Here is a 144179-nt window from a genome sequence, read left to right as displayed (position 1 = left end):
TTTCAGGGGTGCGCGGGAAGTTCCACACGCGAATAGCCTGGGCGCGTGTATTTCAGGGGTGCGCGGGAAGTTCCACACGCGAATAGCCTGGGCGCGTGTATTTCAGGGGTGCGCGGGAAGTTCCACACGCGAATAGCCTGGGCGCGTGTATTTCAGGGGTGCGCGGGAAGTCCCACACGCGATTACAGCAGGGTACGTGTATTTCAGGGGTGCGCGGGAAGTTCCACACGCGAATAGCCTGGGCGCGTGTATTTCAGGGGTGCGCGGGAAGTTCCACACGCGAATAGCCTGGGCGCGTGTATTTCAGGGGTGCGCGGGAAGTCCCACACGCGATTACAGCAGGGTACGTGTATTTCAGGGGTGCGCGGGAATTTCCACACGCGAATAGCCTGGGCGCGTGTATTTCAGGGGTGCGCGGGAATTATCACACGCAATTTGGCTTGGTACGTGTATTACAGGGGTGCGTGGGAAGTTACACACGCGATTAGGCTGGGTGGGTCCTCACAGGTGTTCCCTGTACACCCTCCACGGCCCCTGCAGGCAGCCCACAAAACAGGGGACTACCCTGCACACCTGCTCATGTCTCCCACCACCCCCACCCCCCACCATCCAGGGGCAGCCTCCACCAGGCCCCCACTCATGTCTCCCACAACCCCCACCCCCCCAGTCACCAGGGGCAGCCTCCACCAGGCCCCCACTCATGTCTCCCACCACCCCCACCCCCCAGCATCCAGGGGCACCCTCCACCAGGCCCCCACCCATGTCTCCCACCACCCCCACCCCCCAGCATCCAGGGGCACCCTCCACCAGGCCCCCACCCATGTCTCCTACCACCCCCACCCCCCAGCAGTGCAGGGGCAGCCGCCACCAGGCCCCCACCCATGTCACCCACCACCCCCACCCCCCAGCAGTGCAGGGGCAGCCTCCACCAGGCCCCCACCCATGTCACCCACCACCCCCACCCCCCAGCAGTGCAGGGGCATCCTCCACCAGGCCCACACTCATGTCCCCTATCACCCCCACCCCCCTGCCACCAGGGGCACCCTCCACCAGGCCCCCACTCATGTCTCCCACCACCCCCAACCCCCAGCAGTGCAGGGGCACCCTCCACCAGGCCCCCACCCATGTCTCCCACCACCCCCACCCCCCCGCCACCAGGGGCACCCTCTACCAGGCCCCCACTCATGTCTCCCACCACCCCCACCCCCCACCATCCAGGGGCACCCTCCACCAGGCCCCCACCCATGTCTCCCACCACCCCCACCCCCCAGCATCCAGGGGCACCCTCCACCAGGCCCCCACCCATGTCCCCTATCACCCCCACCCCCCAGCAGTGCAGGGTCACCCTCCACCAGGCCCCCACTCATGTCTCCCACCACCCCCACCCCCCAGTAACCAGGGGCAGCCTCCACCAGGCCCCCACTCATGTCTCCCACCACCCCCACCCCCCCGCCACCAGGGGCACCCTCCACCAGGCCCCCACTCATGTCTCCCACCACCCCCATCCCCCCAGTCACCAGGGGCAGCCTCCACCAGGCCCCAACTCATGTCTCCCACCACCCCCACCCCCCTGCCACCAGGGGCACCCTCCACCAGGCCCCCACTCATGTCTCCCACCACCCCCACCCCCCCAGTCACCAGGGGCAGCCTCCACCAGGCCCCCACTCATGTCACCCACCACCCCCAACCCCCAGCAGTGCAGGGGCACCCTCCACCAGGCCCCCACCCATGTCTCCCACCACCCCCACCCCCCCGCCACCAGGGGCACCCTCCACCAGGCCCCCACTCATGTCTCCCACCACCCCCACCCCCCACCATCCAGGGGCACCCTCCACCAGGCCCCCACCCATGTGTCCCACCACCCCCACCCCCCAGCATCCAGGGGCACCCTCCACCAGGCCCCCACCCATGTCCCCTATCACCCCCACCTCCCAGCAGTGCAGGGGCACCCTCCACCAGGCCCCCACTCATGTCTCCCACCACCCCCACCCCCCCAGTAACCAGGGGCAGCCTCCACCAGGCCCCCACTCATGTCTCCCACCACCCCCACCCCCCCGCCACCAGGGGCACCCTCCACCAGGCCCCCACTCATGTCTCCCACCACCCCCACCCCCCAGTCACCAGGGGCACCCTCCACCAGGCCCCCACTCATGTCTCCCACCACCCCCACCCCCCCGCCACCAGGGGCACCCTCCACCAGGCCCCCACTCATGTCTCCCACACCCCACCCCCCCAGTCACCAGGGGCAGCCTCCACCAGGGCCCCCACTCATGTCTCCCACCACCCCCACCCCCCAGTCACCAGGGGCACCCTCCACCAGGCCCCCACTCATGTCTCCCACCACCCCCACCCCCCCCAGTCACCAGGGGCACCCTCACCAGGCCCCCACTCATGTCTCCCACCACCCCCACCCCCCCAGTCACCAGGGGCAGCCTCCACCAGGCCCCCACTCATGTCTCCCACCACCCCCACCCCCACGCCACCAGGGGCACCCTCCACCAGGCCCCCACTCATGTCACCCACCACCCCCACCCCCACCCCCCAGCAGTGCAGGGGCAGCCTCCACCAGGCCCCCACCCATGTCACCCACCACCCCCACCCCCCAGCAGTGCAGGGGCATCCTCCACCAGGCCCACACTCATGTCCCCTATCACCCCCACCCCCCGCCACCAGGGGCACCCTCCACCAGGCCCCCACTCATGTCTCCCACCACCCCCACTCCCCCCCAGTCACCAGGGGCAGCCTCCACCAGGCCCCCACTCATGTCTCCCACCACCCCCACCCCCCACCATCCAGGGGCACCCTCCACCAGGCCCCCACCCATGTCTCCCACCACCCCCACCCCCCAGCATCCAGGGGCACCCTCCACCAGGCCCCCACCCATGTCCCCTATCACCCCCACCCCCCAGCAGTGCAGGGGCACCCTCCACCATGTCTCCACCACCCCCACCCCCCAGTCACCAGGGGCACCCTCCACCAGGCCCCCACTCATGTCTCCCACCACCCCCACCCCCCCGCCACCAGGGGCACCCTCCCACCAGGCCCCCACTCATGTCTCCCACCACCCCCACCCCCCAGGTCACCAGGGGCAGCCTCCACCAGGCCCCCACTCATGTCTCCCCACCCCCCCCACCCCCCCAGTCACCAGGGGCAGCCTCCACCAGGCCCCCACTCATGTCTCCCACCACCCCCAACCCCCAGCAGTGCAGGGGCACCCTCCACCACCCATGTCTCCCACCACCCCACCCCCCCGCCACCAGGGGCACCCTCCACCAGCCCCCCACTCATGTCTCACACCACCCCCACCCCCCACCATCCAGGGGCACCCTCCACCAGGCCCCCACCCATGTCTCCCACCACCCCCACCCCCCAGCATCCAGGGGCACCCTCCACCAGGCCCCCACCCATGTCCCCTATCACCCCCACCCCCCAGCAGTGCAGGGGCACCCTCCACCAGGCCCCCACTCATGTCTCCCACCACCCACCACCCCCCCAGCAACCAGGGGCAGCCTCCACCAGGCCCCCACTCATGTCTCCCACCACCCCCACCCCCCGCCACCAGGGGCACCCTCCACCAGGCCCCCACTCATGTCTCCCACCACCCCCACCCCCCCCAGTCACCAGGGGCAGCCTCCACCAGGCCCCCACTCATGTCTCCCACCACCCCCACCCCCCCGCCACCAGGGGCACCCTCCACCAGGCCCCCACCCATGTCTCCCACCACCCCCACCCCCCCCCCCCGCCACCAGGGGCACGCTCCACCAGGCCCCCACTCATGTCTCCCACCACCCCCACTCCCCACCATCCAGGGGCACCCTCCACCAGGCCCCCACCCATGTCTCCCACCAACCCCACCCCCCTGCATCCAGGGGCCCACTCCACCAGGCCCCCACCCATGTCCCCTATCACCCCCACCCCCCAGCAGTGCAGGGGCACCCTCCACCAGGCCCCCACTCATGTCTCCCACCACCCCCACCCCCCCCAGTAACCAGGGGGCAGCCTCCACCAGGCCCCCACTCATGTCTCCCACCACCCCCACCCCCCGCCACCAGGGGCACCCTCCACCAGGCCCCCACTCATGTCTCCCACCACCCCCACCCCCCCAGTCACCAGGGGCACCCTCCACCAGGCCCCCACTCATGTCTCCCACCACCCCCACCCCCCCAGTCACCAGGGGCACCCTCCACCAGGCCGCCACTCATGTCTCCCACCACCCCCACCCCCCCAGTCACCAGGGCACCCTCCACCAGGCCCCCACTCATGTCTCCCACCACCCCCACCCCCCCAGTCACCAGGGCAGCCTCCACCAGGCCCCCACTCATGTCTCCCACCACCCCCACCCCCTCGCCACCAGGGGCACCCTCCACCAGGCCCCCACCCATGTCTCCCACCACCCCCACCCCCCGCCACCAGGGGCACCCTCCCACCAGGCCCCCACTCATGTCTCACACCACCCCCACCCCCCACCATCCAGGGGCTCCCTCCACCAGGCCCCCACCCATGTCTCCCACCACCCCCACCCCCCAGCATCAAGGGGCACCGTCCACCAGGCCCCCACCCATGTCCCCTATCACCCCCACCCCCCAGCAGTGCAGGGGCACCCTCCACCAGGCCCCCACTCATGTCTCCCACCACCCCCACCCCCCCAGTAACCAGGGGCAGCCTCCACCAGGCCCCCACTCATGTCTCCCACCACCCCCACCCCCCGCCACCAGGGGCACCCTCCACCAGGCCCCCACTCATGTCTCCCACCACCCCCACCCCCCAGTCACCAGGGGCAGCCTCCACCAGGCCCCCACTCATGTCTCCCACCACCCCCACCCCCCCGCCACCAGGGGCACCCTCCACCAGGCCCCCACCCATGTCTCCCAACACCCCCAACCCCCCGCCACCAGGGGCACCCTCCACCAGGCCCCCACTCATGTCTCCCACCACCCCCACTCCCCACCATCCAGGGCACCCTCCACCAGGCCCCCACCCTGTCTCCCACCATCCCCACCCCCCAGCATCCAGGGGCCCCCTCCACCAGGCCCCCACCCATGTCCCCTATCACCCCCACCCCCCAGCAGTGCAGGGGCACCCTCCACCAGGCCCCCACTCATGTCTCCCACCACCCCCACCCCCCCAGTAACCAGGGGCAGCCTCCACCAGGCCCCCACTCATGTCTCCCCACCACCCCCACCCCACGCCACCAGGGGCACCCTCCACCAGGCCCCCACTCATGTCTCCCACCACCCCACCCCCCAGTCACCAGGGGCACCCTCCACCAGGCCCCCACTCATGTCTCCCACCACCCCCACCCCCCAGTCACCAGGGGCACCCTCCACCAGGCCGCCACTCATGTCTCCCACCACCCCCACCCCCCCAGTCACCAGGGGCACCCTCCACCAGGCCCCCACTCATGTCTCCCACCACCCCACCCCCCCCAGTCACCAGGGGCAGCCTCCACCAGGCCCCCACTCATGTCTCCCACCACCCCCACCCCCTCGCCACCAGGGGCACCCTCCACCAGGCCCCCACCCATGTCTCCCACCACCCCCACCCCCCCGCCACCAGGGGCACCCTCCACCAGGCCCCACCCATGTCTCCCACCACCCCCACCCCCCAGCATCCAGGGGCACCCTCCACCAGGCCCCCACCCATGTCCCCTATCACCCCCACCCCCCAGCAGTGCAGGGGCACCCTCCACCAGGCCCCCACCCCATGTCTCCCACCACCCCACCCCCCCAGTAACCAGGGGCAGCCTCCACCAGGCCCCCACTCATGTCTCCCACCACCCCCACCCCCCGCCACAGGGGCACCCTCCACCAGGCCCCCACTCATGTCTCCCACCACCCCCACCCCCCCAGTCACCAGGGGCAGCTCCACCAGGCCCCCACTCATGTCTCCCACCACCCCCACCCCCCCCAGTCACCAGGGGCACCCTCCACCAGGCCCCCACTCATGTCTCCCACCACCCCCACCCCCCCAGTCACCAGGGGCACCCTCCACCAGGCCCCCACTCATGTCTCCCACCACCCCCACCCCCCCCAGTCACCAGGGCAGCCTCCACCAGGCCCCCACTCATGTCTCCCACCACCCCCACCCCCCGCCACCAGGGGCACCCTCCACCAGGCCCCCACTCATGTCACCCACCACCCCCACCCCCAGCAGTGCAGGGGCAGCCTCCACCAGGCCCCCACCCATGTCACCCACCACCCCCACCCCCCAGCAGTGCAGGGGCATCCTCCACCAGGCCCACACTCATGTCCCCTATCACCCCCACCCCCCCGCCACCAGGGGCACCCTCCACCAGGCCCCCACTCATGTCTCCCACCACCCCCACCCCCCAGTCACCAGGGGCAGCCTCCACTAGGCCCCCACTCATTTCTCCCACCACCCCCACCCCCCACCATCCAGGGGCACCCTCCACCAGGCCCCCACCCATGTCTCCCACCACCCCCACCCCCAGCATCCAGGGGCACCCTCCACCAGGCCCCCACCCATGTCCCCTATCACCCCCACCCCCCAGCAGTGCAGGGGCACCCTCCACCAGGCCCCCACCCATGTCTCCCACCACCCCACCCCCCCAGTAACCAGGGGCAGCCTCCACCAGGCCCCCACTCATGTCTCCCACCACCCCCACCCCCCGCCACCAGGGGCACCCTCCACCAGGCCCCCACTCATGTCTCCCCACCACCCCCACCCCCCCAGTCACCAGGGGCAGCTCCACCAGGCCCCCACTCATGTCTCCCACCACCCCCACCTCCCCCAGTCACCAGGGGCACCCTCCACCAGGCCCCCACTCATGTCTCCCACCACCCCCACCCCCCAGTCACCAGGGGCACCCTCCACCCCCCCAGTAACCAGGGGCAGCCTCCACCAGGCCCCCACCCCCCCGTCACCAGGGGCACCCTCCACCACCCCCACTCATGTCTCCCACCACCCCCACCCCCCCCAGTCACCAGGGGCACCCTCCACCAGGCCCCCACTCATGTCTCCCACCACCCCCACCCCCCCAGTCACCAGGGGCACCCTCCACCAGGCCCCCACTCATGTCTCCCACCACCCCCACCCCCCCAGTCACCAGGGGCAGCCTCCACCAGGCCCCCACTCATGTCTCCCACCACCCCCACCCCCCCGCCACCAGGGGCACCCTCCACCAGGCCCCCACTCATGTCACCCACCACCCCCACCCCCCAGCAGTGCAGGGGCAGCCTCCACCAGGCCCCCACCCATGTCACCCACCACCCCCACCCCCCAGCAGTGCAGGGGCATCCTCCACCAGGCCCACACTCATGTCCCCTATCACCCCCACCCCCCCGCCACCAGGGGCACCCTCCACCAGGCCCCCACTCATGTCTCCCACCACCCCCACCCCCCCAGTCACCAGGGGCAGCCTCCACCAGGCCCCCACTCATGTCTCCCACCACCCCCACCCCCCCAGTCACCAGGGGCACCCTCCACCAGGCCCCCACTCATGTCTCCCACCACCCCCACCCCCCCAGTCACCAGGGGCAGCCTCCACCAGGCCCCCACTCATGTCTCCCACCACCCCCACCCCCCGCCACCAGGGGCACCCTCCACCAGGCCCCCACTCATGTCACCCACCACCCCCACCCCCACCCCCAGCAGTGCAGGGGCAGCCTCCACCAGGCCCCCACCCATGTCACCCACCACCCCCACCCCCCAGCAGTGCAGGGGCATCCTCCACCAGGCCCACACTCATGTCCCCTATCACCCCCACCCCCCGCCACCAGGGGCACCCTCCACCAGGCCCCCACTCATGTCTCCCACCACCCCCACTCCCCCCCAGTCACCAGGGGCAGCCTCCACCAGGCCCCCACTCATGTCTCCCACCACCCCCACCCCCCACCATCCAGGGGCACCCTCCACCAGGCCCCCACCCATGTCTCCCACCACCCCCACCCCCCAGCATCCAGGGGCACCCTCCACCAGGCCCCCACCCATGTCCCCTATCACACCCACCCCCCAGCAGTGCAGGGGCACCCTCCACCATGTCTCCCACCACCCCCACCCCCCAGTCACCAGGGGCACCCTCCACCAGGCCCCCACTCATGTCTCCCACCACCCCCACCCCCCCGCCACCAGGGGCACCCTCCACCAGGCCCCCACTCATGTCTCCCACCACCCCCACCCCCCAGTCACCAGGGGCAGCCTCCACCAGGCCCCCACTCATGTCTCCCACGCCCCCCACCCCCCCAGTCACCAGGGGCAGCCTCCACCAGGCCCCCACTCATGTCTCCCACCACCCCCAACCCCCAGCAGTGCAGGGGCACCCTCCACCACCCATGTCTCCCACCACCCCCACCCCCCCGCCACCAGGGGCACCCTCCACCAGCCCCCCACTCATGTCTCACACCACCCCCACCCCCCACCATCCAGGGGCACCCTCCACCAGGCCCCCACCCATGTCTCCCACCACCCCCACCCCCCAGCATCCAGGGGCACCCTCCACCAGGCCCCCACCCATGTCCCCTATCACCCCCACCCCCCAGCAGTGCAGGGGCACCCTCCACCAGGCCCCCACTCATGTCTCCCACCACCCCCACCCCCCCAGCAACCAGGGGCAGCCTCCACCAGGCCCCCACTCATGTCTCCCACCACCCCCACCCCCCGCCACCAGGGGCACCCTCCACCAGGCCCCCACTCATGTCTCCCACCACCCCCACCCCCCCCAGTCACCAGGGGCAGCCTCCACCAGGCCCCCACTCATGTCTCCCACCACCCCCACCCCCCCGCCACCAGGGGCACCCTCCACCAGGCCCCCACCCATGTCTCCCACCACCCCCACCCCCCCCCCGCCACCAGGGGCACCCTCCACCAGGCCCCCACTCATGTCTCCCACCACCCCCACTCCCCACCATCCAGGGGCACCCTCCACCAGGCCCCCACCCATGTCTCCCACCAACCCCACCCCCCTGCATCCAGGGGCCCACTCCACCAGGCCCCCACCCATGTCCCCTATCACCCCCACCCCCCAGCAGTGCAGGGGCACCCTCCACCAGGCCCCCACTCATGTCTCCCACCACCCCCACCCCCCCAGTAACCAGGGGCAGCCTCCACCAGGCCCCCACTCATGTCTCCCACCACCCCCACCCCCCGCCACCAGGGGCACCCTCCACCAGGCCCCCACTCATGTCTCCCACCACCCCCACCCCCCCAGTCACCAGGGGCACCCTCCACCAGGCCCCCACTCATGTCTCCCACCACCCCCACCCCCCCAGTCACCAGGGGCACCCTCCACCAGGCCGCCACTCATGTCTCCCACCACCCCCACCCCCCCAGTCACCAGGGGCACCCTCCACCAGGCCCCCACTCATGTCTCCCACCACCCCCACCCCCCCAGTCACCAGGGGCAGCCTCCACCAGGCCCCCACTCATGTCTCCCACCACCCCCACCCCCTCGCCACCAGGGGCACCCTCCACCAGGCCCCCACCCATGTCTCCCACCACCCCCACCCCCCCGCCACCAGGGGCACCCTCCACCAGGCCCCCACTCATGTCTCACACCACCCCCACCCCCCACCATCCAGGGGCACCCTCCACCAGGCCCCCACCCATGTCTCCCACCACCCCCACCCCCCAGCATCAAGGGGCACCGTCCACCAGGCCCCCACCCATGTCCCCTATCACCCCCACCCCCCAGCAGTGCAGGGGCACCCTCCACCAGGCCCCCACTCATGTCTCCCACCACCCCCACCCCCCCAGTAACCAGGGGCAGCCTCCACCAGGCCCCCACTCATGTCTCCCACCACCCCCACCCCCCGCCACCAGGGGCACCCTCCACCAGGCCCCCACTCATGTCTCCCACCACCCCCACCCCCCCAGTCACCAGGGGCAGCCTCCACCAGGCCCCCACTCATGTCTCCCACCACCCCCACCCCCCCGCCACCAGGGGCACCCTCCACCAGGCCCCCACCCATGTCTCCCAACACCCCCAACCCCCCGCCACCAGGGGCACCCTCCACCAGGCCCCCACTCATGTCTCCCACCACCCCCACTCCCCACCATCCAGGGGCACCCTCCACCAGGCCCCCACCCATGTCTCCCACCATCCCCACCCCCCAGCATCCAGGGGCCCCCTCCACCAGGCCCCCACCCATGTCCCCTATCACCCCCACCCCCCAGCAGTGCAGGGGCACCCTCCACCAGGCCCCCACTCATGTCTCCCACCACCCCCACCCCCCCAGTAACCAGGGGCAGCCTCCACCAGGCCCCCACTCATGTCTCCCACCACCCCCACCCCACGCCACCAGGGGCACCCTCCACCAGGCCCCCACTCATGTCTCCCACCACCCCCACCCCCCCAGTCACCAGGGGCACCCTCCACCAGGCCCCCACTCATGTCTCCCACCACCCCCACCCCCCAGTCACCAGGGGCACCCTCCACCAGGCCGCCACTCATGTCTCCCACCACCCCCACCCCCCCAGTCACCAGGGGCACCCTCCACCAGGCCCCCACTCATGTCTCCCACCACCCCCACCCCCCCAGTCACCAGGGGCAGCCTCCACCAGGCCCCCACTCATGTCTCCCACCACCCCCACCCCCTCGCCACCAGGGGCACCCTCCACCAGGCCCCCACCCATGTCTCCCACCACCCCCACCCCCCCGCCACCAGGGGCACCCTCCACCAGGCCCCCACCCATGTCTCCCACCACCCCCACCCCCCAGCATCCAGGGGCACCCTCCACCAGGCCCCCAACCATGTCCCCTATCACCCCCACCCCCCAGCAGTGCAGGGGCACCCTCCACCAGGCCCCCACCCATGTCTCCCACCACCCCACCCCCCCAGTAACCAGGGGCAGCCTCCACCAGGCCCCCACTCATGTCTCCCACCACCCCCACCCCCCGCCACCAGGGGCACCCTCCACCAGGCCCCCACTCATGTCTCCCACCACCCCCACCCCCCCAGTCACCAGGGGCAGCTCCACCAGGCCCCCACTCATGTCTCCCACCACCCCCACCCCCCCCAGTCACCAGGGGCACCCTCCACCAGGCCCCCACTCATGTCTCCCACCACCCCCACCCCCCCAGTCACCAGGGGCACCCTCCACCAGGCCCCCACTCATGTCTCCCACCACCCCCACCCCCCAGTCACCAGGGGCAGCCTCCACCAGGCCCCCACTCATGTCTCCCACCACCCCCACCCCCCCGCCACCAGGGGCACCCTCCACCAGGCCCCCACTCATGTCACCCACCACCCCCACCCCCCAGCAGTGCAGGGGCAGCCTCCACCAGGCCCCCACCCATGTCACCCACCACCCCCACCCCCCAGCAGTGCAGGGGCATCCTCCACCAGGCCCACACTCATGTCCCCTATCACCCCCACCCCCCGCCACCAGGGGCACCCTCCACCAGGCCCCCACCCATGTCACCCACCACCCCCACCCCCCAGCAGTGCAGGGGCATCCTCCACCAGGCCCACACTCATGTCCCCTATCACCCCCACCCCCCCGCCACCAGGGGCACCCTCCACCAGGCCCCCACTCATGTCTCCCACCACCCCCACCCCCCCAGTCACCAGGGGCAGCCTCCACCAGGCCCCCACTCATGTCTCCCACCACCCCCACCCCCCCAGTCACCAGGGGCACCCTCCACCAGGCCCCCACTCATGTCTCCCACCACCCCCACCCCCCCTGTCACCAGGGGCAGCCTCCACCAGGCCCCCACTCATGTCTCCCACCACCCCCACCCCCCCGCCACCAGGGGCACCCTCCACCAGGCCCCCACTCATGTCACCCACCACCCCCACCCCCACCCCCCAGCAGTGCAGGGGCAGCCTCCACCAGGCCCCCACCCATGTCACCCACCACCCCCACCCCCCAGCAGTGCAGGGGCATCCTCCACCAGGCCCACACTCATGTCCCCTATCACCCCCACCCCCCGCCACCACGGGCACCCTCCACCAGGCCCCCACTCATGTCTCCCACCACCCCCACTCCCCCCCAGTCACCAGGGGCAGCCTCCACCAGGCCCCCACTCATGTCTCCCACCACCCCCACCCCCCACCATCCAGGGGCACCCTCCACCAGGCCCCCACCCATGTCTCCCACCACCCCCACCCCCCAGCATCCAGGGGCACCCTCCACCAGGCCCCCACCCATGTCCCCTATCACACCCACCCCCCAGCAGTGCAGGGGCACCCTCCACCATGTCTCCCACCACCCCCACCCCCCAGTCACCAGGGGCACCCTCCACCAGGCCCCCACTCATGTCTCCCACCACCCCCACCCCCCCGCCACCAGGGGCACCCTCCACCAGGCCCCCACTCATGTCTCCCACCACCCCCACCCCCCAGTCACCAGGGGCAGCCTCCACCAGGCCCCCACTCATGTCTCCCACGCCCCCCACCCCCCCAGTCACCAGGGGCAGCCTCCACCAGGCCCCCACTCATGTCTCCCACCACCCCCAACCCCCAGCAGTGCAGGGGCACCCTCCACCACCCATGTCTCCCACCACCCCCACCCCCCCGCCACCAGGGGCACCCTCCACCAGCCCCCCACTCATGTCTCACACCACCCCCACCCCCCACCATCCAGGGGCACCCTCCACCAGGCCCCCACCCATGTCTCCCACCACCCCCACCCCCCAGCATCCAGGGGCACCCTCCACCAGGCCCCCACCCATGTCCCCTATCACCCCCACCCCCCAGCAGTGCAGGGGCACCCTCCACCAGGCCCCCACTCATGTCTCCCACCACCCCCACCCCCCCAGCAACCAGGGGCAGCCTCCACCAGGCCCCCACTCATGTCTCCCACCACCCCCACCCCCCGCCACCAGGGGCACCCTCCACCAGGCCCCCACTCATGTCTCCCACCACCCCCACCCCCCCCAGTCACCAGGGGCAGCCTCCACCAGGCCCCCACTCATGTCTCCCACCACCCCCACCCCCCCGCCACCAGGGGCACCCTCCACCAGGCCCCACCCATGTCTCCCACCACCCCCACCCCCCCCCGCCACCAGGGGCACCCTCCACCAGGCCCCCACTCATGTCTCCCACCACCCCCACTCCCCACCATCCAGGGGCACCCTCCACCAGGCCCCCACCCATGTCTCCCACCAACCCCACCCCCCTGCATCCAGGGGCCCACTCCACCAGGCCCCCACCCATGTCCCCTATCACCCCCACCCCCCAGCAGTGCAGGGGCACCCTCCACCAGGCCCCCACTCATGTCTCCCACCACCCCCACCCCCCCAGTAACCAGGGGCAGCCTCCACCAGGCCCCCACTCATGTCTCCCACCACCCCCACCCCCCGCCACCAGGGGCACCCTCCACCAGGCCCCCACTCATGTCTCCCACCACCCCCACCCCCCCAGTCACCAGGGGCACCCTCCACCAGGCCCCCACTCATGTCTCCCACCACCCCCACCCCCCCAGTCACCAGGGGCACCCTCCACCAGGCCGCCACTCATGTCTCCCACCACCCCCACCCCCCCAGTCACCAGGGGCACCCTCCACCAGGCCCCCACTCATGTCTCCCACCACCCCCACCCCCCCAGTCACCAGGGGCAGCCTCCACCAGGCCCCCACTCATGTCTCCCACCACCCCCACCCCCTCGCCACCAGGGGCACCCTCCACCAGGCCCCCACCCATGTCTCCCACCACCCCCACCCCCCCGCCACCAGGGGCACCCTCCACCAGGCCCCCACTCATGTCTCACACCACCCCCACCCCCCACCATCCAGGGGCACCCTCCACCAGGCCCCCACCCATGTCTCCCACCACCCCCACCCCCCAGCATCAAGGGGCACCGTCCACCAGGCCCCCACCCATGTCCCCTATCACCCCCACCCCCCAGCAGTGCAGGGGCACCCTCCACCAGGCCCCCACTCATGTCTCCCACCACCCCCACCCCCCCAGTAACCAGGGGCAGCCTCCACCAGGCCCCCACTCATGTCTCCCACCACCCCCACCCCCCGCCACCAGGGGCACCCTCCACCAGGCCCCCACTCATGTCTCCCACCACCCCCACCCCCCCAGTCACCAGGGGCAGCCTCCACCAGGCCCCCACTCATGTCTCCCACCACCCCCACCCCCCCGCCACCAGGGGCACCCTCCACCAGGCCCCCACCCATGTCTCCCAACACCCCCAACCCCCCGCCACCAGGGGCACCCTCCACCAGGCCCCCACTCATGTCTCCCACCACCCCCACTCCCCACCATCCAGGGGCACCCTCCACCAGGCCCCCACCCATGTCTCCCACCATCCCCACCCCCCAGCATCCAGGGGCCCCCTCCACCAGGCCCCCACCCATGTCCCCTATCACCCCCACCCCCCAGCAGTGCAGGGGCACCCTCCACCAGGCCCCCACTCATGTCTCCCACCACCCCCACCCCCCCAGTAACCAGGGGCAGCCTCCACCAGGCCCCCACTCATGTCTCCCACCACCCCCACCCCACGCCACCAGGGGCACCCTCCACCAGGCCCCCACTCATGTCTCCCACCACCCCCACCCCCCCAGTCACCAGGGGCACCCTCCACCAGGCCCCCACTCATGTCTCCCACCACCCCCACCCCCCAGTCACCAGGGGCACCCTCCACCAGGCCGCCACTCATGTCTCCCACCACCCCCACCCCCCCAGTCACCAGGGGCACCCTCCACCAGGCCCCCACTCATGTCTCCCACCACCCCCACCCCCCCAGTCACCAGGGGCAGCCTCCACCAGGCCCCCACTCATGTCTCCCACCACCCCCACCCCCTCGCCACCAGGGGCACCCTCCACCAGGCCCCCACCCATGTCTCCCACCACCCCCACCCCCCCGCCACCAGGGGCACCCTCCACCAGGCCCCCACCCATGTCTCCCACCACCCCCACCCCCCAGCATCCAGGGGCACCCTCCACCAGGCCCCCAACCATGTCCCCTATCACCCCCACCCCCCAGCAGTGCAGGGGCACCCTCCACCAGGCCCCCACCCATGTCTCCCACCACCCCACCCCCCCAGTAACCAGGGGCAGCCTCCACCAGGCCCCCACTCATGTCTCCCACCACCCCCACCCCCCGCCACCAGGGGCACCCTCCACCAGGCCCCCACTCATGTCTCCCACCACCCCCACCCCCCCAGTCACCAGGGGCAGCTCCACCAGGCCCCCACTCATGTCTCCCACCACCCCCACCCCCCCAGTCACCAGGGGCACCCTCCACCAGGCCCCCACTCATGTCTCCCACCACCCCCACCCCCCCAGTCACCAGGGGCACCCTCCACCAGGCCCCCACTCATGTCTCCCACCACCCCCACCCCCCCAGTCACCAGGGGCAGCCTCCACCAGGCCCCCACTCATGTCTCCCACCACCCCCACCCCCCCGCCACCAGGGGCACCCTCCACCAGGCCCCCACTCATGTCACCCACCACCCCCACCCCCCAGCAGTGCAGGGGCAGCCTCCACCAGGCCCCCACCCATGTCACCCACCACCCCCACCCCCCAGCAGTGCAGGGGCATCCTCCACCAGGCCCACACTCATGTCCCCTATCACCCCCACCCCCCGCCACCAGGGGCACCCTCCACCAGGCCCCCACTCATGTCTCCCACCACCCCCACCCCCCCCAGTCACCAGGGGCAGCCTCCACTAGGCCCCCACTCATTTCTCCCACCACCCCCACCCCCCACCATCCAGGGGCACCCTCCACCAGGCCCCCACCCATGTCTCCCACCACCCCCACCCCCAGCATCCAGGGGCACCCTCCACCAGGCCCCCACCCATGTCCCCTATCACCCCCACCCCCCAGCAGTGCAGGGGCACCCTCCACCAGGCCCCCACCCATGTCTCCCACCACCCCACCCCCCCAGTAACCAGGGGCAGCCTCCACCAGGCCCCCACTCATGTCTCCCACCACCCCCACCCCCCGCCACCAGGGGCACCCTCCACCAGGCCCCCACTCATGTCTCCCACCACCCCCACCCCCCCAGTCACCAGGGGCAGCTCCACCAGGCCCCCACTCATGTCTCCCACCACCCCCACCCCCCCCAGTCACCAGGGGCACCCTCCACCAGGCCCCCACTCATGTCTCCCACCACCCCCACCCCCCAGTCACCAGGGGCACCCTCCACCCCCCCAGTAACCAGGGGCAGCCTCCACCAGGCCCCCACCCCCCCGCCACCAGGGGCACCCTCCACCACCCCCACTCATGTCTCCCACCACCCCCACCCCCCCCAGTCACCAGGGGCACCCTCCACCAGGCCCCCACTCATGTCTCCCACCACCCCCACCCCCCCAGTCACCAGGGGCACCCTCCACCAGGCCCCCACTCATGTCTCCCACCACCCCCACCCCCCCAGTCACCAGGGGCAGCCTCCACCAGGCCCCCACTCATGTCTCCCACCACCCCCACCCCCCCGCCACCAGGGGCACCCTCCACCAGGCCCCCACTCATGTCACCCACCACCCCCATCCCCCAGCAGTGCAGGGGCAGCCTCCACCAGGCCCCCACCCATGTCACCCACCACCCCCACCCCCCAGCAGTGCAGGGGCATCCTCCACCAGGCCCACACTCATGTCCCCTATCACCCCCACCCCCCCGCCACCAGGGGCACCCTCCACCAGGCCCCCACTCATGTCTCCCACCACCCCCACCCCCCCAGTCACCAGGGGCAGCCTCCACTAGGCCCCCACTCATGTCTCCCACCACCCCCACCCCCCACCATCCAGGGGCACCCTCCACCAGGCCCCCACCCATGTCTCCCACCACCCACACCCCCAGCATCCAGGGGCACCCTCCACCAGGCCCCCACCCATGTCCCCTATCACCCCCACCCCCCAGCAGTGCAGGGGCACCCTCCACCAGGCCCCCACTCATGTCTCCCACCACCCCCACCCCCCACCATCCAGGGGCACCCTCCACCAGGCACCCACACATGTCCCCCTGCCCCCAGGTCCTGACGATACTCAATCATGGCAGTAATGGGCAGCATACCCAGCACAAACACCCAGGCAAGGATTGCATCCACCCACATAGTGAATGCAATTACATGATACAACCCCAATGGCAAGTATGTAAATGAACACATGTCCGTCACACACACATACACAATGGGTGCAAGTGAATGTCAAAACCCATATCATGACATGTATGAAACCAATGAGAAAATACCACAAGTGAAAGTAAAAAAAAATTGTATTAAAGATGTGAAATAAGTAACAAATCAAACACACAACAATGGGGATAACAAAATAAAAGGTCCATGTCCGAGAACAAATGTAAAAAAATATAAAAAATTAGGAATCCAAAAACAAATGTAGTCCAAAGCAAAATCATGTGGAAGGAAAATAATGAAAAACCATTTCCTCATGGTGAACACAATAATTAATAAAAGAAATGTCCATTCAAAAAGCAAACTATATACACGAATATTCAAGGGTCCATGAGCCCAACACCATAAATGAAACCTACTACTACCTAATGAAAAAATATATACAAAAAAGTGGCCATTGTCCGAGCGGTCCAAATAAATAAAAATGAATAAAGGAAACCTAACACTAACTAACTAAATAACTATATACAAAGGCAGCGGGCAAGTCCTGCGGCTCACTCGGTGATGTTGCTGGCCAGGGCATCATCGAACTCCATGTCGATGTCCTGGAGGCGGGACTCTGTCCTGGCCCCAAGGTCTCGCAGGGATAACCCCATGTCAGGCTCAAACTCCCTGCGAGCTTCCTCGAGGCACTCAGCCCGCCTCAACGCCCGACGCATGGAGAACTCCGCCCTGACCATGGCGAGCCGCTCCTCTTCCGCCCGCTGCCGCTCCGCACCTATCCGCTGGACCAACTGCTCCCACACGGAAGACACCACCATCCCAGGGTTGCCCTGCCCTCCGGCCGATGCCTGCCCCTCTGATCTTGATGGCCCCGAGCCATGATTCCTCCCACGTCGAGCCCGCTGCTGCCTCCGACGCCACTGCCTCTGCCAGCACGACGGCATCCAGGCTGATGGAAACCACCGACGCCGTCGTGCACGTGCCCTGCCTGATGATGCTGTCACATCTTCCATCTGCTGGGGTCCAGTTGCTGGGTTGTCCACCCCTGTTGGACCTCCAACTCCCAACTGTGGCAGGGAGGGGATCCCCACCGAGCTGGCTGCATTGGTCGGGGCAGGTCCACAGGGGGCCCTGGTGGCATCTGGGCTGGAAGACGGCAAGGAGAACGACTGGTGTATAGCCTGCACAGAGGAGGAGAGGGCCGCCACATTGGCCAACACATGCAGGAAACCCCCGAACATGGCCGATCCCAATTGGGCCACGTCGGCACGGTGCACTTCGTGATGACGTGCGTGCTCCTCCCGGGAAGCACGCACGGCATCACGAATCACAGCCGTGCGCATCGCGACCCCAATCAGGACCTTCTCCGCACGGCCAGGGGTTCCCACGTCCGCAGGTGGAGGGGAGTCAGGTGACATGGACATCCCCTCTACCTGCGGACGGGCCTGGGACGGGGCATCCCTGCTGGTGCATGGTGGTGCACTCACAGGGTCAGGGACCGCGACATGCACAGGCCCCTCCACGGTGACCTGTGCTGCCTCCTGCCCCTGGCCCTGGACTGCACCACTTGCACCAGCAGGGATGCCCCCACCAGGCCCCATGTGTGCCCCAGTGGCGGCCTCCTCCTCCTCTGTGCAAACCACCAACCTGGATGGCTCCTCACCGTCTCCCACCGTAGCAGGCCCCTGTGGGGGCTCACCCACCCCTTCCGCTGCAGCCGTGGGGGCATCCCCGCCGCCTTGCTCCACAGCGCCGTCTCCGCCCTCTTCTTCACTAGCCGCTGCGTAGAGGGAGACAAAGAACACAAGCATCAGGGTACTGTACAATGGTCCCCTAGACAGGAAGCAATAGCAGATGACCACCACTGTCAAAGTACACTTCCATCATGTCCCTCCACAACACATGGGTCAGTCCAGGCAAAACACACACAGTAACAGGCATGCTGCATGCCATGGACATTTCCATGCATGTCCAATGGACTCTTGAAACATTCAATGATATGGAACTCACATGCATCATGGCTCATGCATTTCACATGCACACACTTCACCTCAGTCACATCCATCTGGCCCCAAACACAACAAACACAGCGGATACAAGGGCAATTTGGCTGCTTCACTGAATCTGTGCATTGTCACACACATGTGTCATGCATCCATGGCATGCACAAGTCACAGACACGCAGGTCAGCCACACAGACATGGCTACCACATATGTACCTGGCATCGGCACCCATCCCTCACCCCCACCCATGTCCCGGTACAGAGACTGGCATGCTCTCATGTTCAAAATCTGCATAGGGGTCCCCATGCGGCATTTGAACACATGCAACAACCATGTGGGTCACACATCACTGGTTGCACATGCATTACCATGATGTCCATGCACACATACATGCATACATGGCCTATGGCACACATACAGGCAAGTATCATAGACCCAGCACACAGCAACATGCCCTGTGTCACAAAGTAATGCTTGGACACTTACCGCTCAACTCCAGACGGGCCTCCCTCTCAAGGATCTGGGCATGGAGCGCTGGGCGTACGCGTTCCAGGACCCTCATCTGGATGGAACTCATGCGGCCCCGGCCCCCCTCCACGAGGCGCTGGGCCTTCACAAGGGTCCTGGACCTCAAGTCCTCCCAGCGCTTCTTGATCTTCTGGACGTTGCGGGTTGCCACCCCCTCCGCGTTGATGGCAACCACACAGTCGGCCCAGATCCTCTCCCGTCCATCCTTGCTGGCGCGGGACGATCCAAAGAGGGCATCATACTGCCCCAGGACATGCTCCACCAGGACACCAACTTCGGTGGCAGTGAAGCTGGTGCCCCTCTGCCCCTCTGGCCTGGGGTTGCCACTGGTGCCAGATGTGGAAGTGCCCGACATGGCAACCCCAGAGGCAGGTGTGGGTGGGCAACTGGGTCCTGGGGCTGGGCTGTGGAGCGATGTAATCCCAGTCGGGAGTCTTCAGTTCCAGCAGGGGTGGACACAGCAACTGGACCCCTGCAGATGGCTGATGTGCAGGCACCAAATGGCAGGGCACGGTGGCAGCAGGCAGGCAGGCAGGCAGGCAGCAGCAGATGGCACGTGGGAGGCTGCTCGGGGCACGGGGGGCAGTAACTCTGCCTTCTGGGCAGGAGCGTGGTCTTCTGTGTGTTTTCGCGTGGCCAGCTTGATACGGAGTGATTTGGCACGTAAAAATTCGGCACGTCAGCGTGAAATCCGAGGAAAGGCCCTTAGTGCGTAAGCGCGTAAGCACGCATACGCGATTCCATTGGTCCAGAGTCCCTCAGCGCGTAAGCGCGTATGTGACGTGACCCGCACGGGTGTTCCCCACCCAGCACGTGATGACGGAGCACACGTGTAAATACTGCACGTCAGAGTGTCATCGCGTGTAATTGGACAAAAGTGCGCGTACACGCGATTGGCCTATGTACGTTTATTTCAGGGGTGCGCGGGCACTTACACACGCAAGTACGTCAGCGCACCTGTATCCCGTTGTGCGTGTGAATTTCCACACGCTATTGGACTGGGAACTGGATTCCAGGGGTGCGCGGGTCACACGCTCGCCTAGAACACGCGCAAAGCATGAATTTGCGCACTTAAACAATAACAAGCCAGACGCCAGGATGAACATACCGTTCCTAGCAGCAGTGGCAGTGGGCTACCAAAGGAGGAGGAGGAGGATAGTCAGGGCCAGAATATTCACACCCAGAACCAGCCTTTTCGGGATGCCTGATGACCAGGTGTATGGAAGGTACAGGTTTCCACCACACATAATACTGGACCTGGTGAGTAGGTGGGAGGATGACCTCACATCACCCACCCTGTGCTCCCAAGCACTCAGCCCCCTGGAGAAGGTCCTCAATGTACTGCACTTCTTAACCACTGGATCATTTCAGCGGACAAGTGCCATAGTGGGTGGGGTGTCATAGGCCACCCAGTCACGCTGCCTACACCAGGTCTTGAACATCATCACTGCACGCCCATCAGTCCGCAGGCACATATACCTGCCCAGAACACCTGCAGAAAGGCATGCTGCCGCCCTGGATTTTTACGGTGTGGCACGATTCCCCAAAGTGCTAGGTGCCATCGACTGCACCCATGTGGCTCTACGTCCCCCCAGGGCATCTGAGCACATCTATAGGAACCGCAAGCACTGGTATTCCATCAACGTGCAGGTAGTATGTAATGCCAAGGGAATCATCACCTCAGTATATGCCAACTATCCCGGCTCCACCCACGACAGCTTCATTTACCGAATGTCCACCCTATGCCGGGACCTAGATGCTGGGCGGCATGGCGATACATGGCTGCTTGGTGAGTATGTATGCCACTGCACATGCATGCATGTTGGATACTGAGCAAGGTCACAACCCCACCAATGATACCAATCACCACCTCCACAGGGGACAGTGCCTACCCTCTCAGCCCCCACATGAGGACGCCAATTCGGAACCCCACCACGCCACCCGAGGTAAGATATAACACAGCCCACATTACAACCCGGGGCATAGTGGAGCGCACATTCGGAGTGCTAAAGTCACGCTTTCGCTCCCTTGACCGTTCTGGCGGGCAGCTGTTATATGCTCCCCCAGTAGTGTGCAGGATCATAGTGGCAGCATGTGTCCTGCACAACGTTGCAACATGCCGGGGCCTGGCCGTGGACATGGTGGTGGCCCCACATCCCCAGCCACATGCACAGCCGCTGCGCATGGGAGGGGAAAGGGCACGTGGGGAGGCAGCCCGTACACAGCTAGTGGCTAATTACTTCACATAGAAATCACACCCCTGTGGAGTGCACACTGCCCTGGCACATTCCATCTGACAATCAATGATGACTCAACCTGACACTGATCCTGAATGTCTGGAGAATGAACCATGAATACCATATCAGCCTGAGATTGTTCACCTGGAAGTGTCACAATGTGTGCATCCCTACCCACACAGACACCACCAATGCAGTTTTGTGGAGTTACACATTCAAGCAGCTAAAAAGAATACCCACTTGCAAAATGCTACAAGAGGACAGTGCCATGTCAGCCAACCCAACCCCAGCACCGCCACACGACACACCGTGCCATGTCATGCTATTTGCAGGTAAACAAAGTAATCCCCACAACATGACACTAGTGTCACTATGTACAGTGTCCCTATTAGAAACCTGCAACACCTGAAATGCTCACAGCAATGCCGGACCAACAACATACTTGAGCACGTACTACCATTAACATGACATCACAAATTTTACATATTAGTAGTCTCACCACCTGGAAATGCCTGCACTCCCACCACCACCAACTGTGCAGTGTTGGCGCCATGTAGAGTTGTAGGTGCACTGCTGCCAACATGGACCCCATCTCCAGACTAGAGGTCCTTGTGTAGACATGAGGAAGGGACCTGCAAATTGGGAGGTAGACACAGAAGATGAGTTACACATCAATGCAACATGCAGTGTACAACACAACAGCAATATGCACTAGGAATGTATACACAGTATTGACTACAGACTGCCCACACAGCTCATGGGAGTCCAACGTCACTGTGTAATTCACTGTCACTTGGGCACACCCTTTGCAAGCCCATGGAAACGGGAAGCAGGAGGGGTGTGTGTGACTCAAACCCAAGCATCTGAACCAAATACATTACAAGCCTGCATGTGCCCAGCCACAATGCAGCGTATGCCCACAGGAACCACGGAAGCCAACAAATCGTCCCAAAAAAATAGGGAATAAAATAAATAACAATAAAAATAAAAATAAGAAACAATCAAAAATGGCCATTGATGGGCCCGGGGGGGTTGGGGAGGCCACCCAGGAGGTCCGAGGACAGGATGCACACCAGAACCCACCTGCGTGGATCTTGGGAAAATAAAACACCTCCATGGGCTCATGGCCCACACGGCTACCCTGTTGTGGGAGTATCACTGCTGTCGCTATTATCACCCTGTGCAGCTGCATCCGGAGGTGGTTGCACTATGGGAGGCAGCCCACGCAAGGCCCTAGTCTGCTCCTCCATGGCTGCAAGCATGCGGGTGTGGTAGGTCTGGTTCTGGAGGATGAGTGTGCGGAGGTCCCCATGCAACAACTCATGGGATGCCCGGACCTCCGCCCTCGTTGCCTGCATCTCAGCTGAGAGCGTACGGGTGAGACGCTCCAGCTGCTGTTCTGTCCTTTGGTGTGTTGAAGCCTCAAGCTCAACAAGAGTCGTCCTGAGGTGAAGGAGCTCCTGCCTCAGGGCTTCCCTGTGGCCCTGGGACTCAATGGAGATGGCCTCCTGCAGAGTCGCCAGTGCCGCCCGCCTGTCCCTGTTGGACCCCAACATGTCCTCCCTGTGTGACTGGCAGATGGAGTCGGTTGCCTGCTCTAGTCGCTCCATCAGCCTTTCTGGGGGGACAATGGAAGTGGCCACCCCATCCATGGCCTGAGCCATCATCTCGGATGATGCAGCCTGTTGGGTTGCCATACCGTAAATGGATTGCTCCCATGCGGTATTGCCAGGTGGCGTACGGCCACCACGTCGGCGGGCACCACACCTGTCTGGGGCAAGGCGAACTGCGCCTTGCTGTGCCGGCACTGCCTGAGGCTGCAGGACTGCATTCCCCCTCTGATCTGCTGGCCCAGGAACAGGATCAGATGTCGCGGAGTGTGACCCTGCATCCGTAACCACCAAAGGCGTAGCTGCCAACACTGACATCCCCATGGAGGGTTCTGACCCTGGTGCAGGTGGGTGAGACAGAACAGAATCCCTCCCTGGAACACTCACCTGCGACGGCACGTAGGTCTCATCCGAATCAACACCTGAGTACAGCTCAGGGGAGGTGCAGCCAGAGACACCCCTTGAGAGCACGACCTGCAGCACTTGTGGGTTCTCCCCCACCACCACACCACGTCCCTTACTGGTGGTTGGTCGGCCCTCGGACCCCTCCTGGGTCTGCACCATCTCCACAACCCCAGCAGTATCAGGTGTGTCTTCCCCTGCAAAGACATGAAAACAAAGAAATGGAAACAGGCATTAGCACCATGGCACACAATGAGGGCTGAGAAGCAAGAGAACCAGTACTTGATTGACACATGTCCCACATGACTAAAACCCTCCCATGCATGCACCCTCACTGCGTATGAAGTGCAGGCAAATGGCACACACTGATGACACCAAGATGGAAAATGAACACATTTTCTGCATGCTGCCTGGCAGTGGCATCACACATTGGCCTGTGATTGCCAGGTGAAACACACATGCCATCACACAGATGGCATGTACCATTGCTATTGAGTGAAGATGGAGAGGAGGGCAGCACCTATTCATTCAGTCCAGTTCCCGCATGTAATTGCTTTTCTAATTCTAACAGGTCAGATTTTTCACCTGGAGCTGCCAGTCTGAAATGGTCCAATTGCACAGGGACATGTGTGTACAAATGATATCCAGGTAACAAAGTCACTCCACTTCACCATAGCCATGTCAGACATGTGACTAGTGGACAGCGACATGGCTAGTAAAAGTGGGGGAATGCAAACAATCTGACTGAATGAACAGTGAAAAATAAGCAACTATGTTGTGGCAAGGTGACACTTCAAGGGCAACTGGCGTGCAGTTGGGCTAGATGTCTACTGTTGGCAGAAGGGATACTGCTATGGCCAAATGCAGCTGCGCAGGAAGTATTGCATGAAGCACATGGCTGACCCATACGACTCAGGCGCACACACTCTCACCTGGCACACAAACAGAAGCCCTCACACACACACCATGCACATGGATGACACACACATGCATGTGCACTCACCGGACAATGCCTCGTAATCAGCCAGATCTCCCACGCCTTGGATCTGTTCCTCCGTGACGTAGGTCCCAGCGACTGACTCATGTGGAGTGAGTTCCATGTCTACTACTGGAGACCCACCTCCAGTCACTAGAGTTGCGGCATGACTTGAGGCCAGCTTACTCTTTGCCCTGCGCTTTAGGTCATTCCAGCGCTTATTGCAATCATTGGCTGTGCGCCTCACGATTCCAAGGGCACTTACGATGTCCGCAACGGTCGGCCAGTGTGCCTGGCGTTGTGCAGGTGTGGTCTTGGATCCTGCAACAATGACCATCTCGTTGTCATGTCCGGACACATACTCGACAAGTGCATTCAGTTCGTCATCCGTGAAGCTGGGCTTCCTGGACGGGCCGGACTGTGTAGCCGTGACTGGGGCATCAGCCTGTGCCGGACGAGCACTCTTCCTCTTCCGCTTGGAAGGTGGTGGTGATCCTGAGTGTCCTGCGCCGCTCTGGACACTAGGGGCAGGAGCCCTGGTGGACTCTGTATCAGGAGTGTGGGATTGCACACTCAGCATGGGAGTTGGTGCAGGCATTGGCTCTAGTGTGATGGTGTCAGGGGGAATTTCAGCAGCATGGACTAGGACCGACACTGTCCTTGCTGGGTGTGTGAGGGCTGGGGTGGATGGAGCCGCAGCTGCCCCTGCAGCCTCTCCGCCCTGCCTCCTTGGTGCAGCAGATGACCTTGCTGCCCCAGATCCACGTGGCATGATGGCATCAATGTGCACCAGCGCACGTGTCGTAGCCCTGCTGACCTGGAAGTCAGCCATGGAGTCAGCCAGGTCTGGTGCCACAATGTGCTGGTCCAACAAGGGCTGAGCATGGATGGTGTCAGCCACATCAGCCTCAACGGGAGGGGGGGGGATTATGGGTGCCCGTGACTGGTCCTCCACACATGGGGGGACAGGCTCACCCTGCAAGTTACGACCACGTCCCCTACCGGATCCACCACGGCCACCACTTGTGGCTCTTCCACCTTTGCCACCCTTACGGAATCCTCGCCTCCCAGCCATGGCACTGATGTTAATGTGCGTATGGGAGTGGATGTAGACTATTGTCCTGGGCAATTGGGGGTCAAAGGGGTTGGGTACCAGATGGTAATTGTACCCTAGTGCTCTAGCAAGGCTGAATGTAACCCCTGGGGAAAGATGACGGGTCACGCAACGCACAGGAGGCCCAAAAAAGGGAGATGACGTGCACGCAACCCCTCCTAGACCACGTGTGCAGAAAGAAAAACCTGCACTACGCTGTGGCACCCAGTAACACAAGAATGAACGTATGCGTGTCACACGCAGCCTAGAATGACCTCTGAAGGGGTAGGCTACACACGGGGCAAGCACAGATGTTAGATACGTGCGTGACTCACTGTCTGCCTGGTAAACGAGCGTGTAAAAGGAGCACGTTTGGTTGGCAACACCCCCGCCAAAAGAAGATTTGTACGCTGTCTGAGGAGACAGGACAACAGTAGAAGGGAACACTGTTTGAGGGAACAGGCCCAGGTAAACCAGTAAAAGAGAAAAAAGAGAAAAAGCTGTCAGAGGTAACAGGAAATACGAACTTGAAACGCTGTGAAGTAAATCGCGTGTGAAACGACAAGAAGTACAGAATTCACCCACTCGCTCTCCACGAAAAGCACGTACAAGGAAAACGTGTTCTACACGTACCTTTTATACAGGCCCACACGTCCAGCGTCACTTACGCGGCGTGTACGCGCTAGGGCCATTTCCACCAATTACATGCTTTGTCACTTCTGCGTGTAGGGCCATTTCCACCAATTACACGCTTTGTCACTTCTGCGTGTAGGGCCATTTCCACCAATTACATGCTTTGTCACTTCTGCGTGTAGGGCCATTTCCACCAATCACACGCGATTACACTCTGACGTGCAGTCTTTCCACGTGTGCTCTGTCATCACGTGCTGTGTGGGATACACCTGTGCGGGTCACGTCACAGACGCGCTTACGCGCTGAGGGCCTTTCCTCAGTTTTCACGCTGACGTGCAGGATTTTCACGTGCAAAATCACTCCGTACCAAGCTGGCCACGCGTACGCACACGGAATACCACGCTCCTGCCCGGAAGGACGAACTACTGCCCCCCAGAGCCCCGAGCACGAACTACTGCCCCCCAGAGCCCCGAGCACGCTCCCACCGGCTGCTGCCTGACTGCCTGCTGCCCCTGCACTGCTGGGGGGTGGGGGTGGTGGGTGACATGGGTGGGGGCCTGGTGGAGGCTGCCCCTGCACTGCTGGGGGGTGGGGGTGGTGGGAGACATGGGTGGGGGCCTGGTGGAGGATGCCCCTGCACTGCTGGGGGGTGGGGGTGGTGGGTAACATGGGTGGGGGCCTGGTGGAGGATGCCCCTGCACTGCTGGGGGGTGGGGGTGGTGGGTGACATGGGTGGGGGCCTGGTGGAGGCTGCCCCTGCACTGCTGGGGGGTGGGGTGGTGGGAGACATGGGTGGGGGCCTGGTGGAGGATGCCCCTGCACTGCTGGGGGGTGGGGGTGGTGGGAGACATGGGTTGGGGCCTGCTGGCAGGTGCCCCACAGTGCTGGGGGGTGGGGGTGGTGGGAGACATGGGTGGGGGCCTGGTGGAGGATGCCCCTGCACTGCTGGGGGGTGGGGGTGGTGGGAGACATGAGTCGGGCATGAGTGGGGGCCTGGTGGAGGGTGCCCCTGGTGGCGGGGGGGTGGGGGTGATAGGGGACATGAGTGTGGGCCTGGTGGAGGCTGCCCCTGCACTGCTGGGGGGTGGGGGTGGTGGGTGACATGGGTGGGGGCCTGGTGGAGGCTGCCCCTGCACTGCTGGGGGGTGGGGTGGTGGGAGACATGGGTGGGGGCCTGGTGGAGGATGCCCCTGCACTGCTGGGGGGTGGGGGTGGTGGGAGACATGGGTTGGGGCCTGCTGGCAGGTGCCCCACAGTGCTGGGGGTGGGGGTGGTGGGAGACATGGGTGGGGGCCTGGTGGAGGATGCCCCTGCACTGCTGGGGGGTGGGGGTGGTGGGAGACATGGGTGGGGGCCTGGTGGAGGATGCCCCTGCACTGCTGGGGGGTGGGGGTGGTGGGAGACATGGGTGGGGGCCTGGTGGAGGCTGCCCCTGCACTGCTGGGGGGTGGGGGTGCAGGGGGACATGAGCAGGTGTGCAGGGTAGTCCCCTGTTTTGTGGGCTGCCTGCAGGGGCCGTGGAGGGTGTACAGGGAACACCTGTGAGGACCCACCCAGCCTAATCGCGTGTGATAATTCCCACGCACCCCTGTAATACACGTACCAAGCCAAATCGCGTGTGAGAATTCCCGCGCACCCCTGAAATACACGTACCCTGCTGAAATCGCGTGTAAAACTTCCCGCGCACCCCTGAAATGCATGCGCCCAGGCTATTCGCGTGTGGAACTTCCCGCGCACCCCTGAAATACACGCGCCCAGGCTATTCGCGAGTGGAACTTCCCGCGCACCCCTGAAATACACGTAGCACGCTGGGAGACATGAGTGGGGGCCTGGTGGAGGGTGCCCCTGGTGGCGGGGGGGTGGGGGTGATAGGGGACATGAGTGTGGGCCTGGTGGAGGATGCCCCTGCACTGCTGGGGGGTGGGGGTGTTGGGTGACATGGGTGGGGGCCTGGTGGAGGCTGCCCCTGCACTGCTGGGGGGTGGGGGTGGTAGGAGACATGGGTGGGGGCCTGGTGGAGGGTGCCCCTGCACTGCTGGGGGGTGGGGGTGGTGGGAGACATGGGTGGGGGCCTGGTGGAGGATGCCCCTGCACTGCTGGGGGGTGGGGGTGCAGGGGGACATGAGCAGGTGTGCAGGGTAGTCCCCTGTTTTGTGGGCTGCCTGCAGGGGCCGTGGAGGGTGTACAGGGAACACCTGTGAGGACCCACCCAGCCTAATCGCGTGTGATAATTCCCACGCACCCCTGTAATTCACGTACCCTGCCAAATCGCGTGTGATAATTCCCGCGTACCCCTATATTACACGTGCCCTGGCTAATCGCATGTAAGACTTCCCGCGTACCCCTGTAATACACGTTCCCTGGACAATCGCGTGTTGAACTTCCCACGTACCCCTGTAATACACGTTCCCTGGACTATCGCGTGTTGAACTTCCCGCGTACCCCTGTAATACACGTACCCTGGCTTATCGCGTGTAAAACTTCCCGCGTACTCCTGATATGAGGGTTGCCCGCTTTGAGTTCCTTGTTTGGCAGCCCTGTAAACTGGTCCAGGGTTAGCGCAGCCCTTTGCGATGATTTAGCGATGTTGATGGCTTTTCCTTGCGCGAGGGCGTTCTTGGGGGCGTTACTGGCGCTGCTGCAGGGTCGCTGCGATTCTCTGCGCCACGGCTGGTTTGGGAGCATGGAATCCATGAATACGCTGTGCGCGGAAATCGGTTTTAGTGCACGTGCCTGGCGCAGACAATCGCACGCGGACACTCTGCGCCAGCCGCTTGCGACACTTTTCTGTGAAATTCTATGAATTACCCTGCAAGTGTCTAAAGGCACACCTGGTTGGGGGGAGAACGGGCAGCCTCTGCAGAAAGACCCTTTGCTAAAGCAAAAGCTACTAAAGCGCCATAATACTTGTGATACTCATTTTTCAAAAGCCACCCATGCAGGAGCTTGTTCCACTTTTAATGTATTCTCAAGGTCTGAACATGTTAAGGAGACTTGAAAAAGAAAAGACCTGCAGTGCTTTTACCTTTGGCAGAATGGGGAAGTAAATTAAATCGATTACAAAGGATGGTAGTTGGTTAGTATGTGTCTGCTTTGGGAGGTGTGTAGATGATTGAAAGCTCCATCATTTTGTGCTATTTAGGCACTGACAGTTAAGATACACACATTTTCTTTATTCTTCTTAAAATGGAGTTAAGTTTTTTTAAAAGTTTAAAGTACAGTAGAGCGTGTTGTGCAAAGCAGGGGTCATTTAATGGCTTAAGCTATACATGAAAAAGCGATGAAATCGCAGACCCGTAACAGCAATGTTTGGCAATGGTGTGTGTATCTGATCTTTTAATGACAATAATGACAATACCTAGTAGTGGTGCAAACACGTGGGCAGTTGATGCCAATAACTGGCAATGGTGCTAATAACTGGACTTTTGAAATCGCTACATCCCAATGTTGTGAATATTTAGGACTTTGGCGGCAATATCTGGTAACAGTGTGAGCGCATGTCCATTTAGTAGCAATGTATGCCAATTGAGCATATAACTGGACTTTTGATTGTTTGACTTGCCAGTGGTGTGAGTACTCAGACTTCTGATTGTGATATATGGCAATGGATTGAGTACCTGAACTTATGATTGCAAAACCTGATAATGGTTTAAGTATCCTGCAATGTAATGGCAATTCCTGGCAATTGTGTGAGTGCCTGGTATTTGATGGCATTACTGGACATGTGACAGCAATACACCGAGTATAGTTAGAATACCGGCGCATACAACAGAATATATGGCAAATACTGACAATAATATGTTCAAATAGTTGAACATATAAAGGCAATACCTCGTACATGCTCTCAAAATGCTTTGCATGTCATATATGTACCATACCTGGCAAATTATGAAAGGAGAGCAATTTATAGCGTCATGCAATGCCTGAGATACCTGCCCTGGCACTTTAATGGTAACAATGCACACAACGTGTTAAGACCTGGGCATAGGAGGTCAGATCTTGTAAATATGTGAGTGCCTTCTCAAATGAGTGCAAGACCTGGCAATGATTAGAATGCCTGCACATACAATGGGAGTACCTGTTGCATGAAAGCAGTAACTTCCATGCATTGCGATTACCAGAGCATATTAAGGCAATTGCTGGTTATGTTGTGAGTCCCTGGAGGCACGATGACAGTAATTTATAGCATCATGCAATGCATGAGATGGGTGCCCGGGCACATTAATGGCAACATTGCACATAATGTGGACGGACCGGGGCATTGGAGGTCAGACCTGGTAAATATGTGAGTGCCTTCTCAAATGAGTGCAAGACCTGGCAATGATTAGACTGCCTGCACATACAATGGGAGTAACTGTTGCATGAAAGCAGTAACTTCCATGCATTGCGATTACCAGAGCATATTAAGGCAATTGCTGGTTATGTTGTGAGTCCCTGGAGGCACGATGACAGTACATGATAAATGATGGCAATGCCTGACCAATGTGATCACAATGGCTGTAAAAAGCTTTCAGAACCTGACCACAGAATGGCGATTCTAGGTTGAGGAATCATTGCGACAGTCATCGTAAAAAACGCAGGATGTTACAATTTAGAACCCAGGCAATTGGAGCAAGATATTACTTTTAAACAGCCACACAATAAAACAATCGCAAAAATGACTTGCCTCGGCCTCGCTTCTCAGCAAAGATAATAAATCCAACACAGTGACAGAGGCCGAAGTACGAGTGGGGTGACGGGGCCCGGCATGGCTAGGTGCTCCCTCTTGCTGAGCAGCTGTAGGGCAGTCTGTGCATCCCTCACAAAGGCCTCCTGGCATGTGCAGTAAGAGGACTGTTGCCAGTTTGAGGTCGTGCCATGCTCTCATCTAAATGTTTAAAGGTGGGGGGCATGCTGATCGTCTGGGCCCGTCGCTGCGTCACAAGGGACACAGTCCAAAAATGTAATGTGCCTTGGTAGAACAAGTTTACATGGGGAGTAGGTACATTGTGGGGGTGGCGGCTGCTGGGCCACAAGTGCAGAGTACCATTGTGCGCAGAGGGGCGCATGCCCGTGGTGCAACATGCCGCACTGCAAGGGTCAAGGGGAGGAGAAATCCCGGATTAGGCGCCGCGCCTAGAAGGGCAGTCTGCATGTACTTGGTCACGCATGGCTCGGGTCGCTTTATGCGCGCTTTTTGAGGTGTCCTGAGAAGGATACAGGGCAGTCGGTTCTGTTGGAGCAGGATGTGCATCGGGGATGGCAATTTAATACAAATAAAAAAAATGGTTTGCATTAGAGTGTCACAAGAGCTGGGTGGGCACTCTAGTGACTCAAACAGGTTTCTGCCTGCATTCCTCTGTCTGGGGTTTTCGGCGTGCATTTCTCTGCTAAAAAATGAAAGGCAACTTGGTTGCTCAGCGCATGCCGCTACAAGGTATATGTGGGGCTGCAGGTCGTGTGTGCAGATGCTGAGGCAGCGGCGGGGGAGCCCGGAATCATCACAGAGGCCATATTAAAATGCAGGATGCTGTCATTTATAACCCAGGCAGGCAGAAATAAGTCTGCAGCACGGCAAAAAAATTATGCAGGCACACATACAAAAACAGTTTAACAGACAAAACAAACAGCCTTACCTCTCTCTTGTAATGTCGAAATAAAATGGCTACCTTTTGGAAACAAGCACAGACTCTAGACCCAATCACATCATACTGACATCATTAACATACTGCACATCCGGTCAGGTACAGCTTAAATCACAAAACATTGGACCAACACCCACAATTAAGCACATGGACATTTTAATAGACCTCTTGGAACAAAACACATCTATAACAGTAAACTGTTTATTTTTAATCCAAGATAAATAAATATCACATAACTTAAAAGCACTAGTATATATTTTTTAAAGCAAAAAACTAGTAAAATTACTTTTTTTGAAATGTTAAAATATAGTGGCCGCCATTTTGGAATTAAAAACGGCTGCCAAATTCAGCACACAATTCAAATGCAGGGAAAGAGTGCAGAAGGGGAGTGGTTTTGTGTGGGGATGGATGGGAATGGGTGGAAAATCATACAGATTGGACTTAGAAATGGGTGTTAAATGGTTGGACACATAACCAAACAACACGAAAAGCCTATGTATCCATCCTCATAAGTCATCTCCATTGAAAGCATTACAGACCCTTATTCACAGCTCCCATGTGAAGCTCTTATTTTAAAACCTTATTTTAATGACAATAGTTGTGGATTAAAGGTAGTGCATCCAATGCCACCTAATAACCAAAACTAAACAGTAATACTCAAGTGGGAGGTTTTAGAAATGCAAAGTGCTAGGGTTCAATTAACTAAATGGATACTACCATTGAGAATCACACTCCTTACAAGTTGCATGGTAGCTTACATGAGATTTGAGTTTGGATTCTTCCTTCCAGCTCACACCCATTTCTAAATGGTTTCTGTCTGATCACTCATGGCAAAAGTCGGGGGTACATGTAATGGTACATGTAAATTGCGTTGACACAAACTACCTACTACTTTTAAAGAGGGTGCTTATTCCCCCGAATGCCAAATATGGAAGAGGACTATCCCAAAGAGTAAGGTAGGATTAGAGCATGGGTAATCACACAAAGGAAGGTCTGATCTGTGTAACACCTTCCTGATGTCTTGAGGGGCATCTGGATATCCCGTGAAGTGTACCTCGGCTCTTGCTACCAAAATGTGCAGCGCTCTATAATGGCACACTGCCGTGTTTCGGGTAAAAGGGGTAGGGTTTGATGGGTTATGGATAAATGCACCAGGGTGGTTTGTCATCAACGGATATCCCTGGTAATCACCTTAAAATGAGAATGAATGGACGTCACTCTGGCAATTCATTTACTTCCCTCCCCTGCTACCAGGTTGCTACTTTAGTGGGGGTTGGACTCACTGTATGGTGCTGTGGCTTGTTGCAGCTTGCGTGTGCCTCTTCAACGAGTTACCTCACTGGTTTGCCCAGGCCTGTTGTGGCTTGAAGTATGGCTTTCTCTTGGTTTTATTTTGGTCCCTTTATACTGTTTAGTGTTTGTGCATGCTGCTTCAATGTCTTTGTTCTTGCTGCTTGCTAGCCTTGTTTTGCTGCTTGTGTTAATGCCTGTTTTAATTGTCTTTTGTTCCTTACAGGAGCTGGATCAGGAAAGGAGCAAGACTGTGTGGCCAGAAGGATTAGGAGCTGGCTCTGAGGTAGGTTGCAGTGGTTTTGTGCAACGCGACTCATGACGGAGCGTTCTTTTCAGCAATTGTAGTGGAGCGCAGACTGTGCAATAAAACCAGCCTTTCTGTCTTTTCTCTTTCTTCAGTTTGCTGTGCAGCGGGTGGCGCTGAGCACATATTCTAGTCACTTGGCGGAACCGGTAAGTATTGGGAACAGGATCTTCAGAGCAGGCACAAGCGAGCGCTGCTGTCTTACTGCAATGGGCTCAAGCGTGCGCTAAGCGTTCTGTATCAAAGGATCTTCAGAGTAGGCATAAAAGCGTATAGCAAATCCTGCTTTCTCCCTGAATTCAAACATGATCTTCAGCGTAGGTGCACTAAAGAACCGATGTGTTGTTTCTGATGACAGTATTTCAACATGAAGAAAAGGGCATGGACCCAGGGTGTGGTTTAAATAGCCCTGGTTCCACTGCCCAAATAGCAAGGAGCAGTATTTTGAGCACATAGATTGTGACTCAAACAGATGCCATATTGGAAGTCTGGTCTTGCCTCAAGGCGGCAGCGATATTGTAAGGGTTAGTTGGGTGACAAAAATATAGGTGTGAATACACTCTGGGCCAGTGATCATGACAGCGGTGTCCCCTAAAGCCCCCCCTCAAGGTGATAGGTCGGGGTGGTGGCTTTTCTGGGTTGTCTCGATAGAAGTAGGCTACCAGGCGGAGGGCATGAATGTTGGAGGCCGGTTCCACGACCTATCTAACACCCCATATCCCTTTCAGTCTATTAGATAGTATATTGCGTTCCTTACATGTTTGGAGCCTAGAATATTTCGTACCTCAAATTTGGGATCTGTGTTTTCAACTTGTAATGGTGGTGGGTTGGGCAGGGAGTTTCGTGTTCCTGGCTGGACTGGTTGTAACAATGACGTGTGGAAAACAGGTTGAATGTTTAAGGAGGGTGGTAAGCTTAACCTGACAGCTACTGGGCTGATTTGGGTCTTGATGGGTTATGGTCCTATATAACGAGGGCATAACTTCCTTGGACCTTTCAATTGAATGTGCTTGGTTGCTAAGCATACTTGGTCTCCTGCCTGGTATGTTGGGACAGGTTCTTTTTTCCGATCCACACATTTCTTGTTCAAGTCTTTAGCTTGTTATAGGTGAGTGGAAGCCTGTTTTAGTGTGGTGGATGGTTTCATGTAGTGTTGTGACAGCCAGCATTTCTAGGGCCTTAGGTGGATCATACACCGATGTTTGGGGTTGTCTGACGTGTAGCAAATAGAAGGGCGTAAAGCCTGTGGCACTATGTAAGGTGTTATTGTATGCATTCTCTACTACCCAGAGGAGATTTACCCAATCCAGGTCTGTGTGTGAAAACCTACAGCAGAGATATTGTTCTGGTCTGGTTGGTTCTCTCTGTTTGTCTGTCAGTTTGTGGATGGTGGCTGGTTGACAGGCAAACATCGATCTGAGCTAAGTTGCAGCATTTCCTCCAGAAGCTTGAAATTAATTGACTCCCTTGGTCAGAGATCACTACGGATGGAATCCCATGGTGTCTAACTACTTGGTGTAGGAAGGTCTGGGCCAGTATCGTGACTTTTGGGATCTCTTGAGCACCACAAAATGTGCAATTCTTGACAGTAGGTCGACTATGACAAGGAATGCGTTAAAATCTCAACAAGCTGGTAGGTCAGTGAAAAAGTCTAAAGACACCTTATGCCACGGAGCAGGGGGCACTGGAAGTGGTTGGAGGAGCCCTTGTGGTTTTTTTCCTTTGTGTTTTATGAAGGGCGCATACATCACAGGTTTTTACATGCAGAGTCACATCTTTCCGCAGTGTGAGCCACCAGTGGTACTGTTGGACCTTGTAAATAGTCTTGGTGATTCCAGGATGGCCTACTAGTAGAGAATCATGATAGCTTTTGAGTATCTGCAAGCACATCATGGTTTCGGGGGTAGACATGTGATTGCAGTGGTAAGGAAAGACATCTTTACTGTCTCGTTTTTGGGTGCTGCATGACCCATGCGTGTAACTGCTCCTGCATAAACACCTTTCGGATTGACTCTGGCAACTGTTCCAGTTCAATGGGTGTGAAGTCTGAGGATCTTGTGATCTTGCGCTTTAGAATGATTGCCACAGGCTCTGGAATTGTATAGGTATCTTCTTCCTCTCCTTTGACACATCTCAGTCTTGATAGAGCATCTGCCTTGCCATTGCGTACCCCTGGTCGGTAAGTAATCATGAAATGAAATTCGGTGAAAAGAGTGCCCACTGTAGTTGCCGAGTAGACTGGGCCCGGGCTGTCTTAAGATATTGCAATTTTCTGTGGTCCGTGAGAACCGTGACAGAGTGTTGGGCACCTAGCAGATGATACCACCATTCTTTAAAAGCGGCCTTGATGGCCAGGAATTCTTTTTCCGTGATGGCATAATTTCGTTCCGAGGGTGTGAACTATTTTGACCAAAATGCGACTGGCTGGAGCTGTCCGGTGTCTGGGTGGCATTGGGACAGAACAGCCCCCATGGCTAGATTTCCGCCATGTAGAGGAGTACTGGCTTCGGGTACTGCAGTATTGGTGTCGTGGTGAGCCGATGTTTCAGGTTTGTAAAAGTCTGTTCTGTGTCTTTTTTCCAGCAAAAAGTCTATATTGTGCAGAGTAGTGAAATACTTGGGTGTATGATATCGGAGAAGTCTGGGATCAAATGTCGGTAAAAATTAGCAAGCCCAAGGAAACTTTGCACTGTCTTGACAGAGGTGTCTGAAGGCCACTGGAGTATTGCATCGACCTTGCGGTTGTCCATACGAATCCCCTGCAGTGCAAGTACAATACCCAGGAACTCCACTTTGATTACATGAAAGGCGCATTTTTAAGGTTTTGCATAGAGTTGGTGTTGCCCCAGTTTCTCTAGGACAGCTCCTACAAGGTTCACATGTTCTGAAGGGGACACATAGTAGATCAAGATGTCATCTGTGTAAACAATGGCGCACACATCAAGGAGTTCCCGCAGTACATCATTCAGAAAGTAGTGAAACGCTGCAGGGGCAGTGCATACCCTGAAGGGCATGACCTGGTACTCGTCTAGGCCATACTTAGTGCAGAAGGCGGTCTTACATTCATCACCTTTCTTGACTCTCACTAGGTGGTATGCCTAGCTTTGTATTGAGTTTGGCATCTTTCACCTGGTCCAAGAGTACGGGAATTAGCGACAATGGGTACCTGTTCTTTATGGTGATTCAGTTTACTGCTCTATAGTTAATACAGGTCTGTAAGTCCTCCTACTTCTTTGGGACAAAGAAGAGGGGAGAGGATGCTGGACACTTTGACAGCCATATAAAATTGTTTGCCAAGTTTGATCCAGGTAAGTGTGGAGGTGTTCATTTTTCTGTTCCATCAATGCATAAATATGGCTGCAGGGGGCCTGTGATCCTGGAACTAGATGTATCCGGAAGTTGTAGGATCTGTGTGGAGGCAATGTGATTGCCTGTTACTTCTGGAAGATGTTGTTGTAGTCCGCATACTCAGAGGGCAGAACCCCTACAATGCCCAGGACAGAGCCTGGTACTTTGGGTGTTGCTGCAGGGAGAGGCAAATCAGAAGCCAGCAATCTGGTGTAACAGTGGTCCACACACTCACTGGAAAAGGACATTGTTCTTGCCCCCAATCTAAAAAAGGGATGATGGTTTCTAACCAAGGCATACTTAAGATAATCTGGAACGGCTGGGCACTGATGAGGTCAAAGGATATATATTACCGGTCCCCGTCATGGCATAGTAGTATGACTTTTTCTGTACACTGAGTCACAGGACCAGAGGTTAACTGCGTGCCATCCACAGCTGCAAAGTCATCCATGCTGGTCTTAGGACGCATTGGGATGCCCATTTGGTGGACCATATTGAGGTCCATGTAATTGCCCACAGCTCCACAGTCCACATAAGCCTCTAGAGCATGCATGTTTTGTGATTGTTGGGGACAGATGAGCACCACAGCATTAGCGAGGTGGGAGACCTGAATTACTGTTTCTTCGCTCGATAAGTGGGCCTCAACGCTTGTCGGGCCGCACCATTTCTTGACACGTCTGCTGTAGTGGTATCCACAGCACCGACCAGCTTTCGATGTGTTTAGCTGTACAATCTCATAAGAAACATCCGAACTTGTCACATTACATGCGCTTTTCCCTCTCTTCTCTAGTCAATGGCCCTCTGATACTTCCTAGTTGCATGGGTTCAGGTGGTACCTGTGTGTGACGTGTTTGTATACACGTCCAAATGAAAATCAGAGGGCATACTTCAGAACAAGAATGATCAAACTTCCATTCTTGTAAGCAGTGATCGAGTTGGATGACTAGGTCAATGTATTCTGAGCAGCGGTCTGGTGTGTTCACCACCTGGGCTAAGACGTCCTTGAGTTCCCCACAGATTCCTCTGTGAATGAAGGTGGTCTGTTTGTCCTCCGGCCAGTTGGTCTCTGCCATTAATCATTTGAAGGTAGAAATATAGGCCAATAGATCCTGCAACAGTTGCTGAAGAGACGACAGCTCATTGTCACGGGCTTGTTTTTGGATCTTCCTGAGTGAATAGCTTTTCTAATTCCCGTTTGAAGGCCCAGAAGTTACATAACAGGGGATCATCTCTGTCTACCAATGGAATCGACCAGTTGGCTGCATGGCCGCCCAAGCAGGATAGCATGAACACTACCTTTGTTTGGTCATTGAGAAAGAGCCCAGGCCTGCAGAGCAAATGGAGCCTACACTGATTCATAAACACAGCATACTTATGGGGATCCCCTGTGAACCATTCTGGGGGAATCAAGGGGACTGAGGCAGGGGTGATTACTTGGATGGGTGCTGGCTTTGGTACTGGTGGGGCTTGTGATCCCTGCAATGTGGCTTGTCCTGCTTGTCTCTGTGTAATGCGCATAGCCAGCTCTTCTGTTCGGTCACTGTTGACTACCAACTCCTGACGGAGCGTTTTTGTCTCTGAACGGGCTGCGTGTGTTTCTGCTTTAAACTCCCCCAGGATCATAGCTAACTAGTCCATCTCCAAGGTCTCTATGGTGCCCAGGCAAGACTGCTTATGTGGACTTTGCATTCTGTAACACTTACCTGATGTCTTGTGGGGGCTTCTGGATACCTTGTGAAGTGTCCCAAATCTCTTGCTACCAAAATCACGTATGGTGCTCTGAAATGGCGCACTGCCGTGTTTCAGGTATAAGGGGTAAGGTTTGTTCTGTGTGGATAGATGCACCAGGGTGGTTTGTCATCAGTGGATATCCACAGTAATCCCCTGAAACATGAATTAATGGATGTCACTCTGGCAATTAGTTTACTTCCTTTCCCTGCTCACAGGTTGCTACCTTAGTGGGGGCTGGACTCACCATATGGTGCTGTGGCTTCTTTCAGCTTGCGTGTGCCTCTTCAACTAGTTACCTCACTGGTTTTCCGAGGCCTACTGTGGCTTGAAGTATGGCTTTCTCCTGGCTTTATTTTGGTCCCTTTGCACTCTTTGGTGTTTGTGCATGCTGCTTTAGTGTCTTTGTTCTTGCTGCTTGCTACCCTTGTCTTGCTGATTGTGTCAATGTCTGTTTTATTTGTCTTTTGTTCCTTAAATGAGCTGGATTAGGCAAGGAATGAGACCGTGTGGCCGGTAGGATGGGGAGATGGCTCTGAGCTAGATTGCAGTGGTTTCCCGCATCGCGACTGGTGATGGAGCATTCTTTTCGGCAATTGTAGCACAGGAAAGACTGTGCGATTAAACTTTCCTTTTTGTCTTTTCTCTTTCTTCACGTTGCTGCAGAGCGGGTGGAGGTGAGCAAAGATTGCAGTCCTTTGGCAGAACCAGTAAGTATTGGTAACAGGATCTTCAGAGTAGGCGCGTGCAAGCGCTGCTGTCTTTCTGTAATGTGCTTGAGCGCGCAGTGAGCCTTCTGTATCAAAGGAGTAGATGGGCGAGCGTGCAGCAAATCCTGCTGTCTCCCTAAATTCAAAGAGAACTGTCAGATGAACACAGTAAGCGTTGTTCTGATTACAGTTGTTCAATGCCCTGGGTCCACTGCCCAAATAGCATGGAGTAGTACTTTGAGAACATAGATTATGACTCAAACGGTGGCCATATTGGAAGTCTGGTCTTGCCTCAAGGCAGCGGCCATGTTGGAAGAATTCCTTTGTTAAGAAAAACATGTGTGTGAATGCCTTTTTTTCCACCAATGTGGTCCAGCCTTCCACTGCCTGCACAACTGTTGGACTCCCTGGGCCTGTGATCATGACAATATGTGAATTAATCTGCCTAAAAACTGCAAGCACTTTTTGGCCAGTCGCTCACTTCCAATAAATCTCAATGCACGTCCTCTTGCCCCACCTTCTTCCCACCATGCTAAAAGATGCATGACTCAGTAGCTTTTCTGTGTTTCTCACTCTTCAACCAGCCATCCTACCCCACCAGCAGATACAGTGCTCTCTATCACTCTGTGCCCTCTCTCACACATTTTCTGTTGGGACAGACTGGCCTCTAATGTTGTTCAAGAGATTTCCTAATAAGTAAGTTCTCCCAAGCAATATGAGTTGTGAAACGTCAGCCACATTTTGCACTGCCCGGCATGTAACTGACTCATCCTCAGCCCTGTTGACCTAGAAGCCTGCGCCTTCCTTGTCTCCACTACCTGCTATCAATTCAACGGTCTCCATAGGCATTTCCTATAGGAGCAAACCATGCTCACCTTTGACTTATTTCACCACTCCTTTTCAATACACAAACATATGCACATTATTCTGATATTTGTTCAAGAATGCTTTCATGCATTTTTTAATTCCATCCCCTTTGGAAATCTGCAATCCATATTTGCCTTTCTGAGTTATTACCTTGCAATAAAACAAGAAGACAAACTATTTGGCTGGAGCGAATAGCAAAATATTTTTCTTCCAAATAGCTCATTATGATTGAAATTCGGTCGAATACTTACTCGAAGCCGAGGTTCGGTACACCACTACAAATTACCACAGTAAGGCCAGGTTCCATTTTCTTTTAACATAGGAAGGGTAGCTTCAATTATGGTCACTTAGCACGGTCGGCTGGGGTGGTACGCCATGCTAAAGTTGGCATGTCATGCACTAGTGCTGTCTCAAGAATATATTACAGCCAATATCAGCCAGCTGCTATTGACTTCAGCATAACCCGAAGGTAGCCCCCAACTATGATTGATTGATATTTTATTTGTATCGCGTTCATACACAACTGTTTCAGAGCGTGACGAGGCAAGGGAGGTGAACAAGGGAGAACAAAAACAATGATCTTACTAGGTCCAGTGACATTGAGATTGTGCAAGTGCAGAGGAGATGGAAGGGGGAAAGTGCAGTGGGGAGGGGAAAAGCGGAAAGTGCTGAGCAAAGGAAAATAAAAACAGCAACAGTGGTAGTGCAGCCAGCAAGTGGCAAGTTCTAGGTTTAAGGTGCAGGCAGAGGGTGTCTGATAAGTGCACGAAAGGGGGGAACTGCAGGGTTACAGATACAGACCCAAGTACATGGTTTGCCAAGAGGAGGTGCGTGGCAGGGTGAGCAAGTACATGGGCCCGAAATCAGAGGGTAATTAGGTGCACGATGCCGAGGAGTCCAAATCAGTAAGGGGAGAAGTAAAGCGAATGCTGACGCAAAGAGGGAGGTCTTAAGGTGGTTCCGGGACCGGAGATGGTTCTCCTCAAGTTTGAGAGTGGCAAGGAGGCAGTTCCAGAGGGAGGCCCCAGCCGAAGACAGAAATCTACCCTCAGCTAATTTCTTCGAGAAGCGACTGACCCTGAGGGAGTTGGAGGAGGAGGAGCGAAGAGCTTGAAATGGAAGGTGTTTACAGAGGGAAAGGTGATGGTATTTTGGTCCCAGGCCCCATAAAGCCTTGTGGACAATGCAAAGGGTCTTGAATTTAATCTTTCCAGCCACTGGGAGCCAATGAAGAGATTTCAGGGCTGTAGAGATACGATCGGAGGGCTTGAGGCCAAGGACAAGTCTTGCAGCCTTGTTCTGGATGAGTTGCAAAGGGCAGAGACTTAAAGCAGGTAGATTTAGAAGTAGGCTGTTGCAATACTCCAACCTATAGAGAACCAGAGTTCGAGAGACAGTGAGATTCTGGTGGAAGGAGAGGAAAGGCAAAATACCTCTGAGGAGGTGCAGTTGGAAGTTTGACTTTTTGGAGACATCAGAGATGTGGGCAGAAAAGGAAAGTGTGGAGACGAAGATAACCCCGAGGTTCTTAGCCTCGCAAGTGGGGGTAGGAGGAGGGCCAAGGGAGGCCGGCCAGAGGGTGAAAGGAAAGGTGGGTAAGGGTGTGCCGATGAGGAGGATCTCAGTTCTACTGGCATTCAGGCAGAGATCATTAGTGGCACACCACTTCTGAATAGCAGACAGGCAATCAGAGATGAGAGAAGGAGAAGAGGTGACCGAAGGAAGCCTGAAAATGAGTTGAGGGTCATCCGCATAGCACTAAAAATTGGAGCAGAAATCGGCAATGCGATGGGTGAGAGTTGCCACGTATTGTTTGAAAAGCCAGGGTGAGAGGTTAGACCGCTGTGGAACACCACAGGTAGAGAGGGAGATAGAGGAAAGGAAGGACACAAGTTGGACCTGGGAGGGTCAATCAGAGAAGAAAGAGGTCAGCCAGGGCAGAGCCTGATCAGTGATACCCAGGTTGTCACAGAGATAGTTGAGCAAGATGGTATGGTTTACCGTGTCGAAGACTGAAGAGAGATCAAGTAGGAAGAGGTCAGAGGGGTTGACTGTGGTGCTGAACTGCTTCCAGTGTCCTTGGCATGTCTCTGAGGTGGTACTTTATGTTCTGTATAACTGACTGCACATTAAGACTGGAGCTTCTCTTTGGTCGCCTTGCGCAGCAGGACTGGTGCACCACAAATTGGAAGGTGAGTGCATGGACAATCTAGTGCAGCATCAATATGTTCCTTGTGCTGATTTCTCTGAACTTGTTGCATTAAGCAGGTAGGTTGGTTGTCCAGGGGGGACATGGTGTCAGCAGGAGACTCGCATACCATCCATGCTGTTCTTCTAACCGACCTTCTTCTTTGGTCCTAATGATCGCACAGTGGGACTGATAAGCTGGAGAACAACAGGGGTGAGGATTCTCTGTCTTTAGGGGCCACAATGATGGGATTGCCCACAAGGGAATGAGACACTGGGCCGGAGCCCTTTGCCATGCTCTCCTGGAGGCCGAAGCTCTGGTAGGTGCTACTGTCTCGCAATTCCCATGTACTGTATTGTCACAGATGGTTTATGGGATGCAGCAGATGAGCAATACAACTAAAGTGTGCTTTGTCAGTTGCATGGTAAAATCAAACTATCAATATAGCGTAAGTCTTGGCTGCTTTTTAGTGTAGCTAATCTGCCACCCAGAATGCAAAACTACAAATGAAACCCCCATATGACAATAACTATGCCTATAAACATTTGACCTGTCAAAAGAGGAAAAGTTTACCCAAATGGCATTAGCACCCTGTATGGGGGCCCTGGCCATTCAGGCTGCTTGGAATGCGGGCTGTACTGTATGGTACTAGCCTACGTTCTGAACTGCCAGGGCAGCTAGCACCCCTTCCCTTCCCTGCTCCCCAAACCCCTCTCCTCTTAGCACCCACGTAGGTCCCTACACGGGGGCTACGATTTTTTTTTCTCACCCAAAAATAAAGAAGTAAACTTACCTTTGCAGAGCGACCCGGTGCCACGCAGTGCTGTTTTTGTCATGAACATTGAAAACAGACTTTATTGGATGACAACAATTCGTTGTTGGGCCGCACTGCAACAGGAAGCTGATTTAATTTTGTTTTAGGGATCTTCACGGGTGGTAATGGTGATATGCCCCTCAGTGGCAGGCCTACCCTAGTAGGTAACGGCCCGCCAGCCTCTTAAGGGACCCTCTCTGCTCTCGGGTCCTTAACATGGGCGGCGGGCAGTTACCTACAATGTCGGCGGCCCCAGTTACCTACAGTGTCGGCCCGCCACCTCGGGGCATATCGCCTCAATATAATACAGGGCACATTATTCTTAAGCAATTGCTGCGTGCTGACAAGGAACATTGGAAACCAGCATAGTGTCCCTGACACAGTACATTTAGAGAGACAAGTTCTCTACAGCCATGCATAAATAACATACATATTTCCAAAGGAACCCAGAGTAGGCTGAAAGTGACCGCATGTGTTGTTATGCTAACCACAGTCGATGATAAGCAAGGGAGTCGGCTCATCAGCCAACAGATGTGAGAAGAAAGGTTGGGCAACTGCTGATTGTGAAATATGCAATGGCGTAAATTTTCGGAAATTGTCAGCTTGCAGATTATTTCCGCTTAGTGTGAGTACATGTGAAATTAAATTTAGAACAGCTGTCATGTATCAGGTATCTACTTACAATTTGATATAATATGATATAATCTCCCAAACAGATTACTCCACCTAGTCTTCATCGCCCTAATTTTAAGATGCCCTTGCAGTTCAGACACAAAAGGTACTGTCACACCCACATTCAATATTTTTCATCTGAAATGCGTGTCCAAGTTAGTGTTTATCGAGCTTGGGCAACCAATTGGCCCATTAATTTCAGAGAGGAAACCTGCCTCATTGTCTTTGCCCCCAGTCAGCCATAAAGCACTCCCTCCTCTCGATGTCTGCTAGTGTTTTAATGTGCCAAACTTTGAGCTCTGAAACCCACGGGGGCCCTTACTCGTAGATGCTGAATTACAAACGCTAAATAAAGGGCTGTCCAAACTTTCAAGATTGCTAGAAAGCAAGCAAACGTTTTTGCATTTTATGATGCCCCTTGTTACATGTATTCATCTAAATGAATTGGTGCATTTCCGTTCTTCACTTATAAAGGAAACTCACAGACCCCCGTTTTAATGCAATTTTGGACTGAGGAGCTCAAAGGTGCAACTGTGTTGTCGTTATTCAGGTCTCTTTATTTATTTAAATATATGTGATGAGCACCACACACTCGAATGCCTCAAAGCGCTATACTCCTTATAGCTAGTTGAATGCAGTTTCTGAACCCCATCACTGAAGAGGGGAAAGACACTGATCTTGACTCAGTGTCATAGGCAAGCCAGACAATATGAATTTATGAAAAAGAATAGGTAAAACAAAATCATCTTTCTTAAAAGCCATGAATGGTAATCAAGACTACCTCACGGAATTTAGCGGGGACAGCTGAACTTTGTAGGCCAAACGCACAATCAGTGACCACTCTGAAGGTATTCAAGGCCCACAACAGACCCATTCGGAAGCACTCACAGCATCAAAGTGAGCCTGTGCCATCCTGCAGAATGATGATTTCCATTACCTACAAGCTTCAGGGTAGGACTGGTACAAGAAATAGGCCCGGACACCCAAAAATAAGTGGCCCAACCCTCGCCTCAAAAAGGTGGCCCACCCTTCGCTTCACGACCCTTGACCTTTGATGACATGGTCAGAAGTGATGTCATTTGACCCCACCCCAAAGTGATATCCCAGGAGGCGATGAAACACGACCTTTCATCCCTTGACAAAAGAGGAAGTGGCATCAAATAGCATTGTTCCGAAGTACACTATGAAAAATATGGTTATGATTTCACTAACGTGATATACATTTCATACCTGAATGGATCACCATATGTATCATTAATATCTGTGTGTATAGATCTATATTGTGAAATGACTGTGAATGCAAGCAGTTTTTTTTTTCAACAAAAAAAAATTCTAATTCTTTTTCTTTTTTTTAAATGGCCCAGGAATGGGCAGAACCCGACCCCCAAACCCCTAGGACGATTTCGGCCTGGTCACGGGCCGAGAGGCCGAGGGGCCAATCCGACCCTGGCAAGCTTCTACACCCCAAGCACCTATTCAAGTCAATGAGTGGACATGCTGACTATACCAGACACCACATTTGAACCAGTAACCCTTGAGAAAGATGAGTTTGTTTTATAGTGCCTCCCCACCCACCACATGCTACAAGTCCTCATCCTGACTCTGCCCATCCCAGAACATTATCCCTTTAAAAATTCCTCTACCAGCAAAGACATTGGGCCTCATTACAAATTTGCCGTTGTGGAATTAACGTGCCAGGATTAACGAATACCGGCACGTTTCCGCAGTGGCCAACTACAAGTTTGCCAGTGGGGTGGAGGAATTCCACCACCCAACCGGCAAAAATCACAGTTATTCCAGGCGCTAGTAGTACCGGCACCTGTAATATTTTTTATGTAACTATTTATTGTTCATTTATAACGCTCTTAATACCAGCGAGTGGTTTCTAAGCGTAGGATCGGGATTCGAACTTGTGTTGCGCTGCGTTGCCTTGCTTCCAAGACAAACGTGTTGCCCCTGAGAAATCCTTACTCCCATGCAAAGTCCCCCATGGAGTCCTATGGGACGCATACTGGCACTCGTTATCCGGTGGTAATACCGCCGGACGAAGTGCTTGTAACGGTAATTCCATTTGCTGGTATCTGGGCCCCTTCGTTTTTGGTTGAGGTAGGGAAATACCTCCTAGATTAGGGATAGTTAGGCATTATGCACCCCCTTATTATTTTGAATAAATGTATGTAGCTCAAACCATGAGTCCTCTGTGTCCACGTCTCATTCCTAGCTCCTTACACCACTCTGGGGTTTTTCTTCTTTTCTCCCCACTATGATGTGCTAATATTTCTCACTCCCCACTCTGGGGTTTTCTTCTGTTTTACCAACTCTGGGGTGCCTCTCACTGTCCACTCAGGGGTCTTCTGTGTTTCTCCCCACTCTGGGGTGCTTCTCTTTCTCAGTTTCCCCTCTGGGGTGTTCTCTTTTTCTCCCTATTCTGTTGCGCTTCTCTCCCTTACTCCTCAGAGTTATTCCTCCTCTTTCCCCACTTTGGGTTCCTTTCCTTCTTTCACTACCTTTTGCCCACCTCCTACTCCGGCTGAGCCACTGCCTACCTTACTGCGTCAAGCGGTGTTCCACAGGAGGGTGCTTTGAATCTCTTTGGTCCTCCTCCTTTCGCGGAGCTGCTTACTCAACACTTCAACTTGGCTCCAACTAGATCTTCCGAGGCTCATCTCCCTCGGGCTTGCCGCTCGGTCTGCAGGTAGTTGCATACACGATTTCTCAGCTGGGCTCCACGTCAGCCTTCCAAGGTTCTGCTTCCTCATGCTTGCAGCCTCTCAGGGAAGCTGAGTCTTGCTGCATTGTTCGGGTGCGCGCATGGGGCCTCGACACTGACATTCCTCCCTTCTCCCTGGCCATACCTCCTCTGGTTCCTTTGTCATGGTTAAACTCCACTTCCCCTGTTGAGGAACTCCTGTGATTGGTCTTTCAGGGAGGTTCCTCCAGAGGCTGTTCTTCTCGTCTCTCCTTAGTTTTTGCAGGAGATTGGGCACAGATATGGTCAGAAGCCAAGTCATCCATTAAAAAAGGGTGTATGTGATCCTTGTGAACCCCATTCCCTAGATACCTTATAAATGTGTTATTAATAGAGGAAAAGGGATGCTAATCTGTATTCCTATCAGGGTTTAAGTCACTCCAGGGGGAGTCACCACCAGAAGGATCCCGCTTACCCTATCCTCTAGGTTAAGCATAGCAGGCTCACCTCTGTAGTCCCAAATGGGTTGGCTCCCGCTTGGGGAGAGGTGATGATCTCTCTGGATTTGTCACAGAGCCAAAATTCAAGCTTAGCAAAGCAGGAGATGGAAGGCAGCAGACATTTGCATTTAGTGTACAATGTACTTTACCACTTTACCAGCAATCACGGACAGAGTGGTGAGCCAGTTCCCCGAAAACCTGTCATGCAAAGTGCTCACTGGAAACAGCCAGTTCCTCATTTACCTGGCATTCACAGAACTGGCTCAGGAAGCAGCCATCACACACCTGACTGGCTCTAACACGGTGGGCTGGGTAGGACAACAACGAAAACATTAGAAAGCTTTCCCCATCTGGTATTAAGAATGCAGATGGTCTGGCGGCGTGGCCTGGAGCCGCATGTACCAGATGTGAATCCATGGAGCTCTTATCTCTGCCTCATAAGATCCTCTGAAAATCCTGGTAATCTCGCAGGCGAGGTGCGCTTAGGGCAACGGAACACGCAAGGAAGTGGATAGTGCCCAGCGTATGCCTTGAGAAGAAAGGGAAGAAGTGAAATTCTGTACCTCTAGAGAACAAGACCACCATCCTGTAAAGGCTGCGTTCTCTGCCATATGAAAGCCTGAAGTGGCAGCTGCATTCAGTAGATGGCCTCGGCGAAGGATTGCTGAGGCAGGATCAGTGGTGCTAATACTCCGACACAAATCTGCGGAAAGGTAAGGCATGCCGACTGCCCACGAACAAGCGTGCAGGTTGCTGGGCAGAACGAGCAGCTGACAGCGAAGGTTGTGTTAGTGCATCAAACTGGACCTGGCACTCAGGGCTAGGGGAAGATCCTACTTCAGCGGGGAAACCAGTGGAGTGAAGGCATGCAGACCAGAGCAAGAGCTTGCTGGAGAACTGTAGGACCCATTATTATCAGGCAGGGAGGGTGCACAGGCAATGTTGAGGTGGAGATGGGAGGACAGATGGTGGAACAATGTGAAAGTGTGGCCAGGAGTCACTTGGAACTAACGTTTGCTGGTGTTACACCATAAGCTGGCCCTGTGCTATCAGATACAATCCTACTCCCAGATTTGCGCATTCAAGGTGGACACGGATTCATCCCTGAGAAGACGGCACCTTGGCTGGGGGACCTGGAATGCAGAACTGAAAGCATATGAGCAAGGCTTGCCACGAGGGATTGCAGTCACCATCTTGTGGTTGGCATGGACAGCAAAACTGAGGCATCTGGGTGCTTTGAGACTAGGGTGTGGGAGCTTCTCCAAGCTCCAAGTGGCACACTTCAAAAGAAAGCACAAAAGGTTCTCGTCTTTCACAGTTTAGTTAAATGTTGGCAAATAAACAGCTTGGATGATTTTGTAGCATTCACACCGGTTCAGAAAAAAATCACTGTATATTAGGCTTCAATATCTGTTGGTTATCTGTTCTTTACAAATCACATTATATTTCAGCATAATGTGATTGGTTTAGAATTATCTTAATTTTAGCACTTCACTGTATGATGGTCTGGATTTTAAACTTCCTCACCTCTTATTGACTTTCATCTGGTTAGTAATAACGTTTTAATTCAATTCAGCATTCAATCATGAACTCTTGAGTGTAGAATTCTTCCCTTCATTTTGTGATTCAATAATTGTTCGTTTCACTTTAACTAGATAGTTCAATGCCTGGACACTTTTGAAAATATGCTTCTTGCCACATGCGATCACTCTAATGTAGAATATTTCCCTTGGTTTAATGGTTCACAAATGTAACTGTTTGTTTCACTTTAATTAGTTTGTTTCGGCGTTCAGAGACTTTCGAAAACGTGTGCTTTGCCACAAGAGACGACTCCAATACAAAGTATTTCCTTTAGTTAAGTAATTGACAAGTATATTTGTTTGTTTACCTTTTATGAGCCATTCAATGTTCGGAGACCTTCAAAAACGTGTATCTCTCTACACGCGACCACTCCGAAACAAAGGGCCTGATTGCAAGTCCGACGGTAGCCGTGCCGGTAAAACCAGCAGGCTGCCTTCGGACTTGTGCATTTTTCCTGTGCCTGGCTTCATGGAAACACCGGGTCATTACAGCCCTGGCAATCCATGAAGTCAGGCACCGGAACAATGTAAATCCCCATTCCCATTTGAGTCCCAAGGGACACACTGGGAATGGGGATGATGGAAGCACCGGTACCGTTAAAAACGGTGCCGGTGCTTCTAAATAAGTCATGGAGCGGATGCCATCCCGCCCGCCAGGTTGACCTGACGGGAGGAACAGCACCCGTTTGCAAACTCGTAGGCTTACCAGCACCATTGTTACAGGACCGGCACACTTGTAATGAGGCCAAAAGTATCTTAAGTTCACACACTCGCACCCGGTTTCTCTATTTCCAGAAACGCATTGGTTGCTTTGAAACACGGATCACACAGCTTTCTCTCTTCAGTAGCCAGGCTCCAGTTCCTGCCCCTCAGACACTCCTGGGGTGGTCCTCCACCACAGGGAAATGAGCATGTTGATTTGAAAGGAAACGGGCAGCCTCCCAGCACAGCTTCCTTCACCTTTCCCGCTCTTCTCCAGAGACCTCACTCCCACGCCAGTTTGGAGGCTCATCTGCTTCCTGCACTAGCCTCCTGGTCCTTCTTCTGTCGTTCGTCTTGCCCACTGGGTTGGGCTCCATTTATCCACCTCCAGTCATGTAACAGGCTGCAGGTGTGGATGATTGTTCCACTTTGCTTTACCACAATTAAAGGGACATGCCTGATCTTCACTAACTTAGTAAGCCTCTTCCTCGTCCCAGTGCGAGACTGGTAAAACATCATAGTCTTTATTGCTCTTGGTTGCCTCTTCTTCGTCCAAACCCTGTAAATTGTCAGAGGCGGAGAAATGGGTAGAGCTACCTTATAATAGCTCATAAAGGTTGGGGCAGTGTTGGGTTGATTGTCAGTAGGAAAAGGGAATACCATGTCTCGCCCAAGGACCCACCACCCAGGGGATCTTCCCTCGCTTCTCCACTCCCAATAGCGATGGCCTTTCCCTGGCCACCTGTGCAGCGGATCCAAGGGGTTCTGAAGTGAGAATACCCTCAGGTTTCTCACAATAGTGACTTGGACAACAACAAACTCTCCTCGCAGCGCAGAAAGTGGAGTGGGAGGAGGAGGTTGCCGCGACTCAGGAGGGAACCTCAGATTACTGGTAGGCTGAGATGGACAACCCCTAGAGCTGGGACTGGAGTGGAGATACCGTGCGACTGTGGGATCACACTGCCAGCACACCTGGCAATGCTTCAGACCACAGTTGACCTCTTTGTGCCTCCGTGGATTCTTCCTGTTGGATCAAGAGCGGGGCTCAGGGAGCTTGGGTCAACCAATTCTGGTGTCTTTGGAAGGAGCTTTGGCCACTGTTTCCTGCGCTGCATGCACAATGGCTAAGGGGCAACAACAGCAAATGGATATGTTTGTTGGAGCCAAGAGCAGACAAAACAGACAGGAGCAAGTGGAGGGCGCAGTGGAAATGCAGCTGGAGCCCCCGGCCCACAAGAAACAATGGAAAGTTTGCACACAGCTATTCACAAGTCCAGAACATTACTGGACAACAAAGTGCAAGTGGTTGGGGTGGATGTCTCATTGCTTAGGGAAGATATACAAAAAGTGAACGGACGTGTCACAGAAGCGGAACAGAGAATATGCACGCTGGAAGATACTTTAATCTTGCCGCACTCAGTAATTAGAGATCTTGCTGATGCCACGCAGAAACTGGAGGACAGAGCCAACAACGCAGAGGCTAGGTCTTGCAGATGCAATGTGCGGATGATAAGGTTGCTGGAAGGCGAGATAGGCCACAATACAGAACTCTATCTGGACAAGCAGTTTTTGGACACCTCTCAGGTGAATTGACTGTTGAAGCTGTTCACAGTGGAAAGGGCACACAGAGTGACTGTGAGAAGGCCCCTGACAGGACCACTGCATAGACATTTAGTGGTTAAGTTCCCTTATTTTAGGGACAGGGATGTGCTCCTGCAGTATGCCTGATGGAGGTGGGGGGGATGTTATTGGAGAGGCACAACTTAGGGTCTTCCCAGATGTTACACAGGAGGTGCTGAAGAAATGCAAATTGTTTGATACCATGCATGCAAGACTCCGTGAGCTGGGATGGAAGAACATGATGTTTTTCCAAACGATGCTGAAAGTGTTGGCAGAGGGTAAAGCATACTTCGTTGAGACACCAAAGGAGGTGGGGAACTGGTTGGATAATGGTTCAATGAAGAAAGGAGAGCTTGCGACATCTGGGACTGACGCCTAGCCTACGCTGCGAACTGGCCCGAGCTGGAGATCCGTGGAGCTCTCTGGACATGGCTGAACAGGTGATGATGTGCGAGGACTGCACTTTAGCCCTGGATGGGCAGACGCTAGCAATGGTACTTTAGTCGGTGAATAGGATCGGCCAAGTGTCCAAAATGATGCAGGCAGCATCAGGAGAAGTAGATTTGAGGATTGTATGACTGCCGGACAGCTCTATCATGCAGATTGCGTACTGTATGTTGTGAATGCTAGGGTCAGGAGGGATGGGGGTGTAGAAGAGTTGGTATTTATCATCTATGTGACCGAGAGAGTGGGGCTGAGTAACAAGAAGGGATCAGTGACCCGAGAGAACGTGGTTATAACCTGCTCATGTCTTTGCCCCTGATAGTCTGTTCCATGTCTGCTGTGTCTGGCACTGCCCAGGGCACTGGCTGTAGCGGGAGGAAGGAGTGGGCTAGTCTATTCATGGCAGGTGTTACACGTTCAGGTTTGGGGGGAAGGTTGGGAGTTACTGGGCATTCAAGGTTGGAGACTGTATGCTGGAAGAGGGGTGAGTTGGGAGGGTAGTCTTTGAAGTGGTGTTTCATTCGTTTGGGAAGAGGTGAGCCAGGGGAATGGTATTATGCCATGGCTATGACCAGAAGGACTCATGGTGGAAAGAGATACACAATGGCACAGGAACTGAGAATAATAAACTGCAATGTTGGAGGAATTAATGGGGTGACAAAGAAAAGAAGGATACACTCTTATCTGGTGAGATATGGTGTTATGATAGGTATATTACAGGAAACACAATTGGCGAAAAGAGTATCTGCAGCATTTGGATCATAAATGCAAAGGCCAGGTAGTGGGGACAGGGTGCTCAACATACGCCATGGGAGTTCTGATATGGGTCAGTGACACTTCATGTTTCGAGGTATACATGGTGCTGGAAGAAGATGTGTGATGGTATGTAGGGGTACTGGGTAGGTTCTTGGGCAGTGAGGTTCTGATAACTGGGGTCGTATGTGCCCAATGTGGAGCAAGAGGGATTCTTTGTTAAGATGGGAGAACTCGTGGTCAAGTACAGAGACTGTTGGATGATTTGGGCGGGTGATTTTAACTGTATATTGGACGGGCAGGTGAATACTTCCAATGTTAGAGGTAAACCTTTGGGGGCGGCGTTGAAAGCGCTATTGAGGGTGACACAGTCATTGGGACTAGTGAAAGGGTGGAGATAGAAGCATGGGGCCTAATTAGTATATTCCTGTTATTCAGGGGTACATAGAACCCACTCATGGATAGATTTCGTGTTTACTGGCAGAGGCGTTGCTAAGGGGCCTATAGCCCCTGGTCTTTTGGTTGTAGCCCCGGATAGAATCTCAGGAGCTACAACCAAAAGGCTAGCTAGCCCCCAGTCCTGACATCAGCGTAGCCCCGGGTCTTTTCCAGACCTAGAAATACCCCTGTTTACTGGGGAGGAACATGTTCATCGCATGAAGGAAGTGTCATATTTAGACAGATTGCTGTCGGATCACGCGCCACTCAGTGTGGCCCTTCATATGCCTTTGAGATGATCTCCGATACCCACCTACAGATTTGTCAATGAAATGCTCAAGGATGTGGCGTTCAAGGATCTAATGGGTGCACAGCTGTCCCATTATTTTGAAGTTAACTGGGGAACTACAGCATTCAGGTCAACCGAATGGGGGCAATGAAGATTTACATTAGGGCGTGTGTATGTCCGTAAGGACTGGCGTGCGTAGGGCCCTTAACGATACTGTGCTAACCCTGGAAAAGGAACTGGCTGAGCAAGACAGGAGGCTGGGAGCAGCGGAAAATGTACTAGCACAGATCGCGAAATTGAGAAATGATATAGTAGGGGCCCTGGAGAGATTGGGTAAGTTTGATTATGCAGTGCATGTTGCAAAACAGCATGAGGAACGGTATAGACCTGTTTTATTGCTGGCATGGTTGGTGAACAGAGAGAAAGATGGGCTGATGGTTGCCTGCATCAAGTATAAGGCTGGCACAGAGGTAGTTTTACAGGACGGTATCTGCAGAGTTGTCTATGATTAATATGCAGACTTATACATGGAACAGCCTAGGGTGGGCACCATAAGAATTGTATCTTGGATTGAGGAAGCAGAGTTGGACTTGGTGTCAGAGAAGGAGAGGGATTCACTGATTCTCTTGATAGGCTGTTCCAAGTGAGATATAATAACTGCAGAGTGCACTGTGTGGCTTTGTATGCAGACAACATTATCTTGTATGCTGCTGTCCCTATCCAGACTCTGGGAGCCATGTTGAAAACAGTGGAGTTCGGGAAAATGTCAGGGCTTTTTATAAATAGTGCCATGTCCATGGTATGCTTAACACCATACATATGGCCTCATCACGAGTTGGGCGGTAACACCGGCGGTATTACCGCCGGCGCTATTAGCCCTACCGCCAAATCCCCCTGCAATATTAGCGCCGGATCACGGGTTTGGCGGAATGGTTAGTGCCCATTCCCCATTGGGCCCATTCGGGAATTCCTCATTCCCCATTGGGCCCAATGGGGAAAATTTGCGCTATTACTGCCGGCAGATTTCCTGCCGGCGGTAATAACGCCAAAAATCAGCAAATTTGCAGCGAATTTCCCTCCAGCTCAGAGCTGGGGGGAAATCTGCCAAGGCCATGATCTGGCAGACCCTTAAATGCAGCAGTAATAGCGCTACCGCCTCATTTAAAGGTTACCGCCAAACTCGTGATGAGGCCCATAGTGGGGGCGGATTCTGATGACCTCGGTATGAATGTTACTTCTGTGAGATGTGCATATTTAGGTGTGCGTGTGAGTTAGGATCTGCAATGGGTGTACCAGAAGAATGTGGTGAAGGCGCTGCTTAAGTTTGACAAAGCAGTAGGTTTTTTGGCAAAGTTACTGCTGTCTCGAATGGGTCGATTGGGCTAGGCAAAGATGATAGTACTGGCAAGAATGTTATATTTGTTAAAATCAATGCCTATGAAAATACTGGCTGAATGTTTTTGAAGGATTAACAGCGTATTGGGGAAACATACTTGGAGGACAGAGGCTTCAAAAGTCACATTCTCGACATTGCAATTGCAAGCGGGATAAGGGGCATGGGTGTCCCTGACTTTGGGCTTACTTTAGGGCAGTTACATTACAACATGTAGTGGATTTGTTCCAAATTCCCTGAGAAGACGTGAATACAAGGATGATAGAGGGGATGTGCCACCCAGCAAGGTTCTTTAAGTTCATTGGAGCCACCGAGAGGGAATTAAAGAGTCTGCAAGTGCCGGTAAGCACCCTGATTAAAGTCTTGGGCAGGTGACAGGAGCACCCATCAATAAAATGATGGGCCTCATCACGAGTTGGGCGGTATCCCAGTGGTAAATCTGCCAGAATACCGCCCAATACAATAAACATTACCGACACTTGGTCTGGCGGTATTACCGCCCAATTATAAGTGGCGGTGTAAGTCCCCATTTTGTTGGATTCCATTGACTCAATGGAGCATTTTCAGCACAATTACTGCAGCAGTAAATCGCTGCTGTAATTGCACCAAAAATGGGTGCAAATCCTGCAGATATACTTAGCGTTGGACGGGAATTCTCCAACATTCCGAAATTCCACCCATCTCATAGGGGGGGGGGGGACACTTCCTTTGGGGCCAGGGAGGTGAGGCTGCTACTCGATAATTCCCCTGGGGGTGATACTGAGCGGGATGATCCCATGGGATGCAACCACCTCTGTGGGAGAAGGGAGGAATGTCAAGAGAGAATGCGGTATGTGAAGCACAATGTATTTTTCTGTTGAACACAGAAAGGGAAAGGGTCAAGGAAATGTTGAATCCCTGTCCCGATTTCCATTAGAAGATGAGAAAGGCAGCAATAATTAGGGCAAGGGTGTGTGACAAATACCTTGATGTCTTCACTTTTTCCCCAGGAGAGGACCCTTCCCAAGGGGCCAGAGAGGTTAGTCAGCTACCCGCTAATCCCCTCGGGGGAGCTACTCGGCAGGAGGATCCTCTACGGGAGAAGGGAGGACTATCAAGGGAGAACAGGGTATGCAACCACCATTCTGCCCTACATTATACACTACACAACATGGAAAGGACCCAAGTACCCTCTCCTTTATGTCTCCTCTTTCTTATGGTAGTTACATCATGCAGTGTAGCCCCCTCTATAAGTTAGACAATACTGTGGCGAGTTATGAAAGTATGCAAGTAGATGGCTCCTCAAGTACTGACACAAAGAGCCAGGACAAACTTACTAGCTATTCCAGATTCAAGAGCTGACTAACCATAAAACCTGAGGAAGGAGGGGGACCGGGAAGGCGCTGGAACCCCTTAGAGGCTGTGCTTGAGAGGAAGTGGGGAACCATTTTCCTTGTCAGTGGAACCAAGCAGAGAAACAAAACAGAGACATACTGGGTGAGAGAGCACCCCAAAGAAACCAGAAGAGAGCGAAGGGTATGGGACCCGTGTATTGTATATGCAAGACAATGACTGGCAGGTTAGTTAACCAGGCCTGATTAAGAGACATTGTACACCCGAGAAAAGGATCTGGGACCCACATAATGACAAGAGAAGACCAGGGGAAGAAAGATATACCCTTTTGTAAAAGTCAAGCGAAGACCAGAGGAAGAAAGATATATCTTTTGGCAAAGGTCAAGAGAAGACCAGAGGAGGCAATATATATCCTCTGGTAAAAATCAAGACATCATTGAAACTTTTGAAGGAGAGCCTAAGAAAGACCCGGAGAAGGGAGATATTTCTCCCACCTTTTTCTTGAACTGTAAAGAAATGCCTGAGAAGGCCTGCGGAAGGGAGACTCACCTTCCCCTTTTTGTGGAACTATACAGAAAATCTTAGTGAAGGCCAAGGAAAGGAAGATATTCACCCATCATTTACAAATTGCCTAAAGTACCATCCAGAAGGAGGGAGCCATCTTTCTGGAATCAGGGTCTAACCCATTCTATAGTTTTCTTTTCAGTGTGAGGGATGGACATAGGTTTGGGACACAGGACAGTGCACTGCTTGATTTTGATGGACATTCCTGACATCATCCTTAGTTTTATTTGAGGCAGGGAAACCCCTATTAGTTATACGGGCAGATGCAGTGCTTCCTTATTTTTTTATTAAATAAAGGTGTATGCCAACAAGCATGCCTCCTTTGTGTCCCGTGTCTACTTCTGCACCCTTACATATGGTGTCAGAAGCGGGATCGAGCCCAGTTGATAATAAACGAAAAACTCTTAAGTTCGCTAGACTTAGTGACCGAGCCTCTATCCCAAATATTGCCACTCCCGAGTCTATAGGGTTTGACATCTTCAGGAGAAGGGATATAAAGATAGAGCATGGACAGAGAGAACTTGTTTGTATGGACCTGGTACTTATTGCCCCTCCAGGAACGTATAACAAGTTAGTCTCAAAATCAGGTTTTGCTTGGAGGCATGGGTTAGACGTAATAGCTGGTGAACCAGGACAGCCGACCCAGCCCTTTAAGACAAGGTAGCAATACTATGAGATGAATGGGGATGCAGATATTATTCAAACATCAATAATCAAAACGACTCAGGAAGTTGGCAAAAATGACTGTTTTAATGTCAATTATCTAAAAGAGGGAGTACAACAGACATCAATGGACGTCTCATAGCATGGTCTCTCCATGCATTTCATAAAAAACATTCTTTACATAACAAAAACTCATCATTGATCAGACCTTCCAGGATTTTGCGGCATGAAATGGCAAATTTTGCGGCACAAACCTTTATTTATTGCAGCATTTTTGTGGGACATGTTGTATTAATTGGAGGGTGTAAGATTGCCACATTGCATGAAATAGGCAGAGTGCAAGTCTACAAGAGAGCCAGGTTATCATTATTATGTATCTTTTGTATTAATTTAATAGGAAGAGTCCCAGATGTCTCTGGCTTGGCAGAACAGTGTTCTATTTGACTACATTTCTGGTTTAATGTTCATGCCTATTTAATAGTATTAACTAAATTGATCATTATCAATTGTAATGCTGAAAATATTCCCCTTCTATGTTCTCCAATCCCCTAAACACAAACACACCTCTCTCACCAACACACATCTCACCAACTCTCCATCACAACTTACATTCCTTAACCTCTCACTCTGTCATACAAATACTCATGTGCTATGTCACACTGTCAAGTCATAATTTGCACTGCCCAGCCCCTGCCACACTCCAAATCATACTCCCAACTCACACCTTACACTCTACAATTCCTCCCGCAATATACAGCCCTTCATTCTTTTGTGCTGCTTCTGCATCTTGCATCCTTTCTCCCATTCTATCGCACTCTTCCCTCATCCTTTTTCCCAATCTGCAGCTCACTGCCTCTTTCTGGCCAACCGCTTCCTCTCTGCTTTCTGGCTCACTGACCACATGCTCCCTCTACTTTCTGTACCTCTGCTCGCTCTCAGATTTCTGTCCCACAACATCACTGCTTCCTCTGCTCTCTTGTGCAGCGCTTCCTCCTCTGACCCACTGCTCACCCTCTGCTTTCTTGCCTATCACTTCACATCTCACCCATCACTCTTCCTCTCTCTCATAGTGTAACCATTTTTTTTATTTTTTTTTAAATGTAGTTTTTGACCCAGGTCCTCAAATAATAGGGCATTTAAAAAAAAAACAACAGAGGATATGCTATTTTTAGACAACCCATTTTTGGAAATGAGCAGGTCACCTTATTCTCAAAGGTGACCGGCGCATTTCCACAGGGCTGAGCTGTAGCGCAAATTGTGCGCTGGCCAGCTGCCTTGAATGGTGTTCTGGGTTGTTTGACCAGTGTAATTATTTGCGGCGGAATTGACCATAGTCAATTCCGCTGCGAATTGATTTGCACTTCAGCCAAACAACCCAAAATGTACCTTTCACCACCACCCCACCCACTCCCCTACTTAACTGCTTGGTCGCTGCCGCTTCCCTGCAACCCTGCGGTGCCAGATCCGTCCCTCTAACGTGGGTCGGATCCGACTCCGCAGGGTCCCTTTTTCGTTATTTTCTTTTTTTTCTGTCCCCGCCTCAATTTTGAGGAAAAAGGGGAAAAGACTTCTGCAACCACCCTAAACCAAAAATACTGAACATGGGGAGCGGGTGACACCCTCGCAACACATGTTCAGTATTTATAAAAATTGATCGAATAGTACTGGACGAAATAGGTCAAATTGTAACATTAGATAGATTTTTGTTATCAAAATGGCCAGTACTTTGAATAGAATCGCTCTCCGACAGTGTTCTGCAAGCTCCCAGCGCCTTTCACAGGGACAGGCCCTCCAGGTGCCTCCCGCTGTAAAATGCGACCCAAAAAATGCATTTTTATCCTGTTTGAGGAACAGAAATGCAAGCGACACAGCAGCGGTTCATACCTTAAAAGAAATGTATGACAGCGTCAGGAAAGACCCGTCATGCAGTGGCAGCCCCACATCCCGTGCGCGTAGGGTTGCCTCCAATTTCTGCACATTTAAAAGTGTATGTTGCTTGGCATTGAGGGATGCGCTTTTAAATTGACAGAAACGCCACTTTATTTGATCAAGGAGGTGGAAAAAGGCCATCTGAATGGGCGCGCATATAAAATGTGCCCATTCATGTGTCCCTTGTGGATTGGGCTGCACTTTTTTGGTGAGCAAGTGATGAGATGTGTTAGAGCATTTCATTTCTTGTGTAAAAAAAAAAAGTTGAGAACCTGGCACCCCGAGTATTATTTTTTTTTAAACAGTACATTTTGCAGATTAATAAAAAAAAAAAAATGTAAAACATTTTTTTTTAAATGCTGTTTTGCACAAAACGGCCGTTTTTGCGGCATTTTGCGCAAAACGACCGTTTTTGCGGCATTTTGCGGGATCGCTATAAGCTGGAGGGTCTGATTGATGACGGATTTGCTAACGTCATCCTACGTGGCAAACTGCAAAGACCCAGTGGCAAATGTGATATGCTTAGAGGGAACATCTAGTTATAAAATCCATACTAGTCTAAGAAAGTGATAGGCTCTTTAATGTCAGGTGGGGCAACTAAGCCCTCCCCTCAAACAGGTCACTATGAACGTCACTAATACACAACGTCCCATTGGTTACACAAACTATAGGGCCCTTAATTACTTGGCCCCCTACAATTGGTTGACACATCCGTCAGTACATTTCCACCCACGTTAGCAGCACGCCGGCTGGACTCCCAGGTGCTGGTGAGCTGGGCATAACCATAGCTTCCCACCAATTATCATATCATCTATCATCACTTCAGTGGTCTTCACGTCAATTAAGCTTTTGGACTTGGCCATGGAAATGCTCTGGAGAATACAGGCGAGTAGAGGTACGCTCTGCCTCTCTGCTTAGTTGTGGTTTGTGATGTTTGTCCAACTTCATCCCTCCACGTGACTGAAGACAACAAATTTGAGCTCTGGTGCATTTAAATATTATTTTTTAATTAACCTCTGACGTCTTCCTTGTTTTCGTCCATGTCTTCTGAACAGGAGTTTCATTCTTTCACACGATTGTAACTGATTTCTAATCATCTCAGTCTGATACGACCTTTGCTTCTTGGGTCTCATTCAGCCTCGCCTTTCCGAGATTCACTTCTGTAATTTCGTTGCTTTTCCACCGCGACACACTGGAAAAGGGCTTCTTTCTCTGGTCCAGTTCTGCTATAACATGTAGTGGAAACATCCATTCTTTACCGTACTCCTATATATGTATACGTTGACGCATGCCACAATCTAATCAATACAAAGCCAGCCTCAAGAATACTGCGTCATCGTTTCTGTAGCATACGTTTCTTCATCTCAAGCCCGAGATGTCATTTATCTTTGATACTTTCTTGATGCCTTATATAATATCTTCATTTCTCTTGTCTATGCATCTCTTCCACGTGCATCAGTCTGGCTTCGTGTGACGTCACCAATCTGCTCTTTCTTTCATTGGTCCTGCTTCTTCTGGGATTTTATTCAAATGGCCATCATACTGTCTTGTATGCAGGTATGGCTTTCTCAATGGGAATCTTGCCTACAGGATTCTCCTTGGTATCAGTATTTTTACTGGTACTGCATGTGTTTCACACTCTGGTTCCCAACATATAGGCAAAATGGGCGAGATGGTTGATGTGGGGGTACTGGCGCCTTCTCTACACTGGAGTGGTCGATCCTGATTATACGGGGGATAATAACTCAGAGGGAGTTCCCCAATCCTAAATTGTGGTTCCCAGAACTCACTGCAGAGTGGTATTGGAGGTTGCGCACTCTCATCTTACCTCTGGCCACCTGGGAACTGCAAAGCCACAAGGCCAAGTGGTGAACAGGTTTTACTGGCCTGGTGTGTATGCTGATGTGAAAAAGTTTATTACAACCTGTTCCATCTGTCAGAAGACCACCCCACATCACACTTCCCTAGCACCTCTACAACCCTTGCCTATCATAAATATGCCTGTCTCTAGAGTAGGCATGATTGTTATAGGCCCACTTGAACCATCTCGACTGGGGAACAAATACATCCTTGTCATCAATGATTATGCCACCCAGTACTGTGAGGCTTTCCCTATGCGCAATAACACATCTCGGCAACTATTACAACTCCAAGTGGGTGGAAGCTGAATTCATGGGTAAGATAACCACAGGTTCAACTATTCAGACTCTTACGAGTGTCTTCAGGAGGGAAGGATGTCCAGAGGAAGTAGTCTTGGAGTGCAATTCGTATCGGCGGAGATGATACAGCACATCTGGGCGTCCGTCTATCACCCAAGAGGTAATGGACAGGTAGAGTGAGCAAATCGTATGACCAAGGGAGCAATTCCGCGAGCAAGCGCATGTGGCGCAAATTGCCACGAAGCAGCACAAAGAACAATTTCACCCCACATAGTTACAGTAAATTCCAGGAGAAGCACAAGTAAACCGTAGACGTCTCAAAGATCATGAGAAAGCTGGCAATTCATCAGGAACAACAGACAGAAACCTTTGATGCACTCAACTCTACGTGTGTTAGAGAAATACAGGTGGGAGAGGTAGTGAAAATACCAATGCCCCAGAAGGACAAGGACACATTTTCCAAATTCAGTCGACCATTGAACACACCACAATACCATAACAGTCGAAGTAAGAAGGAAGTGGCACATGGCCAGGGTAGCAATCTACCAGAAGAAGAGAAGTAGTGAAGCAAGCAGCGAAAGCACCCCGTTGGGAATTCCCACTGCTTCAGCTGGCAGATAAGCAAAGAGCACAATGCATCAACGTGCAAAGAGCGAATACTGCCTAACAGAGGGGAGGAAAAGAGAAGAGGCAAAGAAGATGGGGAACTCCATGAAGAAGACACACACTTACAACCAGGTGAAGAGAGACGAAGAAGAAGAAGAAGAAGGAGAAGAAGGAGAAGAAGAAGAAGAAGAAGAAGAAGAAGAAGAAGAAGAAGAAGAAGAAGAAGAAGAAGAAGAAGAAGAAGAAGAAGAAGAAGAAGAAGAAGAAGAAGAGGAATTACAGTGAGGTTCAGTCAGTATGAGCTTTGACAATTGCCCCAGTAAACGTTTATGCAAATAATTGGGGATGATGTAGGGGTGCACACCGTCCTGCTGCGCCGCACGCTGCTTGTGATGTGGACAAGACACATGGCGCAAAGTGCGAGAGAGAGCAAGCGAGAAACAAACAGACTGAGGTACATGGAAATAGGCTGCTCCCATGCTGTTTTCCCTTAGGGAGAAGAATAAAGTAAACAAAGAGCATTATGCTCATCGGCCAGGTGACGGCAAGGAGAGTACTTTATGAAATGCAATAAAGTATCTCTCACACACACGACCAGCCTACGATTATTCATTTATGTATCTGGGACATTATTAGATGAATGCACCTCTTTACACTTGTATGTTTTCATCCCTCTCGGTCTGAAAAAAAAGGCTTCACCTCAATTTCCTGACCAGGCAAAATCTGCTCATAGGTTGCCTTAGAATGGGCTCCTGTTGTGATCTAGGAAGGAAGAGGATGCCTGAGACAGTGGGTTCCAGCTAAGTACATTTATTAAGGTAAGTCCACATGTATGAAGATGAGAGACCCAGGGGAAATTCACTGGTGCCCACCACCCAGGTTATCTCCATCTGACACTGGAAGAACACTTAGGCACAACATTCCATAGCTCATATCACACACTCCTGACATCACAGACACATCACAGAAACAGAAGGACCAGATCCCCGTTGAACCATGCCATTTTAGGTGATGTGTTAAGCTTCCTGGCTTTGCAACCTGAAGCAATACACTCTGATCAATATTTAGATCATATGAGACAAGGAACATTCAAAATGAGGAATAATGTCTGCCAACTGTAGAGAGCAAGGACCAATTTACGAGGAACCCCTTGGGTTGAACTGTATTGCACAGATAGTTCTCCAATTGACGTTATGATTATCCATTCACCATTTACAAGTTAGCCACTTTTATTCCAATTACTCCAACTTTAATTAGAACAAACTCATACATACATTGTGGTAGGAATTACAATGAATACATTGGGTGGTGAAAATAAAATAGTAAACAAAGGTTATATAGTTGTATTGTGCATAACAAATTCCTGAGACAATAGTATACGATATTGTGCCTTATTACCTGATAACAACTTAGTTTTAGCGTAATGAGTAGCTTGTGATAACATCTCACACATTGAGCTGAAGTCACAGTGCTTCTGTCAACGACAATACTGACCCAGAAGGAAACATTACTGATCTTTCCTTTCACAATTCTTGAGTCTTGCTTTTCTAATGATATAGATTTGGGGCCTTGAAGACCTTCAAGTTCTCATCTCCACCCTCAACGATCCCCAAACCCCCCGTCTCTCCACCACAAACATTTTACACCCACCAAAAGTGACCCCCACTGCTACATGCTTTAGATTTCCATCCAATATGTGCTTGCATAAAATCTAAGCCTGCTTATTGTATTGCTTCACTTTTTGATTTCAAGTCTTACCAATCTATTGTTTCTAAGGTAGAATGAGTTGGAGCAGTGACAGAGGTGTTGCATTATAAGCAATAAGCTCCAAATGATATTACACGTTACCATGACGCTGTGTGCCACCTTGTAACGGTACTTAGCCTTTGACATCCCTCCACTATATGATCCAGGAACTGCGAGTGTCTTGCATTCAGGTACAGTGAGTGGCAACATACACCATATATGTTATAGAGAAAATGTAGGATATGAATGATGCCCTCATAACACAGGTACTGTGATCAGAGAAAGTCAAGCTGTGATTTTAGAGAAGGCCTAAAAAGGTCACACCATCTTCACTGACCTGTGATCATTTGCACCCGCAACAGATAATGCTTACCATAGCAAGTATAATGCCAGCCTCTGCAAAGTACTCTCTGTTGGGGATAATCACTTCACTGCAGGGACATCAACACTTTCAAAGTGTTAAGTGGCAGCAATGCACTCTTGGGTTATACAAGGCCGGACACCCCACCTAGACTGGTTGTGATCAACTTCACCTCATATGCTGGCTGTAAATTCTGCAAAATGTGGTAGTGCCAAAGTACCCCTTCCTCACCCCCTTTTATTAATCTGCGCATTTGTCAACTTGTGAATGCCCTTTAGCTTACCAATGTTTATTTTAATTGAAGCGTTATATCACAATGCAGAAGAACCTGTGGACTTCTCTAGTTGAGATGGTGCCTTTACTTTAACTTTGGCATCACTAGCTCCCATTTGACTGTAATCATCTGCCAAAATACGGATAAGTCCTTTACGAAGGGACTTTCTAAACTGATCCTTGAAGTTGTGCCCCATTAGCACATAAATGACCGGATTTATGCAGCTGTTGACATACGCCATTCCAGTCGCAAAGGAGTGCATGCCATATGCCCGGATATACAGGCTGGAATCCTGGGTGTTCAGTGCTAGAATGAGTGCCAAAACCTGATGAGGGAACCAGCAAAAGAAAAAGGCAACAATGACAACCAAAATCACTTTGAGAGTCCTATTTGAGCGGTTATGCCAACTCCTCCGAACTTTAGCTAAGATCAGGCCGTTGCAAATGGTGATGAACAGAAAAGGAATGAGAAATGCCATCACAAATCGAAAGACACTGATAAATCTCTCAAAGAACTGCTCATGCACACCTGCGATTGAGTACTTTAGGTTACACGTTGTTTTTCTAGTGTACCCTTCAGAGTAAAGTCTGCGGAAGATGAATGATGGACTAGTCAGGAGGAGGGCTAAAGACCATACTGCCACACAGGCTGCTGATGCCTTGGGTAATGTGCGCTTATTCTGACACCAAACGGGCCACATTACTAGAATACAACGGTCAATGCTGATCATGGCCAAGATGAGGACACTGGCAGATGCGTTGAGTAAAATGAGTGAAGGAATGACTTTGCAAGCAAAAGTGCCAAAGGGCCAGTGGCGGTCCATGGCGTGGTTTGTAATGACAAATGGCAAGGCCAAACAGCACAGGAGATCAGCGATGGAGAGATTCAGGAACCAGATGTTGCCCGCTGTGCGTTTCACCTTGAATCCGATGATCCATATAACAGCTGCATTGCCTGGGACCCCAACCAAGAAGATGATGCAGTACAGCCCGATGGAAATGCCAGCAAAGGTGGTTGGAAGCCCATTCTGTCCAAAATGGATGTTTGTAAAATTATATGATGTGGAGTTCTCTGAGCGGAGTAATTCCTCATAATATTCATCCTCATAATCCACAGAATCGTGTGCCATATTGATCTCCTTTTCTACACAAAAAAGAAAGATGATATCAGTTATATAACTCAGACCATTGGCAACTTCAGCAAAAGCGAGGTTGGGAGGAAAAGAAAGGACATCATGACCATTCTAGGCTAAAGGCATATGTGGCTAATCCTGATTGCTGCCCTTCACGCTGAATTGATCAATATTAAACATATCCTGAGAAGGCTGAAGAAGTACACAGTGGGGGAACACCAGTGGATTATAGGGATATTGGGAAATTTCACATTCGGCACATCCAGAACATTTGGTGAGGAAACTGCAGCATCAAAGGAATCAGAATGTCTTTCCAATGACACAACAGTGATGCAGGAGGTTTTGGCAGGGAATTGCTGGATGATATCACGACAGGAAACTCTTGTCTCAGATGTTCAGCCACTGTACAGTTATCAATGCAAAGGGACCAACTGGAGGAGCAGAACACACAACCAGGAGATATGATAGTTTTGTAAGGTGCAGTGAATATGATTGAGGTATCTTAAGCGGGGAGCATAGCCATTCACAGAACAACAGTTCATTTGCTGATAGGTGGTTCTGCATGAGCTATTTCAGGTGCCATAGGATCGGTACTGCTGGCAGTGTGGTTTCGAAGCATGGCAACCTTCTGGCCAAAATCCTACAAGAGCACCTTTGAACCATGACATTATCGACCCTGATGCTGAAATGAGCCTGGTATATCTGGTGTTTTCAGCGTAACTGCAGGAGTACAATAAGGACCTCAACATTAGTGCTCATTTCCAATGGCCTTTCTTCAGCACCATACACCCTCCAGATTGTTTTGGTCAAAAAACGGTTGAAAAAAAAGCTGAACGCACATTTGGTGCACATTCGGCATGTTAAAAAATACTGAATCCCATAATACCGAACAAGGAAGCAGTGGTTGCGGGGGTGTCCCCCTCTCACCTAGTTCAGTATTGTGGGCTGCAAGGGTTGCGGGAGTGTCCCCAGCATACATGAAATGCACAGCAGGGGACAAACAATCAAAATCCCAAAAGCTTGAGTTACAAAATCCAGATATTGGAACTATCCTATCTATGCCCCTTCTAAGTTGGGACTCTACAATGAATTGGATCTCATAGGTAGGAGTATCTGTCAAGTACATTGGAGTCTTAGGTGCTCATTGGGTACAGAAGTGGTTTCTTTTAAAAGGGACACATGAAAGGCATGATGTATTCACCAGTGATTAGGCAGCTGCAATTTAATGATGGGAGACAACCTTCAGAATCTGAAAAGGCAAGATAAATCTAATTTTAAAAGTCTTAAAAACCCAGTTGAACAATGTGGACAGGTCCAGATGGATGTCAGAATCCCTGCAGGGGGCTTTGCCCCAATTCCCAAACCCAAATATAAGCCCTTTTGTTCCCAGAAATCATATTGGCCTGAGGTAGACCAGAGCAGCTTCTGACAACGGGATGGGAAAGGACTCTGGAAACTCCTTTTATTGCAGTAAACCCGGAAAGGTCCGTATGTCCAATGCCAGGTACAAGGGAAGCCGGCAGCTTGCCTAGTAGATGCAGGAGTGGATAGATAGGCATTGTGAATTAAAATGTTTCCCTCTTCCCCATTATCCAAGGAAATGGCCAATGAAGTGGGCATTTCAAATACCATAATTATTCACCCAGTTACCAAACCCCTTACTGCCACTGTAAGGCCCTAACAGACCAACAAGCCTTTCTGATGAGCCCCATGTCACCTTTAAATTTACTGGCGAGAGATATGTTGTGTAAGATGAGGTGCACCATATATTGCACCCCAGATGGAGTATTTTTGAGTGTGCCCTCGGACAATGCTGAGTCAGTGATGTCAACTCCTAGGGAAGAACAGGAGGTATAGGCTCAAGAAGAGCAAAAATGTTGTCCAGTGACTTGCAGGAATTGATTCATTCGATACCTGACTCCACGTGGGCCACCTATGACAATGAGGTAGGATACATACACACAGCTGAGCCGGTGAGAATAAAGATCGATTCGTTTAAGAAGTTGTCCCACATTCCCCAATATCTTTTAAAACCTTCCGAAGCAGGCATCATACTAGTCACTGAATAATTCCTAAAACAGGGCATTATTATCCGTACTAGTAACCCATGCAGTTCCCCAATTCTGCCAGGCGGTTTATTGTTTTCTTTAAGACCTACAGTCCATTAATGCTCTGGTAATAACCTTGTTTCTGGTGGTACCAAATCCCACCACCATACTGTCCTTTATCCCGCTGAAGGAAACACACTTCATGGTAGTTGACCTATGTTCAGCTTTCTTGTCCATGCCCATACTCAAGTGTAGTCAATACTTTTTGGTGTTTTTCCATCGAGGAGTCCAGTATACTTGGACCCTTTTACCACAGGGGTATACAGAGTCCCCCACCCTTTTTCGCAACAGCTCAAGAAAGATCTAGATGATATTATGTTGCCTGGGAAATCTGTATTGGTATAGTATGCAAATGAATTGCTGATCGCTTCACCATTTTATGAGGCCTGTAAAGAGTTATCAACAGCGCTAGCAGTACAGGGACACAAGGCTTCCAAGGGAAACATGCAGTTGTGCACCTGTACTGTCCATTACTTAGCTCATGATATTATGGAGGGATATTGGCTGATATCCTCTTCCAGAAAAAAGATTTTTTACAAAATCCCTAAGTCAGAGACAATTACTCAAACAAGAGTGTTTTAGGAATTGTTACTTATTGCCAGCAATGCATATTGGGATACGCAGAGATATTCAAAAAGGTCGCAGAAACATTTATGACATTGGACCAGAAAAACCTTGTACCCCCTCACTAAAGAAAACAATGGAAAGATGGTTCACTTTAGATGTGTCCTTCTCACATGCATAGTAAATATGAGCTACTTCTGCTAAATTCATCAAATATCACCCTAAACAGATGCTCTGTTTGGAACTCAGCATCTCTGCTACCCACACCACAAGATGGAGAGCTGCACAACTCTACCCCTCGTGACTGTGTGTCAGTCACTGACTCCTCGGTTATGCCCAAAGCAGACCTTTCTGATGTACCATTACAAGACCCAGACTTAGAATATTTCATGGAAGGTTCTTGATTTAGGGACCAGAATGGGAAGGTGGTTGCGGGGCACGCACTCTGTGCCCCCCGGGGAGGCAATAAAGAGTGGAACGCTAACCCAGATGACTTCAGCACACATAGCCAAACTGGTGGCCCTCATTCAGACCTGTCAACTGGCTGCTCCACAATCAGTTAACATTTTCAAAGATTCCCATTATGCTTTTGGCAGGGCTCATGACTTTGGACAGCTCTGGAAACAAAGAGGCTTTATGACCGTAACCAAACACCCATAAAGAATAGTGAATATGTAATTTCATCATCAGTCTTTGGACGACCCAATTAGTTGTGGCAATGACATTGCTGACAAAACTGCCAAATTAGCAGCCACTTCAGAGGAAGTTGAGGCATATACTCTGCCTGTCAAATCTGCTACTGAGCCAGTTCCCTATAAAAAGACAGAGGACCTGGCCCATATGAAGGTACATTTCCTATCGAGTAAGAGAGATAGTTGGATTAAGAAGGGCTGCCGGTTGCATGAGGGCTCTCTGTGGTGAGGGTAGAAGGGTCATTAGTGGCTCCTAAAATATTAGTGTCACACCTTGTTAGAGTATACCATGGTCAGGGACATGTGGAATGAGATGGGATGATAATCCTGATGAATCGTTCATGGTTTGCACATGATTTTACAACCATGGCCCAAGAATATTGTCAGAGATGTGTTATTTGTTTTCAAAATAATGTATGAAAAGCTGTGCCGATCCAACAGGGGAAACACCTCCTCCGTACGGGCCATTTGTGGGACTGCAGATTGATTTTCTGCAGTTAACACAGTACAATCAGTGGCAGTATCTGCTTTTTATTGTGGACATGTTATCTGGATGGGTAGAAGCCCACTCTTGTAGAAACGCGGATGCAATAACTGTTAAGATGGATTACTGTTGCAGGTAAAGTACTTGTGTTGGTGACTTTTCAAGAGAAGAGATGCAACAATTTACTGGTAAGTAAAAATGTGTTCTTATCTTTCAGGTTTCACTACTCGGGTGTGACGACCAAAATTAAGTGTTATGGAACGATACAAATTCTTGTTCTCAATTTTATTCTATGGAGGACAGGGGTAGACAAATGCTTTGTGTTTACTTACCACCCTGACACAGATTTTCCCAGATCACTCGATGGGTTGACTGGGGGTCACCAGAGGTTCGATTTCCTGCCATCGGTTCTAGTGAGAGGTGCCCAGGAGCTGCAGGTGCAAGGATTCTTTTGGTTGGGTCCAGGAGCCGAGTGCAACCCTTGGAGATGGAGAAATGCAGAAAGAACCAATGCAGAACTCTTCAGGGCACTTCACAGGACTGGGGCAGGCGAGTACCAGCGACGGCCATCGTACACAGATGACAGCAGGCATCCTTCCAGGCGCAGTTGAAGAAGAACCTCCAGCACAGAATCCCCTGAAGCTGGGAGGCATTTAATTTGGCGGGAAGATGACTTACACCACAAGCTGATGGCCATAGAAGTTTTGGCTCCAAACATTGACCGGCAGTGGTTCTACTGAGGTAGCCCACTGGAGAGCTGGTCATTTCAACAGGTAGTCAAGGGCACTTTCAAAGTCTCTGGATGGCTGGATCCTCAAGAAAACAAAGAGACTGGTTGGTCCCACCAGTCCAAGGGTTGAAGCACTGCACAGAGCCTTCGCAGATCAGGTAGTCCAAAAGGGCACCAGCAGGCCAGATGCAGGAAGGGATGCTGCGCTTCTTCAGTAGTCTTCTTCTGATCTTCAGTTGGGTGTTCTTCTACGAGGGATTCTTGACTCCAAGGCTGATCTGAAGAACTAGCTTAGGAGTCCTCTTCATATCCACAATCCAGCCTGGAAGCAAGTTCAAGCCCACCAATTGTAAGGATTTGCCCCATTCAAACAGCCAGTAGTTGTCCAATCAGGGACAACTATTGGTTTCACTCATGCTCCACACCCACACTCTCTGGCACCATGGATGTGGAGTTGGAGCAGACAGTCCCACTCACTTTCTGATCCACACAATGGCATCACTAGCCCATGAAAACAGCAGCTTTCCTGGGCAAGTGCATGGCTTTATATGGGATTTCCTGACCTGGCAAGGCAGGAAGAAGGCCAAACAACAATATGGCCAAAGAACAAGCAAACATCCTGTGGCATGGCCTTTTTAGGGCACCAGCCATGGTTAGTGGCTATATGCGATAAACACAGACGTTCACACTAGAAAATAACCCAAAAATTGTAAAAACATATTTGCTGCCACTAGATTGTCTTTAGGACAGAGGTATTCAAACTGTGGGGTGTGCCCCCACCCCGGAGGCTTGGGGGGGTGGGGAGTTTGGCCACATTCCCAAGGGCGCAACACCCAAGCCTGAATGGTAAAAAGAAATATGTACAATTATTTTAAATGGAGAAAAGAAAAAGCGGGCAGGTGCAGCTCATCCATAATGGGGGAGTGGGGTCGACCCAGTGGCCCCCTCACCCATTATGGAGGAGCCGAGGAGCCAGACCAGTGAAACACTGAGCACTCCCACAGCTGCTTTTTCCAGAAGAGGGAGCGGTAGGGAAGGCATGGTATCACAAGTATGACACTGACATAATGGACACAATTTGTAAAACCTTCATTGAAAATGTTGGGGTTGGAGAAACTCCTATTTTGCCATATATCTAAGATGGGAGTAGTCTAGACCATCAAACGATAAACCAAACAGTCCTAGTGGAGTTCGTCAAATCAAAATGGGCTATGTTAACAAAAGCCTAATTCCTGCCCTATCTCTTATACAAAAAGTGTAAAAGGAGAAATGTATGAAAAGGAAAAATCAGTGTTCAAAAGAATAAAGGTAGCTGAACCAGCTCTCCTCCTCACAGAGTCAGGATGACCTTGTAGGCAGGATGACACACTCTGGCTCGGTTTCTAACACTTTAAGCAGTTCCAAACCGTGGATTGAGGCCCCGCCTGGCTTTTCACATTAACGTCTCTTTTTTGAGTTTCAAAATGATATTCCAACGTAAAGTTCACAAAGGTCCCCCTCTGCCGGGCTCAGACATTACAGCACACAGTTCACACAAAGGTTTGACTCTGCCGGGCTCAGACCTTAAAGCACACTGTTCATGTAGGTCCCCCTATGTCTGGCTCAGACCTCTCACATCAGAGTTCAGCAGAAACCTGCTGGGGGGCTCCGTTCCCCAAGCTTATTGTACTTCGGGTCTCCCTCAATCGGACTCGGATCCCTTTAGGGTGTAAAAGACTTTGAATTGTGCGTGGCTCTCTTTGAAGACCACCACATGACCACTTTGACTCAAAATTCATGTTTACTTTGACTTAATTCACTTTTGTTGCTTGTTCGCTTTATAGTTTCAAACAATGTGCCCTTCATGGAGACATTGGAATGGGCTACTTCCTTTCCCCGGACCACTCAGTTACTTAGTATCGCTGCTATCACAGCTGTCTTTTACTTTAAAGTTCATTCACAGGTCTGCCTTTCTTCGCATCTCATCCACACACATGCAGCCTTCACTTGTGATATAATGTTGCTACTTCATTCGCTTTAACACACACCGATCTCTCAGGTCACTTGCCAAGTTACTGGCTGTGTGCGCTTCTTTCTTGTTTTGCTATTTCCATTTCCCTAGTCAAAGTTAGTACCACGGGCTTGGCCTCGCCTCCCCAACTTTGCCGTTCACCTGGCAGGGTTGCTGGTGTCCTTGAAACAGGATGCAATCTTCACTTGTGGGATCTGGCCTTCTCCACACATGTTTCGTGGTCTGTCGGAGGCAACAACCTCCAGTAGGGAACACTTGGAATTTTGGCCCGCTGTTCTCATCCCTTGGTCCGTTACTCTGCTCCAGTAAGTGTGCCTTTGTCCCAGAAGTTCTGCTCAAACTTGTGTTCTGCCTTGCTCAGAGTGTATCTTCATGTCTCGCCTTTTATTCGTGTGAGAAAAGCTAACTGGTATCAGGTGTATGAACTTAGTGTAAAGCTCCTAACTTTGCCTGACCCTGTTAACCGGACATGTCCGTTACGATGTGAGAGAGTTAGCCTGGTTACTCTCAGTCACCCTCTTCCTCGGCCCCAGTGTTTGCGTAAAAGGGGGGGGGAACGTTGGGACTTCAGAAAATCCTACAAAATAGGACAGGATAAAGAAGGGGAAATACCACGTCTCACCCCAACTCCCCGAAGACCCCTCACCCAGGTGATCCTCCCGCACAGGTCAACCCCCCATGGTCTGGATCCAAAGGCGATAGCCGTGCCCTGGCCACCTGAGAGAGAGATCCTCGGGTACTAGCAGGTGAGACACCCTTTGCTTTCTCACAGAGCGCTCTTTGGCTGGCTGAACTGTCCAAGGGAAACAGTTTTTCTCTTTGACAGTTCAATTCACCAGACACACATGTTCAATGAGCCATGCAGCCTTGCATAGCTCATTGGAAATGCTGGCTGGGGACCTGCGTGACTGTATGTGCGAGGGGGAGCTCCTGTGCCTCCTTGCACATACAGACCAAGCAGGCTGGAGCAAGGTGTTTCAGCACCCACACGCAGGCTCCTGCTTGCATGTGCAGGAATCAGGAAGCTCTTGCTTTCCGATTCCTATTCATGATGCAGGAGCTGGAGTGCTGGTGAGGAAACCTCAGGACCGGGGCAGAAGGTAAGTTTATGTTCATTTATTTTTTATGTAAATATGTGTATGGATACATGTATGCTTGTGTTATGAGTGAGTGTATAGTGATGGGTGCTCGTGTGAATGATAGAGTGCTTGCTATGTGAATGTGTGTTTGTGTTGGTCTGTTTGAGCTGATATTGGTGAGTGGGGGCACAGGGGGGAAGGAGGGTTGTACAACAAAGGCATTTTAAAAATCAGCTCTCCTTCTGAGGTGCTGTGGAGCCCACGGGACAGGGATGGTATTTTTTTTACTGGACGTCTTTCATAGATGTCCAGTCAAAAAAAACATGCTTTCTTCCTGTGGCCCGAGCACCTTGCATACACACATAATCACGTTGATTGTGTGTGTTAGGCGTTGTGAGGCCTAGGGGACTAAAATGGTATCTTTTTACTGGACATCTATGATAGTGGTCCAGTACAAAATAACATGCCTGCACCCTGGGTCCCCTCAGCATCTCTCAGACACACAATCACATTCATTGATTGTGTGAGTGTGTTGGATGCTGTGGGGCCTAGGTGATAGGGATGGTATGTTTTTACTGGACATCTATCATAGATGTCCAGTCAAAAATACCATGTTTTTTCCCTGCTCCCTCCAGCACCGTGCATACACACATAATCACATAGATTGTGTGAGTGTGTTAGGCGCTGTGGGGCCCAGGGGACAGGAATGGTATCTTTTAACTGGACATCTATCATAGATGTACAGTACAAAATAGCATGCCTGCACCCAGGGTCCCTCCGCATCTCTCAAACACACAATCACATTGTTTGTGTGAGTGTGTTAGATGCTGTGGGCCTAGGGGACTGGGACGGTATGTTTTTACTGGACATCTATCATAGATGTACAGTAGAAAATACCATGTTCCCCCTTGGGCCCACCAGTGCAAATTGCAAGCAGCTTGGCTTTTTACCCATTTTTCAAAAGAGTATGCTTTAAAATGCAACATTTTAACACATTATTTATCCCCCCCACCCCAGAGTCCCCCTTCATTGGTTCGGGCTCCCTCACTATACTCAATCGCTATCTGGTGGAAATATTTATGGCCAGGGGCTGTGGTGGGAGCAGAATGGGCTGGAGCCATGGGATGTGGCGGTAGCAGGGTGGGGAGAGACCTGGGACTGGATAGGAGTGGGATGAGGGAGCCCAGAGACTGTGATGGGAACAGGTGGGGGAGTGCAGGGACTATACTGGGAGTATGGTGCAGTGATGGCGCGCATTTCTTTGTGGGTGTCTGGCGTGCCCAAATTTTGCTCAGAGCGGGTCCAGGCCAAAAAAAACCTGTAGACCAGTGCGTTAGGCATACATAAAAGTAACCAAAAAACCCAAGTGTAAAAAGCTATCGTGATACAAAAGTATCCCCATTGCACTGCATTGTAAGATGCTGTGTGCAAAGTTAAATGCTACAAAAGTGTAAAAGTCAAAAGGGAAACATAGTTTCCCAGTACTATTAGTTTAAAGGACTGATCAGTTTCCCCATAACAAAATGAGCAAAAGGTCAGGGGAGTGAAGTATAAGGCTTCAATTCCCTGTAAAAAGTCAGGGCAGGTTAAAAAACAAAAGCAAAAGCTTTGGTGGTCATTAGAACTATGCAGGGAAAGTAGCCAAAAGGGAAATCATTTCTAGCACTAACGCTAGTAAAAATCAAAATCCAAAGATGTCTACCAGGATTTGGGATACCTGGGTGCATTCACAGTGATCAGGCCACTCATTTTGTTAATAACATTAAGACACTACTGTCCACATTAAAGATTGAAAATAAGCTACGCCAGGGGTCCCCAACCTTTCTGCACAATGAACAAAATGTGCAGATCAAATGAAATGGTGAGCAACTTAAATTCTTTCGACTGAACATATTGCCGCTCAGTTAAAAATGTAGGGCAAATGTTTGGGCAGTAAAATTGATGACAAATGGAGCACTGATTGTCTGATGAGCATACACTATCAGCAATATTGTTCCATAGTCATTGATTACTGTATAGTGGATTGTTTTTTTTCTTCAAGCATGTTATGATATTTTGCATTTCTGATTGAACAAAGAGTGAACACTATCCTCTTGAGTTAATTTTCCAATGGCCGCGGTAGTGCGTGGTATCAAATAGTAAGACAGACACAAATTATCACAGTTCAAGTGTGTTTATCGAACTTCAATTGAGTTTGGAAAATGCCTATCTAATCCTAAATCTAAAGATGGGAGCATGCTACGATCATCAAATAATAACGCAGCCCTAGTCCAGTCTGTCAAAATAAAAGGGCTTATGCTAATAAACCCATTGCCAATCCTTACTTCTAAATACAAATAATGTGGGAAACAATGTTATGCAAAAGAAAAGTGTTCAAGAAACGATATGTCAGGATATGCAAGCCGTTGGCTTCCCCTCCCCACATTTTCAGCACGGGACAAGGTGGCTCACTCGAGCTTAGCACAGTCTCTGGCTTTTCTAGCACAAGGATGCAGTTCAAAGCTTCAACATCATGGCCTTCTGTACTAAAGTCTCTTTGCCATTCAAAATCTCTTATCTCAGATGGCCTGATGCAACAAGACAAACAACAAGGTTCCTTCCTTCTTAGGATTGCACATGTACAAATTCTCGGGGGATTTTCTGTTCACCCTGGGTCCCCCTCTGCCGGGCTCACAAAGATTTAAATTGAACTCCCTCTGCTGGGCAGGGACCAACTTTATCTACTTTGCCAAACTTTCTTTACTCCAAAATCGAAGACCTTCGACAGTGTGCAGGATTTTGCTCAACCCGTCGCAGGACCACTTCGATTCACAGTTACCTGCTCTCTTCTCGATATAACTTCTTTCTCACTTTTGCCACTTCTCAGTTGAATACCTTAGAGACCTTCGATTGAGCACCCACACTGTGCAAAACCACTCTGTCAAAGGTATTGTATCTTGCTTTGAAAGTTCAATCACTGATCAGGAGTTCAATTTTACTTGCGTCTTTTATCACACATGTTATAACAATGTTCGTTCCAGCGTCCGCCATATAATGTTGCTGCTGGCAATCTTGGCTTCAACACAGAACGGTCTTGTATCGGTCTCTCAACTCAACGGCTGTGTTGATTTCACTGACGCTGCTTTGTCCTTGGAGCCAAGGACGGTACCACGACGGCTGTTGATTCGCCTTGCCTTGATTATTGACGCGGGTGTCCCAGGTATCTACGGCACAAAATGCAGGATTTTTTAGCCTGGTTTCCTGGTCTTACGCTTTCTAATCTCGAAAGCTCATGAAAGTAATGGTTCCTTGTCAAAAAGGTGAAGGGAATTTCCCTCCTTGAGATCCCCTTCTGTTTTGCCATCTTTCTACTCTTGTTAAACTGCCATCTCCGAACTGCTGTATCCTCATGTGCTTTGACTCGCTCAGAGTGTGTTCTCGTGCTCTGCCTTTTATCCGTGTGAGGAAGCTTAATGAAAGTCAGATGTGTGTGATGGTCAATAATTGCCTGACCTCGCCTGACCATTGTATCGGGACACATCAGGTATACGGCTCAAGTGTTAGTCCGTTTTCTCTCACAGCGGGTTGTTTGTGTGAAAGTGTTTGTGTTGTAAAAGGAGGGGGGTGGTAGAGTTCCTAAATATCCTACCTGGTAGGATGGGGTAAAGGTGTTGTAGGGAAGGGGATACCGCATATCACCATCCGGTGTCCTTCTCCTACTCCCACTCCCAGAAGATCCCTCACCCAGGTAATCCTCCTGCACTGGTCCATCCCCAGGAGCTGGATCCAAAAGTGATGGCCATCTCCTGGCCACCTGGATGACAGATCCCCTGGGGACTAGTGGGGGAGACACCTTCTGGTTTCCCACAGTAGGCACCACAGAGAACATGTCTGAAGGCCAGATGGGCTGGTTGGCGATGCCTATGCTCGACAAGGAGGCATTGGAAAGAATGACTTAATCACAAGAAATTAAACAGTTCACAGGCCACAAAGAAAAGTGTCAGTTTGCTTGAGTATTTGTTTGAAACATTCTGGGACAGAACTATTGGCAAGCAGCATCCCCAAGTTTAGGAGGTCCAGGTTATAGAAAGGTAGGACTCATGGTTTCGATACAGAATGTAGAATCTCAAAAATAAAATGGAATCATGATTTAATGAGGTGTGCACACGACTGGTCAGATGTATAGTTTCAAAATGGCATATAGAAATTGCCAAAAGACAAAAGAAAAAAACATTTCTTGAGAAACAGTGGGAGCTTTTTCAAAGGACATCAAATTGTTTTATGTTTAATGCAGTTGGACAAGTAGTATTTGGACCACCAGCCCCCACCCCCACGGTTACAGGCCAATTTCCTCAATGCGTATTGCCAGTAAGATATTGTCCAAATGTTTGTTGTTCAGACTGGAAGAGGGGACTTAAAGTAACACTATCTTGAAGCCTTCCCAAACAGGTTTCAGGGGAGGGCTTAGTACAGTGGACCAGTGCTTCACTCTGAGCACCATCATGTAGAAATACAGTAAGGTTAAGGGAGGGAGATTATTCTGGGCTTTTTTTTTAAATAATAGGATTTGATTGATAGAAACATAGTGTGGAGTAATTAACATTTTATTGGAGTCCCTAATGTTTTATTACATCTTATCCAGCTGTGATATGCAGACATCTCAGTGTCTATCCGATATACAAGAATTATATATTGTTTTACTCCACCAATAAAGGTGAAAAGCAGGGATGTCAGTTGGCCCTAATTAATTCCTTTCATACGTTGATTCTAGTACTTCTCTTAGGAAAATTAACCTACCCTCTCCGAAGGGTACATTTCATAGCATGCTTCTTTATGCGGAAGACATGGCTATTTTGGACTTGACCCCGGCAAGTCTCCAAAAAGGGCCTGCTAAACACAAAATACATTTTTGGGAACTATAGCTTGAAATAAAATATGATAAAAACAAAAATGGTGTTCGTGAAAATAGCGAAACCTTGTAGCTAGTTTTTAAATTATTGTAGAGATGAGGAGGCAGTCTCATTTTTATTTGAGCCTACTCTTCTCAAGGAGCGGTGCTTGAGTCAATCCTTTAAGAAGACAGCTGAAAAGCCATCATTAAAGACTAAAGGGATTTTTACATTGTTATTTCACGTTTGGGGCATTCTTATTGGACATGTGCCTGGAGGTTTATAAGGCAAAGGTCTGTTCCATGATTTTTATGGCAGTGAAATCGAAAGTGATTCAAACTGTTATGTACTGGAGGGGTTGCAAAATAAGTGATTGTGCCAGAGAGCAGGTTTCCCTGCAGATACACCTCGTAGCCCCTCATGAGCTGAAATGGGGATTTTCAGTTTTAAGGTGTTGGACCAGTTAAGATGTTTTACATTTTTAAAGCACATCTGGGATTTTCTGCTATTTATAAAGATAAAGTGAATTTTATTGTAGGTTCTATTGCTGCCTCGCATGGTGAAGAAAAATACTTGTGGTAAGGTGGGTCGTAAGGCACTGTCCATTTGGATAGGGGGTGGGTTCTAACTAAATTTGGCACATTAAGTCAACTCAAAATAGCTCATAAACCAAGAGCTTGTCCGATGGTCAGAGAAGCAGATGTCCAAGCTTTGTATACAGACTTAAGTACACATATAATATGGCATGGAGAAATCTTTTAAATAAGATCTGCAGAATGCAGGATGCTGATACTAAAGACACATGTAAATGTAACCACCCTTCATTGAATTAAGAAGGTGTGCAGGAGGAAGCACAAAGCGTGCCTGCAAAAAAGCAGTTGATTAAGATTTGGTTCATTTTCTGTTAATTTGTCGTTTCTCTGGTTTGCGTAAGCATGGACATCCATTAGAGCTTATATATATAATTAATTGTAATGATCAGGATTTTATATATAGCTTGTAGCTTGTTTGAATATGTTAAAGCTGCTTTATTTATTCTGAGCTTGTTCTATGTGAATTCTATGAAATATGATACATGTTTTTAAATGTTGCTAACTTAACGGAGATATGCGATTTAAATATTTATTTGTATAATGCTGGTCATTATATCGTAGGCTTTAAAGATCACTTCACTGAGGCTTTGGAGGTTACCTCCTAATAATTATTTTGGCACGTCATGGAATATAGTGTATTTCACAGCTCCCAAGGCCTGTTAGATTGGTGAAAAAGTGGTTAGGAATAACAATAATACTTTTCTGAAGGATTTTAGGCCTCTTTTCTCTACCCAAAATGGTTTTCACGCAAGACTTGGTGGCAAACATCAGTTAAAACTTTGAGCATTTGATGACCACGTCATAGGGGGTGCGTGCTGTTCAGTAAGTATTTGGATTAATTCATTGACTTGTTAATTTAAACTTATTAACAGTAACTTAATGCAATGAACTATGAAAAATGTGGTATGCATTTACCTTATCTGCCTTTTATTCATGTTCCAGATGGGCAGAGTATCAAACAATGACCACTTTTCCACTGGGACACTATGTAATAATAAATATAGGTGGAACTAACATTTATTTTTCCGATGAATATAATGCATGCACATTATTTAACAAGGGAAAGTTGGGTTTGCATGCCACTTTTTTGTCTATTATGCTCCTACTAGCTGTACAAAGGAACAGAATATGATAATTGTCTCCAGGACAAAAACATGCTTCAATTATTTTACTCATTAATATCTTTTGTCAGCTGGGCAAACTATCTGAACAGGATAGGGTTTTAACAAAAGCAAAACAGAGAGGTGATGGCTGGAAGATTTAGAAATAATCTTAAACTCTGTTATTGCTTTGGGAAACCCTCCAGACCATTGTTCTTCGCCTGCCAAGCCATTACGAAAGGGGAAACACTATATGCAAATCAGCCTTGGGCCCACCCCAAAAGGGGCAGTTCAGCCTGAACTGCTTGGTCACATCCCTTCTGCAGGAGACCACAAGGATCACTGGACATGTTTAAGCTTAACAATGACACTGCTATAATAAGTATAGACATGATGGCAACAAACACAAATCTTGCATGTATAAAAATAAGCCAGCTGGAGCCACAGCAGGCTCATTGGTCAACATTATCACACTGTCCAGGACTCTGTCCTGGCTATATTGCTACTGAGGTCTCATCCCCTCAGCACCTCCTTCTAGGCCTCCACACCATGGCCCACAGCAACTGGCGAGCAACAGTTTAGGGTGAGCTACACATTGGGATCACTGCTCTAGCAGGAAATAGCATTTGGTCAAGCGATGGTCACTAGGTTCAGGTCTGGTTGAGAGTGTGGCCTCTATTCGCTACCTGAGATACAACGTGACTTACGCCTTGTCCATTAAGATGTGGAAATATACGCTGAAGGTCAAACATATGCCTATGAGGTCCAATATGAAGCGCATTGTAAGGAAAGTGTGTGGCTTCTCTCTTTTATGGGCTATCAAATACCATCTGGGGAAGGTAGAGCCTGCCCTGTTGTATGGCCTAGATGGCATCTGATGTCTTGGGGTCCTGTCTAGACACAATTCAAGGGATCTTGTGGAAGAATGCATTGGGTTTAGCATCATCTATTCCTAACTCAGTAATTCGTCACAAATTAAATCTTGTCTCTCTTCATGCCAGACAACAGTGGAGACAACAATTGGTCTACTCCAAGTTTTGAGGCCTCCTGCTAATTCTCTGACTTTCATCATATGTTAGAACTTGGTACGGTCCCCTGCGTCAACCTGTTCAGGACTTGTATGAGTGATCTATTGGTGCAAATCGAATCATCAGATATGGAACTCATGGGTAAACCTGATAAAGTAAAATCAAAATTATTTCAGGATGATTGGAGGCTGACTATTGAGTCCTTGTTCCGTTACTCACTTTATTAAGAATATGCCAAGTTTCCCAGAAAGAGGGGGGACTTGCCTATATATCTCCAGTGCTTTCCCTATCATAATACCAGACAGGTTTTTCTTACGTTTTAAGTTAAATCCATTCCACACTAGAGACAGAACAAGACATTGGACTGTGTCCAACAGTGGAATGGCGTTTTTGCAAATGCCCAAATGTCATTGAAAGTGTTAAACACTGGATTTTAGATTGAAACGCTTTAAGCTCCATTGGATTGATTGCTTTTGACAAGGAAAAGGATAGCTTCTCCTCTGAATATTCAAAATATTTGTTCTGGTCTCGACTTATGTGGGGAATGAGCATATCATTGATTTTTGCACTTGTTCATTTTATAAATGATATTGATTTTAATTGCAAATTGTATGTGTTTTTCCGTGATTACCGTATGTATGTATTGTGGAACTATGTATTTTTTTGTATGAATTTGTGGAAGGTTATCTTTAAACCATGTCACAATAAAATAAAAAATAAACAAATAATGCAGCCTGTTCAGTTTGGCAGGAGAGCTGGAGGCTGGAGGAAGAAGGACAAGGCCAAGTATGTCATCAGAATGAGGAGGGTTGTTGGGGAATATAGAAGGTTGAAAAAAGCAGAAACTGTTTATCAGGGGGACATAAGCTGTTGGAAAGTGGAGGAGGTGGACCAACATTGAGATGATGGAAGTTGGGGAGAGGCTATAGAATGGTAATCTAGGAGGGTGGTGAGAAAGGTCTACACTAAGGACAAGGGGAGTAGAGAGTGCTGGCAGAGGTTGATACAATCAAGATGGGACTAGAGTGTTTAGATATTCTTTTAATATGCAAGTAACTTGTGAACACTTATCTTGAGAAGATCTCATTACAAGCAGCAGGCAGTTTGTGGTCAAACAAATATGTATGCACCCTATTCAAAGAATGTAAATCAATAGTCTTTTCACATATGAGAATAAATGGACCTCTTCATCTCCAACAGGGTTCTGCTAACATAGGAGAACATCTACCTCTGTGATGGTTCTCCTTTTATTCATTGAGAGATCAACTGGCCCCATGGTCAACATTACTAATGTCTACTCCCAGTTCTGTGCATAATTTGGGACCACATCAGGCAATGTGAGCAATGTGAGCTTCCTTTATTAAATTGGAATGTAACACCTTCAATGCCCTATCAAACTCTGGAGGCCATACAAATGAGTTTCTTTGTTTAGCTACCTCATGCAGGGATGTACTTATATATAATTATACAGATCACACAGAAAATGGCTTTTCACAGGATGGATAGAAATGTGATATTCCCAGGAATATCAGGATCACAGAATCTCTGAATCCCATGATATTCACAGGAAGGATTGCAATATGATGACATGTTGTGTGTTGGGCAGTGCTTGCATTTTATCAGGAGATGACTGCACACTTTAGTGAGAGAACCTGTGGCCACAGATGAATTTTGATATCTGTAAATCAAACTATTGAGCATTCAACATTACATTTGCCTCCAGAAGTGCAGTACATAACCTGCTGAACACACCATTGTGAAGAATTTGACCCAAGCTGATTTTCATGAAAGATTGCTTCAATCTCAGATTCCTGCCCTTCCTGAAAGGCAACCCTGAAAAATACCTTGGATGGCTTTATTAGATTATCACATGCACATTGAATCTTATTCTACAAGGCAATGGAGAAAGAAGAAAACATCACAAAAGAGTAAGTGAACGGTTCAATGAGACGCCCTCTGGCAAGAAACACTCAGACTATGCGCTAAAAAGCAGGTGACGTAATTAAATATGCTAGGAGAACAAGTTCTCATGGAAGAGTCAGGTGACAAATTACCACCATGCAGTCAAATGTGCCATACACGTTTACTACATGCACTCATGGACCCTCACAGCCCAACATCTGAGTTATTTCAAATTTACCAGAAGCTGTCAAACGCGTATAGCATGGATTTCCCAGCATGACATGCCATGCATCTCCTGCAACATTTAATTTAAAACATTTTCGTAATCCATAATACAGTCTCCAACAATTTAGAGATTTCCCATTTCCACCCATAGTGTTGCCCCTCAAACAGCACTATTTCACCTCCCCTTTAGTGCTCTGAGCCTGGGTGCTGAAGCAACCTCCAGGAACAAGCTTTTCAACACATTCTTACCAGAAAAATCACAAAACCTTTGAATGCCTTCCTCCTACCGGGAAAAGTGCCTGGATAACTGAAGCATGACATAGTTTCCCCACTGCTCAAAAAAGAGAAGAGCAGATCCCAAAGACCCTTTCATTTACTGCCCAGCCTTGATCTCCTGCTCCTCTGCAAGATACTGGAATTTGGGGTAATCAGGACTCAGACTCAAGTGCAAGGAGTACAATTCTTCAATTAACGTCTGTGAAGACCTACTCACAGCCATTGGTGAAGATGAATCAACCAACCTAATACTCCTGAACCGTTCTACAATTGATCACCAAATCTTACTCTTTTAATTGGGTGAGTGTATAGGATTCTCCTAAGAGGTATTACATGGAAATGATCTCACATGCTGAAGCTGAAGCTAACAGAACAAGGGCCAAGTTATAATCAAATAGTACATTTAGTTTTAGTCCAGTTGATATGCAGATTGGTGAATCTGCCAAACTTAATGCACTCGAGTGGGAAACAGAAGAATGGACTCATGTTTCTTGTTATAGAGAAGAACATCATCTGTGAAATGATGGCCCAATGCTCCCCAAACACCAGTCCTCAGTGGACAAGTCTCTCCCTGATTAGGGAAGCCATGGCTCCATCATCATATAGAATAAGAGAGGGTAAACCGGGTTACCTTTCCTCAACACATGCCCCAGTGAGAACCCCCCCATACAGTCGACCCACAGAACAGATCCTGGCCATAGACTCACTGTAAAGTCATTTCATTGCATCTAGATGTGAGCGCTGAAATCCCATCTTATTCAAGACTGCAAAAAAGGTACCGTCACAAGAAATATTCAAAAGCTTTTTCTGCATCTAGAAAGGCTGCCATTGCTTGGATTAGAGGACTCAATTGTGCGAGTACACAGTGGTGAAGATTAAGGGCAGTGGTCCTGCCAAGGTTAAAGACGGACTGGTTGGGATCAAGCAATGCCACCATATGCAGAAATTAGCCAATGCCTATGCACTAAAATCTATGTAAAAATTAAAACATTGATGACATCTGTATTCATTCATAAAAAAGGCTGATATGAACTGCAGGATAGCCATTTTTTGTTCAATTTAATAGCAGAGTGATCAGTGCTTTGTGCATGGAGCGAGGCCAAAACTAGTTTCCATTCTCTATTCCCAAAATTTCAGGAGATAGGAGGGCAGGGAGGGGTCTGAACTATTTGTAGATTTGTAGATGTGGTGGTGTGCCAAGCTGTTTTCACTGGAAGGTAATTTTGTACAGCTGACAGCGAAGCCAGCGTGTTAGCACTCATGTCTGTTTGCAAGCTGTTTTCACTGTTTGCGTCTTGAAGCAGTGGAAGTGGTGTGGCGGCTCTTAGCATCGGATGACAATGTATCTGCCCACAATTTGTTAGAAGTGGCATAGTGGACACCAGTACTGCGAAATGGTGAATTCACCAGAAATCTTCTGTCAGACAGTACCATTTGGGTGTTGGCCTTTTGTTTCTCATCTTCGCTTCCCCAATTTAGGCTTCAAAAGCAGCTGTCCTTTATTGCCCCTTGTGTCCGCTGGTATTTCCATTAAGATAGAAAGAGCACTCTGCACTGTAGAAGAAAAGATATTTGTCCGGCTGGTTTCGATAACAAATGGGAGAGCAAATGTCTTATGATCTAAGTAGTAAATGTGATAACTCAGCTCTAGAAGAACATAGGCCTCAGCAAGCGGATGGAGAGGAAATAACAACTGTTAGCGAGGGCGTTGGAGTGCCTCTTGGTAAAATTGGGGTGGACTTGAGGCTTACGGTGCTGCCTACCTGTAGTTAACTTGGGTGAGACATTGGCGCGACACTGAGAATGTTTTGAATATTACCAACCCACCAGAACAAGTTGGGTTATTAGTGCATCCCATTGATTCCCAGCCTCTTAATTCTGCCTCAACTTTTCCCATAACATTTCCCATAGCAAGGTAACTACCTACCTTAAGTACCAGATGCAGCAAGGTGCATAATACGAGAACAGAAACACCAATATAAGACTTGTGTAATGACTTAATTGGCTTAATTGAGTCTTTATTTTACCCTAAAACTGTAAACTCAGTGGAGGATGACCGTTTAGAATGGGTGTCTCCTACGAGAACTTGGACAACTCTGCATCACAACCTACCACTTGGATGTGAAAATACTTGGATCTTTAGAATGGTGTCAAAATAAAGAAGAGGTTAAGTGTTGATGTAGATGATGGCAATAACATCATGGAGGAAACTAATAATTCCATTCTTAGCAGGGATGTTGATTGTATTTCTGTACATCATATGAAGATTGGTTGTAATACTGATTTAGTTTCCTCTCCTGCTGCTTCGTCCTTTAAAGCATTACATTTGTTGTTAAAAGGGCTAGTCAAATTATATTGTAGGATTGAATTTGAAGCATATAAGCAATCTGTGACAGTGAATGAAACTAAGGATATTTTAACGCAAACCTTGTTGAAAGATTTGATGGCTGAGGTGCATGGGGGCACCACTGTTAAAAAATGCCAAACCCACATCCGTTTTAGCTTATACTTCAGAACTAAATCCTGTTGAAGAGCCTTTCAGTACTGCCCCCGCAGTAGTTGTTTATGATTCTTTGCCTTAGAGTTACACCAAAATATTGTTGATAGATTTTCTTATGCTAGAAAGTAGGCCTATTAATAAAAAGCATGTAAGAGTTAAAAATAAAACTGAAAGGAGTAGGAAAATGAAGAGGAGCAAAAATCGGCTGAAACCACAAACTTCTCTAAAGCAACCCCTAAAAAATAAACCTGAAGTGAAAATAGATGGTGTAGCATCTGCTGCACTAATGAGGTGGATACATGTTTTGTAGTCAATGATACAGGGTCTTGACATCTTAAAAGGAATAAAAAAACAGCATAGCAAGAAAAAGAGGCTACAGGCAGTCTTTGCTCCAAATAACAATTGAAATTAGGTGCTGACGGAAGAAATTAGAAAAACAAGTTGGTTAAGAAGACCAACAGGATTTTGGTTCCAAGCAAAGTCCTGAAAGAATTATGGGTAATGGATTCTGTCTCCTGGTCTTTTGAAAATGATCAATGTTTGGTTGATATTTATGATGCATGGAATAAAGAAGATGATAGAGATGCAGTGTTGATATCTAAAGACCAGGTGATAAATGGGTTCAATGTATCTGCTGATAGAACTGAGATTTCTACTGTAGTACAAGGTCCCGTTCCTCTTGGTGATGAGGAAATGAAAGATTTGGAATGTGTAGATATATTTTTTAACAATAATTTTAATAGTCCTCTTAATTACTCTAAACTAAATGTTACATTTGATTCCCTGAGCTTGCGGTTGTACACTCTTCAGATATTAAAATAGCACAATGTTATGATATCAACAGTAATGGGACGGTTTTAGTACATTTCAAATCAAATTTAGTTGCCAATTTGGTTTTTAAGATATATAATTTTAATTGGATGGGTTTTGATGTTTTACCCTCTTTTAAAAGTGGTGCTATTAACTTCGCAGATTATTTGCACGATGATAGAAACGTGAGACCAGGGGCTGCAGATTAAACCATCTTTTGTAGTATGAGTGAGCAAATGAATTTAAGAATTGTTTTTAATACATGATCTGACAATTAAAGACGAATAATGATGACTGCAACTATGTCTGATGACACTAAGGGGCCGATTCATAGAAAAGTTCACATTGATCCTTCAAAGTCCCTGCGCCGAGAACAGTTTTGTGCGTCCCTTCCTGCAAAGTTTTATATGTGCTGTCAAGGCATCATGAAGCAAGACACAGACAACATATTCAAAGTTAAAAATAAAATGGTTTGTTAACTCAAATGTCTGGATGGTTGAAGGCTTACTTGCCCTATGCTACGGTGGGATTTCCCTACCTGAACAAAACTAAGGAAAGTCTGAATTAGTAAGTTCAATTTAAAAGCCTGCCTGTGTGCTAAACCAATCCTTGCCCTCACAACTAAAGCTAAACAATGTGTAGGAATGGCAACAATAAAAGAAATGGTGATCAAAACAAAGTTCTGAGCTTCTTCCAGCTCTTAGCTTCCTTTTCAGCTTCCCTTCCCCAAGTTCCAGAAAGTTCCACAAAAGTCTTGTACCGTACTCTGCAGGCATCTTCCTCGTCTCAGTACACGAGTGGTGAAATGGTCCACTGGTGTTCACTACTCCGAGTCGCCTCTTCCCCATCCCAGTACTGTAGTAAGTTACATGAGGTAAATTGAGGGGAACAGCTGTACAATAGCTCATAAAGGACGGTGGAGGGTTAGGATGGTTCTTTTAGGGGAAGGGGGATACCATGTCTCGCCTGTCCTACACTTAAACCTTCTCTTCTTCATCCTCTTCCTGGTGCTTCTAGTTTGGTAATATCACCTGGTGTTTTTTTGGTCAGTGGGACAGTGGTAATAAAACCCCATAACTGCATCTGGGATAGAGGATTCCTCCTGAAATGGAAATACAAGATACTGCGTTTCACCCAAGGACATCTCCTCCCCAATCTCCAAGGACCGTCTACCAAGGTGATTGTCCTTCATTTCTCCACCCCACGGGTCAGGATCCAAATGTGATGGCCATTCCCTGGCCACCTGAAAAGAGTCAGCAAAGTACTTCCCCATCCGCGAAAGTAATGTACCACGGCAATGCGGCGTGCAAACCCTCCCAACCAAGGCAGCATCCCAGAAACACTGCGTAGGGCCCCCAGTAACTATCTACCGCACCCTGATAATGTGCATACTATTTTCCGTAACTGTAGTCAGTCTCTGGTATTATTTCCCTCACTGTAAAAGGGCAGAGGGGTAGACCAAGAAGAGGACTTTTAATAGGGTCAAATAAAGAGCTGGAGGTAAAGTGGAGAATGGTCGGTTCTATGTGATCACTGCGACTGTCATAATTACGATGGCTGAAAATTGCGACTTTTTTTTGTTTATTTTTATTTTTTAAACCCCCTTTACACCACATATATATGCAGGGGAAGGCCCGCTGCAGCCCCCGAAATTAATATTATATCATATACCCCCCCACATATATATGTGGTGTAAGGGGGTGTCTAAAAAAAAGTCGGCATTTTCGGCCGTCGTAATTGTGAGGGCGACACGTTGGGGGCATTACCGAATAGTCCTGTTTGCGACTAAGCCTTAGCCTGTACAATTACTTTTTCTACAAATTATAGGCACAGACTTTGAGGTGATTCATATATTTGATCCTCCTAATAGGAAAATCAAAAATAATGTGAATCGGGAGGCCTATATAGACTACTACCTTTCTTTATTGATTTTGCAATCCCCTGGAGATATGATTTTGATTGAAGGTGATTCAAATGCTAAATGCTCAATGCATGTGGATACCATTTGAAGGAGATTGGGTGGGAATGAGTTAGTGGGTACTTTACAAGAGCCTGTAAACAACAGGGGAAGAGGAGCATTTGAAGCCTGGGTCCTCGCAGTTGCTTATGTGAAATGAAAGAACTTGTCAAGATATTCCTAGCGAGTGTACTTGGTGTTCAGATTCGCCTATGACTACTTTGGTGGATTATTTCTTGATGTGTTCCAAATGTATCAATAAAATATGTGAATTGAACATAAATCATAATCCCTATAGTGTCCACTCGACACGGTCCCTGACAGTAACGTCAGATTTTAAAAGGAACATTAACTCAAAATATTCGGGGAATGTGGAGGTTTCACAAAGTGGTGCAAGACTTAGTTGGTCCTCTCGTAATATTACACAATGTAATTTTTACTTTATGATTTTCACAATGGAAAGTTATCTCTCTCATTGGTCCAAGGACCCCATATTGTTTTTGGGTTAGTGTCGTGATATTTTTAAAAAATGTTGCAGATCACTGAAAGGGGGTGTCAGTGAAGAGTCACAATATCAATAAAAAATAGCAAGCAAGAAAAGAGTGCTGCATGCCAAAATTAACATTTTAAGAGCCCTTCATCGCTGCTAAAAATGTTCTGTACCACTCTGCTAAGGTTTAGGAGATATTCGAATTTAAAATGATTTAAAATACTATCGGAGAGCAAGAAATGACCGTATATGACAAGAAATATTGAAAACCCTGCAACAAAAAGATTCTCCAAAAATGTGGTCCTTTGTAAATAACAGTGAGATATTGTCAACAAAGAGTCAAAACAACTCTAGTCACCATAGAGGATGGCCTCTGTTTCTAAAAGTGATTAAGGGACCAACATTGGCTAGGAATGTCTTTAGCATTTGCAAAAAATCCAAATGGTTGAATCTATGTTCGGAAGGAAATATCAATGGTTTTTGCTAAAGGCTAAGGGCCTCATCATGAGTTGGGCTGTAGCCCTTAAATGCGGTGGTAACCGTATTGCCGCTGCATTTATGGGCTGGTCCGATCTCGAGTTGGGTGCTAAATTGGCTGTTTTACCTCCAGCTTTTTTGCTGGAGGTGAAAATGCCATTTAGTGCCCTGTTTTCGGCGCAATTAGCGCCGGCTGGATTAGCGCACAGTATTTGTGCCGAAAATTGCCCATAGGGTCCCATGGACCCAATGGGAATGAGGATTACTGTTAACGCCAACCCGTGATGCGGCGCTAATAACACCAGACGGGCTGGTGCTAATGCTATTACAGTTGGGCGGTATTACTGATGGGATACCACCAAACCCGTGATGAGGCCCTAAATCATCCCAACCGGTAGGTTCTTATGGCCTGCTAAAGTCAGCTTTGAAGGGAGATCATGGACTATGGTGGCATATTCTGGCTGTATTATTCCGAGCTAATATTGTAACTGGAAGAATTCCTTCTACATGGCATGAGAGTATTATTTCCAATATAGAAAAAAGCTGACCATCTAAAACCTGAGAATTATTGTTTAATAACCTTGCTTGATTGAAGCAGCAAAATCTTTGCATCTATGCTTTTGGCTCAACTCAATTCAGGGGTGGACAAGGAAAATATACTCTTCCTGAAACAGTCGGTTTCCGCAGAGGAATGTCAACACATAATAACATCATATTTTGAAATCATTGGTTAGCAAGGCCAATAACCCAGGTCAATTGCCTATATTAGTTGCTTTTATAGATTTCAAACCGGTTATGACAAAATAAAAAGAGACCACTTTTTGAAGAAGCTGAATCTAGAGCAATTGATAACGATCTATACTTCTATCCGGGCTCTCCATGTCTCTGCATTAATGCGGGGTCTCCTTAATCTTGAGGTCACTGTTCAGATGACTTCTTAACATAGATAGGGTTTAAGCAGGACTGTGTACTTATGCCTGCTCTCTTTTATTAATACCTCGGATGTGGATGAAGCTCTCCTCCAAAAATGAGTTGTCTTAAATTACGGTGGGTGGGTTATGCTGATGGCTTGCTGTTACTTTATCATACTCAAAACGGACTCCAACGCTCTTTAAATGCTCTGTTTGATTATCTTAAAATAAACACAAGCCTTGTGATTAATGTTGAAAAACCAAAGACCATGATCATCCCCACATGTACACAGCCAAAAAGCAATTTTGTGTTGAAATTGGACTTGCAGTCAGCAGATGTAGTATCAGAATATAATTATTTAGGAATGCAGTTTCACGCAAGAAATAATTGCTTGTAATTGTTTGGACCTGATCTAAATCCGTCCAGCGGTTTGGGTCTGTGAAGTCCAGCAAAAATTGACCTTGTTTTTCTATGGGAAAATGAATGGGAAGTGGGCCGCAACTTTTATTTGTTTTGTTTTCTTAATAACTTTCTTATTTTTTACCAAATGTTTCCCAAACTTTCAGTCTGCAGTGGCGGGGAGGGGTGAGGTAGAGAGCTCAGAGGGAAGAGGGCAGGAGCCCTTCCCCCCTATCCAGGAACATCCAGAAGCACCATAGGAGAGCAGCACCATCACACGGACTTGCCGTGTGCACCGCGCAACCAAAGCCTAATATGCATTAAGGGTGAGGCTTCGAATTGTGTAATCCGTGTTTTTGGCACTCTTGCAGATCCTTGCTTTATTATTTGCTACTTGGGAAGGCACTAAATACGAGCCTTCCCAAGTGCTCGACTTGCCTGCCCTTTGCCGAGAAATCCCCCGCCTGATCCAGACATGGCGGCGCATCGCGGCCCCAGATTGAGGCTGTGGCTTTGTTGGCTTGTTGCTAGGCAACTGAAGCTTTGTCATGCAAACATCTGCCGGCAGGCGGAACGCCAGCCTTTCGACGAAGGCCTAGATAAAGGCCCTGTTTGCCCTTGTTTGCCACAGGGCGCAAGGGGCCTACTTCTCACACCCTACATCGAGAAACTATTGTCAACTGCGCCCGGTTGCAGATCACCACGCAGGTAATGCGCTACATGCCAAACTGAAGTACATTGAAATAACACTGACTACTACTGTAAACCCAACGCCAGCCCATTCATTAGCATCACCTACATACGTTCATATTGCTGCAACCCAAACTACTCTATTATCACAGTCGCAACCAACTTGTATTTGCCTCCCCGCCAGTAACTGAGTTTGTCGTCATCCTGACCCACCATATTGGTTAGTATGATCCGACTACTCTTGCTTGCTACAATTCCAGCATCACAATCATAGCGAAAGTGCTTAAACTGCTTTACTGCCTTACTTGTTGATTGTTTTCCATTTCAGTATCTTATTGCAACTGTTATTTATACGTACACTAGTTGAACACTGTTTTTATAGTGATTCGATTTTCGCCTGTTATAATTCTAGTAATTTTGAATATATTAAAATGTTGTTGGAGCTGTTGTATTGCCTGATCTACCACATCTGTAACTGTCTGCATTTCATCTGTATTAGCTGCCTATACGTATAAACGTAATGAATACTGTCTAGCCTCACAGTTACAATATGCCTGCATAATCTAGCAAATCACACGAGTGTCCACAACCAGTTGCTATCTTACTGTTTAGTTAAGTGTGACCCCTCACAGCCATAGCACTATATCGCGCTCTACCGGATCCCAGAGCAATATGTTTGCCACCGTCCTCAACCTAGTATCCTTAGGCACCTTACTAGCACTAGGCCCACCAGGCCCACCAGCTAGCCCCACAAAACCTTCTACCCTACTAGCACCAGACCATAAGATTATAATTCACAGGGCAATGACTTTGGGTGCTATGTCCACCTCATCCCATCTTAACAACCCAGCCCATGGACACCTGCTAAGCAACTTGAACCCCTCCGGGGGTCCCCCTCATTCCAATAGACCCTGCAACACAGCTTCCAGGAACACAAGGCTCTGCTCTAGATTGGCCAAATTATTTGAACCACCTGCCAGCTCCATGACTAACTCAGACTTTAAGAGAAAGAGTCCACCTAGTAGACCAACTGCCATCAGAGAAAAGCCTGCGCTGATCTCTTTACCCACTCATACCATGCATAATCCCTCTCATTAAAAAAAACCAACAGGCCTTGCCCTACAGTGCTGCACAGATTATTGGAGCTATTACTAGTCCCTCATTCCCTTCATCACCAGACCACCTCGCCTCAGATCTCAAAGGAGCTTTAATAAACGCCAGATCTTTAGTCGCTCATGCCACAGAGTTATCGGACCGCATCTTGGCAGAAAAATACAACTTGGCTGCACGCGGCAGCAGGCCCTGTCCTAATGTTAGCTGTCCCGACGACTACACCATTCTGAGAGCAGACAGATGCGAAGCTCGAAGAGGAGGTATAGCCCTCATCGCCAAATCCTACTTAGAGATTAGCCCCTGCCTTAGACATTAAATCTTGCGAATCCCTCACAGCCAAACTACCTATCGCTAACTCCCAGTCACTCACTATTCACCTCATATACAGACCTCATGGACCTATCGGGTCATTTGAGGAGGACATCTCCAGCATTCTCTCAGATAACCTAGTTTAGTTTAGTTTGTTTATTTGTATAGCACAGCCAAACCCTGGGGTAACTGGGTGCATTAAGCTTAGAGAACAACATAGGTCACAGAAGGTTGAGCATACAGTGAGATGCAGATGACAGTGATAAATACAATACATAGCATGTGGGACCAGGTTACAGAATGGTTCGAGTCAAAGGATAGCACAAATGTTGCAACCTTAAAAGCATATTGCAAGTACTACTTCTAGGGGACCTTAATTTGTGCTTTAATGACCCTAAAGAATCAACAAGCAACTATCACTGCCAACATCCTGTCAGAACTAGGCCTTACCCAGAGAGTGAACCTACCTACTCACAACAAAGGCAGAACACTCAACTGGGTGGCAGATTATAACTGCAATGCCTCAATCACCACCATAACCCCACAGGCCTGTACTGACCACCACCTTGTGTCATTCACACTAGCAACTAAAAGGCCTACTCCCAAACATATTCCATCCGCTCCTCCCACTTTAACAAGGAACAAAAAGAATATTACAGTTGATAAACTTCTTCCTCTTATCCTTCCTACCCTCAACTCTTTACCGGATAGTACAGATCCTAATATGCTAGTCGAAGAGTACAACAGAATTATGACAGAAACACGTGACTCCATTGCCCCTCTAAAAAAGAGACAAAGCAAACCCAAAGTCCACCTCAATCCCTGGTTCGCCCCACATCTGAAAACCTTACGAATGGAAAAAAGAAGATGTGAGGCTACTTGAAGACTACTACCCTCTGTTGAAAATAGAACCAACCTCAGCATTATATCTACTCAGTATAACAAAGAAATACTACTGGCTAAATATGAATCCTATAACAACAGAATCTCACAAGCTAAATCGAGTATGAAGGAATTATTTGTAATCTTAAAAGAATTAGAAACACCTATCCTAGAGCAAGACACTTGTACAAAGGACAAAACATGGTGCTCTAATATCCGGCACGCACTAGCCAATAAAGTCACTAGTCTTCAGGATAAAATTGCACAAAAAAAGCATCCTTAACTACAATGAACTCACCTAACAATACCCCTCTGCCCTCCCTTAACTCTCCACTCTGCTTCAGCTTCTCTAAAACTTCTATTCTTGAAAAAAAGTTATACTTTCCCTCAAACCCTCGAACTGTCAGGGTGACTTATGCCCAGCACAACTTATCAAGGATGCGGCAAGAGACATTGCACCCTTCATATCGAAACTAATTAATGCCTCATTCTCTTCAGGCATCATCCCAAGTAACCTCAAAGAGTCTTGTTTACTTCTACTCCTTACAAAACAGACTTTAGACCCAACCATACCGACCAACTACCAGCCCATCACCACAGTGCCATTTCTCCCCAAACTTTAGATAAGGTTGCTTATCTACAAATACAGAAGTACTTGGAGCTTAACCATCTCCTAGGGGCTCGCCAATCAGGTTTTTGACCACAACACGGTATGGAAACGGCTTTAATTGAACTCAAGGCCCAAATTGACGAGCTCAGAGACAAAGGGAAATCAGCATTACTCATTCTCCTTGATTTCTCGGCTGCTTTTGACCTTGTGAACCACAAGGTCTTATGCAACCACCTGGACTCAGCAGTTCATTTCCACAAGGAGGCCATAGTCTGGATAGAATCATTCTTAAGTAATAGGACCATGAGAGTCTTCTTACCCTCAGCAGCCACTGACCCTATCCCCATCACCTGTGGAGTGCCCTGGGGATCATGCGTCTCACCTACACTGTATAACATATTCACCAAGCCCATTTTCGATGATCTGGATCATCTCGGTATCACCTACACTAACTATGCAGATGATACCTAGATTCTCTTACCACTTACTGGGGATTATGATAAGGATTTGGCCTTGGTGAAAAGAGTCTACCTCATCATCCTGGCATGGATGGCTGCACACAGTCTATGCCTGAATGATGACAAAACGGAGCTCATCATCCTGGGTACTACTTCAAGTCTAAAAAAACTTGCCTCTGAATGGACTGCCTTTAAAATTGACGGCAACTCTATTAAAGTAGCCAAAGAGGTAAACCCTCTAGGCTTTTACCTCAACTCCACCCTCACATTCACCAAACAAGTAAACGCCATGGCATCCGCTACTGCATACACATGCAAATTAATCAGAGCTGGTGAACCATTTCTAACCAAGAATAGCATCCTTGCCAGAGCTCTTATTTGGTCCAAACTGGACTATTGTAACTCCCTCTACATTGGGGCCAATAAGTACATTACCAGGAAAATTCAAACTCTCCAGAATAATGCCCTCAGAGTGGCCCTCGGTATAGCAAAGAGAGAGAACATTTCTGAGATTAGAAGACAAAACAACTGGCTATCCACCTATGACTATATAACTGCCTATCTCACCTACAAATGTCTGAATAATGCTGCGCCCTGCTACCTCACCGAGATATTCATCAGAAAATCTTCGACTAGACCCACGAGCACAGCTAATACTAATTGCCTCAATGTCCCAAGATTTAAACTTTCCAAGGTCGGAGGTAGCAGACTCCCGGTTAAAGCAGCACAGCTGTGGAACTTCCTGCCCCCTTCCCTGCGTGCTAACCAAATTTACATGATCTACAGACAGAATCTCATCAACTGGCTTAAAAACAACGACCAGTAATGCTCTTGTCTTGCACTTCACTTCATTGTAAATAGTTCTCAATATGTTCGGTCATCTCGCTTCTGTATAGTATTCTGTATGGTGTTCTTATTGCACCGGATATCTCCACCATCTCTTGTATAATATATATATGTATTTCTTGATTTCTTTAATTGTATATTATATGCCATTCTGTAACCTAAGCTGAAAGACTTCTTGTATCTCCTGCGCCCTGATACCTCCGGGTCTGGCACGCAATATAAATAAATAAACACACAAACAAACAAACAAAAGTTATTATTATGGGAGTCCGACTCACCTTAACTATAGGGTGCCCTACACACACACACACATATATATATATATATATATATATATATATATATATATATATATATATATATATATATATATATATGTGTATATATATATATATATATTTATATATATATATATATATAGAGAGAGAGAGAGAGAGAGAGAGAGAGAGAGAGAGAGAGAGAGAGAGGGGGAGGGAAAACAGAGAGATTGTTTTCTGGATCCTGGATCGGCATATGATATCTAGGTACAGTCAGATATTATAATTTTGTTTTAGTTGTTAGCAAGTGTTCACCTTTTTAGGTCATAAAGGTTTGTGTTAAGCACAATGTGCCTGATTCACAGAAACATTTTATAATGTTGCAATCGAATTGTAAACTGCTCTGGAATGAGACCCAGCGTCTCCCCAAATCTCTTGGTTGTATGATGTCATTACCCTGCCACCTAAACTTCAGTGCCACCTCAACAGTAGGGCAGTAGTTGCTCTTCTGTCGCTCCTCTATCTGAACTATCAAAGATATTGCATGCTTGTGTTGCATCCCAACTGGACAAGAAAGACTTCCATGGGGATTTTTCAAACAAGCAAACAGTATTATTAACTTCAAGTGAGGGTCCAAAACATATTTTCCTCTCTTGTTTCTGTTGCTGTCGATTGTTATCTTTTATTGTATCCAATTTTGCTATGTTATTGGGCAAAGTGTATGGGCTAACCACACCAGCCAGGGGTGGGTTAGAGCCTCATCAACAAATTGGAGCATGATTAATCAATGATGTCCGTGCATAATCACAGGTAGTTACTTTGATTTCAAGAAACTAAAAGAAAGAGTAGAGCACTGGTGGAGAGGTTTGAACCCAGCTTCCACAGCTGCTCCCTTTGAGCACTTTCTCAGAATTGTACTCCTCATTTTATATCCTTTGTTTTATTTTGTACTCTATCAGTTGGCTAAAGAATGCTATTTCAATCAAACAGTATATTTTAATTGTTGGCTATTCTAATTCATAATAGTTTACATTTAAAAAATACAAAAAAGAAAAAAAATAGAAGCACTGTTTTTTATGCATTTGATATATATATTTTTGGTACTAGGCATTTGTTCAAGAAACAATAGCGCACATGTAACTCAGAGTGAGTTTTAACTGTAGGGCATGGACATTTTAGTCATAAAATTATATATTATCCACATACAAAATGTGCAACTAAAATAAAAAAAAAGGTAGAAACTGGCAGTCAGGGTCATACCCTCCTCTCAAGCCTGCTGCCTTTTGTCCAATCTTTTACAATACCAATGCTCTAGATGGGAAACACATGCATGCATGCCTACACATCAAGATACCATGCCATGAGGACCATCATGAGAATTGATTGCCTACACTGGAGGACAGTGGCTAATACAACATATCAAGAATTACTAAAACCTTGTGCATACACAGTGTGATTTGCATCTAGTACCAGACTGTGGAGGGACTGGAGAAGTGGACTTTGTTTCCTTATATTGTTGATGAAATAAATGTTGTTTATAAATGTGGCATAGTGTTGATGAAATAAATGTATTGGAGGTGGCATGCCGAGATGTGTGGTGTCACACCAAAGGGTATATTGTGTTTTTGCAGTATTGCAAGTACTGCCAAGGGCAAGTCATCCACTGTGCACCATCTATTCAAGTGCAACCAACCGGTAATGATGTTGGACATTAATAACTAAGGTTTAACTATCTGTTAATGCTAGTGATGGTTGTTTGATTCACAAGAAGGTTTCTCTGACTTACTCTGAGTAAATCAGGAGTAAATCATTGTCACTCATAGTTACTTCAGAGCTACTCATATTAACTTCTTTATGAATTAATTATTTTTCTCTAAGAGTACATCAAGGCTATGCAAGAGTTACTCAAAGTAACTTCTTTTAGAATTATCCCCTTTATCTTTGGGATGTATGTGGGTAGTCTCTTTCAGCTGATCCGACGGCCCTCATACTAAGATAATATTTAGTAGCTTCCGGACACTTAGGGAAGGAATTCTGGAGCAAGAAGGTCTAGAGTGATTTCCAAAAATGTACATGGTTCTCAGGCTTTCCATGCAGTGGTGGCCTGGCTTGCAGAGAAGTCTGGAGATATCCTGGTGGGCCTATGCGCCATGGTCCTCTTTTGTGGGGGGTGCTCATCTTTGTTCTACAGTGCTGCATGGAGCATGCACAATGAGGATGTGAAAAAAGCAAACAGAACTCTGCACACCCAGAGGTGAACAGATACACCGTTTCTGCTTGTTTCTTGCAAATGGGAGATGACTGGCACAGATGTTCCCTCTCAGTATGCAAATACAGAAGCTGGCATGATATCCATCTCACAAGGGCTGGCGGAAGGCGGTAGCTGATGGTGGAGGGGGGCACTATATGTGAAGCCCTGAAAGGCAGGAAGTTATTCTGTCGTACGCCCTGATTTGTAAAGGTAGGTTATTTCTATTTGAGCTGCCCTGTGAGGCAGGCATACTTAAGAGGTAAGCTACTGTTGTGCCCAGATGGACATTTCTGTGAGAAAAGAGGTAAGGCCTGGACATTATTATAAGGCCTAATGCAGTTACTAGTATTAGGACATTTGAGTTCTTTGTACATAGCTATTTTAATTTGAGAATGTAAACGTTAGACTCAGGAGCATGTGAATATCCCTCTTAGTTAGATCATCCTTGCTAATTATACCTATTTAGGGTGAGAATAAGGCAACCACTACGCACAATATGGCTGTCCACAGGAAAGGATACATGAAACTAGCTAGTCAAAGATATATTAACTTATTACGCCCCATTTGTATTTGGATATGCCATTGAGTAAGTACATTACAAAATAAACTATAACATGCAGTGTAGATTCCTTGGATGAGGGAGACTGCTGGACTATTGCTTCTTACTTGTGCAAACAGTGCAGTTAATTACATTGCAGTTTATCATTAGCTCAGTCTCTAGCCCTGGGAACAAATCATGTTAGTGCAAATGTCATGAATCTCTGTGTTGGGGAATGTTCAGACAGCTGCTGACAGTGCCGAGTCCCTGCTCAAGAGGGACTGTCTGATGTGCGGCAAGTTACAAACACATGCAATGATACTCTAAAGACCAATGAGATATCTCTATACTAGTCTCGGTGGTACTGATTAAACAAGCACTCCGCTATATGCATCAGCTTGGAATCACAGACATGTGAGCTGCCGGCTACTGCATGGTGGTTCAGGCCTCCCTGCTGTGGGTTGGGATGTTCCTAGGCATGGGAGGTATGGTGACTAGGGTACTCTGGTCTGAATTAAACCTGGCAAAAGCTAAGGGTTGGCCTTTTCTGGTAGATCCCTGCTTGTGAGCACACACTTATTGGATTGATAAACCTAGGATAAAGCATCAAATGTGGGGTGCCTGCTTAGTTTATTCGTAGACGCAGGACCTGAAGGCTGGGACTCTTGTCCCGCAGTGGAGGATTTACCCCCAAGTGGAAGTCTCTTTTTAAGGTACTCTGCTGCTTCACATGTCTATCAGGCCAGAATGTCACTGCTTGTCCCTAAACACAAGCAGCGTAAACGTCAGTTATAGTTAATTGTCACTTAGGAATGACTAATAGTTATGTCATTGTTATTGGGACCCATCATCATCAGTCTCTGTTGTCAGATAGTGCACCTTTTGGCAGATCATACAGTAGATAGGGCCTCTCTGAAGTCACACTGAAGGTTAGGAACGGGTCTAGGAGCCAAGTAGACTCTGCCTACCACTTGCATTTACAAGCAATGTGCGTGAATGCCTAATATTCATAAATGCACTTGAGCACTTTAGCACTTTCAAGCGGCCTATGGGTAGTCTTAAGTGCTACACAGCAAACCTTTGCTTGCATTTCTGCTCCCCTTACCCTCTCCAATTTACTCGGCTCCCTTCCTTTCCCCTCACCTCATCCTCCACATCCCCTTGGAGTCAAGGAGCCTCATTAGGAGTTTGGAGGCAGCCATACCCTTGATAAAGGCATGGCTGCCTCCAAACTCGGGTCCGGGTTCCCTGAATGGGGAAATACCGGGCCATTCCCACCTTTGAGGGCCCGGTATTTCCCCATTCAGGGAACCCAGACCATCCCCATTCTCATTCAAGCCCCCATATGACTCAATGGGAATGGGGAGGGAGCTAACAACGGGCCCGTTAATAACAGGCACGTTGTTAGCTCCCTGGTCGCCTCGCGGGACCCACAAAGGACGTCTGGTCTGACCAGCCGTCCAGAGCGGGTCCCGCGAGGGAACCTCGTAATAGGGCGGTATGGGTTAAACGGCGCCGGCACCTTTAACGGCGCCGTTAAACCCATACTGCCAGTGTCCTAATGAGGCCCAATAATTTGTTATAAGGTGTACAGTGTGTTTTTCTTTGACAAACATATGGTATATCTTAGATTTGTGTTATGTTACACTACTATCTAATCTCTATAACTGGATCAATGTTCTTTTCAGTTCAACATTTTGACCAGAGCGGCTGGGCTTGCTTGATACCTTTGCTTGCAGGGTGCAATATAGGACCACTTTGAATAAAATGTCCAGCGCCTCGTTTGGTTCCCACTTCATGACAGAGTTTTCCATATTTTTCTGACCGTTGAATGAGATCAGCTTAGTACCAACATTTGGTTTTCCTAGGGTCCTACTCCTGAAACTTGGAGGGAGTCTATGGGCCTCAATACGAGGTTGGAGGTAACCATGCCGCAATTTGCGGCATGGATACCTCCTTACCGCATACCGGGTCCAGGTTTCTCAAATGAGGATTTACCAGGCCATTCCAACCTTGGAGAACCCGGTAATTCCTCATTCGAGGAACCCAGACCCAGTACATCCCCATTCCCATTCGAGCCCTCATAGGGCTCAATGGGAATGGGGAGGGAGCTAACAACGGGCCCGTTAATAACGGGCCCGTTGTTAGCTCCCTGGTCTTCTCGCGGGACCCGCTAAGGACGCCTGGTTTTACAAGGCGCCCTTTGCGGGTCCCGCGAGGAGACCTCGTAAATGAGCAGTAAGGGGTTAATGGTGCCGGAACCATTACTGGCGCTGATAACACCTGACCGCCCACCTCGTAATGAGGCCCTATGTGTTAATTCTCCGTGGCTCTCGTCAGCAACAACCGATGACCCGCACAAGGAGTTTGGGATTATTGTAAAACCTTTGGCTGCTTATGCTCGTTCATCCACCCCTCTTTCCTAGGTATAAGCACCCTCCCCTTCCATATCCCATAAGCCCTGGGGATGCATATTCACCATTGGCTTTGGAGAAGTCGTGTGTCAAGTGCAGCTCGAAGTCTCCACACTAGGCTGAACAGTTTCTTCCTCACCCTACCAATGGCAGCAACAGATGCACTCTTCGGCCTGCACATGTGACTTTTTGATTATTGAATGCATAACCTACTTCATCCACCTCTTCATCCCCGGCACCACATCATCCCCAACACTCTTTCAGAAGACTGTGGTCTGTGATTGCCATTGGCCAATAGTGAAGTGAAGTTAGCAGGGCAGTTAGAGGCCTCCACCTTAAGGCATGGACTTCGCCATCACTTATCTGTGCATCCCGGCAGCGGCAGGAGCAAGTTGATTATTTTAAAACTCTTGGCTTCTTATCATTGATCTGCCTCCCCATTATCTCCTGCTCAGGTACCCTTCCCAACCCTCTGCTAGAAGACCTTGAGGTCTGTCATTTGCATTGGTTCCAGAGGGGTCACATGACCGTATCCTTCCTATATTCAAAGCAAGACCATTGGACAGCATTGCTATTTGCCCGTTTACTTGCTCAGTCTTGACCTGCACATCCCCCCCTCCTCAGGGATGTTGCTAGGTCTGGAAAAGACCCGGGGCTACGTTAATGTCGGAACCGTTGGGACTGGGGGCTAGCAAGTCTTTTGGTTGTAGCACCTGAGATTCTATCCGGGGCTACAACCAAAAGACCAGGGGCTATAGCCCCCTAAGCACCCCCCTAGCAACGCCTCTGCCCCTCCTAATAAGGACACAGACTACTCAATGGCCCTGTAAACAACTTTGGTGTTTGGAAGCATTCCCTCACTCACTGAGCACCCTCAAACATATACTTTGCCCTGTAATATCTGCCTCCGCCTTTCTCACCATACTAGTGACTTCAGAAATGTGTCAATTGGGTTTCTGATCCCTGTTTATCTGTTATATCTGCTTCTTCATAAGTTTCAATGTGTAATTCAAACCATATTGGGTCCACAGCCTCGCCACTCCTCACATTACCTGAGACTGGTCGATCACGTGTCTGGGGTTGCTGTTGGTACTCTTGTTAAAAGGAGGATTGCCATAGCATTTTGGTGCTGGACTCTTCAAGTGGGCGAACAAAGACTGATATGCAAATTTATTTTTCCTTCTTTATGAAAGGTACAGTGAGCTACAACATGTGACTGTTGACTCTCAGTGGGTACATTCCCACAGAACAGGTTATCATGCTGTGCTCGTTCATGTAGAGGGGTGCCCTGACTTCTTTTTGTATGTAAAAGGAACTTAGAGTTGGTCACCCTGCTTCCTTCCCTGGCTGTGGCTGCTTGTAGAACGCTTTCTGCCTAAATGCTGCCCTACATTCTCCCCCTGTTAGCGTCCCGCTCCCGTCTATTAACCCATTACAACCTGCTTGCCTTGCCGCGTACTAACCCCTATGAACTGTAAAGTGCTCTGTTGCTTCCTGAACTTACGTCTACGCTCAATACATACTCTAGTAATAATAATTCTATATGCACCACACAGCAGAACCTGGTTAAAGTAAAATCTACTATAACCTGTTGTTCTTAGTTGTTCCAGTGTAGCAGCTGCCCTCTGCTTTCTGGATATGTGTGCCCCTCCATTTTTTCTGCGATAGTTGCTCTGAGGTAAGGCCACTGTAACACTAGCTCCTCTTCTAGGTCAAAAGGGTTATTTGCTTCTTGCCATTCGTTCAGTGATATTTGCTCTGTGATATTTTATACCCAATGAAGCCCACTTCAATAATTACTTCTGATTAAGATGCACTGTGCAATTGGCTCCTTGCTGTTAGCTCCTTAGTGCTTCCTCCTTGGTAGAGTCTACTGTGAGGCTGTTCACCACTGTTCATCACTGAGGTTTGCTCCCACAGTAAGATCCCCACAGTAAGATCCACTACTATATTTTCTCCTTACTATGGTCCACTGAGTTGTATGCTCCCACCCATTCCTACTATGCTGTGTGTTCCTCGGGAGATTCACTGTGACAGTTGTTCCTACCAAACTCCACTACAACATTTTCTCCATGGTGATATTTTCTCCCTACTCTAACAGTAGCTTTGCTCCCTGCTCTTTGCACTGTGATAACTGCTCCCGAACATTCCCCCAGTGATATCTGCTCCTTAATGTAACCTTCTCTGATGCTTGCCCTCTAGCAAGATCCACTGTTACATTTGCTCCTTAGTTAAGTCCAGAGTGCTACTTGCTGCCTGCCACGTGCACAGTAATGTGTGATCCTCAGCAAGCCCCATTGTGATATTACTTCCGGGTGCGTGCCTTTTTATACTGCCTCTCCTCTTGCATTCCTGATTGTGATATTTTCTCCTTAGCAAACCCCACTGTAATAGCTGCTCCTTAGCAACGTCCACTGTATTACCTCCCCACTGCTATTTGCACCGTAATGTATGCTCTGTTGTCCACTGTGATACCACTGTGCGACCTTTCCACTGTGATAATTGCTTCCCGTTATGTTCTGGTCACCATCTCTGTAATAACACTTGCTCCTTGGTAACACGTCCTCAATAGTAAGATCTACGGTTTCATGTTCTTCTTAATAAAGACTACTTTGTTGGTTACTCCTGGCCATTCACACTCTGTATATCGTCCTTTGATCCCTGCCATTTGCAAAATATTTGGATCTTAGTAAAGTCCATTGTATTATTTGTTCCCCGACATACACACTTTGCTAACACCTTTCTTGATCCCTGCTATTCATTAAATGTAATCCTTTCAATCCAATCTGTGATATTTGCTGCTTAGTAAAGTCCAGTCCATCATGATATCAGTGAAGTAACACAAAATTTGGGAGCCCCTTGCAAGCCATGCATAGGCCCCCCACCCAACTCTGCAACAAAACACGGGTCGCGCCACACTCTGGGCTGGCCTAGATTACCACCCTTGCGCAATACACACAAATGTGCTGCTGTAGGGGTAAGCCACACACTGCACTAGGAGAAAGATATAAATATGTGTTTTAATGCATTATATAGCACAATTTCTGAGAAAAATTGGCTAAAAGGTCACAGCGTTTGCAATTGTTTTGTAGGGTAACGCCAATCCAAAAATCCAATACATGCAAGTCACAAACAGTGCACAGGAACATTAATGCTTTAATATAATTCTTTGCTATTAAAAATGCCATGCCGCAATGAAAACATGTCCAACTGGCTGCATACTGTAGACCAGTCTAGACCCGTAATAGCATATTACAGTAAATCATGGCAGGTCACATTTAGACATGCCTAGACTGGTTGCACCAACATGCCAGTCGAAGCAATAACACTTATCATGGTTATTTTATCACAGATGCACAGGAAAATATACGATGTTGCAGTAAAAAATTGCTAGACTGGCAGCATGCAAATGCCAGTTTAGCCAGGTAATCACACTTAGCAGGACTGCTTTATCAGAGATGCCCAGTTAAAAAATGTCAAGCCAAACTAAGAAATGACTAGACTGGCTGCACCAAAATGCCTCTCTAGCCACTAATACCACCAGTGCTTAATTTGTAAAAAAGAATAAGTGGCAGGGCCCAAAAAATCTTGGCCCCCTAAAGCTGGGGCTGGTACTGGCGGGCGCCGCCCGCAATGCGGGCACCCCGACCCGGGCCGGTTCAGTGCTAGACCTAGATCGGCCCACCACCAGCCCATCACATTGCTGCTGCTGCTCCATGTCACATGTTTGGTGCTGCAGCAACGGCTGGCACAGGCTAGTAGTGGGATGGATGTGGAAGGAGCACACATATCTATCTTAGTTTATTTCACAACTTATTTTATTACATGTTTTAAATCACTGAAAGTACTGTGGGATTAACTAGATTTTTCAGGTTGGCATTAACTTGCATTCTGGGAGTTATAGTTTAACATTAAAACCACGACGATATTCTTTTGGCTAAAAATGTTGTAAGGAATTACATGCTGTCATGTGGCTTTAATTAGAAATGTGGGGTTTTTGTAAGTAAACCTCTACAAGACATTATAACTGTAGACCTTGAAATCCAACTATTTTAGCCAAGGTTTGTGATCCTGATCAGACCCCTTCCCCCCTTGACATCCCCTGCTATGACCTAGGATATGGCCACTGGCCTCTACATGTCTTTTCTTTGTAGGTTTTCTATTCATATTGAAGTGGAGGTTATGTTTGGGATAGCCCTCTTACCTTCTGCCTCAGCACCCGTAGTGCTGCCTTGCAGATAAAAAGCAAGACGGGCACAATGCACACTTCAACGCCTGACAATAAAGGTCCCGCTGTTACGCAGAAGTTAAAGGTGAAGTTATACAGAAACTACAGCATCTGGGCATTTGATTGGCAGCTCCATAAGCAACCGAATTAAATATATGCCTCCTAATGACCTACAATTATTTTAGCTGCCACAAGTGTTCCAGTGTTTCCCCCTGCTGACTAGTAGCTTGTGTAACATCTTCTTTCTGCTTTGCACTCAGGCCCATCGATTTACATGTTAGCATTGTCACAGAGAGCCAGGTCAGCTTCACCCCATGGGTAAAAATCATTGGCAACACCAACAGTTTGGGCTTTTGTGTAGGCATGGGAAAGGCACTTGCCAGGCACTGCCGTAGTGGTATTACATGGCTATAGATGGTAGCAGGTGAAAAATGGTGCAAATACCTGGGCAGGGCATCGAATAGTAGTGTCTGGAAAATGCCTAATATTTATACAAAAGCCAAAACTGTTAGCTTTGTCATTAATTGTTTTTAACAAGCCGTCAGTGAAGGACATGTATAGTGCTTATAAATCAAGTGGCTGAAGGCAAATCTGGTTAACACATTTTTATTGCACCAGTAGTACACCTACAGCACCAATTAAGTCATTAACTCTAAGTAGAACTGGCAGGCGCTTCAAGTGCAAAGTTTGAGGGTGAGGCTCCATTAAAGCAAGCTCAAAGAGTTCCAATGAGTTGTTGTATTTTTTGGGCAGCAGGGGAAGAAACTGAGCGGGAATGGCTTTAGGGATTAGAATGGATATGGGCACTGATATGGGTGGGCAAATAACCAAACAACACCTACAAGCTGTGTGTGCCGCCTCATATGCCAGTTCTCCCTATCTGTACTCTAATACAATGGTTTTGCTTATAGGTGTAACACCTAATAGCCCAACCTAAAAATGAAGCACAATTTCAAACCATTCATCAGGCAGACCTGTAACAATTCACATGAGTGTTAATGTGTCCTCTGTGGTAAGTCCAAAGGACTTGTCTTTAAAAAAATGTGCAAATAACATGCGCCCACATTGCATCAGGCTGTTAAGCTGGGGATGGCCATCAAATGATGTGCAATGAGCAGGTTCTCTGACTGACCTGTGCTGTGCTGCTCGCTTGGCCACCTTCAGCCCCTTTTCAGGGTCTCCTCGTAGGTCGCAGATGGCTCTGGTCTGGGGAAGAAATGAAAGGCTGCCGGGCGCCTCTCCTTCATTCAGCAGGGGCGGGGAGGTGGGGGATATCCTTAGCTACCGCTGTGCTGTGTTTGATTTTTGTAGAGCGGATTCCGAACCAAAGGACGAAGGCAGCCCCGCCCCCCAAAACATGTACACGAGCTCTGTCAGCTCACGAGAGTCCACCCACCCACAACAATTTGTTATTGAAGAGAGCACGGCTGTCTCCTAGCTGGCCCCACGCTGGCGGGTAGCTGGGCCTCAGCGAGCGATTGCATTCATCAAAGAAAGTTAACCCTTTCGAGTTAACTTTCCTTGATGAATGCCTTCATCCCCTGGGCAGAATGAGTGCCGGTGCCGAAATAATTGTGCCGATGTTGGCCACCGCCAAACACCGGCTCAAATTAAGCACTGAATACCACATAGCAAGCCTGCTTAGCCTGGACATGGATGACCATTACGATTTATTGCACAATCCCCATCACACCCATCACCCTAGTCCCCCTCCACACATCTCCTCTCCCTCCCTCCCTACATCCCCTCTCCCTCGCTCCCCCTACCCCGACCCCCAAAATCAGCTTCTCGCCCCGGAATTACCTCCACGTCCCTTTTCTTTGTCCCAGTACTTACTTATGAGGCTCCTCGCCTCATATGTAAGTAACAGTATGAGGAAGAGCTGGACTAGGAGTAATAATAATTACAGGTAACTAAGCCAAGCATTACCTCCATGTCCCTCTACCTCATCCCAGTACTTGTGTATGAGTAAAAGTGCTTCATACACAAGTACTGGGATGAGATGAGAAAGAATAGGGCTCTGAGTAATGAAGATATTCAATAAGTAAACACGGGATTAAATACAAGTAGCGGCACAACACCATTCAGCGGGCTGAGCTTCAGACCTCCCTCCCCCACCCAGATAACCCTTTGCTATATTGGGTTATGTTGACTCGACCTGACTGATCTACAGAGCGGTTGCTGGACAGAACAGGACACAGATGTTAAACGGCACCTTGGTTTCACTGTTAACAAACACCGAGCAAATACCAACATAAGGCAGTTCACTGTTAGTGCCTGCATTCAAAGGCTTACTTCTTTAGGAAATGGAAATCTTGATGTGGGTTTAGTACTTGCATGCCAGGGAAGTGATTATTCTCACAACAGTCCATAAGTGGATGCTTTCAGACTTAAAGGAGAGAGTTTACTGCTCGTAACATTGAAGCTGCACCAGAATAGTCTCTTTAGAATGCATAAAGAAGTTAGATACCCCACGCAAACAAGTTTGCCCGGCCCCCACCGCCCGTGAAGTTAGCACCTCTCCCAACATCTGAAGGGTTAGCACCCCTCCCCGAAATGTAGGTTTTTTTGCACCCCTGAACACAAGCACACACACCATTCAACATACACACACATGCACACCCAGCCACCCATACATTTAAGTGTCTACACTTTCACCATACAGGCACACCCAGGCAGCCAACCATACATTTAACTGTGCACCCTTTCACCATACAGGCACACTCACCCAGGTAGCCACCCATACATTTAAGTGTGCACCCTTTCACCATACACTCACACAGGCAGCCACCTATACATTTAAGTGTGCACCCTTTCATCATCCAGACACACCCTAGCAGCCACCTATAAAGTTAAGTGTGCACCCTTTCACCATACACTCGACACACACACCCAGCCACCTAGACATTTAATTGTGCACCCTTTCACCATACACTCAACCAGACAGCCACCTATACATTTAAGTGTGCACACTTTCACCATACACTCAACCAGGCAGCCACCTATACATTTAAGTGTGCACACTTTCACCTTACACCATGGTTTGTTTTTAAAGTCATTCCGACTTCATAAAGAAATTATTTCCGCTAAGCGCTGAACCATAACGGGAAAACATTTCTTTATGAAGGCAGATTGACTTAAAAAAGATATTATTTCTTTTTGAAGTCATAGAGCTCCCCCAACCCATGACATGGAGGCCTTCAGCCTAGAGGCTTCCATACCATGGGATGGGGGAGCCCTCAGACTTCAAAAAGAAATAGTTTCTTTGTGTAGTTACTCTGCCTCCATAAATACATTATTTCTGTTATGCTGTAGCAGGACATGTAGTGGTGCCCCCGCCCCACCCCCACACTGTGTGGGGTTCGGGGCCCCCATTACGCCAGTGCATGATATTGCTTACTGATATATTTCACCTTTATAAATTATATTGTTATTTGCTCTCAGCCATTCGCACTGTAATATTTGTTCCTTCGCAATCCTCTGTGGCAGCTCTTCCTGGCATAATCCACTGGAATATTGACTCACTGTGATATCCACTGGAATATTTGCTCATTGCTCTATGATACTTGATCCTCTGTAAAGTGCACTGAGTTCTGCCACCTTGGACACGTTCAGGTTTCAGCCACTGGCAATTTTCAGGGAGCTAACAGCTTACCCAGCTACTTTACCTTCTGTCGGATTTACTTTCAGAAAACCTCCACATGCTCAACAGGAAATTCTCTCCTGTGGCCCACATCCCCATGACGAGAGGACGCAAAGCAAGAAGAATCTGAACGGAGAAGATGCTCATGAAGTCAATTCTCCATATCAAGGAATCGAGCAGGATGGTATCCTCAAGCAAGACAAATGGCAATCGATGAACAACAAAACCTTGCCCTGATGCCAATGACCAGGGGTGGACTGGGAACCAAAAGAGGCCCTGGAAATAATTTTCCTATGAGAACATTTGGAAATGCCACACAAAAGAGGCCCAGTGTGCAGAGGCCTACGGGGAAATCTCCAGAGTTCCCAATAGGCCAGTCCAACCCTGCCAATGACCCATCTGCAAGAATGCAAGACTGCTCACCTCTTACATCTCAAAATGACTTGCTGAAATACCCAGCAGAAATAAAGAGCAATTACACACCATCACTTCCAAACCACTCCATACATGGGGGTTATTTTGCAAATCATCCAGATTAGGAAAAAAAGGTGTTAAAACAGAAATATATATATTAATCGGTTTTAACACCTTGGGTCTCATTGCGAGTTTGTCGGTGGTCCGGCAGATTTACCACCAAACTACTGCCAAACAGAATTAACGTTGCCGCCACTTGGTCCCGTGGGTTCACCAAAGGATTATAAGCGGCGGTAGGCAGTGTAAATCCCCATTTTTAAGAGTGCATAGAGCTCTATGGGTATGTCAGTGTAATTACAGCTGTTGGTATTTCCGCCAGCAGTAATTCCATCGATTTAGCTGATTTTTTTAGTGGAAACGTGGAGGATTTGCCTCCAGCATTTTTCTGGAGGTAAATACACCACTTCATGGCCAAACTTGGAGTTTGTCGGAGCAGGAAAAGTGGCAGTAACAGAATTACCAGCACTTTTTACCACCGTGCCACACTGAGAATGAGGCCCCTTCTGTTCTAATCCGGGGGATTTTTCTGTTTTACTGTTTAGTGGCACTGAGTGGACAGGCCTTGCCCATCTTGCATCCTCACTGTGCCTCAAAAACAGGAAATGGCTGAACGCCAGCATGCACTTTCATTTCCCTTTTTTATTGTATTGCTTATAACAGAATTATAGCCAGAGAGCAGGGAGGTGTTTACAACGGGGGAGTGCTAGCATTGGTTTGGCATTTTATACAGTGACTATGTGCTGGTGCTAAAGGGAGGGCAGTATTTTGATTCGACCCCCAAGTATTGCTACAAGAGTCATATTCTTACTGTTTTGTGGAACTGGAGGATGATGGAGGCATTTCGAGCCTCTGCCAGGATTAAGCTGCAGATGGTCAGGGCCCAGCTGGAGAAGGACTCCTTGCAAGTCGTAGTTTTATGGCTAGCTTATATCCCAACCTTTGCTCCATGACAAACAAGAGCCTCCAGAGGTGTGGTGTTTAGCCGCAAGTATGTCGATCATCCGCTGGAGACTGATGTGTAGGTGATAAATTAAGTTTTGAATACGATCCAGGAGGGGAAGTGGAGCCAGTGAAGCGCTCACAGTGTCGGAACAATATGGTTAAATGTACGGGTGCCTGTAAGGATGCAGCCTGCAGCATGGTCGGCTGCCTTGAGGGTGGCAGGGTGTAGCTGGAAGTCCAGTAAGGTGGGGTTTCCCCCCATAGATGAGTGATAACAAAATGGCTTGGACCACTGTGTGGAAGTTATGTGGGGTATGAAGGGTTTTAATATATGGAGTGTGGAGATCTGTAGCCACACGGTTTGCAGCTTTTTGACTATGTGCGTTTGGAAGGAAAGGCTAGTGTCAACACCGGAGCCCTAAGATTTGGCTGAGATTGACAGCTGTGGCGTGAATCCTTCCAGGTGCATGTTATCCAGCCATTACTGCACATGTTGCTATTAGACAGGGGAACCAATGAGGATTAATTAAGTGTTGGTGGGGTTCTGGTTGAGGTAGGCGTTTGACATCCATGTTTGGATGGTAGCCTATCATTTGCAGTGTCCTGACACCACTGACCTTACAGTATGGCTGAGTTTTATCAGCGTACTGATGGATGGCTAGGTTGAGGTTGTTTAGAAAAGTCCCCAAGGGCTCCATGTAAATATTGAAGATGATGAGGGAGAGGATGGAACCATGGGAGACACCACACGTGCCTGGGATTGGATCTCAATGAGCCCATCTGTATGGCGTGGTGCCTGCTGGAAACATAGAACGCAAACCGTTTTAGAACAGTTCCTGAGAAGCCCCTCCTGTTGGCGAGGAGTGTTAGGTGATTGACTGTGCTGAAGATAGCTGAGAATCCAACTCCATCTGGTAAAAACAGGCATATTCCTATAGGAATCCACTCTAGATGCCTATCCCAGTCATATAGCGGAGGTATTTTCACTAATGGAAAATAAAAGTGTAAAGGAATTTTTGCCTGCGTTTACACCTTTTGCTTTATGCTATCTGTTGGAAATCAGTGTACTTGCACGGATGGGACCTTTTGCACAGAAGTGGAAATGTAAGTGGTGCCGTATGTGCAATGCACTGTTTAAATGAAAATGGCCCCCATGGAAAATCTACAGAAAGAGAGAATAGGAACTGCCACTGTATAATATCACCTTACACAGAAGCTCAACTTGAGCTTGTAACACAACAACCAGCCCCAACAGAGAAGTATCAAGCAATGTGAAGAAGCCTCCAGTAAATAATTCCCCATCTTACTTTGAATCCCAAGAGATCTCACAATTCATAACCAGAGACCGCCCCAAACCGACCTTCTATGGTGTCAGGAAGGCAATCTCATCCCTAAGAGGAGCTTCTCTGCCTCTCTGAATACCAATCCAACACATACAAGAAGCAATATGCCCTGGACCTAGCCAGCGTACAACTCAGGCAAATAGTCAGGTTCTGCTCCATACCCAAACAGAGCACACACATTTGCAACCTGTTCACAATGGATAATACAAATGTACTCTTCATCACACAAACATGTCCAATAAAATACTACTCGGTGGTACTGCAGGAGGCTATCCCATCTGATTATATAATGAGATAACAAGTGTCAACTGCATTAGCAAGAGGGGAAGCAAAATCACTCTTATTCACAAAGACTCTTTTGATGTAGACTTCTCATCCTCGGGAGCCGGAGCCAACACAACTAGAATCGCTCCTTATCCAATGAATCGCCTCACACATGCACCCTCACTTTTCTCTTAATCTACAGGCCATCATCATACAAACTATCATTTGCAGACAACAGTGCAGGAGAAGCTTTCAACCTCATTGTAAACAACGTACACTGCACCATACTGGGGGTTTTCAACCTTTGGTAGGAGGAACATTTAAACTCGACTACCAAAAACCTGACAGTGAACCAGGACACCCTCCACCTTTAATAAGTTGGGAGAGGACCAACCAGCACTGGCAACCCCACACTGGAAGATATTTTCTGTAATGAAAATATTACTGCCGTGCCACCACTTTTACTCTTTCCCTGTGTTAATCATGTTGTTCTCCTGTTCACAATATTCAACCCGGCTATGTCTATAACCAAGGTACCGAGACTCCATGGACAACTATGAGCCTCTGGAAGGACATCAAGTTAGAGTCGCTCCTCTCTGAACAATGAGTATCTAAACCCCACCCCAGCTCACAGAGCTGCCCAGATCCACCCGACAAATTAATGTATCTCAGAAACGTGTGATTTGCAGGCCCCAAATACACCCTTCAAACATTCCAAAAAAAGCAATCTCGAAATGATTCACAGCCAGCCATCATGAAAACGAACAGGAGGCGATTGCAAATCTGGAGGACAAAGGACCATAAAACAGGCAAAAATTGCATATTCCCAACTGTTCATGATATGCCGGGCAATAATACCAAAGGCCAAATAAGACCGCGGATCAAAATGCATAGAATCTGCACAATGCTGCGGGAAGGAAATTTACTAAATAATGAAAGAACTCAAAAAGGCTTCAGGCTATAGCACCCCACAGAACCAATCCCAACTGACAGGAGGCTCAATCTTCACCCAGTTCAGTGGCAAACTTCTACAGAACTCGACCCCCTTTTCCAATCCTTTTCCCAACTTGTCAGTAGAACCCAGTACTGATCCGAGAGCCTTCAAAAACCGCATAGCTCAAGCATTACTAAAGAAAGGTACAGCTAACACTGATGAGCCTGCAAGCTACCATCACTGCCTGCAGAGAAGTCCTTGAAAAATGATTTTGCCAACAACTTCATGAGCATGCGGAAACCAACAACATCATGGATGAAGTACAACACATATTCGGGGCAATGAGGGGAACATAATCTACTCTCTCGTCTATTTGGGAGACAGTAGGTAATGCTGCTGACACAAAGACACCAAGAACAACCATCCTAGCGGACATCTTGGCCGCCTTCGATACTAATAGCCACAATAATCCTCCTAAATGGGCCTGTGGGCAGTGCAGTGCTAGATGACATTGCTCCTCTCGGAATGGACAGAGTCTGCCTACACGCACCCCTTTAAGCCACCCCTGTGACATAACCTGTGCAGTGCCTCAAGTGCCAGCCTGTCACCTCTACTTTTCATATCTATATGACCTCCCTCTTGGAAATCATTAGCAACACAGGCCTCAGATGATACTCAAATAATGTGTCAAGCTCACCCACACCTGAACTTGAAAGCAACTCGACTGTAGCACTTTCCTCTGATCTGTAGCATTATAGATCATGACAAATCGACTAATACTAAACCCAACTAAGCCAGAGCATATGATGTGAAGGACCAAAACAAAACACCACACAATCATTCATTTACACAAAGAAATGGGGGCCCACCTTTAGCCATTAGCAACAGCAAACGCGAATATAGCATTCCTAATGAACAGTTCCCTCAAAATCAGACCTAAACCCCAATCTAAAGCCATAGTAAGAAGCTTATACTTTCAACACAACAGAAATCCTTCTGGTGCATTGTGTCATAACTAACATTCCCACATAGAACCATGACCATCCTCCCCTAGTATTCTACCCTATACTGGACTAGGCTGATAGCTTCTAGTTATGCCTTTCCAGAATATTTATTATACTTCCTTGAAAGAGTGAAAAACACAGCAGCTAGCCAAATGCAAATTCAAAACCCTCTATAATGGCCACCACGCCTTCCATGACATGGCCCAGTATCCACCTAGAAGAAATACTACCACTGCACACACCAACACCTCACCTTTGAGACACAGTGCCAAAACGGCTCAATACATTGCAAGACCACCTGGCCTTCAGAAAGTCTTTGAAAACATGTTTGTTCACAATTCCACCGCAGACAATCAGCACAAACATCGACCATTCAAAGATCAGACAAATATAGCAACTATCACAGCCTTAGACAAGAAGACCCACTAGAGCGCCAAATGTCTCAAACAAGGATGTACTAGAGTTTCAATTGGGCCAGTCTCAAAGATGCATGTCCATACTTTTTAAGTAAAAAATATCCATATATCAGGTCAGTCCCTCCTCAGCTTGTCCTAACAACAAACAGGGCATCAACACCTCCCCCTCTGTACACAAAAAACAGACCAGGACCAGAGAAGCTTAGCCGACTGCACCACAACATGCTCTGCGCCCACTCTGTTCCCCCACAATAGACAGTAGACATGGGACTGGAAGCCATTTGGGTCGGTCGAATCTTTCAACCACAGAGAATGAATTCATCTAGGCCCTCCCGCATTAGACCTGGTAGCACCACCTCCAAAACACTCACCTCGGCTGTGCCACTTAGCGCTCTCTTAATGCCCTGCAGCATCTTTAACTCTATCACAACCCATTCCCTCTTTCCCCCAGACCACTACCCAGCATCCCTCTGTACCATAGCACACAATGGATCCTGAGCTGCCTGCACATCACATCATGTATCACACATGCCTCTACCTCTACCCCCGCTCTATCCCAACTAACTCGACCATCCACCTTTATTCCAGAACCACGCACCAAGAGGCAGCAGCAAATGGCAGCCGAACTCTATGCAAGATCCAGGGGTGTTGCTCGGTCTGGAAAAGATCCGGGGCTACACTAATGTTGGGACTGTCAAGACTCGGGGCTACTTTCAGGCCGATTCATGGAAATACAGTCAAAAGTATCGCACGCAGCTGGCGCAGAGTGTTCCCGTGCGAATGTCTGCGCCAGCCGCGTGCGATAAAATCCATTTCAGCGCACATCGTATTCATGGATTAATCCTCCAAAACAAGCCGTGGCGCAGAGTATCGCAGCGACCCTGCAGCAGCGCCAGTTACGCCCCCAAGAACGCCCTCGCGCAAGGAAAAGCCATCAAGATCGCAAAACCATCGCAAAGGGCTGCGCCAACCCTGTACCAGTGCGAGAAGTAACACACGTGACCTGGGGGAGCGTGTGCGTGTAATTCAGGGCTGCGCGAGAAGTTCCACACGCGATTGGCCTGGGCGCGTGTATTTCAGGGGCTCGCGGGTGGTTTCACACGCGATCGGGCCTGGGGGAGCGTGTGCGTGTAATACAGGGGTGCGCGAGAAGTCCCACACGCGATTGGCCTGGGCGCGTGTATTTCAGGGGCTCGCGGGTGGTTTCACACGCGATTGGCCTGGGCGCGTCTATTTCAGGGGTGCGCGAGAAGTTCCACACGCGATTGGCCTGGGCACGTGTATTTCAGAGGTGCGCGAGAAGTTCCACACGCGATTGGGCTGGGCGCGTGTATTTCAGGGGCTCGCGGGTGGTTTCACACGCGATTGGGCTGCGTGCGTGTATATCAGAGGTGCGCGAGAAGTTCCACACGCGATTGGCCTGGGCGCGTGTATTTCAGGGGCTCGCGGGTGGTTTCACACGCGAACTGGCCTGGGGGAGCGTGTGCGTGTATACCAGGGGTGCGCGAGAAGTTCCACACGCGATTGGGCTGCGTGCGTGTATTTCAGGGGTGCGCGGGAAGTTCCACACGCGATTGGGCTGCGTGCGTGTATTTCAGGGGTGCGTGGGAAGTTCCACACGCGATTGGGCTGCGTGCGTGTATTTCAGGGGCGCGCGGGTGGTTTCACACGCGATCGGGCCTGGGGGAGCATGTGCGTGTATTTCAGGTGTGCGCGAGAAGTTCCACACGCGATTGGGCTGCGTGCGTGTATTTCAGGGGTGCGCGGGAAGTTCCACACGCGATTGGGCTGCGTGCGTGTATTTCAGGGGCTCGCGGGTGGTTTCACACGCAATCGGGCCTGGGGGAGCGTGTGCGTGTATTTCAGGTGTGCGCGAGAAGTTCCACACGCGATTGGGCTGCGTGCGTGTATTTCAGGGGAGCGCGGGAAGTTCCACACGTGATTGGGCTGCGTGCGTGTATTTCAGGGGCGCGCGGGTGGTTTTACACGCGATCTGGCCTGGGGGAGCGTGTGCGTGTATACCAGGGGTGCGCAGAAAGTTTCACACGCGATTTCAGCAGGGTACGTGTATTGCAGGGGTGCCGGGGAGTCCTACATGTGATTTGCCAGTGTGGGTCCTCCCAGGTGTTCCCTGTACACCCTCCACGGCCCCTGCAGGCAGCCCACACCACAGGGGACTACCCTGCATCCCTGGTCATGTCCCGCAGGCAGCCCACCCAACATGGGCATGCCCCCCAGCAAAGGCACATGTCTCCTTGCACAAATAATCACCAACTCATGTTCCCCACCACCCCCACCCCCCAGCAGTGTGGGGCAACTGCCAGCAGGCCCCCACCCATGTCCAACTCATGTTCCCCCCCACCCCCACCCCCCAGCAGTGCAGGGGCACCCTCCACCAGGCCCCCACCCATGTCCAACTCATGTTCCCCACCACCCCCACGCCCCAGCAGTGCAGGGGCACCTGCCAGAAGGCCCCCACACATGTCCCACTCATATGCCCCTTCCCCCAGCACATGACGATCCTTAATCATGTCCCTTATGGCCAGCCCACCCAGCACAAAGACCCCACCAAGTATTACAACCACCCCCATAGTAAAGGCAACTACATGATACAACCCCAATGGCAAGTATGTCAATGAACACATGGCCGTCACCCACACACAATGGTTGCAAGTGAATGTGAAAACCCATATCTTGACATGCATGAAACCAATGAGAGAACACCACACATTGAAGTATGACTGTAGAAATGTATTAAACACAAATGAAAGCAATGCAAATCAAAAAAATAAATATGGGAATAATAAAAAGAAAAGCTGGATGGCCGTGAAATAATTAAGAACCAGAAATCAAAATCCAGAGAAATCCAAAAGTTATGTTGTCCAAAGTCACAGGCCTACAAATCAAAAGCAACTATGAAAAGAAACGGAAAACCATTCCTCCATGGTGATGTAAAACGAAAAAAATGAAGAATCCAATGTAGAACTATTCACAGCAATCCAGTGTCCATGAGCACAACTGAGGAAAGGAAACCTAACAAAAACTACCTAATAAAAAGAGAAATAAAAATACGTGGTGCATTGTCCAAGCGCAACCAAAAGAAATCAAAAATAAAAGGAAACTTAACACTAAAGAACTATTTACAAGGGCGGCGGGCAAGTCCTGCGGCTCACTCCGTGATGTTGTGGGCCAGGGCATCCTCGAACTCCATGTCGACGTCCTGGAGGCGGGACTCTGTCCTGGCCCCGAGGTCTCGCAGGGACGACGCCATGGCCACCTCCAACTCCCTGCGAGATGCCTCGAGGCACTCAGCCCGCCTCAACGCCCGACGCATGGCGAACTCCGCCCTGACCATGGTGAGCCGCGCCTCTTCCGCCCGCTGCCGCTCCGCATCAATGCGCTGGCCCAACCGCTGCCACACGGAAGACACATCCTGTCCTGGGTCCCCCTGCCCTCCGGCCAATGCCTGCCCCTCCGATGACGAAGGCCCCGAGCCATCATGGCTCCCACTTTCCTGCTGCTGCTGCTGCTGCTGCTGTGCCTGTGCCCTGCCTCCTGCTGCCTGCACATCCTCCATCTGCTGGGGTGCAGTTGCTGGGGTGTCCACCCCTGCTGGACCTACGACTCCCGACTGTGGCAGGGATGGGATCCCCACCGAGCTGGCTGCGTTGGTCGGGGCAGGTCCACAGGGGGCCCTGGTGGCATCTGGGCTGGAAGACGGCATGGAGCACGACTGGCGCATAGTCTCCACAGAGGAGGAGAGGGCCGCCAGAGTGTCCGCCTGGGATGGGGCATCCCTGCTGGTGCATGGTGGTGCAGTCACAGTGTCAGGGACAGTGACATGCACAGGCACCTCCACGGCGACCTGTGCTGCCTCCTGCCCCTGGCCCTGGACTGCACCACTTGCACCAGCAGGGATGCCCCCACCAGGCCCCATGTGCGGCTCAGTGACGGCCTCCTCCTCCTCCGTGGAAACCACCAACCTGGATGTCTCCACGCCGTGTTCCGCCGTTGCAAGCCCCTGTGGGAGCTCACCCACCCCTACCGCTGCAGCCGTGGGGGCATCCCCGCCGCTTGGCTCCACAGCGCCGTCTCCGCTCTCTTCTTCACCTTGCGCTGTGTAGAGGGAGACATAGAACACAAGCATCAGGGTACTGTACAATGGTTCCCTAGACCGGAAGCAATAGCAGATGAGTGGCACTGTCATACATCATTCCCAAGATGTCCCTCCACGACACATGGGTCAGTGCAGGCAAAACACATGCAGGAACAGGCATGGCGCATGCTATGGACATTAGCATACTTGTCCGAGGGACTCTTGAAACATACAATGTTGTCTTGAGACTCACATGCATCATGGCTCATGCCTATCACATGCACACACCTCACCGTAGTTCCATCCATCTGGACTCGTACACCCCAGACACAGTGGATACAAGGATAACTAGGCTGCATCAGTGATTCGGTACATTCTCACAGACATGTGTCATGCATCCATGGCATTTACAAGTCACAGACACGCAGGTCAGACACACCGACATGGACACCATACATGTACATGCCATCAGCACCCATCCCTCACCCCCACCCATGTCCAGGAACAGAGACTGGCATGCTTTCATGTGTCCATTCTGCATAGAGATCCCCATGTTGCTGTTGAACACATGCACCAACCATGTGGTTCACACATTACTGGTCTCACATGCATGACCATCATGTCCCAGCGTACACACATACGTACATGGCCTATGTCACACATACAGGCAAGTATCAGACAACCAGCACACTGCAACATGCCCTGTCTCACACATCAATGCCTGACCACTTACCGCTCAACTCCAGACGGGCCTGCCTCGGAAGGATCCGGGCGTGGAGCGCTGGGTCTATACGTTCCAGGACCCTCAGCTGGATGGGACTGATGCTGCCCCGGCCCCCCTCCACGAGGCGCCGGGCCTTCAGGAGGGTCCTGGACCTCAAATCATCCCAGCGCTTCTTCACATGATGGAATCTTCGGACTGCCACCCCCTCCTCGTTGATGGCAGTCACGATGTCCGCCCAGATCCTATCCCGTCCTTCCCTGTTGGCGCGTCTTGGTCCGAAGAGGGCATCATAATGCCCCAGGACATGCTCCACCAGGACACCAACTTCGGTGGCACTGAAGCTGGTGCCCCTCTGCCTCTTTGGCTGGGGGTTGCCAGTGCTGCCAGATGGTGGTGGGCCCGACATGGCAACCCCAGAGGCAGGAGTGGGTGGGCAAGTGGGTCCTGGGGCTGGGCTGTGGAGCAAGATGGTACTCCAGTCGGGAGTCTTTGGTACCAGCAGGGGTGGTCACAGCTACTGCACCCCTGGCTGATGTGCAGGCAGCAAATGGCAGGGCACGTGGGCAGCAGGCAGTCAGTCAGGCAGCAGCAGATGGCAGGTGGGAGCGTGCTCGGGGCTCTGGGGGGCAGTAATATGGCCTTCTGGGCAGGAGCGTGGTCTTCCGTGTGTTTTCGCGTGGCCAGCTTGATACGGAGTGATTTGGCACGTGAAAATCCTGCACGTCTGCGTGTAATTCGAGGAAAGGCCCTTAGCGCGTAAGCGCGTCAGCACGCGTACGCGATTTCATTGGACCAAAGGCCCTTACAGCGTAAGTGCGTCTGTGGAGTTTCGCGCACGGGCGTTGCCCTGGCAGGGCTTCTCTGTACGTGCTTTTCGTGCGGTGCGTGTGTTTTCCATCCGTTGGGGTTCACACGCTATTACTTCACAGCGGGTGTTGGCTACGCGTTCTTCTACACGCAAGGCAGACGGTGAGTGGTACCCCGCTCCCCCCCCAGGCCCGATCGCGTGTAAAACTTCTCGCGCACCCCTGAAGTACACGCACCCGCTCCCCCAGACCCCATCGCGTGTGAAACTACCCGCAGGCCCCTGAAATACACGCACCCAGCCAAAACACGTGTAAAACTTCTCGCACACCCCTGAAATACACGCACCCGCTCCCCCAGACCCCATCGCGTGTGAAACCACCCGCAGGCCCCTGAAATACACGCACCCCGCTCCCCCAGGCCCCATCGCGTGTGAAACCACCCGCAGGCCCCTGGAATACACGCACCCCGCTCACCCAGGCCCCATCGCGTGTGAAACCACCCGCAGGCCCCTGAAATACACGCACCCAGCCAAGACGCGTGTAAAACTTCTCGCGCACCCCTGAAATACACGCACCCGCTCCCCCAGACCCCATCGCGTGTGAAACCACCCACAGGCCCCTGAAATACACGCACCCCGCTCCCCCAGGCCCCATCGTGTGTGAAACCACCCGCAGGCCCCTGATATACACGCACCCCGCTCCCCCAGGCCCCATCGCGTGTGAAACCACCCGCAGGCCCCTGAAATACACGCACCCAGCCAAAACGCGTGTGGAACTTCTCGCGCACCCCCTGAAATACACGCACCCAGCCAAAACGCGTGTGAAACTTCTTGCGCACCCCTGATGTACACGCACCCAGCCAAAACGCGTGTGAAACTTCTCGCGCACCCCTGATATACACGCACCCAGCCAAAACGCGTGTGAAACTTCTCGCGCACCCCTGATGTACACGCACCCAGCCAAAACGCGTGTGAAACTTCTCGCGCACCCCTGATATACACGCACCCAGCCAAAACGCGTGTGAAACTTCTCGCGCACCCCTGATGTACACGCACCCAGCCAAAACGTGTGTGGAACTTCTTGCGCACCCCTGATATACACGCACCCAGCCAAAACGCGTGTATGACTTCGCGCGCACCCCTGAAATGCACGCACACGCTCCCCCAGGCACAATCGCTGAGCTGTGTATACGGTATTTTTTAAGCGCACATTTTGGCGCACATGTATTGGGACGCTACCGCCTGCTTTCTGTGGCGTACGGGTATGGGCCTGTGCGCGTCTTTGGCCGTGCGCTGTTTTACCCGATTCGATTCCATGAATGCCTGTTGTAGGCGAGCGTCTGGGCGTTCCGCGCACTTGCCTCCTGGACCTCCCCTGTGACGTCCACATTTTCACGAGTTGTTCCCCATTCCGCGTGTCACGCCCCGTTTTCCGCCTACTTTTGGGATGTGCGCCGCGCTATGTGCGAATTCGCTGTGGCTTTATCGCACAGCGTTAGATGACCTGTGCGCTAGCATGCGGCGCGCACTTTTTCGCTGTTTTCTGTGCGATTTTCTGCGATTTTTTCTGTGGCACTGCGAATCGCACGTTTTCGCACGCGTGCTCCGGTTTTTCCGCGCACATTATTTCCATGAATCGGCCTACTAGTCTTTTGGTTGTAGCTCCTGAGCTTCTGTCCGGGGCTACAACCAAAAGACCCAGGGCTAATGCCCCCTCAAACCCCCCACCCCCCCTAGCAACGCCTCTTGGACTAGTATCTGTAATGGGAGTGGAAGTTGCACAAGACTTTAAATGTCCCTTTTTTCTCAAGGGGAAGTCAGTGGATGAGCCAAAGAGGACGGTTGACATGGTCCTGTCTCGTAAAATTTAGAAAAAGTTAAGCAGCCCGATTTCGCAATAAGTTTAGTTTCCTGAATCCCTTCTCAAAAAACCCAAAGGGGCTCCTTTTCGAGTTCCTTTAAAAAACATGACAGGGACCTCTTACGTTCAAACTTTTACGTAAATAGGTCCCTGCAGTGTAATTTTCCTCATACGCCACCCTTTGCACTCTGCTGTGCAAATTGAGTAAACGCTGCCTGCCCAGTTCGCATGGCAGGCAGCATTTACAATTAATTCTTTCTTGAGTTTGCCTGCTGCAAAACGCCAGCGGACTCTATAGGAATCCCTAGCATTTGCTCCAGCATGAAAATGTCATACTGGCGTAAATGCTGGAGTATTTGCATGGCAGAGAGGAAAGCGGAGGCAGAATCGTAAATTATGATTTGCCCCTCCTCTCCGTTATGCAAATACTTGAAAATGAGGCAGGACGCAAACACAACGCGTAAAAGCCATATGGAAGTCTTTTATGCAGTCTGTTTATGTTACACCCAGGGCCAGCCTTAGCAGCGACAGCGCCCTGGGCAGTGAAATTAAAATGTGATACCCCCAACCCCACTGTGCGCCCCAGGTTAATGCCAGTGGGGGAGCCAATTATTTTTTTACTTACTGCTTCCTTTTGTTATTAAATGCGCCCTGCTCCCATGCTGGAAAAGGCCCGCACCAGCACAAGAGCAGGCACATTTCATTTCAATAGGGCACCTGTCTTGCCTTCTCCCACCATGCCAGCTCAGGGAAGCCCTTGAAAGAAAGGCTCTCCAGAGCTGGCGTGGCGGGAGGCTAATGGCACCCCTGGCAGTCACCAGAGCAGCCAGAGACGTTTTTATGGGAGGGCATGTTGCCCGCTTGGAGGGGCCAATAAGGAGGACACACACGCGGAGTGGAAACAAACAACTCTTTATTCATCTGCTATCTAACAGGAACTGGCGTTCTCGCGCCTTACCCAGAACTCCCCTCTTTCTTCCCGCTCCCCAGTACTAACTCCGCCTTCCCAACGGCAGGGGCCGCACTCGTTAACCCTCGAGTGCCTGGCAACACCACCCCCGAACAAATATGTCCAAACATCAAAGTCAACATTCTTCAACTAATCTCACCGGCTTCTTGATGACTCTACGGGGTCTCTTGTCAAAGGTGCTTGGCCCGGGAGATTCCAGAATTCTTTCTTCCTGACTCATTCTTCCCGGGTCTCTTCCCGGGGGAATCCACGAGTCATCCCGCGGCTCTCGCGGCTCTGGGGAGACCGACCGCTGGGGCAGTTCCAGTCCCTCCCGTCGGCTGGAGGTGCGGAGATGGCGGATTGCCAAGGAGGAGGAGGACTCCGTTGTGCGCATAGGAAGGCCTCGTCGCCAGTGTTGCCCGCTTGGAGGGGCCAATAAGGAGGACACGCACGCGGAGTGGAAACAAACAACTCTTTATTCATCTGCTATCTAACAGGAACTGGCGTTCTCGCGCCTTAACCAGAACTCCCCTCTTTCTTCCCCCTTCCCTAGTAATAACTCCGCCTTCCCAACGGCGGGGGATGCCGCACTCGTTAACCATCGAGTGCCTGCCAACAGGGCAAAAGGGGCACTTGCCATCAGCCCCCGCCTTGGAGGGGGGCCCCACAAGGCTGCCCGATCTAAATTAGTAAGATTCCATTGTTCACCAGACTTAAATAGCACACAGCAGGATTTTTTATGGCATGCTGCTGAGACTCTAAACCGATTGCCTGCCTGTTTTGACAAGTACATTCTGCCTTGATAAATCATCACCCTCTTCTCATAAGGTCCCTCGCAGCAGCATGAATACCAACCATAGGACCCACTGCTTAAGTTGTATTTACCAACCGCATAATCTGCAATGATAACCGTGCTTGTTCCTTTCTGTAATATGCCTCTTGTTGATACCATGCCTGTAACTAAGCTCATGCAAGTAACAGCGCCTCAATGCCCCTGGGCTGCTTGCGCGCTATACAAATTTAAATAAATAGATAAATAAATAAATCATGTGATGCTTTCTGTGTACACTGTGGTATACAGAATTACTGTGTTCCTTACGGCACAACTCCTGTAGCATTCTTTTCTTCAGGTGGGAATTATATTGATCATGTGCAATAGCCATAGTCGAAATGCATATTGATAAATTGAGTGCGACAGTGGTTCAGAAGTTAGCTCAGTGTGTTGAGCGCTCGTTGCAGAGATATGTGTTCATATGCAAGATTAGAATAGTACCTTCCTATAAGGCTGGCCGAGCCTTTCCAATGTCTGAAGTTTATACACCTGCCTGCATATGCACTTGGTTTTGCAGCACAACAGATGCTATTATCAGCAATGTACCTGCACCAGTTAGGGGTTGCTATAAAAACGAACATGTCATCCGTATGGTGAAGAACTAGGAATTGGTTTGTTCAGATGGGTTGTTGCTAAACCTAGGCAATCACTTTCAACAATGAGTCTAAGAGGTGAATAAATATCCACATTTGGAAAAAAAGGCATTCAAGCTTCTATCCTGGCTTTGCCAGCAGACAACACAGTGATCCTGGTCAAATCATCTAATATCTCTTACATTACTGTGCTGTCTTCTGTCAAGTGTGCCTTCTTGCAGGCTGGTTGCATCACTTAGCCCATTAGTTGATCTTTCTTCTTATGTAGGCTATTTGAGTGGAAGGGGTAATTGATAGAAGAGAGCGGACCAGATGTTGCAGGACTCGAGCAAGCATATTTTAAAGACTGCTCGTCAAAGGTTTTTCTGCACATTTATAAATGACAATTTCACAAGCCAGTGTTTTGGAAGTATTTAAAGCTTTAAAATACAAACGACAAACCCAAATTAAATCTGTTAAATCGCATCGATTGGTATGCTGGTACTTATATCCCTCCCTCTATGAGAATAAAGCAAGAACCATTCCCATTTTGCTTAACACCCTTCTATAAAATGTTGTTTTTAAAAAATTGTAAAATTGTCATGTTTCATAATGTGATTGGTCTACTTTCCAAGTCAGTTTTATAAAATTAGATGATTTTAGTTCATGGTAAGAACTGGAAACAAAAGTGTTCAGATTTATAAATTGCAGAGTTGGCACAAATCCCAAATTCACCCCTTAGTCAATGTGTGATCCTGGGCATCTTATTTAACCTTATATTGCCTAACCTCTCAAAATTGCCAATCCCTATACATTTCAAAAGTGTCAGCCCTTCAGAGTGATTTCCTTCTCAGGGTATGAGCTTCAAAAAAGCCTCACTCAAGGTTTCACTGGCAGTAGTATTACTTATACTATAATAATGAGAATTGATATAACAACATAGGCACGTGTTCCTTTGATCTCTAATGGCGATAATATCTGAAAACCATGTCCTACTTCTAATCTCAGTCTGTCTGGATACAGACACCTTCCTGGTAGCTTCTAATCTGTATCCACTATCCATGCTATAGTATGTGTAGCTTTCCCCGGCTTTCCAATTGGTCTCCTATATCCATGTTTGAGCACTTTTGCATTCTGTGAGGCAGCTAAAGTAAGTTCTCTGTCTATTTTGGGTTACATATACCTGTCACATATTTTCTGGCATTAATACTACAGGCTGCATGCCTTCCTGGATGCTCTTGATAAAAAGTATCCTATATGTATTCTAGGACAGACGTAACCTCTTCGTAGACTGCTAATGTTGTCCTTCGGTTTATAGTCATAATCTCGAATACAAATATGTCGAAAGTCAAAAAGTCGAAAAAAAAATGTCGAAAACAAAAATGTCGAATTTATTTTTTATGACGTTTTTTTTTCGAAATGGGGGGTTCCCCCCCCCCATCCCCCGTTTTTTCTTTTTTTTTTGTTGTTTTTACCTATTTTTTTTATATAAACTAGAGCCCAAAAAAAAATATCGGAAAAAAAAATAATTCGACATTTTTTTTTTCGACATTTTTGATTCGACTTTTTTGCCATTCGAAATTTTGTATTCGATATTATGACTGGACACCTTGTCCTTCAAATGTGACTTGTTTATCATTCTGATTAGAGCAAGAATGAAGAGGGTAAGTGGACTTAAAGGGAGTAAAAATGCTTATTTTGAATGCTGTGAGGCAGCATATCAACCAATGGGATGTGATCGCAATGGGGCGGGAGGGCAGTTATTCATGATCACTTAATTCCTTTGGTTTGGTGGAGGGGGGCCCCAAAGATGTTCATGCCCAGGGCACCAAAAGTGCTTAAGATGGCCCTGGGAGCAGCACTGTCCTAAAGCTGGCACTGGTTACGTCTCATTAAAATATTCAAATGACAATCCTGAAATAGAGCAAGATTGTAGTACTTGTTTTACAGTGGAATTGCTGGCATATATTGTTGGGATAAGCCTTGTGATTCTCCATGGAACAATTCTGAAATAGAGCAACATTTCCAACATGGAAAATATTGTACTACAGTCTTGGAAGCATGGTGAATTGAATCTGGTGGCGGATGCAGAATATGGGCAAAAAGGTGCTGCACCCTCATTTTCTTGTAATTCCATTTGCATTATTGAGAGACCGTCTTTCTGACATACGCCCTATAATGCAAATGTAGTTGCCACGCACTGTTTTTGCATTTGCCAAGAATCTTTTGGCAAATGCAAAGAATTGTGGTTCCCTGACACTCCACACAGAGACCATATCTGAAGTGACAGCAATGTTACTTGCCTGAGGGGCGAAATGAAGAGCTTAACCATACGCTCTCCCTGCCTTTCTCAGGCTGCTGTCACAATGCTGACTCCTTTGCTGCCCAGGTCCACACGCACGGGGAGATGGATGGACAGAAGACCAACACACCAAAGCAGAACAAAGTTACGTGTAAACAAAATGGGTTTGCATGTGTGAGAGTCTGAACATGTATGTGAGCGTGCGTCTGCGTGCGAGATAGGCTCTATGCTTGTTTTTGGAAACGTGCAGCATGAGCAGGGGGCAGCAGGGCACATAGTGAGACAGGTCACAATAACATTATTATCATTATGCACACTGACCATGAAAGGGAGGCAACGCCATAATATCATTGAGATGCAGCACATTATTTATTTTGTACACAAGCAAAATAACATGGGGGGCATCACTGACATATGTTGTTGAGATGGCCACTTTCTGGGCACACGTAGCATGAACATGTGTTTTGCAGAGGTGTTACTCACTTAAATCAATGTATTTAGCTCAGCCAGCATGAAGGTGGGGCGGTGCTGGAATATGCCACCTGATTTTCTTTGAGCACAGAAAGCACGAACATGTGTTTTACAGTGGAATTGCTGGCATATATAGTTGGTATAAGCCTCGTGATTCCCTAAGGAACTGGGTCGTGAAAGGCTATTGTGTACCATTGGTGATTGGGCATCTAGAGTACATGTGGGCCGCCCTCCAGAACTGCTAATTCCACTTATTACTTGTTTCCCCATTTCTTTTTAAATTCTTGTTTTAAAGTGCACTATTTCAAAACATTATTTTAAAAATTAATTCTCGTGGGCGAATCAGCACCCCGCCCACTAAACATCCCGTCCCAGTGGCCACCCCCGAATTGGTTCGGTTTTGTTCGCTCGTCAATTCTGTGGAAACATTCGCATCGCATCCATTTAAAAAGTCACCAGACTCTACGGATTAAACCAAACGATTTGAAATTGTACCCAGGCAAAGAAATGCATGTAACTTGAATGTTTCAAACTACCTGTAGCTTCGAATAATGGAGCATTTGGAAGCATTGTGGGCAAATGAGTGAGAGGCTCATGTTGCAGAAGTTCGATGTTTCCATTTCTCGAATGATTTGCAGAATAGCCTCTGAGAGCGTGCTTCACTTTTGTGTGATGGATTGGTGAGCGAGCCCGTTTGCTTGATTGCACAGGGAATATAGTCCCACCAACGTGTATAGTATCAGGCAAGAGACAGAGGTAAGATGTTCCAAGGGAACCTACCTTTGTTCCAGCTTTGGATGCTCGCCCCCGGTGCAGGTGGCGCGGTTATCAACCCACAACTCAGTCTAATATTTCCAATCGGTGAGTTCTGAAACTCTGCTGGCCGCTCCTGCGTCCGCCAAGAGCCGCTGACCTCCTTCATCTGTGGAAGGAGAACCCACACCTCCTTAGACGAGTTACTCATTTCCTGTAGGTTGCTTCATTTCATCCTTCGCACAGCACTGCGCAAGAGAAAGGCACACCCTCCCACCCCCCACACCCAGAGACGTTTTTATGGGAGGGCAAACGGGGCACTTGCCCAGGGCCCCCACCTTGGAGGGGGCCCCACAAGGTTAGCTGATCTGAAGAAGTAAGATCCCATTGTTCACCAGTCTTAAATAGCAAACTTCAGTATATTTTATGGGGTGCTGCTGAGGCTCTAAACCCATTGCCTTTCTGTTTTGGCAAGTGCATTCTGCCTGTCTCACATCATGTATTGCTTTCTGTGTTCACTGTGGTATACATAGTTTGTGTGTTCCTTATGGCACAACTCTGTAGCATTCTTTGCTTCTTGTGGGAATTATGTTGATCATGTTCAATTGGCAATGGTGAAATGCATATTCATAAATTGAGTGTCACAATGGTTCAGAGGTTAGCTCAGTGTGTGAAGCGCCCATTGCAGAGATATGTGTTCATATGCAAAACTAGAATATCACATTCCAGCAAGGCTGGCTGAGCCTTTCCTATGTCTGAAGTTTATAAACCTGCCTGCATATGTGCTTGGTTTTGCAGAACAACATCTGCTTTTATCAGCAATGTACCTGTACCAGATAGGGGTTGCTATAAAAACTAACATATCATCCGTATGGTGAAGGTCTATAAATTGGTTTGTTCAGATGGGGTGTTGTAAAACCTAGGCAATCGCCTCCAATGATGGCATAAACTGTTAGTCCAAGAGGTGAATAAGTATCCAAATTCAAGACTATAGAATGACAGCGATCATGTTTTTATCCTGGATTTAGCAGCAGACGATACAGTGATCCTGGTCAAATCATCTAATATATCTTAAATTGCTGTGCTCTCTTCTGTGAGGTTTGCCTTCTTTCATGCTGCTGGTATCATTTAGCCGATTACTTGATCTTTCTTCTTATGGAAGCCATTTGGGTCGAAGGGTTGGTAGACGGAAGAGAGCGGACCATATGTGGCAGGCCTCATGCAAGCATTTTTTAAGATCTGCTTGTTTGACTCAAAAAAACGGTCTGCTTTTTGGTAAAAGTCAAAGGTTTTTATGCACCTTTATAAATGAAAATGTAACAAGCCATTGTTTTGGAAGTATTTAAAGCTTTAAAATACAAAAGACAAACCCAGATTAAATGTGTTAAATCACATCGATTGGTATGCTGGTTCTTATATACTTCCCTTGATGATGAGAGAATGTAGCTAGAATCATTCCCCTTTTGCATAACACCCTTCTATAATATTTTGTTTAAAAATGGTCATGTTTGGTAATGTGATTTGTGTACTTTCCAAGTCCGTTTTTTTAATAAAATGAGATTGTTTTAGTTCATGGTAAGAACTGGAAAAGAAAGTGTTCAAATGCAGAAATTGGAGAGTTGGCACAAATCCCAGCTTTACCCCTTCAACCCTTAACCAGTGTGTGATCCTGGGCATCTAATTTAATTTTGGATTGCCGAACCTCTCAATATTGCCAGTCCCTAAACCTTTCAAAATTTTCAGCCCTTCCGAGTGATTGCCTTCTCATGGTATGATCTTCATAAAAGCCTTATTCATGGTTTCACTGTGTTACTAGCAAGCTTATTTTTATCACACACCACAGGCATTTATTCCTTTGATATCTAATGGCAACACTATTTGAAAACCATATCCCACTTCTAATCACAGTCTGTTTGGATAAAGACACCTTCCTGGTAGCTTCTAATCTGCCTCCACTATCCATGCTACAGTATGTGTAGCGTTCTCCTTCCTTCCAATTGGTGGTCTCTATCCATGCATGAGCACTTCTGCATTATGTGAGGCAGCTCATGTGAGTTCTCTATCTATTATGGGTTACATGTACCTTTTACATGCGGTCGTGCATTAATACTACATCCACCTTCCTGGATGTTATTGATAAAAAGTAACCTCTATGTACTAGAACAGTAACCCCTTTGTAGACTGCTAATGTTTGTCTTCAAATGCTACTTGTTTATCATTCTGATTGGAGCAAGAATGAAGAGGGCAAGGGGACTTAAAGGGAGTAAATGTGGTTATTATGCTGCAAGACAGCATATCAACCTATAGGTTCTGAGCGCGATGGGCACGACCAGTATTCTTGATCCCTTCATTCCTTTGATTTGGTGGAGGGGGCACCCAAAGATGTCCATGCCCAGGGCCCCAAAAGTGCTTAAGATGGCCCTGCCCACACCCTCAACCATAGTTTCTTTGGGCCAAGAAAGATTGACACGTGCTCACACTGGAGAACGCGGTCTGCTTTTATGTTTCAACAACCTTATGAACGAGCATTGTCAATGCCAACAGTTTGGGTTTTGTGTAGGCATGGGAAAGGCACCTGCCAGCACTGCCGTAGTGGTATAAACAGGCCATTGATGGTAGCAGCTGCAAAATGATATGGGTATCTGAGCATCTAATACTTCTACACAAGCCAAACCTGTTGGCTTTGCCAGTGTTTCTTTTTAACGGGACTTCAGTGAAGGCCACACTTCATGCTTATAAATCGAGTGGCTGAAGGCAGACCTGATTAAGAAATGTTTTATTACACCAGTAGCGGGTTTAGAGCTCCAATGAAATCATTAACGGTTTTGGAGCTCCAATTAAATCATTAACTCTCAGAAGACTGCTTTGGAAGTGCACAGTTTGATGGTACGTCTTGAATAAAACAAGCTCAAAGAGCTCCCATGAGGAGGTGTTTTGGGCAGGGTGGGGCAGGAACTGGGGAGGAGGATGGTCATAGGGCCACCTGAAAACCCAAACTAAAAATGTTAAAGTCCTCTGAAAATCCAGAGGGTGTTTCACAACCTAGTCCCTGGGTATCTCGTACTCAGGTGGCCAGGTAAAGGCCATCCCTTTTGGATCCCATTCCTGGGGGTGGACACGCGAGGGAGGATCAGCTGGTTAGGAGGTCCTCGGGCAGTGGGAGAGAAGCACCTGATGATGAGATATGTTATCCCCTTTTTCCACAGCCCATCTAACCCCTGTCCCTACCTATTTTATGGGAAACTACAGCTTCCATAATTCCTCCCCACTTCACACTGACAACACTACTGAGCCGAGGAACATGAGGAATGAGGCCAGGAAGATTACATCTGTAGACTTGCAATGGCTCTGTCCCTTTAATGGGGCCAGGCAGAATCAGGCACGTAATCCTAATCACACACACCTGCCACTTGTTAACACTCCCTGTCAGGATAAAAGGTGGCGCGCACAGGCACACTGTGAGCAAGACTGGTTATGAGAAGGAGCAGCTCTCCAGGCAAGAATTCCATATTTTCGGAAAGCCGTAAGCGTTGCAAGACTGAAGCTGAGTGAGAATAGAGGATATGCCTTCAAAGTGCTTCAAGGCATCCTGCTCTCCTCCCGGGTGAATGACACTGACAGAGTCAGGGAGGAGCAGAGAGGGTATTTGTAACCATCTTGACTGCTACATGAAAGACGTTAAGATAGAAACCCAATGAACATGACCAGTGAGTTATCAAAGGCAATGGCAATGAAGGCCTGGTTTGTGTTAAAAGCAAATTAAACTGTAACAAAAGGTGAAGGTTGCATGTATGCCGATAAAACACGCAATGGAAAAGACAATTGCTGAATTGTGATGAAAGTATGCAAAGTAGAAGAGTGGTCCTGCGAGGGGGAATCACACATTCGAAAGTCTCTGTGAAATGTTTGAAGTCATGATAAAACAGGAAACGAAGGCAAGAAAGTAACCGCGATCCAGGATGAAAGTTGATTGAGTGAAAAGCAAAGTATCTGAACTTTAAATATGACAAGAGGGCAAAGTATGAAGTTTAAGCACGCCAAGAGGGCAAAGTAAAGAAATGATAATTCCAAGAAACTGCAATTACCAATAAGCATTGGTGATGAAAGTTGATGAAGATTGTCAAATTGTTTAAAAAGAGGTCGAAGTGGTCATGCAGAGCTCTACGTAAAATTTTTGCAGTTCCGAAAGTCTCTGACAGTTAAAATTTGTATGAAATGAAAGTTGGGGAAGGGATCCCCACAAAGAGAAAAGACAGGTTCAAGCCCGGCAGGGGGAAGCCTGTGCTGAACTGTGGTAAAGTGAAAGTTAAATGTGAAAAGAAAGACTGTCTCGAGCTCGGTGGAGGGAAGCCAGTGCTGAACTGTGGTAAAGTGAAAGTGAACTGTGAAAAGAAAGACAAGCTCGAGCCCGGCAGAGGGAAGCCTGTGTTGAATTGTGGTAAAGTGAAAGTCAAGTGTGAAAAGAAAGACATTCTCGAGCCCAGCAGAGGGAAGCCTGTGTTGAATTGTGGTAAAGTAAAAGTCAAGAGTTGAACCGTGCATTTGTGGCAAGGCGGACAAAGCCTAAAGAACTTGTTGAACTATGAAAATCTGGAAGCCCAAGAGCTTCATTACGAGTCCAGGGGTAACCCTGTCCGTGCTACTGGCGGGTTGCCGCCGGACACGTTGTAATTTACTGGCACCTGACTTCCCGGTGCCACTGGCTCATTACGAGTCCGGCAGCCTGGGGAAGTCAAACGCCAGAAAATTGTAAGTCCCCATTCCCATAGAGTCCCATAGGACTCTATGGGAGTGAGGACACGGAAGCGCCGGCACCGTTGCTAACGGTGCCAGTGCTTCCGTGAAGAGTTTGCCTACCAGGGCCACTGCACTCAGCAGGGTCAGGCCTGTCAGGTACAACGGCCACGGCAGGCAAATACATAGTTTGCCTTTCCGGACTCAAGGGTGCCGGTGAGCTTACCAGCACTGTTGCCGGACTGGCAAACTTCGAATGAGGCCCCAAGTCTGAACTCTTGAATTGTACCAGTAAGCCCAAAGTGTGCCAGATTGATAGAATTGTCCCATCCACCTATCCTTTTAAAAAACTCTTGAGACCCCATGCTTTTGAATGTGAGGAAGGGAGTTGCTACCTAAGCCATTCTGACATTTCTTTTAAGACACTATTTTTCCTTTTTATATCCCCTTTACACGTTTGTCGTTTGAGAAGGAGTGCAAGGTTCTTTTTTTTTAATATAGGCCTTTTTATTTTGAATAGACTGATTTGGACCTGTTTGATTTATTTAATGGCAGAGACTACTCCCATTCTAGAGTTAGTGTTAGTTATGAATTCTTCCAATCGAATCAAATATAAAATAAAGGTTTTTGAAACTTACATCTATTGTACCTGTGTCTGCTGCTGATACCATGCCTTCCTCACAATCCCCAATCCTTAACAGTATTTCAGCAATACTTGATAAGTGCGATACATCTGAAAAATTGAGCTTCCCTGTTTCGATAGTCAAAAAAATGTCCTGCGCCTCTGCCTCCCCCAACACTTGCTTTCTCTTAATGGATGGGGGCAGTGGGCTCAGGGACAGGGCCATCTCATTGAATGTCTAGGTACAGACACTGTTGGATCTCACCCCTACACGAAGCAAAGAAATGAAGGGATCCAGAATCTCTTGTCATGTCCCCCCTTATAGCGTTTACAAGCCATAGCTTGAAATGGTGCCCCGCAGCAATCAATAAAAGCATGGGTACCCCCTTCCAGTCCACTTACCCTCTGCAGACTCGAATCAGAATAATAAACAAGTGGGATTTTAAGGGCGTTCTAGCATAAGTATAGGAAACGTTATAAAAATAGCAGCCATGAACAAGGTGCAATGCAGGACACAGATCAGTAGCCATACGAAAAAAGTACACATACTCAGTATTGACCGAAGATTCACATTAGCACTCTCACACAATGTAAAAGTGCTGAAGCATGAAGACCGATTGGAAGCAACAAGAAAGGTATGCATTTAGAAGGAGTTCTAGTGGCAGAAGACTGGATTGTCTTGCTAGCAGTTGATTCGACCAAAGGGAAGTGGCATACGGTTTTGTGTATTGACCCCACAATACCAATGAAAAATGTCTCAGATGAAGACTTGTTTGAGAACAGACAAAATTAGGGAGAAATAGTATTGGAAGTGTGTGTCCCTTGTGAGATCATGATACAGTACAGACATGTAGCTTGCCCAATGTTATTAATGGGGACGGCTCCTTCATTCGCCTCTCTAGATTTGGCTCCGGTTCCTGATAAGTTCTGGACAGGTAATCCACTTGATGTGGGATTCTTATGATATGATATGATATGATATGGTTGTTTATTTATATAGCGCCTATACACAATGTGTTTCAAAGCGCTTCAAGGCAAGGGAGGGAACAAGGGAAAATACAACCACATTCTTACAGGCCATGAACAGTAAGGATGTGAAATTAACTATCTTACTCGGCCTGACGACATTTCAGATAGTGCAAGAGCTAAGACATAGATAAGGAAGGGAGGGGGAGAGTGGGAAGGAAATGGAAACAGACAGGCGACTACCGTACTAGGCCTGATGACATTTCTGGTAGAGCCAGAGAAAAACAAAAGGTGAGGGAGAGGGGTGCAGAAAGGGAGGGGAGGAACAAAACAAGCGACTATCATACTAGGCCTGACGACATTTCAGAGAGTGCTGGAGGGATGGTGGGGAGGATAAAAACAGTAATGGGAGGGTGGAGGAAACAGACAAGGTTGCTATCATATTAGGTCCAGGGACAATTCTGATAGAGTAAGTGCATAGAAGAAAGTAAGGGGAGGAGATAGGAGAAGGGAAAGGAGGAGAAAAAAGAGAGTAAGCAGTCAAAAAGAGTGGAGAAGCAAGAATGGAGAGCGAATACAATTGCAGAAGTCAGTAGTAACACATAATGTTGCAAGTCAGGATACAAGATGAAGATGGGAACAGCATGATTCAGGGCCACCATGAGTACAAGATGCAAAGGAAGTCCAGCATGAGAGTTGAGAAAGAGTGACACACCGTGAATGAATGAAGTCCATAAAAGTCAAATCCAGCATTCGCCACAAGACAGTGATGGTGAAGGAAGGCACCAGGTGGGCGGGGCTTGCTAAGTGGTGAAAAAGAGCAACAGACAGGAAGGTACCAGGTGGGCGGGGCTTAGGCCAGGTTACCTAGATCCACTTGCACCTGCTTCCCATCTGCAAAGCAAAAGAAGCTGGAGGGCTCCTTAAGTAGGGAAACAGAGCGGCAAGCAGGAAGGCACCAGGTGGGCATGGCTTGCTAAGTGGTGAAAAAGAGCGGGAAGCAGGAAGGCACCAGGTAGCGGGGCTTGCTAAGTGGTGAAAAAGAGCAGCAAGCAGGAAGGCACCAATTGGGTGGGGCTTTCTAAGTGGTGAAAAAGAGTGGCAGGCAGGAAGGCACCAGGTGGGCGGGGCTTAGGCCAGGTGACCTAGATCCACTTGCACCTGCTCCCCATCTGCAAAGGAAAAGAAGGTGGAGGGCTCCTTAAGTAGGGAAACAGAGCGGCAAGCAGGAAGGCACCAGGTGGGCGTGGCTTGCAAAGTGGTGAAATAGAGCGGGAAGCAGGAAGGCACCAGGTGGGCGGGGCTTGCTAAGTGGTGAAAAAGAGCAGGAAGCAGGAAGGCACCAGGTGGGCGGGGCTTGCTAAGTGGTGAAAAAGAGCGGCAGGCAGGAAGGCACCAGGTGGGCGGGGCTTGCTAAGTGGTGAAAAAGAGCGGGAAGCAGGAAGGCACCAGGTGGGCGGGGCTTGCTTACAGAGTGATGCGCCGACATGTCTTACCTTCAAGACTGGTGATGTGTTGCCTCGAGCGAAACAATATACTTTATCGAAAGCAGCAGGGGAGGGAATGTATGACACCATAATGGTCCTTTTGTATCAGGGCATCACAGGAAAATAGGTTACCTCACAAAAGTGGCCCAGGGTGCAGAGGCCTACCGGGAGATCTCCAGCGTTCCCTATAATCCAGTACAACCCTGTCTTTAGTACATGCACCCCTCCACTGAAAGAGTGCAGCTACCAAAGGAGCTAGGAAATGGCATATGTGGCAGCAAAGCTCCACTCCTATTTTAACGGATCTATGAACATTTTTCGCATTTCTTTTGCTGAATGTCAATTTTCACTACATTTTTTTGGGACGATGTTACCATAAAAAGCGGGGGGAGACACCGCCCTCCCCCCCTTCTATAAACCATACCCAAACTTTCCATCAGTATTTCTGTGGTAAGAATAAGCAGCAAAAAAAGCGGGTAACTTTTTGTCTGAAATTGTCATTCGGCAAAAGTGGGTATTACCGTTTTAACAATAGTTCTAATTAAAAGGCCTACTAGTCCACAACAGTGCCACCAGCAACCAACATACTTACCTTTTCCTTCCTCCTGACCCTTGCCCAGAGAGAGCTTTCTTATGGTGTCGCCATCTGGAGACAGAAAACACGAGCAGCAGGGGAGGGCAGGGCTATTATACTCCCTTGCAGGAACGTCTAAAAAGTCCTGAATGTTTGTGGTGTTTTCTGGGAAGGCAGTCACCCAGGATTGGGATGAGGTAGGTAGGATGGAATTTAATGGAGATATTCTCTGAAATAAAGTAATACTATATTATCGATGTGGCTTTTAAACAACGCAGTGGGCAATTTCGAACTAAAAACCCTTATAACATTTTGCCTTGGGCACAATTATGCATCCCATCAATGATAATATTTACCCGTCAGTCAATGTTCAGCTACAGAAGGCAAAAAGGAATAAATGGCCACTCATCGTTATCCCTGTTTTCCACTGTTCTAAGGGACTGCACTAGTATCCATCCAAGCTGATAAATGAATCATGATGATGACCTGTCCTGCTTCAAGAATCCTGCCTCCTCCCAGCTCACCATCTGGGTTGAATTGGGACCGTGGCAGGATTTTGGATTAACATGTCAAGCAGGGGTGGACTGGGAACCAAAAGTGGCCTGAAAATGATTTTCAAAATCGTCCCCATTTTGCACGGAGCAAGCGTGGCAAGGTAGTCCAACCCACACCTCCAGCATACCATTGACCCATTTAATGGCTTGAAAAAGTGCACTTTAAAGCATATGCTACCCCCCTCCCCCCACCCTCACAACATTAGGCAGATACCTGACATGCCAATGTTGACAGATATGGTACTTTGAGAATAAATGTGTGTAATATCACACAATTTAGTTATGAGGTGAAGCTGAGATTTGAGCCCAGCCTGCACTTCAGACATCAAACCATCAATCTTCTCCACTCTAGCTGACAGATATGTCATAGATGCCCTGGGTTTCCACGTACTGCCTCCCTAAGTCCTTGAATTCCCACTCTAACCCTAGTCCTTACCTTTGTGTATACGTGTGTGGCCAGGATGGGTGGAGGCATCTTTTACAGGACCCTGTCTTTCACCTCTGCCTTTGAGCCTGGTTGGGCCATGGGCAGCCAGAGGCTAGAATGTTGTTTAAAAGTGCCCCAGCACCTCAACTAGAGACTGGGACAGCTTATTGTGTGGGTGTAGCAGGTGGTTCCTGGAGAGGCAGTGACATTCTGAATTAATCTAAGTTAGTGGCGACTGGGGAATAATTGCACTCGAGTGGCATTATCATCTCCCCAAATTAGAAATACCAACCAAGCGTAGCAATAGGTTGAAAAGGCACATCTGAGTGCACAATGTTTGAAAGAAAATGGGGCAAAAGACATAATTCTTACAATTAGTTTTCCTGGGCATCACATGACAAACTGGATTAGATGCCAGGCCAGCCACAGTATCAGATGCCAGGCCACTCACAGTATGAGATGCCAGGTCAGCCATAGTATCAGATGCCAGGCCACCTACAGTATCAGATGCCAGGTCAGCCACAGAATCAGATGCCAGGTCAGCCACAGTATCAGATGCCAGGCCACCCACAGTATGAGATGCCAGGTCACCCACAGTACCAGAATCATTCTTTTACATGTTCATGATGCCCCTATCTATGATATATGCCTGCATTGACCGTGTAAATCACTTTCTTGAACCTGTGCCCACAATACATGCCACAATTCCTACTATATATTACTGATAATGTTGCGTATATGATGGTTTCCAGCATTTTGCCACTGTAACAAACGTTCATCATGATGAAGCTCCCTTCCAACGCGAAACACACACATGCATGCATCACACTTAAGACACAGGGCGGTGGTGAGGACGAACGCATGTATTCGCAACATCTAAACATTTATTTATGTGGCCATAATCGTTTCTCAATGAATACGCCGTATCTAATAAAATATCAAAATGTCTTATTCATGCATACATAATTTGGTCATTATTGGTCCAAACCGTTTGTGGACAATGGCTAAAAAAAGCCAGGATATCGATTTTTGAAAGAGAATAACTCATTTGTAACCAAGACTTGTTAATGTGCAAGTTAGGACATTTGCATAGTGGCAGCTTTCAAAAGGTAAATACTTCCACCTTCCTAATGATTTCATAGTCTTATGCAAATGTGTTTGCTGTGTGTTTTGCTCTCCATTGCTAGTTGATCTGAGACCTTTCTTTCTCTGTGACTGCCTTTTGAGAAGCCACATGTCATATCCTGGCATTTCCCATAACTTTTCCTGAAACATTCAAAGCGACTCCGTTCATTTTCAGTTTGCCTTGTTTTAGAGCTTGGAGGGGAAGAGTGAACAAGGGGTAGTCTCAATATACCAGCCTAACCATTGCAGTCTTAAAATATGTTTGAGCCCACCGATAACATTACAGTCAGAGCTCAAATTTGTAACTATCCTGAAGTGTCAGGGAGCAGGAATCACAGAGCTTTCAGGATTTCCATGGCCATGTATGTGAAAGCCATCAGGTTCAGTTTTTGCTTGGAATTCTGGAACTTTCAGTTTTCCTAAATTTCAAATATGAAAGAAAAAAACTACAAATCCCAGGATCCAAAGGGGAAAAAACAAGACTGGCTGGCCTTCTCACGCTTGTCCGTTTGAAACTTGAGAGCACTGGAATGACATGTTTAAAAAGTTGTAGGGGCTTGAAATAAAGCACTTAGTCTCCAAACATTGTAAGTGTTGGCAATTAGGTGGCGCATTCAGCGTTGTCTATGAACACAGTTATTAGCAGTTATTAGCATGGAAAGTGAATCTAGGACAGAGGAAAGTGAATCTAGGACAGGAGAGAGGTGGGATCTGAGTGGGGACACGCATGATGTGGCTATTGTTTTGATTTGTATGCACCAGTTGACCACATTTGGCCATGCTAGTCCCTATGACCATAACCACCCATTAACTGCCCCCGCCCCGCTAAAGCACACCTTCCCCAGGAGCTAGATATCTGCTTTTAAGGGGAAGCCTGTTATTTTTAAGCAGTTTTCCATAAGCTAATGGCATATTTGAAACTCTAAACCAGCTCCCGGTGTAATAAAAATGTCTTAACCAAGTGTGCCTTCAGGCACTTGATTTATAATCAATATGTGTGTCCTTGCATCTGTTCATTACACTGAATTTGTGTAGATAAAAAGCATTGGAGAAACCAACATTTTTGACTCTTGCATAGGCATTAGATGGGCATTTGCCAGGCACTGTCCTAATTTACCAGCTGTTGGCATCTAATTGTTAGATAGTACCAATATGGCAGTGCCTGGAAAATGTTTTTCCAATGCCTACACATAAAATCCCAAACTATTGGCTCTGCCAATGCTTGTTGCAGTGTACTGTGACTTGAATGGCATTGATTGAAAGCAGCACTGGGGCCTAAAGCAGACAACAGTGCCTCCGCACAAGGCTAGTGGGATGTCATTGCGCCCAGATTGGAGGGTATTTTAAAGTAGGACCACAGATGTTAGGTAGTAAACTCTCTGTGTATTTGTAGCCTTAATGCCAGCTGTGTTGTCAAGCAAAGGTTAACAATGGGTCCAGCCGGGCGGTATGAGGCACGTTGAAGCCGGGTGCAGCTGGTAGTGGGGAGATTGCATGCAAGCCAAGGAACATGTGCAGGGTATCTGCACCTGTGCTCTGCCAGGCTAACACTGCAATCAGTGTCACACTGCTGCTCCCTCCCAGCTCTCTGTTTACTGCAGGCTGTAAAATGAAGTTTCTTCTGAGAGTCTTTTCTGTTGCTGTGTACAGATGCAACTCTTGAAAACACTTGCTGCCTAAAATGTAAGGTTCACTGCATGTTTTTAAAAGTTCAAATCTGCACACCCATGTTTCTTTGCAGTGCCTGGTGTGGCAGAGCCTTCAGGGTGTTGTGGTGTTGGTTCTGTTTGCAATAAATGAGTACTGCATAGCAATGGAAGCCCATTAATACTAGCAGGACACATGGGCTGATGGATGCCTGCCTGCTTTCTGATACATTAAGGTAATCCTGGGAACAATTAAGAACAGCAATAGTGATTTCATAAATATATGGGCATTAGGTATGTATATTTATAAAATAATGATTTGTACCTGATCAAGGTCCCAGCTACTTTCCATCTCGCTCACTCCATGTGAAATGCAAACTGAAGTCTTGTTACAAGTGAACGTAAATTGTGAGCCCGGGAAAAAATGATACTATGGGCCTCATTACGACTCAGGCGGTAAGGGTTTTACGGCGGCGTAAACAGCGCCGACCCTTACCGCCTGAGTACGAGGTCCCTTAGCGCCATGGCGGATTTAACACCTGCTTTTAGCAGGTGTTAAAATCCATGGCGCTAAGGGACCATGGAGTTAATTATGCCACCGTAATTTACGGTGGCGTAATTAACGCCTTCCCCACTCCCATTATGCCCTATGGGGCAAAAATGGGAATGGGGAAGGGTAAATGGGGATTGGGGACTTACCGCCCCGCCAACCTCGGAATGGGGCGGTAAGTCCGCCAACCACCATGGCGTAAACGTAGTTTACGCCATGGTGGTAAAGTCACGGCCCAGGCGGTAACTTACCGCCTGGGTCGTAATGAGGCCCTATGTGTGTATCTGGCTGTATGGTTACTAGGCAACGACTTGTGGACACTTTCGCAAGCAGCTCAGCCTTGAACACAAGAGCTCTGGGCAGACTTGGCAGAATCTCTGTAAAGTTCAAAACACAATGACATCTTCAGTACTTCCCTAACCTCTTCTGAAACACACAAAAGAGGCCCAGGGTGCAGAGGCCCAGCGGGAAATCTCCCGGTGTCCCGCCAGGCCAGTCCAGCCCTGCACAAGGCCTAGTAAGATTGTTTGTCTTGTTTTCCCTCAGTACCCTCCCTTGTCTTGTCATGCCTAGAAGCACATGTGTACAGGCTCGTTATAAATGACTTATCATATCACATCATATATCCTGCCCATGTGTCTAAACAGCATATTGCATCAGATATTCAAGAGGATTGGTATGTACCTCACATTCAGAAATTGTTATCCTTGTTCACGTCCAACTGTGTAGTGTGCCAGACCTATAGTATTGGGAAAACATTGAAAACATTGAAAGGCACTCTGCCATGCCCAATTGGCCCACTCTGTGATATACATATAGACTTCGCAGACATGGGAGAGTGATGTAATCCTTTTTTTTACTTGACAGTGGTTGTTTGTCCTCTTTCCTGTTGGATTGAGGCCGATCCGTGTGCGCACACTGATGCCAAATCGGCCGCCAAGTTCTTGGGGAGAGAAATGTTTCCACTGTGGAGAGTTTGTGTGATACCCTTAAGAGTGACAATTGTTCAAAGAAATTGCGTCTCTTTTAGGAATAAAGCACATGATGTGTTCCATGTATTACCCTCAGGCCAACAGGCTTGTGCTAAACTGAAAAGGAACTGGGTGCATTGCCTCTCCTTGGCCTTGTTCAGTTTAAGGACCCAGCCCTGTAAGGATCATCACCTCTCCCCTCATGAGATTGTGACAGGGAGATGTATGCACATGCCACTAACTCCTGTGCGTAGTGCTTCAGATGCTCACAGGGATGCGTCAATCCTAGGGGATGAATTCATATTTAACTTAGTTAACAAAGTGTAAACTGGTCCAAACCGTATCACTCTCCTTTTAGGAGATTTCAACCATTGGCAGGGTAACAACTTGGACCTTGAAGCTTTGGCTCTAGAAACTGCTATGAACAATATTGACTATCATGTTCATTATAATGATCCAATGACAGTGAACAACAATATTTTGGACAGGATTGCAACCAAGAACCTTGATGTAACATTGCGCAGACCAAGCCTTGCATATGGTCAGACCACTTTATAATTGATTTTCACATCTGCCTAATCAAACCTCCTATAAAACCCAAAAATCCGACCAAGATTTTCTGTAGCCGTAATTTAAAAAAGGTATCACTGCAGGACTACCAGTGTGTCTTGACTCTATCATGACTAACACCTCGTCCAGTACCCCTCATTTAATGGACACCTTCAAATTATGTTGGATAAATCTGCCCCATGAAATCAAAGTTGATAGGAGAGAACCCGGGTCGCCAACAATTGTTTACTCCAGAACTCACAATGCTGAAAAAGAAAAAATGTAATATTGAATCTCGCTGGCTGATGCACCCCTCGGAAGAAAACAAAATCGCTTGGAAGGAGGTTGTTAAAATCTATAGACGTTTAATTGACGATACAAAAAAGACTTCTTTCACTCCCAGATAGACAACTCAGCTAACCATATGGGCAAACTCTTTGAGATTCTTAAGGCACTGGAAAAACCTTAGGCGGCGCAAGCCCCAATTCAGCCACCAAACCACGATTGTCTGAGAGCTCAGGAGGCTTTTGATGCCAAAGTCAATACTGCCAGGCACAAAATAAAAAACATGCAAGCTCAGACAATCAAAAGCGGTTTGGTGGAAGCACCCCTTCGGGGGAACTTGTGAACAGGCAATGTTCAGGCTAACAAAAAAGAAGGAACGGGTAGCTTCCATCCCTGAGTGAGCTCACTCATAGAACCCTTTCCTGGGTTTCAAAATAATGCTCCAAACAAATTAATCACTTTCATGATGCTAGTACACAATTGCGTATTTCTGTGTAATTTTTCTCAAATCTCATTATTTATTCCTGACTCATCAGTGTTTATACAGTATTAGCCAATGTATTTCGGACATCCGTCCATCGTCAGGGCTATTAACACTATTTTCCATCAACCAAGAATTATCCAATCAAAATGTTGTAATACATCCATACATCCAATTAAACAATTGCCCATCATAGAGAACATCCCAAACAAAATGTGAGATATGTAGTATGTTATATGAATACATTTCACATACCCGATAATAGTTGCAGTCCAGGTGAAATTCAAAAAAACAAAGAAAAACAGACAATAAGCAAAAGGAACTTCACTGTAGTACAATGTTCCACTCTCTTATTAACATTTAACTTTAAAAATTCGGCACGCTATCTGTGTGTCTTTTGTCTCCCAGAGCGCTGATCCACTCTGCTCAGTTTATCAGAGCAGCCTGTGATCACTGTAAAATTAAATGTACTTGTTGAGTCCCCCTATGGTTCTACCCCATCTGTCTATACATCCCTCATGTGTGTTCGCTTACCTTGCGTACTTCGTTCGGCAGTGATGAACTGGCTACCCGCAAAGAGTTGCCGCCATCATTACATTCCTATATAAGCACTATTCCCTCTCGCGCATGCGCGCGACTCGCTCTCTCTTACTTACATGTGCTCTATTTACTTTCTCCATAAAGCAAAATTAAGGGATGTGTGTCTCTAACATATACATAAACTCTTCTACATTGTTTATTATGTTCAAGCAATAGTTTAAAGCCGAGCAGATGTTTTTTTCTTTTACGTGGATGGTATGCACTACTCTCTAGGGCACCGCGCATGCGCGCGAGACCCGAAGGTAGTGTCTCGCTATTCAAATGGTGAACGGGGATCAATCTAATGCTACCTGCATCTTTTCTACCATTAAACGAGTGCATCATAGGGTTCACTGATGTACATCTGTGTGTTTCTGCTCAATGTTGGATGTGATTAACAATGTCACCAAAGCCTCCTTTTCATTACATCTATTTCCATCGTACCCAGGTGCAAAAATTATTATTTGCATACATGAGATTGTCTCTCTATCTCTCTTCTAAAATCCAATCTGCCTGATTATATACATTCCCAGGCTTGTATTCAAATGACCACTATTCGCTTTATCTGTGATAGAATTCCTTATATGAGTTACATATTCTCGAGCTTATGTCTGAACTGAATCCGCTGTGTGGCAGTGACTCACTGCCTTACGTCCCACAGGGGGTTCACTCCCTGCGGGACGTGTCGTGTACTCAGTCCTGAATAACATGTTACCAATACTATTTGTTTGCAGTTCCAAGTTACAGAAAACACATGAAATTCAATTCTTCATTTATACCCCCTGGTCTCAAGGAATCAAGGCGGTCGATCCAAAACGACTCTCGTTAATTGAGACTTTTCCCCAAATCTTCATGTGCATTCAGTGGCTGGATTACTTCTAAAACCTGTATCCTCATCTGGCTGATGTTATGTTTCTTAAAGTTCCAATGTCTTGCCACTGCTGAATTTACATTGTTATTCCGGATACATGATCTATGTTCATTCCACTTTAGTTTTCCTGCTCTTTTCGATTAACCTACATAATAAATGCCACATGGGCATTTGATTCGATAAATTATGTTTGGTGTATCACATGTAGCATAGCACTTTAGTTTAATCTTTTCTTCGCCCGTACGTGGGTGTTTTATGATATTTCCTTTCCTTATAGCGTTACAATTACTACAATGAAAACATGGGTATGTCCCTTTTCTTGCCGTTTCCAGTGTTTTCTTTCCAGGGCTCATTTTCACCAGTTTGTCTCTTAAATTCATGC

At 49.4% G+C, this 144179-nt stretch overlaps 1 protein-coding gene across 1 annotated transcript; it reads right to left on the bottom strand.

Moving 5' to 3' along the window:
* Positions 1 to 62885: 62885 nt before the first annotated feature.
* LOC138566849 (C5a anaphylatoxin chemotactic receptor 1-like) lies at positions 62886 to 127602 on the bottom strand. The gene is made up of 2 exons (XM_069644553.1): positions 127404 to 127602; positions 62886 to 65198 (listed from the first exon to the last, which is right to left on the bottom strand). The coding sequence occupies exons 1-2, from the start codon at positions 127585 to 127587 to the stop codon at positions 64093 to 64095; spliced, it is 1290 nt and encodes a 429-aa protein (XP_069500654.1). The 5' UTR covers positions 127588 to 127602; the 3' UTR covers positions 62886 to 64092.
* Between the last annotated feature and the right edge of the window lie 16577 nt (positions 127603 to 144179).

This window comes from Ambystoma mexicanum, chromosome 2p (genome assembly GCF_040938575.1).
Source record: "Ambystoma mexicanum isolate Mex_15411 chromosome 2p, UKY_AmexF1_1, whole genome shotgun sequence".
NCBI classification, from domain to species: Eukaryota; Metazoa; Chordata; class Amphibia; order Caudata; family Ambystomatidae; genus Ambystoma; species Ambystoma mexicanum.
The sequence above is the reverse complement of the archived record's forward strand: the minus strand, read 5'-3'. Positions and strand labels throughout refer to the sequence as shown.

Bases quoted from the DNA above. Each gene is read 5' to 3' on its own strand.
- LOC138566849 (XM_069644553.1), bottom strand. From the start codon at position 127,587: ATGAGTAACTCGTCTAAGGAGGTGTGGGTTCTCCTTCCACAGATGAAG. The intron at 65,199-127,403 runs GTAGGTTCCCTT...TTTTTTGTGTAG, and splicing joins CATCCAAAGCTGGAACAAAG to AAAAGGAGATCAATATGGCA.